This window comes from Argentina silus (assembly GCF_951799395.1).
Source record: "Argentina silus genome assembly, chromosome: X".
In the NCBI taxonomy this organism is placed as follows: Eukaryota; Metazoa; Chordata; class Actinopteri; order Argentiniformes; family Argentinidae; genus Argentina; species Argentina silus.
The window spans coordinates 20,712,984-20,857,162 of record NC_139653.1 but is presented as its reverse complement, the minus strand read 5'-3'; the positions used below and the strand labels follow the sequence as shown (position 1 = coordinate 20,857,162).

The following is a 144,179-nucleotide window of genomic DNA, read 5'->3' as shown; positions in this document are numbered from 1 at the left end:
TCAAGTTGTCCGGCGACAAATCTTCTGAATGAAACCCTGAGACACACACACGCACACCACACACACGTGTTGCTTCAAGGCATCTATCAGTTAACACTCCTCCTTTCTGCATTAATGATGCCATACAGCCGCACTGTAACGAATCATGCTGTGCACCTCTGATACAGTTCCCCAGACCACCACCAGGAGGGGTGTGGAACAGGTCAGGCAGCAGGAGCACGCCAAGAACAACAAACCCTGGAGGCGGAGTCCTGCTGACTACACAGGAATCATTAAAGGGACAGTTTCCCATCTCCCATTCCCCCCCCCCCCCCCCCCCCACCCCATGTTCTGAATGTACCACTTACATAAACAAACAACACCTATGACAATTGTATTGTGTGCACATGCTATTAGCTGTGAGCTGTGAGAAGAGATTAGAGAAAATGTCCGGAAAAGACTGATATCTCTCACATTAACCAGTCACTCTGTCAGCACTGTTACACTCTACACGTTACTCAAAGTAACATCAGTTATTTTTACTCAGTCCTTTTAGCTGAGCAGTGTTTCTTTCCAATTCTTTACACTGCTAAATGTAATCCTGCGAATCCATAGTTTTTTTGTGCAAATCAGCAATTTGATAAAGGCATTTTGGGATACTGCTAATTTTTTAACTGACAAATTACAGCTGACGAAAGAGAGGTTAAATCAAGGTTACATTGCACATTACACAACTAGCAGGCTAGATAGAATGGCAAACCCCAGCAGGGTCTTCAAAAGCATGAACCCTGACTGTGGAAGTGTAGCAGAGAGAGATGGATGATGGCAGGCTCACCAGTGCAGGGTACCACGTGGTCTTCTTTTTGTCCCCAGTGACAACCCCTTCCACACACACCACCTTGCCAAACAGATCTTCATTCTGCCTCTGGTCGCTGTCCTCTTCTTCACTGGAGGATGAAGATGACTCCTCTTCTTGGCTGTAGCAAAGAGGAGACATATGAATAACTTCATAAAAAACAAACAATAGGATAACTCTAGTAAAGGTAATTTACTCATAGCAAATACAAAAGACACACACAACTGCATAGCATGCCCACACCTCTCGCGCACACACACACACACACACACACACACACACACACACACACACACCACATTAGGCATACTCTGTTGATGGGCTCAGCCGGCTCACTCATTAGCCTGCCTCTATTGATGAGCCAACTAATTTGCTGCTGTTTGATACAGAGCCTGACTCAGAGGCCAGTTTCCACAAGGGGGGAGCTCTGCTCTCACTATGCTGACCAGACAGGCAGCCACGTGTCTGAGCAACGCAGGCAGCACCAGCAGCCCAGCCACCCCTCAGTCCTCCCACAGGTTCACTATGCTGATACACAGACACACTCGGGAGCAGCTGGGGAGTGTCACTAGAGGTTATCAGATTAGGAAATCATATTTTCTATAACAAGCAGGAGAAAGTAAATCATAAGCCAATGACTATTCAAGTTAAGAGGGAAGGTAGATGTTCAAGACTTAATGATACCCCTGGTGTACTATAATTTACACGGTATGAGCTACATGTCTGAACTAAAATAGACAACAGTTAGCTCAGTAAGTTCAGCTATTTCCCTGCTTACTGTGACTATGGGTTATTAAAGTTATTCTGAGGTAAAGATAATATTAGTCCACTAAAAAAGAGTCCATGGTGCTAATGTGCAGCTGGGACTACCAAGGTGCTAATGTGCAGCTGGGACTACTCCACGTCAGGATCAATGTTCAGAAAAATATTGACTTTTCTATAAGTACTATCAGGGACGTAAGATCAGAGATTATATTGCAGTGTCCTCTTTATACCATGAGGAGCCCCAATTAACTGAAACCCCCTCGCCAGCTCAATTCCCTGCCAGAATGTCTACCTCCTTGGAGAGGTAGGATCATGACATGAAACATCCACTATAATCCACAAGAAAAAATATCACAACCACTGCAGCTGCACCATACGGAAAGTGTGATGTTCTCTCTCTCCCACATACTGTAAACACATGGCCTACACAAGTGTACGATGCAGCAAGGATCTCCTGCATATACCGTACGGGCTGTTTGAGTGGCGTTGGAGAGGGGCAAGTGGGGAGTAAAGCTATCGTTTGAGAAAGCATCCTTATACTAAGAGGCCTGTTACTGACCACCAACACCAGTGGATGTCAAATGTTAAAAGCAGCGCAGTCCCTAAAGTACTAACTAAAGCCCAGTCTGGAGTTAACAAAGCTCTTGGAACAGGGTAGCAAATACTCACACACGATTAGATCGCCGGCCACGGTTGCCCTTCTTGCCGATGACGGGCGTACCAAAGTGCTCGGGGTTGGTGAGAGGAAGCCTATCAAGTGTCTGTGACAGAGACAGCAGCAGAATATTAGGCAACATCTTATCAAAGCTCATACATAAAGAAATAATTTCATGTACTGTCTATGTGCATGTTACAACCATCAATATATCTACAATAGGTGGCCTTTTTGATGGAAATATTCTGTGCTGCATTTGTAAAACTATTTAACTTTTGCTGCTTCCATCAACTCAAACAGTATTTTACTAATATTTTTTTGCTGAAGCGTCAGCAAAAACAGCAAGACTTGAAGTGTGGTTGTTGGCAATCTCAAAAGAGCAGTGATGCCATCTAATTTGTTTTCCATAGAACTCCAAGAGTCCAGGTTTGTGTAAAACAGTGGGAGAGCACCAATGGGGACTTGCCTCGCTCTCTGCAAAGTGGCGCGCTCCTTTCAAACAAAGAGAACTTCGCCTAAGGGTCTTCTCATCACCATCGTCAAACACTGCAAAGTGGTGATGGGGGGGGGGGGGGGGGGAAACAGTTAAGCAAAATATAGGCCACAGCGTCTACAGTACACACTCACACCCTCCGTCTCCTCCAGGGCGATATGTGGCACAAACAAACCTCTCTCTCAGTTACTAAATATGTCACACTCTAATACAGTCTGGTGGTTTTATGATTTGATGATAACAAATTTGTTGGTCCTCAGAGGCACACAAGCCCAAGCAGTGACAGTCAGTTCAGGGATCCTTGAAGTTGTAATAAAGCTATGAGCTGGAACAGACTGTCTAGAAAATAGGACAGAGAAAAAGATACCCCAAAAAATGTTTTTCCCTTTTTTGGGGGCTGACTTTATTAAATGTCAGCAAGTAAGATCAGTGCACACATTGATTCCCAGGAGTGGCAAAATAGCTATTTCATATCAACTTACCAACAGTGTATATACTGGCGTCTGTCAATTTGTTGATGGTGGCTTCTTGGTATACTCCATCCTGATTTTTCACCTCCACCACAGCACCCACCTATAACCAAAGAGACACTGCTTTCTACAGGACACTGTAATAATGTCATGCTAGGTTTGGGCCAATTGTTGTGAAATTTACATTTTCATTTTTAAGGGGATGAGAATACATTTACAAAATGCCAGGTTGAAGGAATTGGGCAAATTGCTTTTACAGGAGTAGAAAAAGAAGAGCTTCAATGTCTGAACAATTTGTTGTGTTTTTTCTGTACTGACAATAAACATCTTCATGTTGTTGTAAATTCACTGAAGAACATGTTTAGCTTTAAAGAAGCACTTAAAGGCATAGTTCACTATTTTACACCTTACAGTTGACGGTTTGTTACCTTGAAAGTAGTCTATTGGCGAGGAGAAACTGTAATCCATGGTTCAGAGTTGTTTAAACAACAAAAATCACCTCAAAGTAACTTTCCAACCAACTTCATTTGAGGTGATTTGCCTACAAATCTATCACTATCACTCCCATATTGTTTTTGTTAGCGGTGGCTAAAGTTAGCTGAAGTTAGTAGTGGCTAAACCATGGAATTACAGTTTCTCTTGGCCCATAGTCTACTTGCAAGGTAAGGAACCACATACAGTGTAAACAAGTGAACTCTACCTTTAAACTGAAATCTTGTGGACTAATAGTATACCCTTGACCAAAGCAAAACCCATTAGTATTCTGGTTAAAACCATCTTCCCTCCATCCTCCCTGGCTTACCTTTAAAGGCCCTTTAATGTGTTCATCATGGACCTCCGCCGTGGAAAGCTCTGGTTTAAAGGTCACCTGAGGGGAAGGGCAGGGGTGATCAGTATCCAGAGTAAACAACCTTCACCAAAATCCAGGTCACATGACATGAAACCCCCACATCACACAGCCTGTATGGGCCAAACCGGTTCTGGACCTAAGACTTCACTGATAGGGAGAGATGAAAGCGGGCTTCAGTTTTACCACTTTATATCAATATGGGTTGAACGTGATAACTAAGACAAGAGCAAAGTGTGTGGTATCACAACACTGAATGTATTGTCAATTTCTGTCAAGATATTTGTACAACGTCCTTCCCCCTCCTCCTCAGTGAAGTAGATCATCCTAATCTGATCAAGCCATGGTAATCTTGCATTTGTATGAAAGCCTATAGCACATAGCTAACATCAAGCAGATAAACATGATCCTCACACTTCCCTCAGCTCAGACACAGTGGATAACTAGATCATGCCTCAGTAACACTGACACACAAGTCTTATTACACAATACCCTGTCCCGACTCTCCATCTAATGCTACAACATTGGAAAGATCCAACCAGTTCAAATCACAGGGGTGTCAGCAGATCTAAAGAGATGGAGATTAAAACTGAGTGAGTCAGAGGAATACAAAGGGCTCAAATTTGCCTCCACTAAAACATGGCGGACAGCACAAAAAACAGGTGCAAAGACTGTTTTGGTATTATTTTCGTATCACCTCTACCTGTGCGTCTGCGTCGACCAACACAAACTGTGCACCAATACAGGCGGAGCAGTACATGGGAGGGGGCAAATTAGCCATTCAACAATTATTAACAATAAGCGAACGGGCACAGCAGTGGTCAGGGATAATCTCTCAAACCACCGTAGTAAATCCTCTTCAAATATGTGGAAGTAGACCTAGTGTATCCTTACTGCATTACTAAATTCTGTAGGCTATATTGCCTAAAGCACTGAATGCCAAATGTTGCCGGCATACAATCTGTGCCAATGACGACCTCAGAGTAATGAAATCATGCAAACCCGAATGTCTTTGACAGGGTATATCTTAAACAGTAAACATCATAGATTATAATTTAAAAAAAAAATGTGAATAGGCCTACAGTAGGTCATTTCAAGTTTTTAGTGAAGGACCTGTTTAGGGAGGTGTGTACATATGGTTAATGTATTCATATAAACTGGTGTATTTAAGGTATAACTCACAAGAGGGTGTGCTATATCCTGGATATCAGAACGGCTGTGATGCAGTCATAGGCATCAGGCTGAACTGAGCTCCCACTGAAAATGCCAAATCCCCTTGGCTAATTTCTCAGCCACTTGATCACGGACTTTGATGCCTTTTAGTATGTCTGCTCACCGTACCAATGACTACACATCCCTTAAATATTGAAACAATAAGTTCAGCCTTTTTCAGGGCCCTGTTGTAAAGAAAATTCTGGTCTCAGTCAGGTTTCCCTGAATAAATAAAGCTTCAATAAAAAAATAAAACATCTTCATCTCAATATTCAATAATCATACCCACTCATTGCTGGAGACTTGCTATTCTTGCTGAACAAAATTATCAACGTAGAATCCATGTCAAGGAAACTTTTCAAACTACAATTTTAATGGAAGCTAGGCCAAGCTACAGACAAAGGAGAGTGTAAATGTTTCAGGACCTAATTCCTTAAGCAGCATGACTTCAACTATAGAGAGATGGTACATTCCTTCAACTATAGAGAGATGGTACATTCCTGCCAGCAATAGGAGAGGAATTCCCTGTCCTCATAGGGACTAGCACAGAGTCTCTACTACCCACACAGTGGCTAGGGATGAGGAGGGAGGGAGTGTGAGAGGATGCGACTACAGCCTCTTTTATCACAAGCCCACAACACAGAAACACCAGTAAGCATACAGTAGGCCTAACGGTTTGGACATCTCTGACAACCTCACACGTGACAGTTTGACCTCTTCTATGATTCAAGCCGGGCCTGAGTGAGACATACTAAGTCTAAGTGTGATTTGATGGTTTGATGCATCATTTGGAGTGAAGGCATCCCACCAATACATGATGGATAGAAACAGTATCTCAGAAAAATCTGGGTGAAAGACTCAAGTCAAACTGAAATTCATTATGTTCAGATCACACTCTCCTGTCCAGTTTACAAACTGACTAAAATTATCTGCATCGAAATGAAGAGTAACAGGAGTGATCTTGGTATTAAGTTATTGTACCTGCAATTTCCCAGCTACTTTGGCACACACATAAACTAACTGAGGAGATTTATTTTCATCTAGCCTAGTCTTAAAGCGCCATATGGCAAAGTCTGTATAGTGTGTTAAACAACCAGTCAAAGAGATTCAATGAACCAAAGTGAATTCACTAAATAGCAATATATTCAGAATCACAACAACCCATGAATAAAAGTCATAGGCCTAATCCTACATTTGTATAATAGTGAAGGCTTTTTGGCATACTGTCGTTGCCCTATTGAAATAAATCCCACTTAGAATCAACTTGCCAGGTAATGACATTTTGCAAATAGGGAGCCTCAGAGTTTAAACTAGTTCACAACATTAAAGACAGAGAAACTGAAACTCATATGGTCAAAATGCCAACATTTTTGTCAATGGTGTTTTGTCTGCCCCCCAAAAAAGTGTCCTAAATGCCTGGCAGCATCTGAGTCGACACAAGCGACAAGAGGATAAACAATGATCTAGCTGCATTATTTTGGCCAAATAGATCAGTCCCTATAGGAGAAGAGGGATATGATGTGCACTAGGGTTGGGCGGTATACATGTTTTCATACCTATATACCGTCCTCAAAGTTTACCGGGGTATACGGTATTACCGCGCAAAAAATAAATAAAAATAATAATAACGTTGCGTGGGGCTGGCGGGAGCCGTCTTTGCTCCATATATTTAACCTACGTTGAATTTATTTAAGTGGTGACTGCTATAACGTAGGACATTTAGCCTAAACAATCATTTAAACTTCACATCCCGATCACAACTTGACAAACTAAACTAAACAGTTGGATAGCATAATATGATAGCTTAATAAGAAGCATCACACACTGCATTCATAATAATATAACTTGTCTCATGTCCAATTAATAAAAAAAATATTGATTTACTTACCGTTATGAGACTATGCTCTGGGAGTCGTAATTGCACGGCAGACTGAGGGTCCGTTGTCTCTGGTCCTGCACTACGTTTTTCACCGCAAGATTGAGGTTGTGGCCAAAACGGTTGAGCCATGGCCAATTCAGGGCCCTGATGGCGGCTGCATGTCAGCAGCATTGTCAGTCGTTATGGCCGAGTTTATTCGCATCCAAGTGCCGCGCGGAGTGCATGAACAATGTTGTCCGCCGTGTGGTTTTCTGGAAAAAAGCTAGTCTGTAGGCATTTTGACTGTAGTTTCCAGTCAGGTGTGACAAAGTGGACGGTTAACTACGTGATGGCCTCATGTCAGCGAACCCGACAGCAGCACTTGATACAGACAGATCTCATCTGTGCAGCTGTTAATGGGTGTTTCAGTTTGAGGTGTGAGTGTAGATTAGCTCCCATTAGTGTTCCCATCTCTGGCCGTCATCTTTTTCATGCAAATAATCTCGTCCAAATCTGCAGGCTCTCTTTTATCGTCAGGTCGGAAAATGAAATACTGCCATATAGCAGCAGTAGCATTTGTTTCAGGGACCAAGTCATTAGCGCTAATCATCTTTTGTTTCTTAGGTGGAAGAGGTCACGTGCAGCACGCTGAAAGTTACATTTGTAATTCTTTCTCCGACCACGCTGGCAGCGGCGCTGTTACACATTGTGAATTGACAAACATCGCTTATTTTGGCAGTTTGATATATAATGGAGCAGAAATGTTATGACCGTATTACCGTTATACCGCCCAACCCTAATGTGCACCACCATGTCATGACTCCCTCAGTGACACAGAGGATACAAGAAGGCAACGACAGGGGTCTGGCATTATTTACCAGGCACGCACCCACACGCAATCAGTCACATAAGAACAGTCACACATGCACAGTCACAGACACTGCTGCCATGCATGGAGATGAGGTTGAGGGTGAGGAGGAAGCGAGAGGCTTTGAAAGCTCCTAACCAGATAAAAGGCTGATAGCCTCTCTCTCTCTCTGCTCTATAAAGAGGCCACATACATCACAGCCAGGAGTGGTAAACTGGGTGACTAGAGCTGCTGCCCGAGCCCATCCACAATCCTGCACTGTCATTCACGCCGGCTTTGTGCTGAACTGCTCTGTCTTTCTCTCAGAGAAATTATCCAAAACACAGCCTCCTTCCTCTTTTGCGAACCAATGTGACAGAAGGTGCCACCTTAGGGGTAACGTGAACATGGGGCCCACGGAAATCTGTAATTGTCCGAAACAAACAGGCTTTTAGTAATCGATCCTCCTATCCTTATCTAAACTGGTCGTTAAGCCATTTCCTCTCCTTAGCCAATTCCTTGGTTGTACAGCTCGTTAAAGAGATGATACAGGATTTAAAAAATAATAGTTATACTAGTTCTAAAATTAGCTCTCACAAGCCAAAAAACAGGTCCCTGTCTCATGCACGCCACACCCACACTAGGGGCACACAATTTATGTGTAGAATATTGCAACCTCATTGGAATACTGTGTACAGTCTATAGTGCATGGCCCTGCATGTGCTGCTTTGCCTTGGACGGCACCAAAACCTCAATTCTCATTAGGGGTTTCTTCTTTCAAGAGACATTTGTGGAAACATGGCCAAATGTATTCGATTTTATGAAGCTACACTGAACTAAACTGGGAAAACAACCCTCTGTTGCACTTTGTAGACTGTCTCTGCTTGGTGCTCATTTGCTTTATAAAAAAAAAAATGTTTTAGTTACTAATAGATCTAATAGACATTAAACAGCCACACTATAAATACGCAAAGCTTTTTCAAGGATTATGCCTTCTGAGTTTCAAATTGGCGTTTCTACCAAGGATCATTCACAAGAGAAAATCCTCGACCAGGAAATATATATATTACAGCGGACAACTTCAGGGCCATAGCTCAGGAAAGTGAGTGATTGATATGATGTATTATAGGCCTACGTGTATCAGGCCATAGCTCCATTTCAAGCCCAAATTGGGAGATTTAAAAAATACTGACGTAGTCATTAACATGTAATTTAATCTCTTGATCATGACCAGTGAATGCGATGTGACTTACCTTTGCCTTCACCAGTCTCTTGGCGGTCTTGATCTTGGCCTCACAGAAAGCCCCTCTGTATTTGGCACTCACATCTGTCCCCACTGTCAGGTAGGGGGGCTCCTCCAGAGTCTGAGGGGAGGGAGGGAGACAGACAGGCAGAGAGAGTGAGAAAATCAGGGAATACCTTTCAAAAATGGAGATGAACTCAGGCTCAAGAATCTGTGCCTCAGGCTCAAGAAAGTCAAGAATCTTAGTAACAGTAAGTTTACATGTCAATCTTGGAAAACACTTGGAAACACCTAAGCATGGTGATGCAGAAGTGTTCCCATAATGCACTATAGCCATCTTCAGTCTAGGCTTAAAGAGTAAAGACAAATCCATTGACAAATCCATTTCAATGATTCATCAGGGAAAACTCATACCATCTGCTCTGGGCATTAGAAAACAACCATCCAAGGGAAGGACTGGTAATGACAAGAAGAAGCTATATAAGACTTGCATCAGTGTTCTCTTGTCATCTGGAGCTGCAATTTTATCAGGATATTTTCCCTCAAGTCAAGAGACAGAGTGAAATAAAAAAACAACAAAGACAGTAGACTTTCCATTCCTTAGGTTCCATTCCATCCTGGTTGCAGCATTGTACTGATTTCAGCTAGATCTTTCCACAAACAGCAGCAGACAATAGCCTACACTACAGCTCTATATTTAGACAAGGACATCTGGAGTGAGAGACAGTCCACAACAGATGAAGTTTTACCCATTGACAACTAGGGGTGTCACGGATTTTGATATGGTTTGATTTGGTATGATAATCTCCATGCTCAAATGCCTGGTAACAACGGTTTTATTTATTTTTTGTTAAGGTTTACCACTAGTCTAAATGTCTCAAATGAAATGAAGTGTGGACTGAAATAACAGTATTTGAATCACATAAGTCCATTTATGAACAATGCTTTGTTCTCAAAAACATACAAAATAATGAATTAAATATGCAATTTTAATGCACATATTTATCTTTTAGCTGAGTTGATTGGTTAAGTTGAGGAGGCGCACTTGGGAAGCTGGAGCACTTTTTCTTTTTTAAACAGTAACAGCCATTTCCTACAATCTAGAGCCTTGAATCCAAAAAGGTAGCCATATACATCACCAAAGATACAGGGGGTATCTAGCCCCAATTTGTGACTAGACATACTACTTTTTACAATTGGATGTTGTTCAAGTCTAATCACAGATTGCAAGTCACAGGGGATGGCGGGGACTTAGCTTCAAAGGTAATGCAGATTTGAAGACATTTCTACAAGTAAAATCACCTCGCATTATGGTTTTATCCTTTTGTTTTTAGATAGCGGTACAGTAAACTGAAAAGAATTACCTTGTCTCAGGCATTTCCTGATTTCAGTATACCAAAGAAAGCATACCAAAAGAAAAACAACTGGAAAAAAACACTTGCATTCACGTGACCCGCATTCACACCAGCTTTGCTGTGATTAACATTATTTTCTCAAAGTCATCTTAATTAAATCATCCTTTCAAAAATATAACTGAATACAGGTCAGAAATGTCACAACCACAGCAAATATCTTTGGAAATCTATGTATTCATTTAATCCATCAAATACACAACACAGAGGAGGATGAGGTAGGCTACTTCCAAGGCAAAGAGATCTACTGCCTGAGAGTGAGTGCACATGAACTAGCTAAACTGTCCTCACTCCCCATTTATGACAAGAAACAACCCCGCCACAGCTCCCAGATCAATGGAAATAGAGCACTGTAGCCAGAACACTCCCAATCCCCAGGACATAGGTTTACATATTCTTAGCATGCTGTCTGTTCAGACATAACCTTGTTGAGAGGTAATCCTTTGCAGAAAGTAGCTACAAAGGGGTGGAAACTTGTTTTAAATGAGTGACGCCTTGCAACGCTAAACCAATCACATACCTTGCTTGGGCAGAGCTCCCAAAAACAAAAACTGAATTCAGTTTTTCCTTCAGGTCATTTTTCGTTTTCTTCAGTGTTGCAAACTAGCATAGGAAACAACTCTCTGCAAAATAGTCCTACCCGGTTGGAAAAAAAGGCATCGCAGATAACAACAATCAACCATTCTACCGGCATGTGGGGGGAGATTCTTGAAATGTAACATCCAATGAAATTGCAAGCACATTCTCCCATCGCTCCGTCCAGTTCAATTGAAGCCAGATCTGCTAATCGTAAGAACAACGTGATTTGGAGGCTAGTTCAGACAACGCTGCCAATATGCTACAACTTAGGGTCATGGTTAGTTAACATATTAAACACTCTGGCTCAGAAGCATGATAGGGCCAGAATAACCATGAGAATGCAACTGCCTGCTCTTGCAACACTGCTCTGCTCCCATTGCACATCCTGTGCCTCTCAGCCTGACAACTAGTCACAAGGAATGGCACAGATGTTCATTACCACCACACACATACATAACCTTGACAACCTCACACACACACACACAGAATGTATTATGACGTGATCATTTTTAAATGTTTGATGTTATAATCTTGTCATTTGGGGAAATGGGAATCGGGACAAATAGCTTAAATGTGGTGAGGAGTTCACCCTCCTCCATCTCCATCTCGCATTACATTGTTCTCTTGCTATTTGATATAGGCTACTGACAGATGTTTATCAGGTCCAGGCATGAATACACAACGTGATGTGATCTTTATAATTCTGAGAATTGTGTGTGGATGCTGTACACAAAAATGTCAAACCTACAATTACTCACTAATCAAACATCAGAAAAAATACACAGACACCAAACGACCAACATCCATACATAGGCCTACAGTAATACAAAAAACTGCAATGATTGTTTGCTCAGTCTACTTGTGACATGGCCATGCTAGAATTGCAGGAGGGCCATCATCGCATCACAGCAGCATCATAGCTCATCTCCTCTGCAAACGGCTACAGCTTGACACTGTCAGACCATGACACCTCTCTTCCAGTGGCAGCGTGATTCTGACAGATGGGCTTCAGGGGGGTGTCCTGTACACTTAGGCCTAGCTCCACCTCTCAGATAAACACCTCATTAGTCTGCAAAGCAGCCTGGCCTCAGGACCAGCTGCCCAGCACAGCACCATGTTTACATGACAGGGCATTGATTTCCACAGTCAGAACAACAACACATGGATAAACTGGTGAATCACTGTCAACTTCTACTTTTTGCCAATTTTGCCATTTAATCTAGTCTTTCACTTTCCTTTTCTCCTCTGAAAAATAACCTGTTAAAAGGGGCCATGTGGTAAAAAAAATACAAAAATAAATCTGAATTTACGTTTTATATGGTATTAGTACTCGGTTGAAGTCATACTGTAAAATTGTGAAAGGTATGCTGACCGTCCCTAAATATGACAGCCCCCCTCATAGCGTCATCAGATGATCTGATTTTAATACACCAATGACAACCAAGTACACCTCAATCAGTTAAACCAATGGTATAATTTGTTTACGTTTTTGTTTACATCCCTCCCGTTTTAGCTAGCACTAGCTGTGAGCACAATAACAGCTCCAGGCTGGTACGGATAACAACGAAGACTAGATGAAACTGGACATTTAAAATGTTGTGGTAAAAAGCAGCAAGACTTTTCAATAATACGGTAAGAAACTGATGTAGTTGAAGCTATTTGAGCTAGCAGTGTTGTATTTTGCAAGCTTGAAAAACGACCTGTTCGCTAGCTTATTAGCCTAGTAGAATTGCTAACAATTTTACAAAGCTTGTCACCAAAAATGTAGTAGCATCGAACCGCAAACAGAAATGTTGCATAAATCCACATTGAGACTAGGGTTAGGGTAGGCTGCTAAATATTTGTTAATTATTGAACTTAGGAAAGAACGGGTGTGTCAATGAAAGAATGACTCGAGACGAACCGTCAATCAAAAATGCACCACCATGTGAGGATGGTCCATTGGTCTAAGGTGCGCACATATGCCCATGTCGGCATTGGTTCGAATCCGGCACATGTCCTGCTGACATGCCCTCTCCTCCTTACTTCCTGTCTTTCTCTAGTGTCTCTGTCCATTAAAAACTGAAAAAGTGTGTGAGTGGGACTGCCCTACTCCAAAAAAGAACCTTAAAAAAATGCATCACCACACCAGCAGAGCGTGCATTTCAATGACAGGTGGAGGCAAGGGGAAAATAATGATTACAAATATTTAGTTAAGTCTTTTCTAACACAAAAACACAGTGATTTTTTAGATACCCAGGGAAGTTTGGAAATTAAAATTAAAACAACTACATGGCCACTTTAAGCTTCAAAGAAAATAGTGTGTCAACAAGACAGGTCTGATAACATGCTGTGGCCAGATTTACATTTGTCAAATACACGACAGCTAAAATAGGGAGGTGCGTTTATAGTTTCTGCAGATAACATCCTTACACTTGAAAAGAATGAGGAGCCTCAACAACATCTCAAAGGAACATGTTACCGTATGTGGATTTTCACACAGCTTCTTTATGAGCAAGTGTTCGATCATCACTCAATTCAGAACCCAACCACACACAATATTCTCTACACATTTAAGTTCAGTGAGCTCAGGGAGGCGGAATTCCTGTGCCTTTGGGAGAATCGGGTAAGATCTACTGTGCAGCTAATAGGACACACAGACTCTTACAAGAGTAGTCCTCCCCTATGACCATAGTACAGGGCTGCCCCTGCCACAAAACCTGTTGCAAACCGTTTCGTTACTGCACACACAACATAACAAAATGCAGCCATAGGGACATAAGTTGGTGAAGAAAGGCCAGTTATTGCAATTTTAACAGATTTGTTAATTTACCTAGCACTGCAGAGCTGGAAAATTGACGTCTTCAGGCGCATATGTGCTTGATTAAACACATAGGAGTCACCGGGTGGCTAGGCTAACCATAACCCTGCCGCTGATATGAAAACACTATGGTTAGGGTTATGTAAACATTACACACTTAGAGAAAAACACTGGTAGAGGAGAAGGAGAGTAGCACCACTTCATTGCAATAAAGACTGCTCATGACATTTTCAATGGATGGTTACATGCATCACCAGGACAAGTACAAGCTTCTTGGAAAGTTCAAGTGAGTATGTAAGACATTCATTCAACAACTCAATAAAAACACACTTCCTAGAACCTTACAAAAAGCAGAAGAAAGTATAGCCTTGATCCTTGGCACGGAGAAGCAATGTCTGTGCGCCTACCTTCTCTCCCTCCCCCATGGCAGGCAAAGTCAGTCTGGCTCACTCCCAGGGTCAAAAGAAAGGCTCTGGCCAAAGCCCTGGAGTGACAGACCACAGCATGCCGGACTTGCTCCTTGAATTTCCAAACAGAACCTACTGCTATTATATTTCCAATATTAATTCTTACAAAAAAAATATCCCTCAAATTTGAAAAATGTATTTGGTCAGGTTATAATTTGTGTCATATCAAACACAAGCCAATCAGTATGTATGAATGGCATTCCATTGTGGAATTTGAGCATAGAATTGAGATTTACTGATATCATGTTGTACCCTAGTTCTACGAATGACACTTCTGAACATGAAGGTCTCCCAACAAAATCGTAAAGATTGCACCTTTATGGATCACTGGACACATCAGACACAGAGCACTGAACTTCACATAAGACCAATTTGATCGATAGATCTGGATATCATTTTATTTCACTGAGTGATTCTAGAGGACTGTAATGACTCATAGGCCTACATGTAGTTGGCAACTTGGCATTCATTTTTACATTTATGGATTAAAGTATACCCTGCCCCCCCTTCATGGGGCTGACAATGCACCATGTGTCTAGGAGAAAATAACATACAAAAGCAATATTTAATGAACTAGCCTACTAGTGAAAAATATTACACAAATGCATGCTGAACAATGTTTCCCAATGTATTGGAATTGAGGGAAATCAACCCACCATGTTTTACAACAATGAATGGGCTTGTATGCTAAACAAAGGAACACGGAAGGGGCATGCAGGAAAGAATTAAGCTTCCCCCCCAGCTCACACGCTGTACAATAATCCTACTTTGAATCACCTCTTTGTCCATACAGGAGTCACCTCAATACCAGTCACTACTACTATGGCAGAGGTTGTCTTGGCAATGCTATAGGCCTCACTAGATACAACTAGCCTACATAAAATAAAAACATTTGCAATACCTTTGTGTAGGTTAAATTCAGGATTTAACAAAACATTTTTTATTAACCATGTATTCTTCAAAAACTGTATGTTGCTTGAAAAATAGAACAATGAATCAAACAAATCCAGTCAGCATGCACAGTGCCATTACAAAACCAGAGCAACAGCACAAAATACACTATATCTAAAAGCATAACAGAAAATACTGTGTAGATTGAACAGGCCAGTTCAATTACATTGAGCACTGCTCCTGAAAACACCTGGCTCTGAACACAATACTCACACATGTTAATATCACACTTGAAGTGAAGGCTTGCAATGAGACTCAAAAATAGAAAGTTGTCACCAATAACGATCTGCTTTTGGTCCATATTAACATTCTGTGATAACTTTAAAAACATATGATAAAAAACTGTATTCAACTCATGCAGGTAATCAACAGTCTGCAAGTGGTTACCATAGAAACATGAGCAGAACTGATACAGTCGAAACACATCGGGATACAAAGGCTACAACTATTTATATGACTATATCCTTGCTTCATTGAGAAAGTGGATACAGAAAAAGTAGAGCAATGAAATATCTAAGTGATAAATCCCTCACATCCCATGTCATTCTTGGAGTGCCTCAAGTTGCATTGAACAACCAATAAAAAGCATGTATGGGATTCATATTACCTTCCTGAATTTCAGCATGGGTTCTTCTATGTAAACAACGCTAAAAGAATTTCACTTCATGATGACACATGAGTTAAACATTTGTCTTTTCAAATGAGGTAATTCTAAGGATAACCCAAAAAAAAGTTACAATATAACATTACATTGCAAATCTGTTATCATATCTCAAGAAATAGCCTATGAGAAAACATTAACCTCTACAATGAAATGATAAAAAAAAAGAAAAGAATATGCAGAACATTTCCTTCACCTTCATCTCTGCTTGAGTTCTCTTGGCTCCTCTTGAGTGACCAGTGTAATGAATCTGTGGCAGAAAAATAAAGTTTAGAAAACAGTCAGATCCAGAATCAACGTTAGGGCACACACAACACAGGCCTGCCAAAATTAAGAAAAACTCAATATTTAAGAGTAAGTATTAAATGCAAGCCATGTCAGTGGCAAGGTCTTAACCTGACATCACTCAAAGGGGGGCACAGCAGACACCATTGATATAGGTGCAAATAACAAATGAGATGTTATAAACTCAAAACCTGGCATACAACAGTAATGGTTAGGAAGCAGCACACACCTCACCTAACCTTGTGGCGTTAATCCTAATTCTAAATGTGCATGTCAAAAAGACACCTTACATAAAGAGTGCAATCCTTAATTCGTTTTTTAGCTAAATGGCTGCTACCACTTGTTTTGGTATAAAGTTGAAAGACGGGGCTGAGGAAAAGTGACCACTCTTAAATTAGTTGATAGAGCTCTGGAAGTAAGGACTAACTAAACTAAAGAACAGTCCATGATATTGGAATTACAGTTATAAACATGTTTCAAAGTTTGTTTGCAAATACATTGTTTACAAACAATGACGTACAACAGCATTATATTCTGGGTTTATGATAGTGTAAGACAGTTAAACTCAGTAGGCATGTATAAGTCTATAGTCTTTGAGAATCAATATGAATTAAAATGAACATTGGACAGCTGAACATATCACAGATTGGGCCTTTAAATTCATAAAACATTAGATTTTCCTTTCTTGCCCGTCCCCAGTTTCGAAATGCATCTATACAATGTATCTACAAGTTACACAGCCTATACAACTATGTCCATGTTGTGATGTGAACCCAGAGAGCGAGAACAGTTGTTGTGTATGTATCTGTGTGAAGCATCGTGGGTTGATTATTCCAAATAGGAAAACGCTCAAGCCGTTTATGTAATGCCCCAAGTAGCCTCGGTCTCGTCGTTTTATATTGCGACAGCGGCGAGCATGCAAGCAAAAACAAAAAAAAGGAAAATGTCACACTGAACATTGCCTTTACGATAAGAAAGTCAGGATTGTTGTACGAAAAAGTTGCAAATAAAAAACAGAGGGACCCGGCGAGGAATACAGTAGCTTGATTTTTAATGATCAGGTTACGGTAATGTCTCCGGCTGTCTACTGCGCTAGCTAAAGCAGTGGATGACGCCATTTCTGTAGCTCCAGCTGCAACACAGCAAAACAGTTCAGACAGTCAGTAAATGTGAACGCGTGCACACACAATCGCGTTCGTGAATACTGTTGCAATTCACCTGTGTTTCTCAGAATCATCCCTCTCTTGGACGTGACAGTTCTTGAAATGAATGCCAAATGGCTTCCTGCTGATCATTTATTCGATTCGCTCTCAATCTTGTCGTCTCAGCAGCATGTATACGCAGCTCTCCACGGAAAATCGGTATAGCTTGTAGTGCCATAATAGCAACGGAAATATCACCAGAACTAACCAATAATTGAAACAAGACAATGTTATAGTCAGTGAATGGCCTATATGACGAGCTATAGGATAACATCGCGAGTAATGTGTTTGTGGTCTGATTTAAACCCGATGTACCCCGCCTGTGCATGGAAATATTTTAGACTGACGATCGAGTATCGGGTTGTGTCCATCATGACAAAGACACATTGACAAAACACTTCGCAACAAGGTCAAGCCTAGCAAAGTCATTACAAACAATGACTTAAAACCAATTTCTAGCCTGTTTGCTAATAAAAATCAATGTAGGTTAGGAGGACGTTACACTCGAGAAGGATTTGACATTATTCCCGTCCCGACGAACGATCTCGGTGACTACAATGAATGTCACCCCAGACAAATATGCTGCTTGTTGGTCTGGTCATTGCCCCTGCCCTGACTGACCGTAAGCAGCCAGCTTTGGTACCCGTCCACTGTACTCGTCCTGCATTGCTACATGCTGAAGACTCACCGTTGTAGTGCCTCGGTTATAAAAACGTCTTCGTGATAACTGCAAGTTAGTAGGCTGTGCCAGGTTTCTGTTCACTCACTCATATTTCGACAACTATGACTCGACTCTCGAGGCTAGTATTAGTGCGAGTCAGGATTATCAGACATCAAAACGATGAGGATTTCGTGAGGGAACGTCAAAATTACAATCAAAATGTGTCAGACAGAGCAACAAGGCTACAGACACAACGGGCGAGTTATCTAATTCATGCATAAAAAACCTATTATGAGCACAAAAGAAATGTATGTGGTGTGTATCTGGTCGGACAGTTAAATTCGACCGGTGAAACTACCTAGTTCTTATTGGAAGCGATGTACAAATTCCTTTCAATGGCACAGCTAGCTAGCTACTTTCAATCCCCACTAGACTAGCTGCTAGCACAATAACCTTACGTAAGGTTTAGCTAGCTAACCAACAACAGGAAGCTTTTCAATGTGATGCCTTGCTTGCAATAGTTTGATGCCTACCGAACCATCATCAGAAGTGTTCGTCATTTTCAGAATTCCACCACAACAACACTCGGTTTGCTGCTTTCTTTTTACCCAGAAAATAAAGTAGCTAGCTAGCTAGATTGATTTCAATAGCCAGCTATGTTAGAATAGCTGACCTCACTAATTCTCAAAAGAAACCCTTCAACCCAAGGAATGTTAATTTAAGTCCTAAGCCAAGTCACTAGCCAAGTCAAGGTTTTACATGGTCACCATGACTTGTTGGCGTTCGTTAATTCCTCTATATTTTCACAACATTTTAATTCGTTTGTATATGCATCGAAATTCGATTTACTGACAGTCGCTAAATTTTTCACTCAAGCCATGACTGAATACAGGCATGCAAAACAGCACGATCCTTACCTATGAAGTCAAGTTGAGGAACTGTTTTCGTTTTCGACTGAAGGTTAATATTAATCCATAAAATAATTGTAAGTAAATGATCCGCCACGTTAAAAGCGTCGCTCGCTATCCCCGGTTGATGATGGGATGATAATTTGTCAAAGTAACAAGCCGTACCGTTTCGGTAGCTGCTGCCGATTTTTTTTCTCTATGATCCTCTCGCCCCTTCTGAAACTGACTGACGGATACACAAAACCACCCACAATCATCACTATGTTTGCTCATTGGACAGCATGTTTGAGTCGACGCCCTTTACTTCGTATTATTGGCTGGTCTGTTATAGAAAATATCATTATATTTTAATGACGCCATGGAAACACTAAGGCAAGGGTAGCTGGGAGATGTAATCATAAAGACGTTATTTACACACTGCATTGGCTGTTAAGAGACGAGACAAGGTACGCTGCTAAACTGCAACTCCCACAGTTCTGATCGCAATAGGCGTACTCAGAAATGGATGGTTGTTGCCCCACCTACTTTTGCGCTTGCTCTGTGAAGAAGCCATGGCGTATGTAGTTAGCAGTAGTTGCGACTGTGCATAGCGTTTCAGCCATGTCATTCTGGCTCAACATTCTTCGCTGTGTCAGCGTCATGTTGAGGCTTGGAGAAGTCATATTCAATTTTTGATGGCAGTGGTAGTTATTTTGCGGCAATTCGTAAGTTCTATCAGACCAATGACGATCTCATAAATATTTGGGGAATACATTGACCGGAAAGCTTATCGACTTGCTTGCTAATGCAAACAAAAAAAGCATAGGAAAGGGAATACGGAAGTGCTCGTGGAGTCGTCGCTTTGAAGGTGGGTGGAGCTGTAGCTAGTACAACCAGTATCAAGTGTAATAGTAGTCTTTTTAAACAAACCGTAAACAAACCATTTATTTATTAAATAGTAATTAATGATAAATAATATAATGATAGTAATAATGATAATGTTCATTGTGTTTCTATCCCATGGCATGTATGATTGGCCTTTTTCATAACTGGCCAATCAAATATTGTCGTTTTGCACGTGTCGATAAACAGCCTGGCAAGAAGCTCTGACTATTCCACCTTTGTCCTTCGCCTGATACAGTGTTGTTAAAAGAGTTTCCTTCCTTTGACACGAGTCAGACCTTAACATAAGTAAAGCTGATCTCCCAGGATCTTTCTATCGATATTCCTTCCAATGATCTCTTCTAAACAGGTGTTGAATAGCTTTTTTGCTCTTCATTTTCTATTGAAGTAATATAACGATTGTCTGCTACTGTTTATGATCGTTGTAGAATTTGAGCTATGCTCTCATTTTCCATTCAGATGTTGTTAAAAGATAGGCCTAGTAATACCTCACTGGTTTTCTTGAGGGCACGTGCATCAAACAACACTGCACATTTATAAAAGCAAACAAGGTAAATTAATGAGAGACAGATTGATGAGCCATTCTGGCTTTGATTGAACTGGACGGAGCAATGGGAGAATGTGCTAGAAATGTCATTGGATGTTACATTCCAAGTACCTTCCCCCCACATGCCCATAGAATGGTTGCTTGTTGTATTATGTGCTTCATCTTTTACGACCGGGTGGGACTATTTTGCACAGAGTTGTTGCCTATGCTAGCTTCAAACATTGAAGAAAACGCAAGAAAACCTGAAGGAAAAACAGAATTCAGTTTTTTTTTTATTCAACCAAGCAAGGTATTTGATTGGTTCAATGTGTTATGAGGCCTCATTAATTTCAAATGGGTTTCCTCCCCTCTGTAGCTACTTTCTGCAAAGGAATTCCCTAGGGTTTCTGAACTAGGAAAGCCTGGTCTCAACATGGTTTTGGGAGGAGTAAATCTGTTGAGGCATACTTTGAAGTAAGATGTCAACCATTATTTGTTGTAATCCTGTTTATCCTGTTTATGTATTTACATACTCTATCCTCCAGCAGATTCATTGATTTGTGGATACTACAAGCAATGGATTGTGACACGGAAGCAGCCTCTGAGCGAATTCTTTGGGAACCATACAAGTATTTGCTGCAGCTGCCAGGTTAGTCCCTTTGATGATTGCAATGAATGGTGCTGCTTGCTGGCACACACACTCTATCCAAACCCACATGCTGTCAGGAGACAGCAGTTTTTATTTTGTATGAGTGTTGATATATGATGTTTTTCATTAACGCGCAATACAGTTGCAGTTCTTGCCCTGATATGGTGGGTCTCCATATAACCTCCCAAATAGGCACAGATGCTTTCCAAACAAAAAAAAGAACCTTGCACAGATTTGTGTTATTTTTAGCCATGTTGAGAGATGGCGTTGTCTCTTTAAAAGCACATCTCTAGAGGGCAACACCAGGGTTCCCTGTTATGAGTAGCATCTCTAGAGGGCAACACCAGGGTTCCCTGTTATGAGTAGCATCAATTGGGCGTAATGTTATGCGACCTACTTTTTTTTAGTAACATTCTCTCCATTTTTTTTCATCCTCTTTGGACGTTGCTAAATTTAGAACCCAGATATCACATTCTGATTCAATGGGTAGGTTTCATCATCCCAGCCCATTGACTTTGTTAGAAGAACTAAAGAAACTAAAGAACTAAAGAAACCTTAAATTAAATAAACCTTAAATCTCTTGTTTTGAGTGTGGACCAGCTACTGTACATTATTTTTGTAAATCCTAATGGTTCATCATTATGCATCTTTTGTTCTTGATCTCTTTCCACAGGAAAACAGGTTAGGACAAAACTCTCCCAAGCATTTAACCACTGGCTCAATGTTCCTGAGGACAAACTTCAGGTAAGGACCTGGCCATTTCAATGAGGCTCCTCATTCAAAGTTCTTGTAGTGACAGATCAGACCAATGGACAGTGGAAATGATATCCTATCCTAATAATTACTGAGGGAGGGGTCCAACTCAAGGTTTTACGCATGACCCTCCCCTTGTACTTGTAAAAATCCATTACCCTCCTCCTCAATGATTACAACCACAGAAACAGTGAGAACGTAGGCCTACCTCATTACGATCAGGGACACAGCACAGGGATGTTGTCTGATCTTGTGAATGGCTTGGTCCTTTATAGTGGTAGCCTTGGCTTGCAGTGGTAGCTATCATCGGCTACACACTTCTCATCTTCATAAAACTTAACATTTTATGTCTTGAAGGAAATTAATTAGTCTGTCTGCCACACATTAAAAGTCATAAATTAATAATTTAAACTGTAAAATGTATCAGTTCCACTTCAGCTCAAAAACTTTGAAAACATTGACGTATACAATTCAAGACAGTTGGGAACAGATTTTTAATGTCCCAATACCATGGCATCGCATCTGATATACAAAACAACGATTGGCTCATCAATCCGTACTGGAAATTACAACACTTTTTATATATAGTCCCCCTATTTCAGGGCACCAAAAGTAATGGCACAGATTCATTTAATGTCCAAATTGAGACACCCATATTTAGTATTTGGTCAACAGTCCTTTGCATGCAATAATTGCATAATTGCATGCGACCCATTGACCCCACCAGACGCTGGTTATCTTCTCTGGTGATGCTCTGCCATGCCTGTACTGCAGTCATCTTCAGTTGTTTGTTTGTTTTTGCCTAAAATCTTATTAAGACTAATTTGTTGTTTGTGGTCTTGTAGTAGTCCACCAACAGCACTGTGATGGTTGTGGCTCCCCTGCAAGGAGATGATGAAAGCTTTGCTTGTTTACAGTTGTTTTGAAGGGTGACATTGATTCAACATGTCCCTGCTATAGCTGTTTGTTTTCTCTCTGAGCTTATTTTCCCTGTACAAGTCTCTAGTAACTTACAACTGTGCAGTATTTGAGGCACTATTTCAGTTTGCTTTATTTTCATACAGAGACTGCATTGTGGATGTGTTAATAGGCAGTCCATTGTTTCACTGTTTGGAGAGAGTGAGTGAGATGCGTTTTTCAAACATTGTGTAGGCTAATTTCCAAATTCGTCCATCTTCCAGCTTTGCAAATATTAGTTAACATGGTGTTAAAAACTAAACTTAGCAAGTTAATGGCGGCCATTACATTACCTAGCAACTAGTTTTAGATAAACAAGTAATTAATTTTATAAGCTGAATTATGCAAATTGTTGCTTCGTAAATTCAACAGTATATTGCCTATAGTCCAACTGCTTTTTAACTGTTATAAACTGCCCGCAGGCAGTTCAAATGACTGTTGAGGAAGGGAGAGCTATGCAAGTCAGTAACAAGACTGTTGAGTTTGCATAGGAGGGACTCCAAGGCTTTTCTGTTTCAGCACTCCCAGTAGGCTACATATTTTCACATCCCCTCATCCTGTCAGTCCTCTGTCCCCATGGATATGACCACACTCGAGCATCAACAGCACCAGTACTGTGAGCACCAGCTTTAGCTTTAACCCCCCACCACCCCTTAGCATTTTTCATCTATTTCTCTCCCTCCTATTCTTCCACTATGTCATTTTAGAGGGTGCAAAATCAATTCTAATAGATTATGACACTTAACTCATCACATCGTAGGCCATTTGCAGAATTATTTTCCCCCAAATCGAGTTGTTGCCTAGAGGGTTTGGCATAGTATTACTTGAGTGGAAGCAAGAGTACCATGCACAGATGGCCTCAAATTATACACATGAATTCTTGTAATTCCTCTTGGAACATTTTTATAGCTAAGTTCTTAGAAATCCAGTGTTTTGGGATTTTCTGAATTTTACATCCCTTATTCCCTTCAATTTGCCTGAAGTTGCTATTTAAGATTCAAAGCAAGCAACGCTGTTTTACTTTCCTCACATGCCTCACTGTCAATTACTCTACATGTCCTGCTGTCTGAAGGGATGTTGAGTGTTTCAGAAATTCTAGAATTCTATTAGACTGAAAAAGGAGAGATTTTCCCAATATTTGTACAATGGCTGATGCATTGATACTTCTTCCTTGCCTTTTAATTAACCACTTAAGATGTGTATTTCTTCACTGAGGAGGACCCTCTTCAGTATTCCCTAAGGAGAGCATACTGCTGCTGAATTAACAGCATTTGGCATTCAGGTTACTTAATGGTAGCCCCAGCCCTGTGTCAGATGAAGTGCTGAACCTGTCAGATTGCATTAACTCTATTGTTCAACAGGTCTCTCTTTGTCGTGAATGTTTTATGAATCCTCTCCAGGGAGAAAAAGTCAGTAACTCTAACTCATCATGGAGCTCAGAGAATACACTGGGCCCAGTGCATGCTGCTAATGTGCTCCTTTCATCTTCAAGTGCAATAATATGCCCCACATGATGAACAATTCAGGCATGCATGTATGAGAGGAATGTGCCTTGAACGATGACAGTACAGTGGATAATCCTAACCATCTCACCTTATGCTCCTTACCATTACCTCAATGTCAGTGTTACATTAGATATGTTCCTCAATAGAAGTCTATGTGAAAAAATAATCAACTTTTGAAAGTTCACTAACGAAAATCTTCAGGGGAGGATCTAATACAGAACGGGACACCCTCCCAACAAATCACAAGTTTGGGTTCAGAATGAAATGCACATACCTCCATATGCATTCTCAAATTTGAATAATTATCGCCCTATCGCGAGGCTTTCATTTTTAGTTAAAATATTGGAGTCCCTAATCAATTCTCTGATGCAGTTCCTTTTTAACAATAAATTGCATTTTAAATGCGCACCAGTCAGGGTTTTAGGACTGGACATGGCACCATCTCTGCTGCTTCTCTAGATATTAATGACATTGTGATCTCTCTGGATAAGAAACAGCCTACCATTGTGCAGCCCTCTATATTGAGCTCTCTAAGGCCTTGATACTGTTGATCATGCCTTCCTATTAGGTTATCTGCAGTTGGTTTGGATCAGTCAGCTTATGATTGGTTGGTTTGTCCTTGAACAATATTGTAAATTACCTCTTTATGCTAATGCTACTTGTGGTGGAAGTCTAGGATTTACCACTCTGTACTTCAGCTCTTCGGAGGTAAGAATCAAGAAACAAGTCCTGAGTAGCCACAATATCTGAGTCCGGTATTTATTGCTTGCAGACAAGAGACAAGAGCATAACAGCAGCCCAGCGTAGATCCGGGGGTCCGTTCAGCACAAGTCTGAAGAGACGATTATCAGGGTTGTCCTTTATACAGTTTAAACATAATGGTAGGCTCCGCCAAGGCTATCGGCTGATGGGTTTGTGTTTACGTGAGAGGGGGCGGGAGAGAATGAACAATGGGGAGACTTACTTACTGATCAATCGGCGTTCAACATTTCACACCTATCGACAAGATGTCTGTTCCCCCATTACTGCGCTCCCTCACCACTCCCTTTGAAATCACCGCTGTTCATATGGTAAATCATACAGTGCTTCTCAGAACAATGGCTATAGAACTTTAGAGGTGTGGCAAGAGAAAATGTAATCACAGTAGTTACACAAGTTGTATCAGTCATATGAAAGTGTATAACCTGAAAATAGTCAATGTATTTTCCATAACATACTGTTGTTTACTCCTGTGCCCCGTCAGCTCAGCATGCCATTGTTGACCTTCAGCATCGTTTTGATTCTATTAAAAAATCACTTGTTGATCTTCGGCTGGTGCTGAATGAGGATAAAACTAAGTTTGTTTTTCAGTGATGTGCATATTTGTACCCTGAAGGGAGCCCAAATTGACCAAGTTCCTTATTATAAGTACCTGGTTAAGTATCAGAATTGTTGATAAACTGTCCTTTGAAACGCATGTGAGAAATTTATCAAGAATTTTAGATTATTTTATTTTTTTGTATAGTCCTGCTTCATCTTTGAGAATAGATGGCAGACTGTCCAGATGACACTCCTCCCTGTCCTCAACTCAATTTACATGCACGTGGCAGTCTCCGTTCTTAAACCACTATACTCTATTACTCTATTTCTAGGGATAGTTTCCACACCCAGAATTCTCATTTGTATCAGTCTGGGTTGGGAGTCTTTTGACGTCGAGAAGGGCTTCGTCAGTGGGGCGATGTCAGTTCTTTTAACTCCCATTTTACATCACATCATTGCTTTTATGGTGACCCAGTGGTGATCAGACATGCTCTCAGAGCTTGCTTCTTTTTAATGTCCTATGTAGGGGTGGGCGATATACCGGTATGAAAGTGAATACTGGTATCACGTTGTGCCGTGATATGGATTTTGCCATATTACGGATATCATGATGTAGCACATTTTCTGAATCTTTCTTCAATATATTAGCAGAATGGTAGTTCTACAATAAAAAAAATTATCCCCAAAACTACAGATTACAACTTTGAAATTACACTCACCGGCCACTTTATTAGGTACACCTTGCTAGTACCGGGTTGGACCCCCTTTTGCCTTCAGAACTGCCTTAATTCTTTGTGGCATAGATTCAACAAGGTGCTGGAAACATTCCTCAGAGATTTTGGTCCATATTGACATGATAGCATCATTGCTGCAGATTTGTCGGCTGCACATCCATGATGCGAATCTCCCGTTCCACCACATCCCAAAGGAGCTCTATTGGATTGAGATCTGGTGACTGTGGAGGCCATTGGAGTACAGTGAACTCATTGTCATGTTCAAGAAACCAGTTTGAGATGATGTGAGCTTTGTGAAATGGCACGTTATCCTGCTGGAAGTAGCCATCAGAAGATGGGTACACTGTGGTCATAAAGGGATGGACATGGTCAACAACAATACTCAGGTAGGCTGTGGTGTTTAAACGATGCTCACTTGGTACTAAGGGGCCCAAAGTGTGCCAAGAAAATATCCCCCACACCATTAGATATTTGCGTTACCGAGCAGTTGAACAGGTGTACCTAATAAAGTGGCTGGTGAGTGTATATTGTTTTATAATTTGTAATATACTCAAAATTGTGTTGTCAAGCTATACGCGAGTCTCTACCCTTTGCCCCCTTGCACCACGCCCACCAACAGTCATGTGCATCTGCCACGGGTTGCTACTGTAGCTTGGCTACCAGAAGAGTTTAAAGAAGCATTTAAAATGAGTGAAAACGTCGAAGGTGCTTGTGCAATTGGGGCTGCTGATGATAAGGACAAACAATTAGTTCAGAAAAAAGGGGCTTTGTCTGTAATTTAGAACTGTTTTGGATTCAAAATATCCAACTTCAACCAAGACACTATCGTCTACAAGCTATGTTGGCGGCCTGTGACTGCAAAAGAAGCAGTAACGTGCGGTGGGGTCTCAGTCTGGGTAGAGAGTGGCAAATCAGAGAGGTGTTTTGATGCACACAGCAACTTTATGACTGGCAACAGCGGAGCACGGTGCATGCATATCAGAAGCAACACGCATCAAGCTAAATTTAAATGATTAGGCCTACTGATAGGCTGCAATGGATTATAAGAGAGGAGAGAGAGAAATGATGCAGCATCATTGCCCAACCACCCACACTCCATACAGTTGTCAGCTGTATAGACTACAGCTGGAAGACGACATTGCTGGCTCCGGCGCAGCAATAATAAACACAACACATCAACGCAAACTCACCCATAAGGCTATGAGTGAGCAGTATGGTGTCGGCCCACCAATAACATTAATAACCATAAGCAGCCGAACACAATGCAAATTCCACTCCTAAGGCTATGAGTAGGCCAACATCAGAAATGGCAAACAGACAACAGTGTGTGTGTTTGTTTACTTACCGGTACTTTATTTGAAGATAAAGTCCATGCGCCTATCCTTCTCTGTGAAGATTTTGATCACCGCGTTGTAGAAGTCCTGTCTCTTAGCCCATCTTTGTTTGTCAATGGAGAGCAGGGCCAAAGAGGACATGGTTGATTTGCTTAAGTGCAGAGAATGACCTCTCCACCAATGCTGTCGTGGCCGGAACTGTCAAAACTAACTATCAATTTGGTTGCCTCCGGGTCTCTCCTGGAAAAAGCAGACAGCCCTGACGAATACGCAAAGTGAACAGAACCTGCCCCCACACAAACTGGTCACAGAGTCCCTGACAAGGTGGTGATCTCGACTGAACATAATCGACAGATTTATTGAGCAAGAAAAGGCTGTCGCTCAGGTCCTCGCCGCAGACAAGAAGACACGGCACCTGGTGCCCACCTGGCAGGACATCCAGGTCCTTGAGTCTGTCAGCGCAGCTCTGAAACCCCCAGATCTTCACTGATGCCTTATCAGGGGAGGAGTATGTGAGTGTTTCGTACCTGAAACCTATTCTCAACCTTTTCAATAGGGATACAGTGATTCCTAAAGGCACCAAAACAGATTTAACCAAAGAAATGTAGGCTGAGATTCTTGAATACCTCAATGACAAATATGAAGACCAAGTAACAGTTGACCTTCTAGACATGGCATCATTCTTTGACCTCAGGTTCAAGAAGACCAACTTAAGTGATGAGAAGGTGCAAGAGATTAAGTCGAGAGTGGTGTCTGAGATAGAAACACTACTGCCAGGGAAGACCACATCCGTAGGATAGGGAGATACTACTGTGAGGGCAGAAGTCCAGAGAGAGACGGAGGGAGAAGCTGCAGCTACACCAGTAGCAGCAAAGAAGCCCAAGAAGACCCTCGGTAGCTTCTTCAAGAGAGAGACAGGCCATTGAGTCTGAGCTGGATCGCTACCTGTACCCCCTGCCTGCTGATAGTGAGACAGACCCACTTGAATAGTGGAGGGTCCACAAAGCTAATTTCCCATGTTAGCTGTCTGGCAAAGAAGTACTTATGCTTCCCTGCCACATTCTCCCTCAGAGAGGGCATTTAGCACTGGTGGCAACATTGTCACATGCCACAGGTCAACACTGAAACCGGAGACTGTTGATAGGCTAGTTTTTCTAGCACACAACCTGTGAGAGATGGAACTAGTATTCACACATGACTGGGTGATATGTTTTTTTGTTATTGAAACATGTGGGAGTAAGCGTCCCTAAAGTGGAACTACCCATTTTCTTGTTTAATTCACAACAAATGATCTACCCTGCATTTTTGGATTTGTTTTAATGTTGTTCCTGGCTGACTTGAAAAAACGTTGTGGGGCCTATGTAGGAAAAAGGTCCTCTGTAGCAAACTGTTAGTCCTGCATTTTGGCACTTTTATCCTGCACTTTAATTTTTGAGGGTCAAAAAGTTAAATTATTTGCAAGATTATATGCATAATAAAAAGATTCACAAGTGTACATTGTCCCATGTCTCATTTTCTCTGGTTTTAACAGGTTAAAAGCAATCTCTGTCATCTATGAACTTTGCAGGGCTCATAAAATGTGTTTCAGCAAAAAATATATGTATATTGTGATATCATATCGTTATCGTTCAGAGTGGAAAATATTGTGATATGAAATTTAGGCCATTATCGCCCAACCCAGTCCTATGGAATTAGGAAAAACTGCTTTTAGCGACTGTGCTCCTAGTGACTGGAAACGATCTTCAGGGTAGACTTGGTCCCACACAGTCGTTTTAAGTCCTTGGTTAGGGACCAGCTCACAGAGACATGCTCATGTTTTGATTAATTATTGTATGTTGTATTTTACTGTTGTATATTCAATGTGTTGTTTTTAAATTGTATTTATATGTGCACAGTGCACACCCACAAAAGCGACCTTGGTCTCAGTGTGTATTCTCTGGATAAATACAAGTTAAATAAAATGCACTACATAGGCCAATATGACCAAAAGTTGTACTGTATGTGGCCTTGCCTGTGTGGTTGGTTGGGGCATAAAGCTCACAAAAATCTGGCATGTTAACTACATCCAGTATTCCTTTTTTGTCACTATGATGTCGATTGAGGTGCTCAACAGCAGAGCGCTTACACAGCTCACTCATTTCAAAGAGCTTCCTCCCCCCTCTATCTGTCTCTTTGCGGCAGCGGCACAGTTTATTTGGCCGTAAACTCTCGCTGAACCCATCATGCAGACTGAGCGAGCTGGCTGTCATCATTAACAAGCCGCTGCCAGGCAGTCGCCGCTGTGGAAACCATGCCCCCAGATACAACCAGTGACTGGTTCACTGACATCTGATTCATTTGGGTATTCATTCTTAATCAGAAAACACATATGTGTTGCTTCCATATTCATATGGAGCAGTCTGAGGGGAGAGGTGAGGGAACCTCCATCTGTAGACATCTGCTGCTTAAGATGACTTAAGATCAACGACATCCTCTATTCTCCCCAGGATTTTTGCACAACCAAACTGTTAAAATGCACCAAAAATACAGCTAAAACGCTGAATTCACTGAGGAACATCAACACTTGCTTTCGTTTTTAACAACGATGTTCAACGATACAACCCATTTTATATTAGATAAAAATCCGATTGCCTATATAGCAATGTACATACAGTAGAAGGAACGTGAACTATATTGCCTTTGGTGCAATACATGTAATTCTATGTTGTCGAACTTCACTTCTCGAATTTCATACCTGCTACACTTGCACTCTATCTATAGCGTATAGAGTTCTTGGTATACGCTCTAGAATCTAGAGTCTAGATAGAGTGCACGAACGTATTTTAGAACATAGCCAATGTGTGGCTGTGGCTACTTGACCTCTGTACTGAACCTAGGCTATGGTCATCATAAAATTCGGGTAACCGATTGGATCAGCAGAACTGCAGTTGGCGCGCCGCACACGCTGAGCCGCAGTGGTATAGGTTACCACAACGGGTGAAGTTTACCAGTACGCAACGGTTACCTACTAATAAACAGAGAGATCAGGATAGAGGATTGGAAAGAAGTGTAAAAGTCATTAAAACAATTTAGTCCATGGCATGCAGAGTTCTCCCCATGATTTTGAACAAGGTGGCGCTGGATTGGAACCGACTTGCGTTTATTCATGTCAAAATGCGCCAAAAATATCGCCGAGACGCAGCATTAACTGAGGAACATAACGTTTTCACTTGCTTTTAACAACGATGTCATTGGCGACCAACGATACTTACTGTCATTAGAAAATATCAGTTTCATTTGCTCAGAAATGTTTACCTAGTGGCGGAGGTTAAACTAGGCCTACGTTAACCCTAATTGTGTACATTTGGTCAGTATAAGCCTACACATCATTTCGGAAAGTCTCTGTTTCTATCAGCCCATTAGGCCTTCTTATTTTATTGTAATTCCTTGCAGGGGATAGTCTGTGCAGTCTTCACTTAAGTAATTCCTGTGTAGCCAAAGCAGCATAATCAAAAGATGCCATGGGCTTTAAAAAAGATAAACAACGTTTAATTCATATTTGCGCAAGAGTGCCTATATGCTTACTCAATGAGCCCCATTCAGCACTTCAGTGTGAATCTTGTGCACGCCTGACTCTGCTCTCTCAATGTGAAATACATGGCATTGGTACATAGCACTAATTGACGCAGGATAGCGGAGGTTTCCCAGTGTTGTGGATCGGAAGCAAGCAAACTGGTGCTTAAAATGCTGCTGAGAACTGTAGAATTGCATGAAATACAATTACAGAACACCAAACTTGGTAACGATATTAAAGTAGTAAAATAAAGGGTGGGTCAATATTGCTATTTGAAAATGGGTTTATTGATTTAGATTTACAGATTGATTAGCACCAACCTGTGCTGTGTGGCAGCCAGCCATTGATAGTAGGCTAATTGTGTGTTTCACTATTCAGTGAGAAATGTCTCTGTATTATTTATTGTAAAATGTCCTGGAAAATGATTTCTTGAAACATGTGGAAACCCTGTTTGGACTTCAGTAACAGCAGAGGTTTGCTGGCTCCATCTGGTTGATTTTAGGCTTGTACAGGGAATGAGGCTGCCCTCACTGGTCAAGGAGAAGTTTTTGTGGTTCTACCTACATAGGTGCCTCTGAGACACAGAAAGGATGAGAATGTAAAGAGGAGTATAATTTAGTCTCAGGGAACCACTGTCTCTCTCTGTAGCTGTCAGAGTAATGTTTAAAAAGTGCTACTGGCAGGTTTTCCTGTTGCAGCCACTGCCTCAGACCTGAAGTAAGACAAGTTTATGCCAGGTACTGTCTGGCTCGGCTGCTTGATGTTGTTTGCATTCATATATTGAGTGCAGGACTCTATGCCTTCTCAAAATGAATTTGCCAGGCAATAACCTTCAGTAATCAATGAAGTCTTCAGAACAATAAAAGCCTGCAGAAACTCAAGCTCCAAGTTATCAAGTTATGCAGCCCTGATATAAAATAATTGGTGTCTACCAAGAACTCTTGTCTGGGAAAGTACAAGGTGGTTTTGTTTTGAAGGGATAGTACTGTTGTTGTTGTTTTTTGGTTGTTTTTTTTTAACTTTGTTACTCTGGGCAATATTGTAAATGTAATCTTCACATTATTTCTTCTCATCTGACAAGGTGAGAGTGTTTGAATGTTCTAAGCCCTCATTCTAATGTTTGTAAAAAAAAAAAAAGATAATCGCACCCCAAGGCAGGATGAAAAACATTAGGCTATAATATAATATCCTCTTTCTCAATTGACAATCCTCTCTACTGACCTCCAGCTTTTCATTTATGTAGATCTAGTCCTACCTTTTCCATTTTTTGGACTGTGGTGTGGCCTGTCTGCTCTCTGCCCCCTCTGAGTGGCTCAGTGAGGTGGCATAGTGACTAAGAACCCAGGCACTGCTGAGGGAAAGGTTGTGTTTGGAGGATAAACGGCTGAACTGCCTGAGCCTTGGCCTCCTGCCTGGCCCACTGAACCTCTCTTTGTGCTCCCCAGCCCCACACAAACAGCTTTCATTACCAAGGCACACCACTTGTCTTCTAAAGCCTGCACCATTATGCCACTCTAGTCGGCGTATGTCAAGGCCCTCTGACATGCCCTGCTCAGGATTATGGACACCTGACTACTACCCCAGTGGACATATTGCAAAAGTCTTTCACATTCTCAGCTTCCCAAAAGAGTGTGAGTGTGTGTGTGTGTGTTTGATCTCTAGTTTGTAGGTGGTATGATGTGTGGGGGATGATGATGGGTCATATTATGACTGATTCAACATGCTGAGAAAGCAGGCCCTGGGGCGGGGGGGGGGGGAAGTGTAGTGTCACTTCTAATTAATCTAACTTTTGACTACATCACCCAACCCCACCACCCCCTCCCATAGTTACCCCCTCCATGTGCTCCCAGTTAGACATGTAAATCTGCCCGTCTGGGTTCAAGCACAGGCTGGATGAAACCCCAGCAGACAGTGCCTGTCTGAACCTCCAGCCAGTTTCATTTCAGACTCTGTCCTCGCAGGGATCAGCTGTCCTTGTCTTTAGAAGAGTCTGCCTGCAGAGTAAAATTGCTCTCAGTACAAAGACACTCCCTCCTGAGACAGTGCAGCCTTTGCACTTGGCTCCATCTACTGGCTAATTGCATATTCTTGACTCAGCATTACTGCCTTTTTGAAACAAAAAGAATAATAGCAGCAGCAGTTCGTTCAATTACAGGTTCACAGTTGTAAACAAATTGCAAAGTGAATTGCAAGTTTTGTTGTGATTTGCATTCAATTAATTGGTTGATTGTAACTTCTCTTTGCACACAGAATGAGTATTAATACCATTTACTTTCTCCTCTGTCTGTGTGAAGGTGGTCATCGAGGTGACAGAAATGCTGCACAATGCAAGTCTGTTGATAGATGACATCGAGGACAGCTCCAAGCTGCGGCGAGGTTTCCCAGTGGCCCATAGCATCTACGGGGTCCCCTCTGTCATCAACTCAGCAAACTATGTGTATTTCCTGGGGCTGGAGAAGGTGCTGACCCTGGAGCACCCAGAAGCCGTCAGGGTATTCACCCGCCAGTTGCTGGAGCTGCACCGGGGACAGGGCTTGGACATCCACTGGAGGGACACCTACACCTGTCCCACTGAACAGGAGTACCGCACTATGGTTCTCCAGAAGACTGGGGGCCTGTTTGGCCTGGCTGTAGGCCTCATGCAGCTCTTCTCTGCATGGGACCGTGACCTCAAGCCCCTCCTGGATACCCTGGGGCTCTTCTTCCAGATCCGGGATGACTACGCAAACCTGAACTCTCGTGAGTACAGCGAGAACAAGAGCTTCTGTGAGGACCTGACAGAGGGCAAGTTCTCCTTCCCAACCATCCATGCCATCTGGTCTTTTCCAGAGAGCACCCAGGTTCAGAACATCCTGCGGCAGCGCACAGAGAACGTAGACATCAAGCGCTATTGTGTGGACTACCTGGAGAAGGTGGGCTCATTTGCCTACACCAGGCAAACCCTGCGTGACCTGGAGGCTGAGGCTTACCGCCTTATCAATGACCTGGGGGGAAACCCTGAGCTAGAGGGCCTGGTGAAGCAGCTCAGCCGCATGTACCAAGAGCCTGAGGCAGAGTCAGGGCCTGAGACTAGTCACAAAGAACACTGACCTCATGTACAGTGCCTAATAGAAAGTCATCATACCCTGTGAAATCTTTACCTTTTGTCACATTACACCCTGGAAATTAAAATAAATCAAATGTAATTTTTTTGAGCTGTATGTACACATTATAACCCCCATCATCAAAGTGAAAATAAATTCTGGACAATTATTAAAAATTAATTCGTGAAATACCTGGTTTGGTTAAGTGATCAGCCCCTTAGAGTATACCATTATAAACTTGCTCAGGTGCAACCAATCAACTTCCAGATCAAACACCAGGCTGATTGCCCCCCACCTGACATGGAAAAGTACTTTCAAAAGGCCTCCGGGATAAAGTTGTAGGAAGGCACAAGTTAGGTGAAGGCTACAAAAAGATTTCGAAGGCGTAAAGCTATCCCTCTGAGTACCTTTCAGAGCATCATTAAGAAGTGGAAGGCGTATGGCACCACCAACACCTTGCCTAGATCAGGCCGTCCGTCCAAACTGGATGACCGAGCCAGGAGGACATTGATCAGAGAAGCTACCAAGAGGCCAAAGGCAACTTTGAAGGACTTACAAGTCTTTATGGCAGGGACTGGTCTGTCTGTGCATGTGACAACAATCTCACAAGCTTTACACAAAGCTGGCCTGTATGGCAGGGTAGCAAGAAAGAAGCCTTTTCTGAAAAAGTGCCACACTCAGTCTCGTTTGTACTATGCAAAAACACACCTGGAAGATTCTGTTGCCATGTGGAAAAAGGTTTTATGGTCAGACGAGACTAAGATTGAACTTTTTGGACTGAACTCCAAGCGCTATGTTTGGCGAAAACCAAACACAGCACACCATACCTACTGTGAAGCATGGTGGTGGCAACATTATGTTGTGGGGATGTTTCTCTTCAGCGGGGACTGGGCAATTGGTCAGGATTGAAGGGAAAATGGATGCTGCCAAGCACACCCAAATTCTTGAGGACAACCTGCGTCCCTCTGCTAGACAGCTGAAGATGGGCAGGTCATTCACCTTCCAACACGACAACGATCCTAAACATACCGCCAAAAGAACAACGCAGTGGCTTAAGGATAGAAAGGTGAATGTCCTTGAGTGGCCAAGTCAGAGCCCTGACTTAAATCTGATAGAAAATCTGTGGATGGACTTGAAGAGAGCAGTCCATCGCCGCTCACCACGGAATTTGACTGAACTCGAACAATTCTGCAAGGAAGAATGGGCAAATATTCTCCAATCTAGGTGTGCAAAGCTAGTAGAGACATATCCAAACAGATTGATAGCTGTAATTGCAGCAAAAGGTGGCTCTACAAAGTATTAAATCAGGGGACTGATGACTTTTCCAACCCTGTTATTCTTGTTTCTCATTTTTTAATAAATTTTCAGAACTGTCGCCTTTTTTTCATTAGTTTGATGTTGTATGGCTAAATTTGTACATAAAGCTGGAAAAAGATTTTTTTTTTAAGGGGTTTTGATTTCAGGCTGTACGACAAATATAGTAACTATTTCAAAGGGGTATGATGACTTTCTATAGGCACTGTATGCCTCAACCTGCCACACACACAGCCACATATACAGTAGTATTATACAAATGCACATGCATCAATGAAACATTACTTATCTTTATGGAATACACCACCAAATTGTATTTTGGAATACACCCCTAAGCAGTATATAATCATTGGTTCTCCAGAGACCATTGTATACATATCTTTGCTCCAACCAATTGTCTGAATATCTGTAATTGATGTATGAAATATGACACTGCTGCCAACTGTAAGTCTTTATAGAACTCAATAGACAAAATTAGAACAATGCTTTTTTAGGGTAAGACAAAAGGGCAAGATGTTCACTCACAGCACATGACATTTCAGAGGGAAAAAGGACAGTCTCTATAGAAACTTGAACAATTAAACCAGAGATGGCATTGAAGCTACAGTACAAAGCCTTGTGCATACAAATGTGTTTTTCTATTCAAACACCAAATGGAAATTGGTTCCCGCTTCAGTGGTAACTGAATGCTGTTTTTTTTTTTTTTTTTTTTTTTTTAAAGCTGCCTATATGTCAAAAGAGGTGTTAGAATATGCCATTGCATTGCAGAATATGATACTGCCAGAGTGCCATTGATATGGAATAGTCCTTTGCTACTGTTTTTGTTACTGAATCAATATACATGTAATTAAGTATAGTTTGATGTGAAACAGGAATGGGATACTGTTTTATTGATGTTTAGCCACCATTTGCTACAATTTATGAAGTGTACCTCTATTAGGTCCCGGTATCCAATACATCTGGTGTAGGTTTAAATCGATGCTTAGTGGCTCCAGGTGTTTATAAAAAAAACTGTAACAATGTATCATAGGAGCATGTATTCTATTTTATTACATTTGTACGTTGATTATGTACAGTGCATATGGTAATGTTACAAATTTGAATTTATGAAATAAAATCTTGTTGAAGAAAAGCTGTGCTGTCAAGAATTTGAGAGTTTTTTAACTGCAGCCAAAAACAGTATCTGTTTGCTAGTTATTAATCTGGATGCTAGTAGTGAAACTTTCATTATTATAGTGTCTCAGCAACCAGTTTCATCATACAGATCAATAGCACCATCTACTGTGCAAATTAGACATTTGCTTTGGTTCACCAAATGCCAACATTGTCACTAGGGTAGCCAAACGAAATATTAGAAACAACGTTGTTCAATTTCTTGCCACTTACTGTATATTCCAAATGACCCAAGCACCTATTTATTTATTAAAGTACCTCCCCCCTTATCTGTAACTGTCAACATGAGTCTATGGATAGGATTGAATCCTTTGCTTATCAGCTTTTTGCACTGCAGTTTCAGAAGTGTCTGATTTGCACAGCAGGGCATCCTGAATAGAGGAAGTTCACTCTTGACTCATGGAAATCTAGATGACATCCTCAGCCAATTTTGATGTCAGTATTGAACAGTAAAATGTATGTCACAGGACTCTTACCTCCATCCAGGACACACTGCAATATAAATCAAACACCCTCCTGAAATTGCAGTGCAGAATGTTGCTATCTGCATGTATGTTTCGATCACAGTGCCAGATAGCTGTTTTAGGGTCATGACCCTGTCTGTATACACTCACTCATACACACGCGCGCATTTGTTAATTTTGTGGCCCCAATCAAACCTCTACTTGTCATGACCATTTTAGAGTTACCACACACACCAATGTCATTATAACGGTACAGTAGCCTACCAACAGTGCACTTTTACTAAGGTGTCCTCTTGTAAGTGCAGTATATCGGCCTTCAAAGTGGAGTGGAGACTTGATTGTTGTTGCTACCTAATACAGTGCTTAAACAAATTGTTTCACTTAAATTTACTCAGTAGCCTATTTGTTCAAAACTTTGAAATAATATAAAACATCTACAAATGATCAGTAGGCTATGGCCAGCTGCTGCCTCGAAGAAAAAGAGAAAGATGTAAATCACATAGCGCTAGCAACTTACTTCAAAGGTGATGCTACTAACTAGCTACACAAGCTAGCTAGCTATATGCTAGTTGATACTGTCATGACTGGCTAACGCAGCGCTACCTAGCTAGCTCCACACGAGTGTAGTGCACAGTTTGTCATATGCTGTGTGGGGCCACTGGTGTTGCGCACTAGTTAGCTAAAATGCCAAATGAGGCTAGGTAGTAGCTAGTTAGCCAGTATCACCTGTAGCAAGCGTGTGAATTCATGCCAATGTGAAACGTACCTTTCAAACTTTATTAACTTAAGTATTTTCATTCCGCAGCAGGCCAGTAGCCTTGCTGCAGTTTCTTATTGGGTTATGTTTTGTTAAAAGTGAATGCCATCTCTATCGTTACTATAGTATTGACAAGCATGAATAAACAATTGTCACTTTATTGTCACTTTTTGTAACTTTTTATTACTTATTGTTGAATTGTTGATTGTTGCTGACTACTGTTGTTGAGTGTGCAGCAAGATCCCAGAACGTTTCACTGTCAATTACAACTGTATGCGATATAAGTGATAAATAAAATTTGATTTGATTTGATGTAAATTATTCGTTTATGACTACTTATTATGAATCATGCAATGCTGGATTACTTTACTTGATGTCCCCTATAAACATGCATTACTGTTCATAATTGCTTATAAAAGGTGAGGCTGCTTCACTTGGAGTGCCTTATTTTAGATGTTATACTGTAGTTGCACATCCTTAGTTACAAATGTTTGTCACTCAATAATGTTGGCAACTCATTAATAAATGGTTAACAGTGTTACACTTTACATTAAGGTCACATTTGATCAGTTACAGATGTTGATAACTCATTAATAAATGGTTAAAGGTGTGGCATTTAATCAGTTATAGGTTTTCTCCATAAGTACACAGGATAGAAGAGTACTCATGTGACTTAATTATCAATGTGCTCTACTCACTGATATACCCAAACCAGCTCAGAGCACTAACCACACAACAGAGAAGGGGAAAGTAGTGGATAGATATATCAACAAATAAAATCTGTGAACCTGCACGGTGGACATGTTTAAATGAGGAATGTATTGACAAGGACATCAGGATTTCAAGGACCATGGTTAAAAAAACATGGTGACAGTTGTACTGTACTTTGGGAGATCTTCATGTTGTACTGAATGTAAAGATGTGTTGAATCGGTTTGGTGCCAGCCGAATCATCCCCACAATTCAGGAAATAACTTTACCAACTGTGCAATCACTGTGCAACCATTGCAAATACTTTTGCATGATTTCACATCAGGGTTGGTTTTTAAAGCATTTTTAAAGCATAAATAACTGGCTCTTGATTGCAAGCTCCCTATTTGGCAAGCACCAAGTGAATATCGAACAATATAAACTAAGTTATAAATGTTTGTAAATGGTTTATAATTGAATAATAAACTGGTTGTAAGTGATTTATTAATTAATTCATTATAAACAATTTATAAACTCTTTACAAATATGACCTTAATGTAAAGTGTTTACTTTAATGTCAAAGGTAGATAGATAGATAGATAGATAGATAGATAGATAGATAGATAGATGAGAGAAAGTTAGATAGATGGAAAGATAGAATAATGACAGAAGGTTAGATAGATGAGAGGTTAGATTAATAGATAGATAGATAGATAGATAGATAGATAGATAGATAGATAGATAGATAGATAGATAGATAGATAGATATGAGCTAGTTCAGTGGAGTGGGTAGAGGGTTGGTTGGTTGTGGGTTGAGAGTGGTAGAGTTGGTTGGTTAAGTGATTGAGAGTGGTTTCAATGGGGTAGAACTGGTAGCCAAGAGAGTGCACTGTTGTGTAATCATCATGGATAGATGAAAGAGGATTGATAGATGAGAGAGGGGAGGTATAGAAAGATCAAAACAATTAATTGGTATGGGTGATACTGAGTGAAGCAGTAGTGTATGTTAGAAGGTCATGGATAGAATGTTAGGTAGATAGATAGATAGATAGATAGATAGATAGATAGATAGATAGATAGATAGATAGATAGATAGATAGATAGTTAGAATGAGCCAGGGAGTGGGTAGAGAGTTGGTTGGTTGAGTGGTAGAGAGTGGTAGAGTTGCATGAGAGTTTTTGGAGTTACACAAAGCTTAACAGTTTAAAAAGTTTAATGCGTATCAAAAAGCTTTTTATAAGAGTTCATGATTCGGAGTTGTTGGCACATTTTACAGTTGAAATAGTGTGAATAGCTTAAAAGTTGTAAGAGGAGTAGCAGATGGAAGAAAAGAATTTCCAGAAGAAACTTGATGGGCTTGCAAAGTCTTATTTTGGTAATGGAAAAGGTTTAAAAATGTTTCGATATATATATTTGCTGGGTAGTTGAAAGAAAGTGAGATAGTCATATTATGGTATCGGATAAAGTTAGAGATTGTTTGGTTGGTTGGTTGGTTGGTTGGATGGATGGATGGATAGAATGTTAGATAGATAGATAGATAGATAGATAGATAGATAGATAGATAGATAGATAGATAGATAGATAGATGATTGAGCTAGGGTTACTTCAGTGAAGTGGTGGCAGAGTTGGTTAGTTAACGAGAGTTAATGAGAGTTTTTGGAGTTACAAATGGCTTAATAGTTTAAAAGGTTTAATAGGTATCAGATTGCTCTTATCAGGGTTAATGAAGATCTTCTGGGTAGTTGAATGAAAGTGAGATAGGTTGGTTAGGTTGGTTGACTAGATGGATGAATGGATAGATGAAAGAGAAGATGGATAGATGAGGGAGGGGAGGTATAGAAAGATTAAAACAATTAAGAGGTTAATCCACATGGGTTATTATGAGTGAAGGAGTAGTGACTGGTGAAAAGATGATGGCTGGGTAGTTAAAAGGTTAGATGGATATATGGTTGGAATGATATGGTATGATATGTTAGAAGGTCATCGATAGAATGTTAGATAGATAGATAGATAGATAGATAGATAGATAGATAGATAGATAGATAGATAGGATGAGCATGGGGTAGCTCAGTGGAGTGGGTAGAGAGTTGGTTGGCTGTGGTTGAGAGTGGTAGATTTGGTTGGTTAACAGGATGAGAGTTTTTGGAGATACAAAAAGCTTAATAGTTTAAAAAGTTTAATAGGTATCAGAAAGCTTTCATCAGGGTTAATGGATAGATGGATAGATGAGAGAGGGGAGGTATAGAAAGATCAAAATAATTAAGAGGTTAACCAGTGTGGGTTATACTGAGTGAAGCAGTAGTGACTGGTGAAGGAAGAAAGGATGATGCTAGGTAGTTGAAGATTTAGGTAGATATAAGGTTAGAAAGATAGAATGTTAGATAGATAGTATGTTAGAAGGTCATAGATAGATAGATAGATAGGATGAGTCTGGGATAGTTCAGTGGAGTGGGTAGAGGGTTGGTTGGTTGAGTGGTTGAGAGTGGTAGAGTTGGTTGGTTAAGTGGTTGAAAGTGGCTTCAGTGGGGTAGAACTGGTAGCAAAGAGAGTGCATTGTTGTGTAATCATTCCAATAATGTGTTTTGCAGGCCTCTTGTTGTTTTCATTTAAGAGCCCTGAAAGTTCCATGGCAGTTGCAGTAACAAAGAAGCTCACAGAATGTTGGCCTAAATCAACATTCCACCACGTTAACCGAATGAGAGGTTTTGGAGTTACAAAAAGCATAATAGTTTAAAAAGCTTTATCGGTATCAAAAAGCTTTTATCAGAGTTGATAATTTGATTTTGGCACTTCTTACAGTTGAAATGGTGTTAATAGCTTAAAAGGTGTAAGTGGTTCAAAAAGTTTATATTTTCGTTTTCATAGACCTCCATGTTAAAAAATGCACTTTCAAGTTTGTAACATTTAAAAAGTTTAATAGCTATCAAAACCAAAAGTCATAGCAACACGAGTTAGACCTCTCTGCACGTTTTAAAGTTGGATTGGTGTGAATAGCTGAAAAGTTGTAGGAGGAGTAGCAGGTGGAAGAATTGGAATAATAATAATAATATAGTTAGGTTCATATATATTTGGACTCAAATTTTTTGTTATTTTAGCTGTTTACCAAAACATATTCAAGTTACAGTTATATATGAATATGGGCTTAAAGTGCAGATACTCAGCTTTAATGTGAGGGTATTCACATCCAAATTGGAGGAAGGGTTTAGCAATTACAGCTCTTTAATATGTAGCCCCCTCTTTTTCAAGGGACCAAAAGTAATTGGACAATTGACTCAAAAGCTGTTTCATGGACAGGTGTGGGCTATTCCTTTGTTATTTCTTTATCAATTAAGCAGGGAAAAGGTCTGAGTTGATTCCAAGTGTGGCATTGGAATCTGTTGCTGTTAACACACAACATGAGGTCAAAGGAACTCTCAATACAAGTGAAACAGGCCAAAAACAAACTGCAAAAACAAAATAATCCATCAGAGAGATAGCGGCAACATTAGGAGTGGCCAAATCAACAGTCTGGTACATTCTGAGAAAAGAAGAATGCACTGGTGAGCTCAGCAACACAAAAAGGCCTGAACGTCCACAGAAGACAACAGTGATGGATGATTGCAGGATCCTTTACATGGTAAGAAAAACCCCTTCACAACATCCAGCCAAGTGGAGAACACTGTCCAGGAGGTAGGCACATCATTATCCAAGTCTACCATAAAGAGAAGACTTCATGAGAGCAAATACAGAGGGTTCACCACAAGGTGCAAACCATTCATAAGCCTTAAGAATAGAAAGGCCAGAATAGACTTTGCCAAAAAAACATATAAAAAGGCCAGCCCAGTTCTGGAACAGCATTCTTTGGACAGATGAAACTAAGATCAACCTGTACCAGAATGATGAAAAATGTATGGAGAAAGCTTGGAACTGCTCATGATCGGAAGCGTACCACATCATCTATAAAACATGGTGGAGGTAGTGTGATGGCATGGGCATGCATGGCTTCCAGTGGCACTGGGTCGCTAGTGTTTATTGATGATGTGACAGAAGACAGAAGCAGCCGGATGAATTCTGAAGTGTTATACTGTCTGCTCAGATTCAGCCAAATTCAGCAAAGTTGATTGAACGGCGCTTCACAGTACAGATGGACAATGACCCAAAACATACGGCAAAAGCAACCCAGGAGTTTTTTAAGGCAAAGAAGTGGAATATTCTGCAATGGCCGAGTCAACCACCTGATCTCAACCTGATCGAGCATGCATTTCACTTGCTGAAGACAAAACTAAAGGCAGAAAGACCCACGAACAAACAACTGAAGACAGCTGCAGTAAAGGCCTGGCAAAGCGTCACAAAGGAGGAAACCCAGCATTTGGTGATGTCCATGGATTCCAGACTTCAGGCAGTCATTGCCTGCAAAGGATTCTCGACAAAGTATTAAAAATGAACATTTTATTTATGATTGTTAATTTGTCCAATTACATTTGAGCTACAGAAAATAGAGGACTGTGTATAAAAATGGCTGCAATTCCTAAACGTTTCATACAATATTTTTGTTCAACCCCTTGAATTAAAGCTGAAAGTCTGCACTTCAATTGCATCTCGATTGTTTCATTTCAAATCCATTTTGGTGGCATACAGAACCAAAATTATGAAAATTGTGTCACTGTCCAAATATTTTCGGACCTAACTGTAAGTATGTTGAAGGATAACAGTTGGACAAGCTTAAGCAAGCCCACCTAATAAGTATGTCGAAGAACAATAGTTGGACTTGCTAAGCAAGGAGGGCTGTGAACATTGCTTAAGCAAGCCCACCTAATAATAAGTAAAGATAGCAACACGAGAGAGCTGTCATGCCCTCCACTTCCACCTAGCCAGTGTCAGTCTCTCTCCCTCTTCCCAGCCTGGGTGTTTTGGTGTGGGCGTGGCTGTCGATAGTAACGCCATCATCTACACACCTGCGGCTCGTCTCCTCATCACCCTTCTGTGTTTTATACTCTGGTTTTGCATTAATTCCCTGACAGTTCATTATAGTGCTTACCCCTATACGTCCCAGCAATTTCACGCCTGTTGTTTTTCCTGGTTTTTGACTCTGTGTGTTTTTGAACTGTGTTTTTGCCTAACCCCTGCCGGATTATCTGCTTTTCTTAGGACTGCCTTATCGTGCTTCGACCTCCGCCTGAAAACCCTCTATCGGATTATCTGCCTGTCTCTGGACTGCCTTCTAGTGTACTGACCGCTGCCTGATCTACTCGCCTGCCTGCCCTGCCTCCCCTGCCTGCCCTGCCTGCCCAGCCCTCCTGTCCCGTCTGCTCTGCCTGCCCTGCCCACCTGCCTACCCAGTCGCCTCGTTACCCTTTCCCTGTTTTGTTCCTTATTAAATATCTATATTATTTTATACCTGTGTCCCGACTCTGTGTGCTGCACTTGGGTTCACTAGTTCTGATACTTGACAAGAGCTGTCAAACCCAGTTCTGCGTTCATGATGTTTTTTGAAAGTCCTTCAAAATAGTTGTTATTTTTCACTCTAAAATAAGAGTACTGCCCTATAAACAGTTTAAACACTAGTAATGCTGAATTGTAACCATATATCCCGCTGTAACAGACAGTGACCTGTATATTGTAGCAGCCATTAAACCCAAACCTACAGATGTTGACCATCATTGCTTTAGACTATGATTCTTAGCACAGCGTTGCCTGTGCATTATGTCTCTTTCATTATTGTACCATTTAGACAACATAGGGCACACACTGGACTATAGAGATATTTTATAGAGATATTATTATAGTATTAGACAAATGAAACAATCATGAAATATTATTGTTGTTGTTAATTAATCCATTTTCTATGTTTTCAATTATTATAAAAGTGTCCCCGGAGAGGCTTGGAGAACTGGTCTGCTATTACTGTAGTCCAATGAGGTCGTGCCATACAAGAAATGAATCAACAAGTGGAGGGTCTCAGTTTCAACCATATCTAATGAGGGTAGTCATGGTGGTAATTGTAGGATAGAGGCATAAGTAGATGGAGGACATTAATTAAGAGTAATTACATCCATAATTACACACATCTGGTGTAAAAAATAGCAAATCCAATTTTCCAGCTGTGCAACCACTATGATAAATAATGATAAATAATATTGCATTATTTCACATCCGGGTTAGTTTTCGAAAGCATTTATAAGTGCATTTATAAAGCATTAATAACTGGCTCCTGATTGCAAGCTCCCTAATTGGCAAGCAAGTGAATATCGATCAGTCAAAACGAATGACTTATAACAGTTTGTAAATGCTTTATAATTGAATTATAAACTGATTATAAGTGATTTATTAACTAATTATAAACCATTTATAAATCCTTTACAAATGTGACCTCAATGTAAAGTGTTACCAAAATATCTTGGCTTGAGTTTAACACACCATAGTTACGTGAGTGCTTGTTCTACAATAAATGGAATATGTGTAGCTATGAATGTTCAACTTATAAAACCATATACCTAGTACCAGACATATTGAATGTCAATGTCTGTATCCTTTTGGAAATTCTGCTTTTTTAAAATATTATTCTGCTTTTACCTCTAATGGAGCTATTTCAATAGGTGGAGAGGGGGAGCGTCCCTCTTGCTCCCATCTTCTGCATCAATATTGATATGAGCAATATCTTTGCACACTTACAATTTAAATAACTTTCAACTAGGGGGTTGGTTGCTGAATATTATAGAACAGGTTGATAAAAACAAGCATTGTGATTGGCCAAGAGGCGTTCGAAGTTGTGATTTAATAACGATAATGTCACGGTTAAATCACTCATTATGATATTCCTACGCCGCAGTAGACGTGTTCCCTTGACAACCTATATTTCTCAGCGCAGAGCAGAAACGACAACACTATCACAAAATGCATACTTAGAGCATTATTTTCATGTCACAATTTTCGGATTTGTATTAACCCTTGTCTAAAAGCATCGTCAATATTCAACATTGTCACGAGTAGGGGGAGTTGTTCGGCACGAGAAGCGGCGTTTGGATTCATGCCAATCATATTTGGCCACGCATTTGGACGCAAGTAACGAAACCTGCGTCCCTAACGACGGTGATAGTTTTAGCAGAGATTATTTGTATATTCCAGAGGTATAATAGATATGCCACTCCCATGATTTACTATTGGTTTTGCGAGAGACGAGGGAGATGATGCCAGTCCCACGTGGGGATACATTTCTGACGAATTATCACGCAGTTTTAGATTAGTGTTACTGACAGTTGTCGTTGCTAGTTTTGCGTTACTAGGATCGTGTTTTTCTCGCGCCTTTTCCCTAGCAACGCGTTACGCGTGTGTAAGACAGCGGGAGTCTAGGAAGGCTAGAGAGCCAAGTGTCCTTTTTTAAGCCATTACAACAACTTGTAACAATCAAATGACTGCACAAAATGTTTCCATATTTTTGTGTGAGTGGAGTTTTTGTGGAATTTTCCTGGTGAAACCACAAGAGCCCCAAAAATCATTTGAAGTAGTTTTTAAAACCCTCACCTGCTACATCATTTTTTGTTAAATTCACAATAATAACACAAATATAGTCCCCCTTTCAGACACAGAATCCAAAGTAGTTACAGTCCAATTGGACTGGGGCCACGAAATGGCTGATACATCTAAAACTGGACCCAACCAGAGTGGGTGGAGACCAACACATCCCCAGCACCATCAACCTGTGGAACAATAGGGGCACCGTCCACTACTATGGCATGCCCAAGCTATGCAGGAACTGTGGCCAACTAGGCCATCTGGCCGCAGCCTGCACAGCCATCATCTGCAAGATCTGCCAAAGCAACCACCCAAACACAGAATGTACATCAACCAAACCATGCAACCTGTACAGGATACAGGGGCACTTCTACCAGATCTTCTACCTATGCCGGCAGAGCTAACACCCTAAACCCCAACCCCCCCATCCCCACTCCAACGAACACACACAAGAGCAATGGACCGAAATCACAAAGAAAAACGGAAGGAAAGGATGGAAAATAATCCAGAAAACAACCACAAGAACCACAAAAAACAGACAAGAAAAACACACCAGAACCAAAACCCTAACACCGGCAAACAAAACCCCCACTGTCGCGAACCACACCTGAGAAACCGGCTACTCCCCCTAGACCCCTCCCCACTATGATCCCACTTTCCCCTCAGTTATCCTCTGCTCATGATCCCGCACAGCGGGTGGTGTACGACTTGTTAATAACCAAATAAAAACACCTTTGAGGCTTTGGTTTTAGGAACTCTTTTTCTAGGTGGAGGGCAGAAACCAATACAATATATCTTGAAAATAAGTTCCAGGATCAATGCGTATTGTCATAATCATTGCAGTTGGTGTAAAACCATTGTATAAAATCAATAACACACTAGAGGGTGTGCTATATCATTGTTTGAGCTCAGCACATCATAAAATACTACATAAAAATTGCATGAACAGAGACCAACTTTGACTCAATTAAACTAAACTGCCAAAATCTGTACTGTGAGCATGATACATTAACTTGCATGATGTTCTTGCATTATGTTACATCAGGAAATGTAATGGTTTCTGACGATCTCATCAGCACTGATGGACTATCTCAAAACCAAGTTGGAAACATTGATGATACACTTTAGAGATCAATAATGATGAGAACTGTAAACATAGTTTAATAATTAGTTATCTAATACACATTGGATATATTTAAAGATGAGAAGTATAAAAATGTTCTTATTTTTTACTCGTGTGCAACAGGGGTCAAGTAGCCTGATGAGTCTCCAAAGGGATCATGCTCCACTCAGACATGAATAGAAACTACACTGTGACTTCATTGTGACTGGGAACATAATAAGTAGCTTAATGGCTCAAAGAGGGTAGAACATAAAACTAGTTTCACCATTGTACAATCACTACCGGATTGGTCTTGTCTCTTTTACCAATCAACATGTGCAGTACATATTTGCGTAATATGGGGCATCTTAAAAGTAAGACATTGTAGTTAGTATGGGAATGAGAAAACTGCGGGTAAGATTTCAAATTGGGAATGAAAATGTTGGATTCCCACCAGGACACAGTCTAATAATATGTCTCATTCCTGTGAATCATGATCAGAGCTGCTGGATTTGGATGCTGGGTGTCATGAATAAATTATTTTCTCCTCTTTTTTAGGGAGGGGGGATGGGTGTTTGGGAGAGTGGTGATGATTGACAGGAACCTGTAATAGTCCCCGAGTAAAGTGAAGGAGGCAGCAGGTAGCCTAGAGGTTAGAGAGGTTGGCCAGCAATCGGTAGGTCGCTGATTCGATCCACATACCAGGAGGGAGCAGGATGTGAGCTGGAGGGTTGCTGGCATCATATCTAAGGTGCCGTTGTGCTCTTGAGCAAGGCACTTAACCCCTGCTCCTGTTGACTGAGCTCAGGTGTCCCGAGTGTTGTTTTGATTGTGTCATACTTTAATGTTCTTTATTCCTTGTGCAACAAATAAAATAATTTTATTACAGCCCCATTTTTGGCCACAGCCCTTGCGAAATATACTTCCTACGTCCCTGGCCCCAATGGCCTCAGTGGCTGATTTCTTCCTAATGATAGAGAAATCTCAGTTCCTTGTTCATGCAGTGACCAACATCTTGGTGCAAAAATGTATATGCAACACATATCAAAGTATAGACCAATCTATTTGTTATTAGTATTTAGTATTTCTTATTTTATTTTGTATTTAACCTTTACTTAAGCAGGTAAAGCCCATTGAGACACAAAGGTTATATATGCCGTATATGCTCTAGATAGAGTCCAAGAACGCATTTTGGAACACAAAGTCTATTTCCCAAGGGAGACCTGGCCAAGAAAGCAGCAGCAGTCAACACCACATTAAAAAATGTAAAACAAACAATACAGTCAGCAAAACAACATGATCTGGCCTACAGGAAACATTTACACTCCTCCTGAATAGAGTTTTGAATTTTAAACTCATTGAGTGGCACTAGAACATCTAGGTGAAGCACACCTTGCAGACTACTCCATGCCTTTGGTGCACAATATGAAAAGGCAGTCTTGCAACAACCCTTGGGACTTTTAAGTAGCAACCAACTGGTAGTTTACCATCTAAGTGACTGGAGCAGAGATAGAAACTGAACATGGTTCTACCTCGCCTCTTGATGTTTTTACACCCATCTCACATTAAGTGGTCTCAAGCCAAATCAGTAAAAACAGCTGATAAAGCGCAAACTTGTTCTTATCAGTGGCAGAGTCGGGTAGATCAGGATATGGGTGTATTATCATGCTGCTCACAGAAGCAGCATTTTACATTTGGCAGAAGGATAAGAGAAGGAAGGAGGAAGGGAGAAAGAAAGGACAGAGGGAGAGACAGCTCCCAAATGCCAGGTTTAAAGCACAAATTGATTGCTTGCCCATGCCCATGCCCACATAGAACACCCTAAATCAAAACAAATGGTCTGCATCATCTTGCATCAGTGATCTATTCAGTATCATCTTTCATTTTCATATGTAAGGACAATCTAATTTCTGTTTTTTCACATTAATCAAACATTTAATTGCTAAACAGAACATGCTGTATTTGTGATGTCATTGTTTAAAATGACATTGCTGAGAAGGAAATTTAAAGAAAAACACCTTCTTTGGTTGTCAGTGAGGGTACTCAGTAATTTTGAATACTTGATATGTGAAGACAAGGTTTGTTAGACAATTCTGATCCCTGCATGCCTTGTTAGAGCCTTTTGGTTTTGAAATGGTGTGATTTGGCATCATCTTCATCCATTACGACTTTAAGACATTAATATACACTCACCGGCCACTTTATTAGGTACACCTTGCTAGTACCGTGTTGGACCCCCTTTTCCCTTCAAAACTGCCTTAATTCTTTGTGGCATAGATTCAACAAGGTGCTGGAAACATTCCTCAGAGATTTTGGTCCATATTGACATGATAGCATCACGCAGTTGCAGATTTGTCGGCTGCACATCCATAATGCGAATCTCCCGTTCCACCACATCCCAAAGGTGCTCTATTGGATTGAGATCTGGTGACTGTGGAGGCCATTGGAATACAGTTAACTCATTGTCATGTTCAAGAAACCAGTTTGAGATGATGTGAGCTTTGTGACATGGCGCGTTATCCTGCTGGAAGTAGCCATCAGAAGATGGGTACACTGTGGTCATACAGGGATGGACATGGTCAGCAACAATACTCAGGTAGGCTGTGGCGTTTAAACGATGCTCAATTGGTACTAAATGGCCCAAAGTGTGCCAAGAAAATATCCCCGACACCATTACACCACCACCACCAGCCTGAACCGTTGATACAAGGCAGGATGGATCCATGCTTTCATGTTGTTTACGCCAAATTCTGACCCTACCATCTGAATGTCGCAGCAGAAATCGAGACTCAGGCAATGTTTTTCCAATCTTCTATTGTCCAATTTTGGTGAGCCCGTGCAAATTGTAGCCTCAGTTTACTGTTCTTAGCTGACAGGAGTGACACCCAGTGTGGTCTTCTGCTGCTGTAGCCCATCTGCTTGTGCATTCAGAGATGGTCTTCTGCATACCTTGGTTGTCACGAGTGGTTATTTGAGTTACTGTTGCCTTTCTATCATCTCGATTCAGTCTGGCCATTCTCCTCTGACCTCTGGCATCAACAAGGCATTTTCGCCCCGAGAACTGCCGCTCACTGGATATTTTCTCTTTTTCGGACCATTCTCTGTAAACCCTAGAGATGGTTGTGCGTGAAAATCCTAGTAGATCAGCAGTTTCTGAAATACTCAGACCAGCCCGCCTGGCACCAACAACCATGCCACATTCAAAGTCACTTAAATCACCTTTCTTCCCCATTCTGATGCTTGGTTTGATGAACTTCAGCAGGTCGTCTTGACCATGTCTACATGCCTAAATGCATTAAGTTGCTGCCAAGTGATTGGCTGATTAGATATTTGCGTTAAAGAGCAGTTGAACAGGTGTACCTAATAAAGTGGCCGGTGGGTGTATATGGCTGTAAAATATTCCTCAAGTCTCCCTGTTCAGCATTCCTGCTGTGTCCCACTCAAGGTCTTAATAAAACAACCATCACACAAAGAGAATTGGCTTGCCTTTTAAGCGGAAGAAAACTTACAGTAAAACTGCATGGACTCTGTTTGCTGATGGTGTCTACATGGTGGTGAGGAAAAGACTCCAAAGAGCTACAGGCTATCACACAGCTTTACACTCCCAAAGACAACATTGCTATGATATACACAATCACACAACAACTTTTTCATGTGATTTATTTTATTAACGGTTACTAATCTTATTGTAAATTCTATGCACTTTAGTGAGTCTGTTTTACAACCCTGCATTACATTCAGCTCAACTCACTATCTGTTCACATCTTCCAGTCATGTACAAAAATGTAATTGCAAATTCATGAATCCATTCTCGACCCATTTAGTACACAACAAATACAAGAAGGCCACAGGACCACTATTTGCACAATATGATAGCCATTACAGTACATTATGTCACAAACCCTGTGATTTTGAAGCCTTGTCGTACAAATAGTGGACGTGTAGAGAATAATAATTTACAAAATAAATACTAGTAAATTCAATGTCTCATAAACCACAGTCCTGATCACCACAGGGTTGCGCACTATCCATTTGGTTACTCATCTTGACATTTTGCAAAACAAATATCTCTTACATACCCATAGGATTGATACTAGCTATTTTTCGGACAAGCCCTCGAGTCTTAGAGCAACAGCATTGATAAATGGAGACAGCACATGATGGCATACGCCATCACTCCCTGTTCTGTGCCATCCTTGTCACAGCTTATTCAGGCAACATATAGTATGGCTCTAACACACTCCAAGACACGCTAATGACCATGTTTCAAGAACGTTCCACAAGATTTTAACCACTGTCAAGGGACTATGGTCCAAGGTGCCAAGGGCCAGGCACCTTCCAGGCTCAGTGGTGGCCCCAGGGACAGCCACAGGGGTCTCCACAGGCCCTCTTCCTGTCCCACAGGGTCCGCAGCTCCTCTGCTGTGTGCTGGGGGGACGACAGCATATCCATGTAGCACTTCTTCTCACAAAGCCAGCCAGGGTCCTGAGGATTACACAATATAATACCACTACTGTCAGACATCATCATCATCTCCATCATCAACCCTGGCCATTCACATGAGCTGGTTGATGTGGCTGTTTTTATTTTCGTCGTTTACCTGATATTTATGTGGTCCGACTGCAGCCATCCATATGCCCATGCTCACATCTTCCCCCTGAAATGACACATTCAACCACATGATGTACAATGTACAGACTTCAAAGACATTACAATAGGACAAACTATTGTCCAGTCTACCTTTCTGTCCTAGACTATGGGGACATAATATACAGTGCCCTCCATAAGTATTGGAAAGGAGAAGCATTTTGTCTTCTTTTAGCTCTATACTCCAACAGTTTGGATTTGAAATCAAATAATTACTACTAAGTCAAAGTAGATATTCTCAGCTTTAATTCAATGTTTTTTTTCCAGATTGGATTCATCATTCAGAAAATACTGAATGTTTTAAACATACTTCCCCTATTCCAGGGCTCCAACAAAAGTATTGAAAATGTAATGTCCAAATAAAGTACTCATGTTTAGTATTTGGTCGACAATCCTTTGCATGCAATAACTGCCTGAAGTCCCCAACCCATTGACCCCACCAGATGCTGGGTATATTCTCTGGTGATGCTCTGCCAGGCCTGTACTGCAGCCATCTTCAGTTGTTGTTTGTTGTTTGTTTTGTCTGGAGTTTTTTTTGCCTAAGATCTTATCAGGAAATGAAATGCATGTTCAATTGGATTTAAATCTGAAGATTGACTTGGCCAGTCAACAACTTTCCACTTTTTGCCTCTGAAAAACTCCCTAGTTGCTATGGCAGTATGTTAGGGGTCATTGTCATACTGTATGATGAAGCATCATCCAATGAATTTGGAGGCATTTGCTTGTGCTCGAGCAGACACGATGTTCTGTATACTTCAGAATACATTCTGCCACTGCTGTCAGCAGTAACATCATCAATTAAGACAAGTTAGCCAGTGAGCATCATTGGAATTTATATCAAAGTGTGGGCTGACTGTCACTGACCATCCAAAGGGAAAACCACTGCCTATGTATTTACAAAGGGCTACTACAACTCTAGATGTCCCCTTTGTATAATCCGAGTTAGGGAAAACTGCTTTGAGTTTTCATGCACCACAATATTGGACAAAATCCAGGATTCTCTAACAATGGACGCACCAGTGCATCTTGTTTTGTTGGTCTCAGAGAGACTCCTCTGTATAAATAAAGGTTAAAAAATTTAAATAATGTAGTTTGGTGCGTGGTACCTGGTAGGCCTTCAGCTTCTCTGAATTGCTGGCCAGCCATTGGACCAGATCATGGGAGACCACGTACCCTGAACCACAGGCAAATGCTGGGTAGGCTGGACTGGCATACTCCAGCTCCTGCCACTTCCCAATGCGGTCCACCGCCCAGCTCTGTCTGAAACTGGGTCAGGAAAATTTGTATTAGCACTGCATTACCTTCACTTTCCCATGATAACTTAGATAAGCTTAATTGACTATTCATTTAACTAGGTGTTTCTTGAAGCAACTCCAACATTTTAGAACAGAAGCAGCATTCTCACAGCTTTAATTTAAACCAAGTCTGTCTGTCACTGCTGTCATATACAAGTTAAAAAATGCACTAGGATCCCTTAGCCTGGGGACCAATACACCAACTGTCAACTTATCCAGACAGACAGGTCAACTGTGCACCATACTTACTTCCCCCACCACAAATGTTTTCGCTTCAGGCCCTTGTCCTCAATCTTCATTAATACTGCATCCACGTCGATATAACAATCATCATCTGTCTTCAGGAGCAGATTAAAGTCAGCGTTTCCCACAGACCTATCAGAGGGGGAATTAGAAACCTTAATTAAGAGTCAATTTCTGTGGTTTTCCAGTGGCCTGAACAGATTTACAATCAGATACCAGTGAGGCTAAATGGGAGAGGGGAGGAGTCTGTTAAAAATACCGAAGCAATCCCTAAAGAAACCAAGAATCAGGCTCATAGCAGCACAATTTAAGAAAATAGTAGATTTTCATCTCTGGGTTCAGTTGATGATTTCCAGTGAGGCCCATGCAATTTGACGACACTAAGAGGAGCTATGAGGACTGGACTCACCACTTGTAGAATTGCAGTAGTTTGGAAGGCACATTCCTGTAGGTGTCCACCACATCCACAAACACCATGTCCCCATGTCTGAGGCTCTCCTGCTCTAGAGAGACGTCCTCCTCCCTCAGCCTGGAGGCATGGCTCTCAATCCGTCCAGCACGGCCCAGCAACATTTTAGACAGGGCCTCCCCGTCTGCCACGGGAAAGAAGAGACAGCGAGAGGGAGGGATAGTCATAAAAAAGTGAGATTTGAAGAAGAGAGAAGGGCAGTGACATGGGAAGAGGGGAGAATATGAAAGATATTGACAGAGAAAAACTTAGCAGTGTACAAGATCTGTGCACTGAAATCCAGACTTTTATAAAAGGCAAATCATACTTAAAATATATGGTTGACTGATCCCTCTCTTTTATTTGTTGCTGAAGCATAAATGTGAGAAATAGCACGTGTAAAAATATAACATTAATATAGCATCAGAACAAATGGTTCAGAAATGCATTAGGTTACCTAAAGAGACGTGACGCTACTCAATGAAAGAACTCAGAAAGGATTTGTTCAAGACATGGTGAGGTTTACTAGGTATGGTACAGTAGCTTGCTAGCTATACATTAAGATGTAGGGTTACTTGCCACTCTATATTAGCTAGCTACCTAAGTAACTCCATTTATTGAACAAGCCCAAATGATGTATCACTTATATTGACATTTCATATGGGTATATTTTTTGGGGGAAATGGAAGCAATGCAGCACAGATACTTTAAGATGAGGGGCAACAAGAAGGAAACTTTTGTTAGAGCTAGATTTGGCACAGGTCCTTGATGACAAAAGCTAAAATGAATCTGATTAGAATTCAAAGTTAACAATACGATTCCAGCTATTAGCTTCTCTATTTCACCAGTTCTCAATCAACTATTGATTAGCTTTCTCAAAGAGCATGAGCAGCAACATTGTGTAAGAAGCTAAATGTTATGGGACCCACCATAGACTGTGAATGTGAATCCTCCAGCTAAACCAGGAAACCCAAGAGCACTTCTGTGAGCTAAGATACCCTCTGCAATCTGCAGCATATAACACACAAGAGGAGATTCGAGATGAACAATGATTTCCCTGATGGCAACTCCCAAAAGGCAATATACTATACATCATATTTTCAGACTAAATTAAAACGTATAAGAATGCACTTACAGAGGAAAGTTTAAGTACCCCTCCCCCATTGTTGAGGTGGACCCTGGATGCATTTACTGTGGTCAGTCCAGTTGAATACAGGGTCTCCCAAACTAGTGTTCCCTCAAAGCCCTGGAAAGAGGAGAGACATGGGTTCCATCATAGTAGGGGCGAAACAATTCACCTTGATCACATTATCATTGTCTTATTATGCCCATCCAAGTTTATAAAACGTTATCGTACATGACAGTGGACTGGCAATGCAGGACTTACCTTTGGCAGGATAAACTGCTCCACTGGTTTGTACCACACCCCATTCATACTGGTTCCTGGGCTGACAGAACTGAAGCGGGCTGTCACCACAGCTTCCTGCAAAACATGAAGGCCTCTTGTCTTAGCTCAGGAGGAATACAGAATTTATAGTGAACTTACCATTCTTAGGATCTGAGGAACAAAACCAGACAAATATTTCCTTTTAAGAGGAGCTGAAATTAAACCTCTTGGATTCCATCAAATCACTGGTGGACTTTGATCCTGGGCTATTTGTATTTGTTAAACCCTCAGTGGTTAATACTGTAAAAATACAGTACCTATAGACAAATACAATTAATCAAGAACACCCCCATCTCCCGACCCTGTGTCTATAACATAGCGATACATAGTGTTGTCGTACCTCCTGATCCAGCTGGTATAGCTTCACCGTCACGTTCCCTTGGAATTGCTGCCGGGGTCCGTTGTGGAATACCCCCAGCCGAGTGATCACTATGGGGTGCAGGACCTTAAAGTCCAGGGCCACAGCAGACACCTCAGCAGGGGCTAGAACTGATGAGTCAGGCACATTCACTAACTCCATCTCCTGTCCTGCCACTGGGAGAGAGACACAACATGTGTGTTAAGAGGTTCCACTGACATTACACCAGACTTAAACATATTGTAGACTGCTGACAACCTCTTTTCAGCAGTAGAGTTGTGATTATGAGATTGGAATGGGAGGCAGAGACCGTACACATGCCCAGACGTAGGAGTCTGGGCATGCCCTACATAACCTTACTTCTGTACAACATCAGCACTTTAAAACACTCTTCTTCTTGGGGCTGCTGTCTCCAAGCCTAGCTTCATTTAGTCAGCGGGGTTTCTTAATTAGGAAAGAACAGTTTATTACCCGGAGACCAATGAAAAATACAAGGCGCCTTTTTATTTTACGGCTTCCACACAAATTACCCTCTCTCACTTGTCCCTTGACAAAAAGCAATTAAACGCAAAGTATCAGAGAGAGAGAGGTTTACCAGAGCACATATTTTTCACCTTCATTGGGAGTGACAGCTTTTAATGCTACCTGGAGTTTTCGCTCAAAGTCAAAAGGCTAATTAGCATACGCATTTCAGCAGTTTTGACACGACAGGTTAAAACAACAAATCAAACTGTGCTGCTTTAGAATTTGTATTTTATTTTAGCATCAATTAATTGGGTCAAAGCATGTGCTTTGACCTAAATCCAGAGTCAAAAGCATAATTGCATTTTATTTGACTTATTTTTTTTTACTATTTCATGTGTCTCTTACAATCACATATCACAAGCACCAAACCCATTTCCCAGCCTCTCTATTTCTGAAGTCAATTACATCAACACTTAAGGCTATTAACATTCAATGCACACAAACAGAGAAATGGGCAGGGAAAATAGGGACTCCGATGTTAAATGTCGGAACAGGACAGTCTGGCTAAAAATGCTACAGTTTCAAGTGTCATTCGATGAGGATGGTGGAGGGGAAGAGCAGAGGTAGCAGAAGGGCTTAGTGATCAGATTTGAACCACATCAAAAATCACACTTCAAAAACATTTGTCTGTACTTTGCTGCAGTCCATGAGCAATGTAAATATAGAGTTCAACAAGCAAGATCACACAAAAAATGCTGCCTAACTATCTTTTCAATATGAAATTAATTTGCATTCATGAGTCAATACTGGTGAATGTTTTTAAATCCTAAATTTTGTCAAGAATTAAATTATTCAGCTGGATGCTCACTGAGGTATAGCCTCTAAGAGAATGATTTCCATGCACACCGCGGGTCTCAATGTGAACAGCACTGTGTCCTTGATGCATTGTGGGTGAGTCTGAATAGGTTGTTTTTAAAAAAATTTAAGCATTATTTTCATTCTCTGCTCTATGATGACAGAGACTCTCCTCCAAAGCATATTCTGGACTGCAATGTACTGATACATTGTACTGATACATTGTACTGACACATGTACTGATACATTGTACTGACATGTACTGATACATTGTACTGATACATTGTACTGACACATGTACTGATACATTGTACTGATACATTGTACTGACACATGTACTGATACATTGTACTGACACATTGTACTGATACATTGTACTGACACATTGTACTGACACATTGTACTGATACATTGTACCGATACATTGTACAAGCTGCACATTGTATGTCATTACATGATATAACAGACAAAACTGAGTATTGCTACAGTAGGTTGAGTGGCCACTGTGAGGTACTGTAAATACTACATGAATGGGATTAGGGTATACCTGGTTCACTGAGGTTCAGGAGGGAACATGAATAGGGATCTTCTCTGTCCTCCTCTGGAATGGGACACCCATGTTTCCCAAGGATGAACTTCACCACCACCCTGAAAGTCGACACATTACAATGACCAATGCAGTCATCTCACAGCTTGCAATGTAGTAATTTTCTAGTGGGTTGCTGAAAGGCACTCTCTCTGTAGGATGTCAATCGCCCAATACCAAATTGACATCTAGCTCCAACACTTGTGGAGATCTGAGAGTATTTGACAGGCACAAGTAATATGCAGAAAATTCCACCTGGCTTTTGAGAGACCATGGCAGAGCTATTAAAATCATCTCAGATCTCCACAAGTACTAGGGGGTGGATATCAGTGGTGATTTGTACCTTTACCTCCATTGTCTTTGTCTAACATTTCATCAACAGCTGACAACTGAAGGTAATTCATGAATATTAGACAGTGCAGATGAAGGCACAAATCACTCTGTAGGTAGTAGGGTTTGGCAATATAAAAATGTGCCAGAATGAGCAAAAATGACTGAACTGCAGTACATAGTGTATGACTGGTGTTGTAAATAGTCTGGTGAAACATGGAGACTGTTTCACCGCTACATATGCTTTTACTTGCAAAAAACTGCAGGAACTGCACATACCTGGAGTGTAAAGCATTCTTGTCTGTCAGTGAACAATATCACAATGCTCAAAATATCACAATATTCTACCATATTGAATGTCAGCCCAACCCTAATAGGTATGGGGCCAGTGGTCAATTTGGGATCGATATACACACTCGTAATTACACACTGGTAAGATCTAGAGTAAGTTAAAGGGGTTAATCGCAGGTAGGCCATGGCCTCCTTGATTAACTCAAATAAAGCAGCATCCCTTAAATTGGATATATCTAGAACCCTGAAGAGCAAATATGTAAAGTTTCTCTACAATCAAAATGTTGATCTAATGACTAAATAAATATGTAAAACAGACATACAAACATTATACAGACCGATATCGGAACAGCGGATGGTCGCGGAGATAGCCCAACCAGGTGTCCCTTATGGCATTTCTAAGTTCATGGTGGTGTCGCGCGGACAACACTCCTACCAGAACTTCGTGGGAAGATAATTCCTCATCTATTAGTACAAATAATGTAAACACATAAGCAGTAAATACCAACAATGTATTGTTGAGGTTGACAAGGAAAATGTGCATAACAACAATTCATGTCTACATAACCAGAAATATTAAATCCCAAGTATCGCTCAGTCAATAACAGATGAGATTTATATGGACGCAACATTGAGTCACATGTTACAATAGGCTACAATTACAACAATAATCTGCATCATTGATGGCCAATCGAGGGCGGTCAGGGCGTCATATTCTCCAAAAATACAATTAAAAGATTTTCTGCAACGCCCAAACTGTTAAAAAAAACATCGCACTATTTCGAGGAGTCTATATTCCACTTTTCAAATTCAAATAAGCGTATTAGCTCCTCCAATGCACAACGTTCAACATAGCGCATGCATTTACAAAGTTGTGAGGGCACACTGTACCCGAATCCTTGGTTTCCAGCAAGGTAGTGGCTCTGTTTGTCACCAACCACAAGTGCACCACAACCGCGACAACACACGGGAACAGAAGTAATGCTAGACTTCGCATGGACGGACTCCTTGGTGAGGATTTCAGCGTCTAATAAGATGACATTGGATCCGATCGAAGAATACTATGTTGTGGCACAATAAAATGATATGCGAGGTTGCAAAACATTTCTGTTCTGTGTGTCTGCCTCCTGTGCTCAATGGTGATGACGGCCACGCAGCCAATGGGAATGCAGAAGCTAACCGCCATGCTTCATGGGATGTGAAGTAGTCTTTGGTAAAACCTACGTAATTGCTAAATGGGATACTTGGGACGACCCATTGACATTGAGATTTAAAGTGGTTAAATGAAGATTAAGGCTAAGGTTAAATTAGTTAAGGGTTATGGTTAATGTTAGGGTAAGGGTTAAGGTTAGAGTTAGGGTTTAGGGTAGGGTGGTCCCAAGGATCCATTAGCATCTATCGTAAAACCTATGGGTAAAACGTCACAGTCAACCGGGTGCACTTTCTTTGGTAACACTAAAGATAAGGAGGGTTCAACTGTGGTAAATAGACCCATAAAGGGCCATTCATATGGATATTCATATGAATATGGCCGGAGAACTACAAGGAGTGTGATATATCCAGATATTACTGTTATAGGCTACTAATATTCACTAATCGGGGTAATTCAAAATGTATTTAGCGTAAAATATATACTTTGAGCAGAAGGCTTAAATTATTTTGTCTTACAATTCATACAATATTTCTAGAAAATACAATGTTGGTCAACATTATTTAATGATTGTATACATTCCAGCGACCTTCTCTGCCGACCGACGTCTACGAATGGCGATAAAAAAAAGAAGACACCAGTAGGCTACTTGGATGGATCCCTGGATGGATAGGATAAATCCACGTTTTCAATACGCCACAGTGGGTCTCCACTGAACCCACTTTCAATGTTGTTCTCTTTGATGATAGAATACGCTACAAAACCTTGCACATTATATTGTGTTGTATATTATTCATCAACTGCAATACAAATAAAAATGTTTTATTGAAAAACAATTTAACAGAGAGACATAGTACTTGGGTTGCCACTTCCTTTAATTCATTTTGATCCAGGGGATTACAAAGCCTGCAATTAATGTCTTCAAATACGTACCGGTAATTCTATTTATTTGTACAGCTGCACATGTCTACACATCCAGACCTCTACAAGAATATACTTGTGCAGAAAAAGCACCAATAAGTCTGTAGATTTAGGAGGCAATATTTATCATCAGATTTCTCTGTTATCTATTAAATAAATCCATGCAAAATTCATGTTTGAAATCCTTATTTCACATGAAGTTTGAACTGAGGTCAGTGGGAGCACCCTGAGATAAATCTCAGGTAATTTAAACAGAACAAACACCTTAAAACAGATTGAGCAAAGTTTGAGAAAGATCTGAGTAAAAACCAATCTTTTGTTTCAGTGACAATTATAGGAAATGTGTATATATGATATCTAGTGAGAATACCTATTCAAGTACCTAGAACAAAAGTGGACACTTTATCTTATTTTTACAGAACTCAAAATGTTGATGCAGAAAACCTGAACCATAAAAGGGATCATAACATGTAAACCGACCCTTATCTTTGTTTTTGTTAAAAAATACTCAGACTGTATCAATAATCGTACATTTTATAAATGGTTGAAGCTAAGTATCATACAAGCTCAAGTAGCACTACACGTCATGTAGTTGTCAGTGCTGTGCAAAAGATAGTTCTAATAATAATAATAACAATAATAATCATAATGTCATAATGATTCATTTTTTGTAAAAATTAGCAAATGCCAAGTAACTACCATATAAATGAAACATCTGACATTGTGCTTTTTTAAAACAAACCAAAAAAGCCTGTGGGATGGCAGTGTAAAGAATACACTGCTCTCACAGAAATTGGCACTGGTAACATACTGTACACTCTAAAAGATCTGCAGCCTCTCAGAAACAGAGGAGGCTGTCAAAAGGAGTAGATAAACATGCAGGCCTCTGGTTTGGCATTATGGTCAAAGGCCTTGCCATTCATTCAAGGACAGGCAAAAGGAAACAGGCTCAGGAAACATGCCCAGAAAACAAATAAAGAAGGAACATAGTAGAACATGTTTAGGACATCAGATGGCTTTTTGCAAATGTTTCAGTTGAGCTGCAGGATCAACTGGCATCAGTGTGGTTAACAATGACTTACATTGTCAGGAATAGTAAGAGGTCAGATGCAGTAGGATGGGACTGAGATCAACACACCCGAGAATCTCTTTTACTTGACTTGTGGGTTGTTTGCACAGAGGATACCAGATTCTCAATAATAAGGATGTGCAGTAAGTAGTGTTACTGTCTAAGTCTCTCTATTTCCCTAACAGCAATTAACTGTGTTTACGGTAACATGGATATTGCCACTAAAATGTGTGGCAGAATTTTGGTTATCTGGACTGTTTGCTGCCTCCTCCTCCCACATTTGCTGTCCTTCTTCCCAACCCTGCTCTAATGTTCACATAGTATGCGTTGGCCAGTAGGGGCTCAGGTGGGTTAATGGGTTGGGACAGATTTGACAACGTATAACTTACAGAAACAACAGATGTGCACTGAACAATAGGGGGACAAATTATTTAACCCAAAAGATTGAATATACACTGAACTCACAGGTGTGCAGTTCATTAAACATAATAAACCTCCTAATCCTAATATTATCAGAGGAACACAACTTACAACACTGACTCAACCCCAAAATGTAAAAACACTGTCAGGTAAATTGGCAAATCGCTATCAAATCTAAATAAAAACCGGCATTGTATCTCTATCACTGGATCTGTAATTTGAACATGGGGGGGGGGGGGGGGGGGTATGGACCTGAGACATTCTTGACCACCGGACCTGTCACATAATCAGCATGTAACTCAAAGCTTATCCTCAAGGTGGCATTGCATGTGCCTCCAGACTCCAGACAGTTAGCAACAGATTTTCTGACTTTTTACTAAAAAGTTGCTTATATAATCACAATCATCCTATGAATATTGTTAAATGAGAAGTTTATATTCTTTCTGAATGTAACACATGTATTGTGTTAGTATTATGGGTCTGCAACTTGTGTATCAACAAATAGTTTGAGAGGGCGCAATGTTGTCCTCTTGGTACTGAGGGATGAAAATGGAATGGAAAGTCAAGAATTCCTCAGGTCCTTAGGTATGGGAAATGGAGAGTGGCACCAATGTTTATTAAAGACTTTATAAAATACTGGGCTTCACACAGTTTTTGTTTCCCAAGGCATGTATAATCTAGCATAACAAAAAAGAAAATACATTTTAAAAACATCTCTCATCTTATTAAGCACTGAGCAAGGCTGTTCTCTAATAACAAAGCATTAACAAACCTATTAAACGAGACATGACACGCTCACTGGGTTGCCAGTTAGATAGCTGACTCCCCCCAACCCTCAGCCACCAGGACAGTTGACCAACAACAGAGTGTCCACCTGGCAAAACTCAATTCAACGCCGATGGCCAGTAGCTTCAGGTGTGGTGAAGACAGAGATGCCAAGCAACGCCATGCCTGAACCTGTGCTGCTCTACCATCAGGGCATCAGAGGATGGTGCAGAATAACTTCTTCTCTCTGAAGGGGTTCTCAGAGGCAGGCACGGGCACAATGAGAGGGTCCTCACGTATGTGGGCATCACAATATGCCATCAGGTCTGCAGCTGCCTTTGACACCTGTTGTGGTGAGACAAGGGGGAGAGACATACAGAAATGATCAGGCATGCAAGGTCACCACCATCCAGGGAGGTTGGTCTTGCCAAAGTAGTGTCCATTCATTCACTCGCACTCACACCATTCTGTTTTAACTAGAAATGTCTGTTTAGGCCAGGCTACATGACTAGAGCTGGAATCTTTAGTAAATAAATATATCAAATACATATTCATCTTTTATTGAATAAACAGAGCCAGTCAGGCTCTGAGTTCCCCTACTGGACTGAATGGGAGGTTACAGGAGGGTACCCAGCAAGAGAAAGGTGAGGAGCAGCTGTGCAGGAGGAAAGACTGGGGCTTTGGGAGAAATGTGGAGGCCAAAACCATCTGCCCTCGTCCCAGTGCTAGTGACCCACCTGTTCCCTCGCTAGAGATCACATCTCCCATTGTCCTGTCTTTAGCTCTCTCTCCCTCAACACTAGATAAATGGACAAAGTTACAAACCAAACATCATCACCAAAAATCACCAATAGGGTGCCAAAATGTTAATGTTTTCATAATTTTACTTTGAGGTAAGGCTCACATGAGAATATACATGTTTTTGAGTAGATTTAAAATGTAATAGTTGTTTGCCAACTAAACTGCTTTTGCAAAAAACAAAGAACGAAAGGAAGAAAGAAATGAAGAAGAAAGAAAGAAAGAAAGAAAGAAAGAAAGAAAGAAAGAAAGAGAGAAAGAGAATGAAAGCACTGCTGGAAAACAAGTGGTAGTCCATTGTGCTCTTGATGATGCATCATGCACTCCGTGCATGATATGTCATCAAATCCACAATGGTAGCTACATGTCATCAGGAGCAGACTGGCTGTAATTACAGTATACCATGTGATGGAAGGAGAGCCTTTCTAATTAGCACAGATCATATTCCTTTGCCTAATTGAGCAATTAATGAGCACTGCGATCCCTCAATCAGCCGCACAGAGACTGATGCAGTCCCTCTCCCTTGTCAGACCCCTTAATTAGATTTAGAGGATCGGCAGAGGGAGCCCTCATCTCCCTCTCTCCTCTTCCATCTCTCTCTCTCTTTCTATCTCTTTGTGTCCCTCTGTCCCACTCCTCAACTCTTTTACTGTATCTATATCTCCCTCATGCCTCTCTCTGCCAACCTCTCTGTCTCTTGCTCTCCTGCAACATACATCATGTGGTAAGGAGAGAAGAGGAGAAGTACTCTCCGCTGAGAGGGGGAGGGGTTCTAGGCCCATGGTCTGTCTCTGGTCCTCTCAGTGATTTGACAAGAGGGAACTGGAGTTTGCTCCCCTCACATCCAGATCAGATATACATAGGAAAAGAGTCAACATGCCAAACAGCAAAGTAAAATCCAGGACTAAGAGTTCTTGACAGAGACTCTTCAAATAGAGGTCTTCAAGATGCAACCCCAGCCTTTATTTGAAGTTAAGGATAATTATTTATTTATCTGCTTATCTACAGCAGCAAAGAGGTTTTCATATAAGTGACCTTTGTTATGCTGAGTGAGAATGATGCTGAATGGCTCCAGGACTGGGTATAATGCTGAGCGTACAGCTCCTAGGCTCCAGGGCAGTCACTCTCTGAACACATGAGGAGCATACAGCTTTGAGGGCGCAGAGGTAGTGTGTTTTCAGCAACGAAAAGTAAAAGAGGGTCAATTTATTCTTTCCATTTGAACACCTCCATCGTCCAATCATCAATATCTCAAGGGTTGATTTTTTTTTTTTTACATTTTTGAAGAAATAGGCCTAACATAGTGAGGATTTAAGTTGTTTATCCATCTAAAATTGAAGACAGGTAACCCACACAGCAGGGTTACCATATACAGCTTTTTCATGATTACATATTCAAGGTTCAAATTACAGGTGGAATCAGGAAACCTATTAACATGTACCTGTAATTAAGACTGATGACAATATAAGAACCAAGACAAATTATTCTTCAATGAGAAGCCTCTTTTATGAATGAAAGGAAACAACTTATTTGCACTACACCATCTGTTAAATTATGTAAACAAACCCCTAACCTCAAACAAAAACATGGTTGCAGTTTGCAAAATGATCCAATCCCAAACGGTAGAAGAGGTACAAATAGAGAGTGTAGAAGTCTCTATGATGCAGCCGTATGCCTCTCCCTGAGTGTTATCTTAACAGCAGTAGTGGCTGTAGAAGTCTCTATGATGCAGCCGTATGCCTCTCCCTGAGTGTTATCTTAACAGCAGTAGTGGCTGTAGAAGTCTCTATGATGCAGCCGTATGCCTCTCCCTGAGTGTTATCTTAACAGCAGTAGTGGCTGTAGAAGTCTCTATGATGCAGCCGTATGCCTCTCCCTGAGTGTTATCTTAACAGCAGTAGTGGCTGTAGAAGTCTCTATGATGCAGCCGTATGCCTCTCCCTGAGTGTTATCTTAACAGCAGTAGTGGCTGTAGAAGTCTCTATGATGCAGCCGTATGCCTCTCCCTGAGTGTTATCTTAATAGCAGTAGTGGCTGCTCTCCTCAACTTCCACTGTGTGCTGCGGATACAGTAAGTTGCCCTGCTCAGAAGATCTCTCAAGTCAACATCTGTTAAAAATGCAGATATCTGGTCACTATGCCTAGAGGGTCGTCCACCTCACAAACTTTGCTGACTGAGGGGGAGGCTGACCACTCTTAATTCTAATAATTATGCAAATGAAATGACAATATCAGAGATGTGTGAGAGTATTAGAAGGAGATCAAGAAATATGAATTGGCTGAAAGAAATGTGATATATGTATTCTGTACCCTTTTCCACTGGATACCAATGTGTTCCATACCTTCTATTAAAATCCATCTATTAAAAGTTGTATGAAAATTGTATGCCAAGGAATCTAGTAAACAGTACAGCACTACCACTGTATATTGTGAATATTATCAATGTTATAACACTTGCCTTATGTACAAATATATATATATATATATACAAAAATACCTAATTATTATGCACATGCATTAAACCAAAATAAGATGTCTAAATGATCAAATGGAAGGTGCAAAACCGCAAAATACAGCAACCATCCATAACATGTGATCGTTTTCACAACAAGAGTCTCTCTGATGGTGTGAGTCAGGTACTTTCATTGTGAATTGGAGGCTTCATCTGGCGCCTGTCAAATAATGCTGATGCTAAATCTTTGTTGCATTGACATTTGCCTTAGTTTATAAAATCATGCCCTTTGAATATAGAAATATACATGAAAGAAATGCATTACCAACCCATGGAAAGTCAACATTGGCCTTATATTCAAGTTCTATGTGGGTTTCTAGGTGGGTAAAAGAAGAAAAACAATCCTCTTAGTATATTTATGATGTCTGAATCAATTACAATAGAACAGTCACTCTGTGTCTAAGGGCTGTCATGTCTGATGATATGAACAGGAGAGAGAAGGCCTTACAGCCGTATTACTGTAATTCAGAGGGTCGTCTGGTTCTGAAGCTTGTAGTGAGAGTTTGACCAACATATGAACTTGTGACCTGAGAGGATGTGTTATTAATGGTCACATTACATATGCATACAGAAGTTCCTGCTATATGAAATATTGCTCATACATTGCACATGCACTTGTCAAGGAAATATGAAGGAAAATGCACCCATGCATAAGTTCAAATGTACATACAGTCATGCACATGTGATACTACCCACTAGTAATCTTACTCAGGGTAATGTACTTATCAAAGACAATGTTTGCTGGCCATTAGTTTTGGCAGTCAAAATCTGTCTGCAGTTCTTACAGAAGGCAACCTAGCCATCTGACCCTGCTACACATTTACAAATGGAGAAACACACAGCATATCCCACACATACATTCCTTTAAACAAACACAAGTACCTTTATCCTATCCATACAGGCCTCCATCTTCAGTTGCTCCACAGCTTTCCTGGCTTGGGAGATGCTGGCTGTGCTGTTATTGGCAATGCCGTCCTTCATGGTGTTCCTGTTGTGTTGTGTAAAAGCACACAAGAGTTATGGAGCCAATAAATGTGCATTATGCCACAAAGTATCAGCCCTCAGGTGGTTTCTCTACCACCCTTGGATGAGTCATTGGAAGTCCTAAGCATTTAGATCAGACCCACTTATCTCTGGAGGATCAATTTTAATGCTGCTTAGCTCCATTTTTCCTAGAAAGATTTTTCAGGGGCAATGGACAGTGCTTTGTTCTGTCAATCAAGACTTGTTGCTCATCTGCTGCAGACTGGAAACCCATCTCTTGAAAAGGCATCTGAGTTCAGTCCTTCACCTGACTCTCCCCCTCCTGACACATATTCAACTGTATTCAAGCAATTTTACTCAAAACACTAAAACCAATTAAATTATCTCACCTCTTCTCATTGTCATATATCCACTTTATGACTATACACATTTAAATTGTTCTGCTTGAGATACCTGTTCTGTTGTTCAATTGCCACTGTTGTGGGATAGTGTGTCTGCAAAGAGGACTAAATAGCTCTGGTCATGGGTTTTACTTGCATCTTGTGGCTTACCTTTAAGGTAGGCTCCCCGTCAGCAACCCACACATAAAAACCCTGGACCAGAGCTAACTAAATGCATGCTACATTAGTTAGACTCCATGATAATCACTTCCATACATATCTGCTGCTAACATAATACCTTACATTCCCACTCCTGCACCTCACTAACGACATTTATGTTCATTGTTACTGTCAAGATCAATAAATGACGTTGGTCACTAACCGAAGGCACAGGGAAAAATACTGAGTAGCAATCCTGTAACCTCATCAGTAGGCCTATTACAGGTATAGTTAGACTGAGTGGACACAGTATGAACATGTACAGGTTAGGATTGGTTCACCAACCAATCTTACCTCATGTCCCTGCGCGACAAGATTGCTCACCATAAGAAAAGCCTAGCCTACTGTATATTAAGCCCCATGTATCACGTGACATAGGCCAAATTGTAACTTGCATGTCTGGGAAACGAAATGATATTTCACTTGCAAACATCAATGAGTAGGAGCCTTTGTATACAATAACACCAGTTTACCAATATGTGTAGCCCAGTCCAACAGTGTCTTTTCATACAAGGACAAGATGCATATTGAACAAAGCGCATGGTTGGCACAAAAACTACCGTGGGGTTGGGTTGTAGTCTAAAAAAATACTATTCAATGGAATTCATTTTCCAGGGTGCGCCCAAAACAGCTTATTACCAAATGACAACGTATCAGACCCTGTTCATCCTCATGGAAGAAAGCATCTCGCAAAATGCTAGTCAACCTGTCCGTAGGTTTTAACCCCGATTTACATCTACAGTACAGTAAACAAGCAATCATAATTCAGGTTCATCATATTAAATTATGTGTTGTCCAAATCTAACTGTTAAACTGGTCATGCAAATGATGCTATTCATTCATCACACAGGCAGCCTATTCTGTTATTTATAGGCGAGTAGCCTATATTCGCATCCCCATGCAGCCTATTCGCTTGGAAATGATCACCCTGATACTTAATACAGTATTTACATGCAATATTTCGTTAGAAAACAGTTACACATATCAATGCCGCCCATCGCATATGACAGAGCTAATGTGCGCGATTTCACCTACCTGAAATGTGCCTATGGTTCCAATATTGAGAATTCCGGGTTGACTCCACCCAAAAAAGCGATCTGTCAAATTCAAAACGAGGGAATGATCGAGGAAACCCCGCAACGTTTCAGTCGTGAATGACCACGATATTTATGGTTAAATGTGAGATATCAGCCGCGTGCAGTGGCGCGTCTCTGCCCAAAATATGCCGAGCGGTCACGCATATCCGTTTGATGATCTATCCGCACAGTCAGATATTTAAAAGCACCACTGTTGGTCTTGGAGAAATTATTACGCATGCAGCTGGGGGAGACCTCTCTATGACGATGATATATGGGGCAGGAACCACTCAAGCAAAGGACCAAATGCTGTACTGTAAGACGGCGTTGCAAAACGGCACATCTTTGTCACTTTGTAACACAGAACGCGGTCATGATTTCGGTTCAAGAAAAACGGTTTGCTAGGATGATAAAACATATAAACAAACGCAGTATTGTGTGCCACCTCCCTCCCCCTCTCGACATGCATAAGAAGATGGCATCCGCCGCATTTTCAATTTGCGTTATTATTGCAGAGCGCGCCAGGGACGTGGAGAGGCTTCCCTTCTTAATTTTACACCAGCTTTGACATCATTGGGTCTCCCAGATGGTCCAAGGTAATAATATAGTTACCCGCTGAGTTAACACTCATACACTACCTGTACCTCCCTCCCTTCGTGGCAATCATGGGAGAAAGAGGAAAACATCTTCTTTGTGTTAAGAAGGCATAAGGCCTACCCCACATGCGTGGCCCTAACCAAACTGTATATCCAGGCGAATTTATTCCATTACGAATTAGGACACCCCTGACAACCACCAAGGAGAAGATTGTATGACTAAGTGGAGATAATACCAAATCTCAGAAACAAGAAATGAAAAAAATCTTATTTCTTAAATTGAGAATCAGGTGATGAACATTTTTTGCAAATATATCAGACACACCATGTGAAGTTTCTTAAATATTTATATTTATAGATGCATTTATATATTGATCACTTGGTTTGTCCAAACATAGATACAAAATGAAAAAAAAAACACAACATGTCTTGATATCAAATAACATGGGCAGGCAAGAAAGGCCGAACACATCAATCAGGAGAAATGAATGGATGTCTTAAGTAACATAACACGATAATCTTAAATTATGCATATCTTAATCAATTCAACAACAAAAATAACACTCTTTCAAGATTTCTTTCATTCTCTGAGAGACAACATGAATCACTTCTTGCTTTCAGTATTTTCTCCCTGTAATTTTGCCCCTTTCACCAAATAACATTCATGTTACTCCTGGCAATGTCGGAACTATGATACTCTGTGCACATATATTCAAGAGGTTCAATTTCAAGAGGAGAAAGTCAAGGTAGGAAATGTATGTACAGTACAGTACACACACACGATTCAGATGCAAGCAAGCGACCATTGTAAACATCATTGGCGCAATCTATCAGAAACATCTTCCTGCTTTGTACATGTCTGTCACAGCACACATCTATTCTGGCTGCCTAATAAAATAAAAATAAGTCATGCTAGCTTACTTGAACACAAATAAGCAAAAGGAATGAAGTATCCATGAAATTATAAGAAACATTGTTCCCTTTCATGTAAACAAATTTGACTTTCACATGTGTGAAATGTAAGACAATTTGAGAGGGCTCTCAGTAGTTAACTCAAAGGCAAAGTAAACTTGAATGCTACCCACAGTTTATACTATATATGATTGGCTAATGATCCAATCCTATTCAAAAGTGCTTTGACCTTTCCATTTCACTCATGGCAACAAACAATAATCAGACATGCTTGTAGTGCAGGAATTTTAGAAGGAATGTAGAACATGATGAAATGATTATGGAGTGTGTATTGTGGACATGAGGGCGTGTCTACTTATACACTTATCCCCTGATTGTGTAGGTACTAATTCAATTGTATGAGAGTTTACTAATTCAGAGCAGGGAATCAGAAGCGCTGGGCAGTGGGCTGTAATCCCTGCTAGCAGGGGGGCGGTGGAGGAGGCGAGCCTGGCCCTCTGGTCTAGACCTCACTAGTGGCTAGATGTGATGCCCCTCACTGCACGCAATAGCTCTTCTCTCTGTGCACCTGTCCACGTAAGAGAGATGCCAGGTAGGAGCTCCTTCTCTGGACTAGAATGAAATATATATTTCACAATGGTTTCACTTTCAATTGCTTTCTTATTTCTCTCCTATGATTTTACCCATGCATTCAGCAAGCTGAAAGTAATTCATGGCTCTAGTGCATGCGAAGAGAGGCAGACATTTGAAGACAGTACAAAACAAGAAGTACAATAACAGAAGAGCAAAGATGAGACTGCTCAGCTTTCATTGATAATAAATAGATGACTGTCGAAAAGTAAGGAGGCCAACAACCAAAAGTTCAAAGCAAAGGACAAAAAACCCATCAAGGACAAGGTTCAAAGTCAAACAAGGCAGGCCTAAATAAAGGAACATGGAATTAATGCTCTTGAGTTTACATACACACTTAAGAGTCCTCTTCATTCCAGCATGCAAGAGTAGGGCATTACACACAGGCAACACATGGAGCAGCAATTACAAAACTTCTATCAAATCCATAACATCCCACCCGCCAAAAGGTGTTTGTGTTAATCCAGGACTATGGCGCCTGCATACACATGGGCTAGCTAGTGTTCAGATTTGACCTGACAGGAGAGGGGTATTTCAGTCCCATCTGTGGGGACCTGTTTTCTAAGGTACAAGGTCAGATGACACATGCATCGGCTGTGGAGGAGAGATAGGGCCTTCAGACGTTTGGTCTGGCTTCAGCAGACATTAGCAGCTTACCAGGAAAGTCAAAATCAACACCAGCAACAAGACACAGAGTAAGGATCATTACACAGAAACAAAACTAAAACATTCAAAAGTAAAAGACCAACAAAAACAAAACAAACAATCAAATAAACAAAAACAACACTTAAAAAAAAGCCACATGGAAAAGGTTCCATGGCAACCTCAGCCTATGTCTTAATTCATCCTGCCCTCCAATTCCACTTCAATATATCTTTAAATATATACACATAATACTATTTTCATATCATTGCTTAATGCTTCTAGCAGCTCTGGTTGAGTCTGCTGGGAGGGGAATGGCTTTAGATTGCGGGTAGGGTATGGGGGTCTGTCTGGAGCATCCTGTCACTTCCATCTCCTCATGGGAGGGAAGGGGACTGCTCATGGAAAGGCTTGAGTGGTGAGAACTGTGGGTAGGTACAGTATGTCTCAGGAGGGACATCAGCCTGCAGCGTAGCTGCTGAGGAAAGAGTAGAACATGGGTAGCTTCATGCGCTGCTGGTCTCGTCTGCACCAAGCCATCACTGTGCCCTCGCTGTTCGCCGTGTAGAGGTGGTGTCCATCACAGGAGAATGTCAGGCTGGAATAGGGACAGAGAACAAATACATCTAAGATAATACATCATAACAACCCCAACAGCAGCATCCATGTACAGTAATAGAAAACCCATAGTAGCCTTCTAACTCGAAGATGAAAAATTAGTATTAGTATTATTAAAATTAGTATTATTCCCAAAAAATATTCACCTGATAATAGGCTTGTTGGACTTGGGGAAGGTGATTTCTCTCACTGGTTTCAGGTCCCAAGTGCTCCACAGCCTGAATTAATGTGAAAGAAATAGAAAGATGTAGAGAGAGATTATTTTATAAATTCAACACACACACAGAGACACAATAACACACACAGACAAAATAACACACACACACACAATAACACACACACACACACAATACCTGACTACGCCATTCTCGAGCCCCCCTGCGATGACATTGACAGATACACCCTCTGGTTGATTGGAGAAGGCCACAGAGCAGATGATCTCTCTGCAGTGGACGTGGCCAATAAGATCGCCGTTTACTGTCCACAAGCGCAGGTCACTGCCGCCGCCCACTGAAACACAGAGACCACGAGTGACATCCTAGACTCAGACAGAATATTACACATAAGTGAAAATGTTTTTAACTGCAGCTGGATGAGTCATCTCAGCAATAAGGCATCAAGCATAGACAGAGACAGAGCCGCTAATGAAGGGGGAGTCTCACCTGAGTCACACACTGTGGCGATGTCACCTGTCGTCTCACTAGCAGACACTGCAGTCACTGGGCTTTTGTGACCGGAGAGACTCTGCACATAACACAACCTACCAAGAAAAACAACAGTTCACCAATACTGGACATCACTTCAATAAATGTTGATAAATTTGAGATATGGGAAACAATGATATTGACAAACATAATACGCACACACACACACACACACCTGTTGAGGTCCCACAGGATGCAGGTACCATCTTGGCTGACACTGATGAGGATGCTGTAAGGCTTGCAGACAAACAGGCTGGTGACCTCAGCTGTGTGTCCGTACAGATGAACCTGCGACTCTACCTCCATTTCAGTCGGCTACAGCACACAGACCAGGGGCAATAGGGTGCAGCTATTTATGTTTCAATTAAACCCGCTAGAAAATCATATTCATCATCCTTAGATATAAATGCGGGGCTGTATGAATACGATTAGTTAGTTACCACTTGTCATGGTAGATAAATAATGGAGCAGACATGTCATGTGCCGTTTATGCCAGAAATATCACATCCCTAACCATTTGAATGGGGTTTTTAGAATTTCATACAAACCTTTTGAAAGCATCCAACATGATGAGTAACATTAGGAGACAGTGTGAAGGTGTGAATCACATTATCAATGGCCATTGAGGCTTCCTGCAGAAGCAGAGAGAGCCCAGTCTAGGCAGCACTCAGACTCAATTGAGGTAACCAGTAAAAGACTGAAAGCCTTTCTAATGACAGAACACCCAGACCCATCCCACCTGTGGGCTCCGTGTTTCTAGGGCAACAGTGATATGACTAATGAAGCTGCCACAGAAAGGCCCAAAGCGTTTGTGCGCTGTGGCGGTCTTGGGGGAGAGATAATGGAAGGTAGGTGGGTGTTGATGTGGAGGCGGAAGGTTGGAGGGGGGTAGGGGGAGGGCGTTGCCATGGAAACCCACCGTGGTACTGGTGAAGCGGTTGCTGTAGGCGGTTATGACTCCACACTTACTGCCCGTGAACAGCTGGCAACCATCGGGCACCCAGGCACAGCTGGTCACCTAGAGAGAGAGAGAGAGAGAGAGAGAATAACTTAGCACAGCTGATAGGAGAGTCTTCATTGGTAAGTTGAGCAATACTGATGCTGCTAGAGGGAGAGGTGAGACTTGTTCTGTGCACTAGAGGGTGCTGTGGAGTCTCCTATTTCTTTATCTTTAATCACAAAGCAGGACATGCTAAAAGATAAGCTGTACAGATCTGTCAGAGAGAGTGAGAGACAGGGTCATGCCAAAGTTTACCTGGTGAAGTGGAGAGCACTGGATGAAGTTGATGGGTGGTTCACTCTGTTTGCTTTTCAGTCGGAGCATGTTGTCCACATAGCCCCAGCTCAAGATGGCAGACCATTGGATATCTGTGCTGTGCATGCTCCTCACACCTACAAAGGGAGAAAGTGTGAGATCTGTCACTAGACTGTGTCTTTGCCTCTGGTCAGTAGTCCTTGTGTTTGTGTCAGTCGTTATGGTGTCTTGTGAGCTCTCACCTTGCTCCTTGCTGTAGATCATCATGAGGCAGAACTTGCGTGACAGGCCACAGATGGCTCGTGTTGGTAGGGCGAGCAGGGAGCCAAAGCGCTCCCCATGAGGCTGGCTGAAGCACACCACAGGGTCCGGTGAGCTGGGGGAACCCACATACTCACCCCACTTCAGACCCTTTATCCAGGGTAACGGACTCTGTGAGTGAGGCAGTGGGGGGAGAGGAGAGGGTTAAGTTTTCAAAAGCACTGTACAAACAAAGCCCCATATTACTATAGAGACACAGTGAAGACAAGTGCATTTCCCCACAGTATCACGCACCGGGTAGACTATCTCCTTGGCCTGCTCCCTGGTCTCCCGGAAGGCCAGCTGCACCAGGAGGCCCATGGCTGCAGGCAGCTCTCCCTCCATGATGAGCCTGGGCCCAGCCCTGTTGATGTGGGAGGCACTGAACAGCTGTCTGGGCGTCTGGCCGTAGGTCTTGATCATGGTTTCCAGGGCTCGCCGCTGCACTGGGTCCTCCACCGCAGACACATCCATGCCAAAATAGGTCTGAGGATAGTGCGACGGCCGTGGATGTTAAAGGGATATTCATCACTATTCACTATCACCTCTTCATCAGTTTTCCTGTGCATGGCCGTTATGTACTGAGAGGGAGCTATTTCCTATCTGATACGAATGAAGACATAAGAGTGCATTTACTTTGATGAATCTACACATGCCAAAACAGTAACTACAATGGTATGTGTCTTGTCTAGATGTGTACTATAGCTTGGGATGCACCGTTACCACTTTTGCAGATACCAATTTTGTGTACTGAGTATTGGCCGACACCGATCTGATAAAAAAACGACTCTGTTACTCTTGTTTGTATAGATTTGCCTACGAAATTCATGTTAGCATAATCGCTAATCGTTGCTTGCTAGCTTGCCAGTTAACACGTTGTATCTGGTAGCCTAGCAACAAGAATCACGTTTTTTCTGTCAGTGAAGCGCAAACACGTATGATGTAACCACTACCTTTGAACCTGTCTCAAATCAGATTCCTATTCAGTTACCTGCAGACAAAAAGATACCGTATGAGGATAGTGACAGGACTGGAGACAGCCATTGTTGTTACTGTTGTCACAGCACTCGTGTGTCATCTCAGCTGTGCAGCTGTCGACAGCGCATGTGTTTGGCAAGTTTTTAGACAGTTTGCGTCTTGGCATCGGATCGGTAACAAAACATCCTCTCTCTGATTCCAGATCCTGCATTTTAGGCCAATATCAGCCTGATACCGATGCACCGAACTATAGCAGACACTCACAGCAGGGTGAAAAACGTTGATGGCCTGTACAGCAGCCTTGCCCTTCTGCTTGAGCCCAAACACCAGGTCAATCCACTGGCACAGGAACTGGGACACCTGGTCAGACTCCAGTGCCTGTCTGTGGATCAGGATGAAGAGACGTGGGTCGTTCCGGGCCCAGGGGGGCAGATTCACGTGGTTGACCCGCTCGCTGTTCTGACGCACTCCAAAGTCAAAGCCTATACAGAGAAGACATGTTGAGGACAGCAAATCATTTCTCAAATTATATTTCCTGGACAAGGAAAGAAAGCAGGGCAGGGAGAACGCAAATAGAGAGTTATGGAGAGATGGTTTCCTACCCTCTCGGTTGACCAGGAACTCGGGTAGATAAAAGAACTCAGGGATGAGCTCCTTGACGTCGGTCATGGACTCGTAGGAGGAGAGGCGCCATGTGGTGTTCATGGAGTGGAAGGTGCGGTCTGGGATATCAAAGCTCTGGTCTAATGAAGGCAAAACAGAGGCACATTAAAGCATTGTCTTTTTGAATGAGAAGATTCCCTTTTATGGCCTTATGATAAGCTGCTTACAATTTCAAACATATACAAAAGATGTGAGACTTCAAAGGAATAGAGGTAGACAGACATGTAGGAAGAGGAAAGGGGAAGGGAGAGGAGATGGTGGGTCAGACAGAGGGAAAAACGTAGAGTGGAAGAGAGAGAGGCATAAAAGAGAAACACCCTTTGATGACGCAGGACTTCCACTGTAATGAATCAGACAGTTACAGTTGAGATCAACATTATGCGGGTGGTGCTCCTTTCTAAGAGTTTTTGGAGGCTAAATGATGGTTTTCAGTAATTTACACCGGAAGTAGAAGCTCTACTACACATACTGTACAAGACAGTGTTATCAATATGACCATTACCCTTATGCAAGGCTCCCCGTAAAGAGCAACACGACACATTGTGCTGGTTGCAGATGTGTTATTTTCCTCTTCAGTTCAGTGTCCTGTAATTGAACAGGAGTATTTGCCTCTGACTGGGCTGGTATGTAGGCTTACCCTGGTAGGCCAAGAACATCTTGGTGAAGGGAGGCATCCTGACCAGGAAGTGAAGCACGGTGCCACTGTTGGAGTAGTGGGAGCCGTAATGATAGGGCTGGACAGGGGGCATGGGGTCATCGTCACGAGCCCCTTTCCTATACTCCTCCTCCAAGTACTACAAGAAGAACAACACTGGTCAAACAGGGGCGCACTCACGTGCGCACAAAAGCAGCATTGTGCCATACCTTGTAATTGTCCACATAACGATCCTCCTTCTCTTTGGACTGCACTGCAATGGGTTTATTTAAATTCCTGAGAGACAAAAAGATAGAAAACAATGATTCCTAGAAAAACTATAAACGGCCTGTTCTCATATTAACCAAGTCTGACCTAATTTATCATGACAATCAAAGAGGCCTCAGGCGTAAACAAAAGCAGTATACTCTGTTCATGAGATGTGACTTAGTAATTAGTATTGCTTCTCAAAGTCAAAGTCAAGCTGATTAATAGAGCATGGAAGAAAAACTATTTCCTTTATCTGCAGATTGTGCTGTGTATTCTGTCTCATGTAAAGCATATTGGAAAATGTCTCGTCAAGGTCAGTGAGCTGGTGGGCATTGCTGGGAGTTCACAGAGCAAAAGCATTGTAAGAATTGTGTTGCCTATATTCATGGACAGACCTACAACCTACTCAATTTCAAGCCCTTTCATCCCCTATTCCATGTGTCTAGAGGGCTGCAGCAAGGTTATAACACACTGACCTATAGATGGCATTGTCCTGCAGATCCAGGGTTTCACTGGTGTAATCACGGAGGATGAAGGGGAACACAGGGTACTGCATGAGGTCATTGAAGGAGCGCCCGGAGTGCTTGTTGAGGTGTGTGAGGTACTCAAAGTTGGAGATCTGGCCCGAGCCCCAAAGGTGTGTGAGTGCTGTGATGTTGCCATACTCCAGCAGGTTGGGGAGGTCAGAGGTCAGGATGTTGTGATAGACATCGTCACGGAACTACACAGAGGAGGAAGAAATGTTGGACTTGAGCTGAGTGATTAAGGCACAAGCAAACGTAATGCTCCTTTAAAGAGTACTGTGAAACACAGGTCATCCGCCTTGCCTTGGTAGTGTCGAAGGCCAGCAGCAGTGTTCTGCCGTTGGTCAGGAATATCTCCACAGCGTTGTCTCTGAGTTGCCACCAGCGCTTGTGGACCTCTTTAATCTCCTCATAAGTCCAGGAGAAAGAAGCTGCCTCTGTCTCACCATGAATGCTCTGTTACAACACATAAACGCATCAGCTTCTGAGCAGGAACACTAGTACACCACCATCCCACTGGAGGTGCCGGTGTAAAGAAGGTAATTGAGATACTCCACAGGCTTACCTGGTTGTCATGAGCATCAGCTGCATTATCCTCCACAAAGTACATCCCAGACTTCCCTGTAGACACACAAAAGGGTGAGTGCACATTATTAACAGAATGTACTGTAGCCATATGCAGTCTCAATGAGTATAAACCAACGCCTAAAAATAAGAGGTATTGCAATATTGTCTATTGTTATTGTCGAGATGTCATTGTTCAGAGGGATGATGGGGGTGAACATTGTCTCACCCAGGAGCAGCTCCCCTCCTGTCTCTCTGGATGGAGCTACACTGATGCAACGTCTGGTGAACCTGCAAGCAAAGATACATACATTGGCATGAACATACTGTATACACACAGATATGACATCACAAAGCACAAAACACTACTGTAGATGATTATCATTCTCACACTATGGTAAGGAGTGTTGTCAGGGCCTGTGGACCTGCAGACAGAAGCCCTACCTGATGGGCTCGCTGGTGGCCTTGTCCTTCACCGTTGAGGAGAAGGAGGAGTGAGTCTTATCTTCAAAAAGGAATGACAGCGGTGGCCTCACTGTGTCTGTGCAAACACAGATAGATAAATAGAGAAGATCAGTGAGGCACAGTCAATATCGGTGACCTGGATAAAACTTTGCCCCTAGAGTGTGTTCTAAAGCCACTAGAAGTCATTAGGTCTTACCTTCTGGTTTGCGTCGATCTTTGAGCAAGTACTTGTTGGGAATGGTGAGGAAGCACCTCTGTAGCCTCCGGCGCTCGCGGTTCGGCCCCTCTGTGGGGTCCAGCTGCCAGGAGGTGGGGTACGATGTCTGGTCGTACCACACCGCACTAAAACACACACACACACACACACACACACACCAAATCAATAAAGAACAATATTTTCTAGGTGTACATACCATTGTGTATGATTCTCAGTGTGTATAGGTGTACTGTAAATCTGTGCGATGCCCCCCTTGCTCACCGGTCATGTGTGAGTTGTTGTACTAGTTCCTGCCAGTGACGGCTGGCACTCAGGTCGATCTTATAGAGGCCTCTGATGTGCTGGATCACCTTCTTCCTCTCCATACCTTGCCGTAATGACACATTCTGTGTGATGTCTGCTGCAATCTTTGAGATGTCCTTTGATTTCCCATCCAGCCTCTGAATAAGACTGGGTGGAACATTTTAAGAGACATGATGTTCAGACAATGCATCAGGATTAAAGAAGCAGCAATTACCAATTAAATGGGGGGTGGGGGGCACTGACTAACGACAGTCAAACAATGGAGTCAAACAATTATCTCTCACCTTCTCTGGGTGTTGGCCATTTTCTTTTCCCATGCCAATTTGCTAGTTTTTTCCTCTGCTTGGTATTTGAACTGTTCCTGCATGAGTGAAAGAGGACATGAATTAACTGTGTCAACACAGACTATTGCCCCAGGCACCTTATGTTCCTATGCTGCTATCTGAGAGCAAAACAGACCAAAACAAAGGGTTTTCTAAAGACTGAGGCTTCCAGTAATCAAAGTAAGTTGACAGAGTGGATCTTGACAGATCAGGATAGAGTGTAGACAGAGCTCAGGGGTTTAGTATTGAGAATAGTTGAGGTTACCTCTTTGATGGCCTTGAGGAGGTCAGGTTTGTGGGGTGCATTTGGGGGGATGCAACGGTGGCCACACAGCTTAAGAGAAGTCATAAATCCACCCAAACCAGTCTGCTCCTCTTTGGTGAGGCTGTCCTTGTGGTCGTGCAGCAACTCATATAGGTAGAGGGCCAGCTTTGGACCGTGCTGAGGGGGAAAGAAGAGAGAACACAATGATTAGTAAGTTAGTTGTATTTGAGCAGAGCCAGAAACTATGATGGATAGGAGACGAGGCCCATCTACCCAGTGGACCTACAGTAAACCCCTGTAGGAGAACAGAGGCCTCAGTTTACAGAGGAGAGCCAGAGTGAAAGAACGCTGCCATGGCAACGCGAGGGGGCTGATGAACAGCATGAAGACGTCTCTCTGGGATATTTCAGAGCCAAGGCCTGGCAGCTGTCTGAAAACTCCACTGTATGTGTGAAAATGCCAAACACAAAAGGATGTGCTCTCACTCGCACCCACTCCCCCCCGCTCCCTCAACAGATGAGGCATACATTTCTGTATGTGCAGTATAGATGAGCGCAAGTGTCAATCAGGTAAAAAGAGGATATCAAAATTCCTTCAACATCAGACATATAATCGCATGAATAAAAAAACAATCAAACAAATCCTACTGTTGGCCTTAAACATCAGCGCTCATTGTTAGTTCAACACGATGAAAGACAAAGCACTGACACTTCAAAACTAAAACAGTTAATTTAACAGAAGGGTCCGACCCCAGCAGTGCCCTCTCTCTCTCACCTCTAGTCCGGGGCTGAGGCTCTCCCTGAGGATATCTGTGTGACTGCCAAGATCAAACACAAACTCTAGCGCCTCTTTCCTGTCAGACAGGGGTAGTGTAGGGCTCATGGTGTGGACCAGCAGTCTGCCTATCTGCACCCTGAACGTGTCTCTGCACGACCACAGGATCCGTCTCCACTGCTGACGGGGGGCGCCACCCCGACCTGTGCTGCCCTGAGGAACACAACCCACAATCACACTGTTTCATTCACTGGGGTCTTTAACAAGCTGTAACTCCACAACTCCACATTATTCACTATCATTTTAATAAAGAATAATAGATCATTCCTTTTAAAACTGCAAATGACATGACAAATGATATTTGTCAAATTAAATGGCCATTCTACTGTAACTCTCAAACACTAACCAGGCTTAATTTGATCCCCTCCATCATGAGCTTGAGGATGTCCTTCTGAAAGCTCTTCATGTTGGCTGGGGGGAGGGGGAAGGGGATGGGCGAAGGAGGGGCAGGAGTTGAGCCGTTCTCCTCTGGGGCCTGTTCACATGGGTCAGGTGTAGATAACAGGTGGTCTGGGGAGTCTGGGATATTCAGGAGGTCATAGAAGTCCTGGCTGACGTCTGAAACCAGAGGGGGAACACACATTAAATACTGTACTGACCTCAGAGGAGATGTTCTAGCAGTTATATTTACCATGGTAGATGAGTCTGTTGACGGCAAGGACCACTAGTCTCTGCAGCCGCTGTACAAACTCTGTCTCACTTGCACGGATGGGGTTCTCCTGGCTCATCCGCCGCTGCATCATCTGGTTCAGTTCATCACTTGCCACTGAGCGCATCCGTGTCAGCAGAGAGTCAGACTGGGCCAGAGAGAACCGCCTCCGGCCTTAGGAATATATGACATGCACACACACACACACACACACACACACACACACACACACACACACACACACACACACAATATTACATTTGAGTCCAAAGGCAATCAAATGTGAGGGTATAGATGAGGTTAATGTTTGTCATTAAAAACCACACATGCTCATCACATGCTCATACAGGCGAAGCAAGACAAGTGGTTTACTGAACTTTAAAAATATGTTTCCATGGAATGCCAACATCTCTGTGTTAAAAGATCAGAACAGGGATTGGTTTCTCTGTGTAAATGAAATTAATTATTATTGCCATAAGTTAGAAGGTAAAAACACAAATCATGATAACAAAATGATTATTAAATTAACTCTTCAAACAGGTTAGGTGAAAACTAACACACAAAGGCACCAGTAACCTATGAGTGTACTGGGCAAGTTAACCCTAATAATTTCTGGATGAAACAGACAGGACTGGTTAGGAGTGAGTTCACTGCAAAGGAGGAAACATGTCCCAGGCCTGGGAATATTCTCCTCCTCTGAGGGGTGTCCCAGCTACCTGAGTCAGAGGGCAAAACATAGGATGGTGTTCCGGTGGGGGAGGGGAGGGGTGAGTCTTGGGAGAGGAAGCTGAAAGGGGGGGGCATGGGGATCTGGCCGTAGGAGCAGTAGTGCTGCCGGGGGATGCGGGGGATAATGGAGTCTTTCATGGCAATGGAACCTTTGGGGAGGGTTGGGAGTAATGGAAATACACAGGTGAGCTGTTCAGTTTGATGTGAAATTCTGACAAAGGCTGAGTAGTTTTGACACACTGGCTTTGCATGGTCATAAAGATATCACAAAAACATTGCATGTAATGTTATTCAACACCATGAAACATCTGATAAGCAAACACTGCCCGTACCCAAACACTGCCCGTACCCAAACACTGCCCGTACCCAAGCCCTACATTTCCCCATGGAGTAATGATCTTCTCATCTTATCACTCACCTGCAATGCTCTTCCTTTTCTGATAGATTGCATGATGTGGAGAGGTAGGTAAATGGACTGAGCTGCTAAGCTTCTGGGGGTCCTGATTGGCTGTAGTCTTTATGAACTCAATTGCTGATTGGAGGACACGGAACTGCAGAGCCACTGCCATCTCTACAAAGGGAAAGAAGGATTTAGTCAGAGATATGCTCTATAGTGGTTCAATACATCCATGTCTAGCCAATGCAGAACATTGGGAAATGCAGGGTGTTTGGGGCTGCCTGCAATGTACCTGCCCAGTTGGTCTGAATAGACAGAATCATAAAGTGAGATAATTATCATCATTGATATAATGACATTAGAGAAAGCAGCACTTATTTAACCAACCATCTCTCACATAGACACCATAGATGTGTTTTGCCTGGCCCTCTGTATAAGACCAGAATCCTGGCTGAGTTGCTTGTGTAACTCCCACCACATGAATTAGCTTGCCTGGCGGACATCCTGAAGAAATCGCGCCTAGCCTGCCGTCAATTCCTTTGTCTCACACCTATGTCTTATTGTTGGGATGGTATTAAGAACAAGGACTTTCTTTGAGTTTTGGGTTAGGCCCGTGACGGGCACTATTCTCCTGTGTTGTCCTTGACACACATAGCGTTAAATGTATGGTTATAAGTCATGTTTCTTTAAAACTGTTAAGTTGGTTAATTTGTTGATACTCTATTCTCATTCCACCTATGTGCATTAATGTGATGTTGTGCGCTAGATAAAGGTTCTGTTGAAACAGCACAACATAATCGTAACCAGGTTATCACAGAGCTGAATCTCGGATCTGATATGAGAGTGTCTGTCACAAAGGGATGAGCAAATCATTATCGATCCTTATTAACCATGAAATATCTTTTGGAGTCAGATATAATGTAATGTTAACTTGTGTTAGTTGGTCATGTGACCACTTGTGTAGAGATTTTGCTTCATCATGTCCACAACCGTCTAAAGTCGTATTCTTAACCCGTCCTCTATTCTTCAGTGTTTTTATTTCCAACTCATCACATGCCTACCCTGCGTGCGGCGCATCTTGCTAGTCTGCATGAAGCCCAACAATGTGATGAGGTCCTCGATGATGCGGAAATACTGGGACCCCGAAGAGCTGCAGGAGTGGATGGTCACCGCCACAAGCAGCTGCTGGATGTCACACACCAGCAGTTTGTAGTCATTTAGTGGAATACTAAGGAGAGAGACCAGAGATGGAACAAAGAGAGAGGGTAAAATTCACAATATCAGTCAACAGATTTGACTCAATGAAATCAACAAAACACTGTCCTCTCTGCACTCACGCCTACTCACCCGTTCTCCATGCCATTGAGGGTAGAGAGAGTGTTGAAGAGCACATAGAGAAGCCCGTGGTCCAGCAGGATGTCAGCCAGCTTAGGACAGGCATTGAGCAGCTGCAGCAGCATGCACAGTATGTTGTGCACCAATGAGTTCTCATACAAGGAGTTCTCAATTAAGCCAAGCACAGGGATGATGCAGCGCTTCCTGAAGGGAGAGATGTTCTCCATATCCTCCAGGTCCAGACTGAAATAATACAAGAAAGAAACACAATCCATCAACACAAAGCTACACAGACACTAACATGGACTAGAGGTGAGGCAGTATGATTGGCCCTCTCTCTCTCTCGGTACACTACATACTCTTCCTCCAGGCCAACGGGGCGTCCAAACAGCATCTCCAGGAAGCACTCAAGCAGCCCCTGGGTTCCCTGGTGCAGGTAGAGTTGGTTGGCCAGCAACGAGAAGCCATGGTTCTTCAGGAACTTCTCCTTCTGCTCCTTAAAGGCTCGGCTGAAGTAGGCATCTAGCAGCTGGGAGAGAGGTGGAGAGCGAAAACCACTGTAAGGGAGGGAAGAGCCTAATGGATTCAGAGGGCTGGCATCTAATGTGGAAGCATATTATTTCTGTGTTGAAGTGTGGTAGAAGAGGGCGGAGCATTGACCTTCATGACCCCTTGCTGGATGAGGGGAGAGGAGTGGTTGACCAGGACAATGAGGGCCTCCGGTTGGATGAGCTTATCCATCACCTCCTCCAGCATGAGGTCTGGCAGCAGCAGGAGAACCCCTCTCAGCAGGTCATAGAGCCCACAACAGATCAGGACAAGGCAGTCCTCTGTACAAGATCTGGGTTATACAAACACAACGGATAACACCATGTGATAAAGTCCCCTGACCGCTCCTTCATCAAGGAAGGTGAAACATTTTCACTTCGAACAAGCGATGAGGGATTACTTGTGGTTCTGTTTTTTCATAGGGAGTATATTGGTATTTTACTGCATCTCTAGTGGATTAAGATCGTCAGTGTGAGAAGGACATATGCTAATTGTGTGCACACTCATCACAGCTAGCCTGTGTGAACACAAAATGTGTTATATCATTAAAGAGACACTATTCAAATAGGCACCGAAAATGAAGCTGGCTACAGTGGAATAGAGAAAGCTTGAAACATTGAAGCCTTATGCAATCTCAATACACATCATTAGATACATCTAATTTTGTAGATGAAAGCTGAGAGATTTGTAGATGAAAGCTGAGAGAGACATGTGAACTGCAGATCGCTGGGGTTATTTGATGCACATGGGCACAAAGATGAGGGCTGAAGATGGATATAATTAGCAAATCTACTTCATTGGAGAACTGCATTTGAACTTATCAAAGAGAGCTTAATGACACTTTTCAGACACACTGGGGGGGTGAATAGATGCTGTCAATTCAATGGAAATTAATTTCCATAGATGGTTTGAGAGAGAACATTTATCATGATCAATTACAGTGTATAAACCATTATAAAATGGAACAAAGACTCTCTTGATGTGACTTATGAAAGACCTTTGCCAACCGTAGTATGACATCATGGAAGGGTACGACTGTAGTAAGGCCAGACATTTAGACAAGAGGACTATGACCAGATTGTTGTTAATTCACACGAGCACTTGACAGTTACGGTTAGCGATTAATATTTGTGCTGTATGTCATTCATTCACTTACGCAAAGTATTTGGATGTACCATGAAGCCTGTGTTACATAGCCCATAATTGAGGCAAAGGGGAGAAGGTGAGAATTATGCGTGATTGGTGTGTGCTGTCTGTCTTATAACACTAGGTAGTAGTGGATGGTACAGAACAGATGTGAGGAAGTTCTGGGAGAGCCTGTGTAGGTAGAGTAATATGTAGAGTACCTGTCATTGGTAGAGTCTGTCTTGCTGTAGGTCCTCTCATATCCAGGGGAGTAGGTGTAGCTCTCCCAGTCCTCAGGTAGGGTGCCTCGGTCGGCCACGCTGGGCCAGCGGCCGATGGCCAGGGAGCCGTTCTGAGCTGGGAAGGCGAGGCCAAGGCTAGCCAGGTTGCTCGCGCTCCTCTGGAAGGACTGGATGCCTTTGAGACTGTCAGGGCGGCGCGGGGCCTCATCACTGGCCCAGTCAAAGCGGTCTTCTGACTCTGCAACACCCACACTCCCCTCTGCCAGGCTGTCCACTTCCGTCGCCTCATCCCGCTCCTCCTCTACACTGATAGAGGGGAGGCGTGGGCCTTCTACCTCCTCCAGGTCTCGAGAGTCACAGATAGTCTTTGCTGACTCACAGCTGCTGAGGAGCTGCTCATCCCCTGCTCCGCCCCTCTTGAGTGTTTCTGTGCTGCCCAAAGCATGCTGAGTAACCAGGAAAGGCCCGTCGCCCTCTCCCGCCTCACTGGAGCTCCCATGTCCAAGCCGTGGGGTCAGCATGGGGGAGGAGTATGGTGAGGAGGCCAGACTTGGGGGGCGCAAAGAATGATCATCACCCCCATGTTCAGGAGAGGCAACATGAAGTTGTCCTGTAAAACAAAAGCATAACCTCAGTACAGATGACTGACTTCCAAGCTGGACACTTGACACTCAAAGGAACAACACGTGAAGTGAATCTTGCAGGATCTTTTCCCAGTGATAGCGTTCTGAACTTTAAATACAGATCTGGTGTAATTCCCAAGGAACCATAACAATGAGGCTATTAAATATATTGTCGGTGCTGGACAGTGAGGACTTTCTATTTAAAGCACCACTGACCTCCTTAATGCCATCATTACATATTACACACATAACCCGTCTGTCTAGATTAGCGGACTAGCAAGCCTGTAGGCCTGCTATGGAATACAGTACCTTCAGAGAAGACAGTGGGGGAGAGGGAGACCACGGAGCTGCTGGCAGACTTGCCTCCACTGTTGGAGTGTCTCAGGTACATGATGGACTGGACCTTCTCCTGGTAGAGCTTACCATCTGAAGGACACAGGCACAAAACACTAAACACACATTTTATCATCCAATTGAACCTGCAATTCAAACTATGCCATCTCTAAGAGAGATAATTCACCTATGTGTAGAGAGAAGTAGAAGCTGGTGGGAGTGTGGCAGACGTAAGTGTTTGTGGGCGGGTGGACAGCCAGCAAGAAGTTGTAGACCAGCTTGAGAAGGTCCAGGTCCGGAGGGGAACCCAGCACTTCCTGGATGATTTTGACAAACGACAGACAGACTTCCTGCGGGATGGCGGTTAGATGCTCGTCCCGATGCTCCTGGGGAATATAACACATACTGCTGTTAGGGAATTGCTTCCATTAGGACCTGACTGTCTATTAACAACTGTAAAGTATATGCAAGTCCTTACCTGTAGCACTTGACAGGTGAGCAGGAAGCGATGCACCACCTGGGCTTTGAGGAACTGGCGGATGTTGAACACCTGCTGAGGGTGATGCACCCTGATGAGGATCTCTAATGCAGCCAGCAGGGTCTCCCACACTCCACACTGAGAGAGACATAATACACACAGTAAAGAGACATGGAGAGTGAATAATACACATCTAACAATGATGCTAAGCAGGTTAATAATGACACACATTAACTAAATCATTGCTGGGCATGTGTGTTTGACCAGAAGTTTGCGAGAGCAGCGTTGGAGTGTGTATTTGTTTGCAAAGGCCTGTGTGTGTTGTGTTTACCTGAGCCTTTGCCCAGATCTTCCAGTCCAGCAGAACCTCAGAGAGAAGCCTGATGTCCTGAATCACAGCAGTAGACTCAGTGTCCAGGCGAAACTGTCCATCTTCTCCCAGAGTTAGAATGGGCCCACTGCAGCACCCATCCAGTAGAGTCTGCAGAGAGAGACACATACCGTAGGCCTCAGCATCACCACCAGGACTGAACACTCAGGTCACCATTAAGGCAAGACAACAAGACTACATTGCTCAAATACAGTGTTAAAAAAAACAACACATCAAATATACAAAGAACATTGTGATTCAATGAAAATAGATAGAAATAAATGTATAAATAATATGCTTAAAATATATTCATACTTAAAGTACACAAAATTTGTACTGACTTTGTACTTCTGTGTACTTACTCAAAGTATACTTTAATTTCATACACTTACATTTGTGATTTACTATATATACTAAAAGTAAACTAGAATTGAATATACCTTAAATTGTACATTAATATGCTTACAAAAACTACTTTGTCATATCTTTAAATGTGCACTTTAGTATATTTGCAAGATTCATAATCCTATACTTTTTTTCATTTCGACAAATTTCCCTGAAAGATAGTATGCAATGTTAGGTAACCTGGTCCTTCAACTTTAACGGGATCAATTAAAAACTCAGTTTTGGCTAGTAGACACGATATCTTAGTTGTCTTGGGCCATGAGTAAACCATCTCAACAAGAGCTTTGAACAATAACATTTGCAGAATATTGTGAAAAAATCATAAAAAACAATAAAAATATATTAGATGAAGTATGTTTAGAATACAGTGCCCCCCATAATAACTTATTTTAGCTCAGTTTGGATTTGAAATAAGAACCATTACTATGAGGTTAAAGTAAAGATTCTCAGCTTTAATTCAATGTTTTTTCAGATTATTGTTTTTTGAAATTTAGAATTTAGAATTTTAGAAATTACAACCCTTTCTATACATAGTCCCCCTATTTCAGGGCACCGAAAATATTGGAAAATTGGCTTGACAAGTGTTTCTGGTTATTCTAGACTTTGAATTTATCTTTGGAGTCTGGTATTGCTAACTGTGTACCATCAGTAGTTCAATGAACAGCTGTTTCAAGCTAACACAAAGCCACACTGGTGTGGAGCTAGCTAGGTAGCTCTACGTTAGCCAGTCATGGCAGCATAAAAAACGAGAAAATAGCCAGCTTGCTAGCTAGGAGCTAGTTAGTAGCATCACCTTTGAAGTAAGTTGCTAGCGCTATGTGATTTGCCTTTTTCATTTTTTTTTCCAAGGCAGCAGCTGGCCAGAGCCTACCAACCATTTGTAAACATTACATATCATTTGATCCAAGTTTGTTATGTTTTCTGAAAGTCCTTCAAAATAGGAGTTATTTTCACTTCAAGATTAGAGTACTTCCCTATAATTGGTTTAAATGCTAGTCATGCTGAACTGTAACTAGATAACCTATATGCTGTAACATACAGAGTGACCTGTACATAGTGTCCCAGTGTAAAAAGTAGCAAATACAATTTCCCAACTGTGCAACCATTGCAAATAATTTCAATGATTTGATTTTTTTTTTTTTTTAATTTGATTTCACACTAGGGTTAGTTTTCGAAGCATTTATAAGTGCATTTACAAAGAAAACACCCTATTTTGCAGGCACCAAGTGAATATCAAACTAAATTCATGATTTACAAGTAATAAAATGGTTATAAGTGATTAACTAATTATAAACCATTTATAAACCCTTTACAAAGGGTAACTTAATCTAAAGCATTGGGTACTGTAGATTAATTACATTCAAACAAGCCAGTGTTGGTACACAACATCTTTTTTTTTTTACAATGTTATTCCACAAGAAATCTAAATTTGGCTATTCAGCCATACTGTGTGTGTGTGTGTGTGACGAGCTCAAGAAATACAAGTCTGTGTCATATGAGAAACCATTCAGAAGATGAAATCAGAGTACTCCTGTCTCTGTACAGGAGCTCACTGTTTATTCCACTCCAGACAGACAGCATCGATTTCATCACGCAGCTCAATTACAGACATGGGTTAGGTTACAGGATCAATATGCTGCCTTGCATTAGCACCAATGCCCTGGAGATGATACTGTACTACTCAATGGATATCAAGTTCCAGGGGCACTGAAGACACAGATGACAACACCAATCTATGGATATTCACAGAATCAACAGGAAGATAGGTGCTGAACTATAATTGCTCATCATGCTAGTGGTCACAAAAGGGTTAGACTCACCTTTAGTATGTGGTATCCCACAATGCACTTGGATTTAATGAGAACCTGGTGAATCATGGAGTAGCCATGGTAACAGTCTATCTCGTGGACGCGGTGCTGGTTGAATTTAGCCAAAGACAACAGCACCTGCAGAGCCAGGGCTTGAGTCTGCTCACAGTCACTCAGCTCCACCGCCTGGACACCAGAGACAAGAAGGGGAAGGAGACTGACTGAATAAGAACACTGTGCCATCTGTCTTGTTAATTTTTCTTGAAGTAGAAAACACATGACAGTTCTAAAAAATACCTGAAAACGTATTTCCTAAAAGTCTAATAATAACTGAGAAATTGTATGTTATAACTTTAATCATTAAAAGTTCAAATGCTGAAAGAGGTGAGTGACAATGTTCCCACAGTGAAGGGATGCACAAAATCTGAATCAGTGCAGCCACCATGTCACACAATATTGTACGTCATACCCGGGCAAAGAGGAAAACAAAGTTCCCAGTGCCTCCGATTTTGTGTAAAACGCTCTGCAGGCCCTGAGGTTCACATGGGAGAAGGTTCCGGAGAGAGTGGGGCTCCAGCGCAGAACTCTGCACCTCCTTAGAGCTGAAGGGCCGCTGGGACACCACAGTCTTGGCCTGGCCCTTTAGTCTGATAACAGGCTCATAGATGGTATAGACCCTGGGACTGCTAGGGGCATAAACCACTGCCAAGCTCTCCTGTGGAAGCATAGACACATGCAGGTCAATAAACATACAGTACAAATCTAAAGAATTCTTACAAAACCCCTTTACAGTGACAGGCTTTTAGGTAGGTGTACTGTAGATATAAACAGAACATATTTAATAGAATGACACTAAGCCATTGGATAAAATGCTCTAAGGAGAAAATAACAGCTATCCATCTCAAGACTGTGATGGCAGTAATAAGACTGTCACTGCTAAAGAAAATAACAAAATAAATGAATAAACAATTCATGATTTCATTAGTGACTAAGGTGAGCTGAGAAGTTGACAGACTTACAATGAGTGCTGCAGTGTCCACATCCTTATTCTTCATCAGAAGCTCACGGACCTGCTCACAACTCAGGCCCTCCTGGGTAACATACTTGGAGAATATCCCACTGGGCTTGCCGTACTTGCAGGGTATGATGGAGGTGAGGTCAGGCCCACTGGCGTATAGGTAGAAAGCCTCCTCTGAGCCAATTCTGGAGCCTGACATATCACACACAACACACACACACACACACACACAATGAGACTCAATCTCACACTTTCAGTATTAATGAAAACAGCATTCTGATATACAGCCATTGTGTCCACATGTAAACTGAATATAATTTGATGTGGTACTTAATATCATAATAATATTATACTCATTAAATACATAAGGACACAGCAATAGGAGCAACACTGGGAGTTGAGGGGCTCAGGCTTGTATAATGACATCTGACAGTTTCACAGGTTGGGAATGCCTGGACACAGGCCATTCATGGCCAATTAGAGGCAACAAGAGGGCCGTTCTGTAGGCAGCATCCCCCAGGCCAGAGAATGCAGAGAATCTATTGCACGCACAACAACCTTGAACAACATCAACACAACTACTAGAATCAGGGCCACCATACAAAACAGCATAGCTTGAGGAGACAACAGCAGCAACAACAACACACAGTAGAATACAGTAAAAAGGGAGTAGGAATTGTGGGTAGCATATATAAATCTGAATCAAATGTACAGTTATTTTATTATTTGAGACTAAATAACTAAACCTCAGCCAGAAAGCAGGGTCATACATTTACCAGTAGAGAGCAACATTGAGGCCATATTGGCAAACAATAGACCACAGAGAGAGACCGATGGTGAGCATGTAACAGAGAGGTACAGAGAATACGGAGGTTGAAAAAGACTAGGAGGGAAAGACACAGAGAGCTTTGGGCATGATTCCAATCAGGACATGGGATTCCTACCGTTAAAGAGGAGTACACTGCCCATATCCCAGCGTCCTCCCTGCTTGGACAGCTCTTCTGAGGAGTGCATGCAGTGGCCCAGCATACTGAAGGTCTTATTGCTGTCTGACGACAGGCTGGACTTCCTTGGCAGAGTGTAGTCCAGAGACACTTTACACTTCCTGTAGAGGTGAAACCACACAGAAGGAACAAATGCGTTTTAGCTCAAGTCAAACAGGGTCAAATGATTAGCTTTCGTACCATAAGAGGAACTAAATATTAGAAAGCCCTTACACTTGCACCCAAATGTTGAATAAATCTTTCAAAATAAGTACATACAGAACCAAAATGTGGATCTCTCAAGTAAGAGGCCTCAATGTCATATCAGTGGAGTGGTGTGAGAGAGCCCCTACCTGACTCCACAAACCCAGAGCATTACGCAGCCGTGGATGTTCTTCTTGCCCTCTGGCTGCTGGGTGTAGGTCAGACCTAGGTGTTGCCACTGGCCTGGTTTGACCAACCCCTCAGCAGACTCTGCCTGGGCCAGCAGTCCTGCCTTCATCTCATCATTAGGATCGATGCAAATCCTGAAACCACAGTTGATTCAAAGTTGTTAAAACATACCTACGAGCACATACAGTACAGATTCAGCTAATCAAAATGAAAGTAAATCAGGCTAAGTCTAACTATGTGCATTTTAGTTTATCAGACTGTGGGCTCCAATGTGCTTCTGCTAAAACGTGGCAGTGCAAAAAACAGGTGCAAAGATCGTTTTGATATTTTTGTGTCACCTCTAATCTGACCAATACAAATTTTGCAACAACAAAGCGGAGCAGTAGATGGCGAGTGTTCGGAGGACTTGTCAAGGGGAGTGGGAAAATTAGCCAATTATTCAATTCAGGTGAATTATTAATAATAGGCAAACGGGCACAGCAGTGGTCAGCGATAATCCCTCAGACTACTTCAGGATACAGTAAATCCTCTATAAATATGTGGAAGTAGGCCGAGTGTTTTCCTTTTTGCATTACTAAATTCCTAAGGCTATATTCCCTAAAACATCAAATGCCCAATGTTACCGGCATCTATCGCCTCCAATCTCTGTGCCAATTACTACCACACAATATTGAAATCATGCAACCGTGAATGTCTTTGACAAGATATAAAATCTAAAAGGAGTATATTTTAAACATTGTAGATTATAGGAAAATATGCATAACTACTGAGAAAATATGGTTGGAGAGCCTTTATGCAAAAAACTGAAAATATTATCTGAATCATCCTGAGTTGTCAAATTCCAGTTCTCTGAAGAAAAGTAAGACTAACCCAAAGTGGCAGAATCATGGTTATTACTGGGAGTCACAAGCAATAATGGAGAATATTAATTTAGCTGATGCAAATGTTAAAAACATGAGAAAAGTCAGGATAGGTCAATACCGTTCTACAGATTATGCAGATTCACAAGTTGAATTAGGTGCCACTGTAAGCTTATTGCTGCCAGAGTGGTTTGACAGCACAGGCACTTCAGCTCATGATTAAATTTGTTGTCTAAAACTATAGACATAGTTATTTTATTTATCAAAAATTAACGCTCCTCTGTGATGACGAGGACAATGAAGTTCATCTCAATATTCAATTATCCCACCGCTCATTGCCCAAGACCAGCTACACTTGCTGCACAAAATTGCCAACATAGCATCCATGTCCACTAAACTTTGTGCTGCTAAGCACACCTTTAGTGGAAGCAAATTTAAAGGTGCTGTTTTAAAATCGCAGTCACCTAATCTGTGCCTCACCTGAATGTGAATGATCCTGTGGAGAGGTCAGCCCACACCTGAAGCATCAAGGCCTTAGAGCCCATGGAGAAAACGTGCATAAGGCCCTCATCTACAACTCGCTGCCCAGCTTGGGGGGTGCCATGATGGGGCTCCACTGTAGGGGCCTTCCCCTCTTCTGGAGCACAGATAAACAGTGAGGGGAAATGAAACGCAAATACAGTAAATATGTGCAGAAATACATATACATATATAGTGCCTTTGGAAAGTATTCAGACCCCTTCACTTTTTCCACATTTTGTTGTGTTATAGACTTGTGTTATAAGAATGGATTAAATTAAAATAATTTGCCCACAATACCCCAGAATGACAAAGCAAAAACAGGTTTAGAAATGTCATTAAATGCATTAAAATGTAAAGACAGGAATACCTCATGTACACAAGTATTCAGACCCTTTGCTGTGACACGCTAAAATGCAAAAATGTCATCAACAAATCACTCAATAAGTTGAATTGAGTCCATCTTAAATCAAGGATAATAGTTCATGTCATTTTGGAGTTAATATACAGTATCTTTGTTTTTATAGGGTCTCTGATTTGCATAGGAATCAATTACACACTGTGTGGATCAGGTTGTCATTACACACAAACATTGTTGGAAAAAAAAGAAAAAAGAAAAAGTTGAATGGTGGAGAGGAAAAAGCAGTCAATGGGACAACATTATCTCAGTCACTCTACAAAATTGGTCTATAACCAAGTGGCCAAAAATAATCTCTTAATGGAAAATAATCTCTCTCATATCCATAACTGTGTTTGCAAAAGAAAGTGGCTGGAAATGTGTTTATTTGGTTTTACTATAAAGCATTAAGTTTGGTGCAAATCCAGCACATGCAATGCAGTTTCCGCACCATCTCTCATGTGAAGAATAGTGGTAGCTGCATCAAGTTATGGGAATGTTTGTCAGGATCAAGAGAAAATTATGAAATTTGCTGAGTTGATAGTGACATCCTAATTTACACAGTGTGTAATTGATTCCTATGCAAATCAGAGACCCTATAAAAACAAAGATATTAATTTAAAAAAATATCTGATTATTCCAGAATTACATTAACTATTATCCTTGCATTAAGATGGACTCAATTCAAGTTATTGAGTGATTTGTTGATGACATTAATGCATTTTAGCTAATTTTAAGAGTGTCATAGCAAAGGGTCTGAATACTTATGTACATGAGGTATTTCAAGTTTAATACATTTAGTGAAATTTCTAAAAACCTGTTTTCGTTTTGTCATTCTGGGGTATTGTGTGTGGATTGATGGCAAATTCTTTTAATTTAAACCATTTTAAATTGAGTCTATAACACAACAAAATGTGGAAAAAGTGGAGGGTCTGAATACTTTCTGAAGGCACTGTACCTATACCTATATACATATACCACGTTCTCTGATGAGCACCTCTCTTTATCTTCATACTTGATGCCCAAGCATTTTACATATCTGCACACATTTGAAAGAGGATAAAACAAGTAAAATGTGTTCTTTGGTGCAGTCTCTTACCCCTCTCTAAATAGTTTTCTCCTTCCTCAGGCTCTGCGACCCTCAGCCATACAGAGGCACTGAAGCCGCTGGCCATGTGGGGCCAACAGTTCTGTCCTACTAGGGGCAGGTGGAGGGGGGCAACATGCCAGGGGGAAGTGTGCAGGTGGCCTGGTCGCACCTCTCCATCCCCCTCCCTGCGCCCAGTTGATAGTTTGCCCCTCCAAAGAAGCCCCACGCCTTTGCCCCCAGCCACCCCGTTCTGCCTGGAACCTGGGGATGTCCCTCCTGGCGGGGATGATCCAAGGACCATGGGAAAGGACAGGAAGTGTAGAGGCTCCATGTCCATGTTGGCTTCCACGATCTGGAGGATGCCCTTCAGTAAGATCTCCTGGAGTATGAACACAGGGGGAGGGAGGAAGTCAAATTGCATAGGACAAAAATTACTGATAACACTTCAATAGATGTTGCCTACACTTGAGGCACTCATGGTGCCAATGCATGTCTACTGTCTAAGAATCAGCATTAAAAGTCTGCCATGGAGACCTTTTGGGAGATGTGAAGGAGACCCATGGGTAGTGGTGTGTGTGTGTGTGTGTGTGTGTGTACTAATGTCACAGCCAGAAGCGCTCTCTAGGGGCCCTCATTACCACTGCCGTGTTAAAAGCACACTTGACAATCCATTCAGAGATGGTCTGGATCAAACCTATGGTTACCCTGAGACACACCATACATAGAGGTAAACATTACAGATAGGGCTCAACAGGCCAGAACCACAGCAAAGAGAGTAACCACAAAAAGCAAACAAACATTGTCGAAAAGCCACCACGCATAATACTGGGTTGACACCTGACCCACAATGGTGATTCATACCCTATCATCAAACAAAAGGTAGAGGATATTGAAAAATGGGGACATGCATCATCCTGTGACCACGTAGTTACAAATAAACCCAAGTTACCCTAGGGGACAACTACTTAGTTCTAGGAAACAGAGTTTGTTTGAGCCAGCTGCCAGGTATCAATTAACAACAGCTGTGTGGTAATAAGTGGTTTCATTGCGTTCATTCCAAGCACATTGGTGCTAATTATATATGAGTGTATTGTGTGTTAACAAGTCCTGACAGACTAGGCAGACCCAGAATAGGAAGTTGAGATGAGACCTGATCATTACTGAGATTTGCAACTTGAGTATCCCAGCATAGAGCCTTGATCTGATTGAGATACATTTGAAATATGTGTGGACACTACAAGCATTTCCAGGAAGCAGTATATATCGTAGGGGTCAGGGTCGGGGCGTATTCCTTTAAAATTCCATCAGTTCCGGAAGTGAATTGATTCATTTTGAAAAGACATTCATTTTCAATAATGTTTTAATACATTTAACTTTTTCTGTATTTATCTTAACTCAACTGTAAATAAAAGCTTTGGAATTGAATTGGAGTTTCAAAACACTGAATTAATGGAATTGAAAATGAATCTGCCGGTGGTTACTTACAGTAGGGGGGCTCTTCTCCAGGAAGAGACGAATCAATAGGGCCAGTTCCTCTGCTGTGATCCTCTGGCTCACCATGGCAACCAGCAGTTCCACAAGCACAGTCTGGCAGTCTGCATGAACCAATCAAGAACGGGCAAACACACTCACTCACTTGCGCACACACAAGTACACAGCATGCAAAAACACTTAAATGCCATAACTTTCCTTGTCAGAAGGGTGCCCCTGTCAACTGACCACTTCCACCAGCAGTAAAGAGTGCATGCCTAACAAACAGGGTTGTGTGATACATGTATCCTATGACAGAATATGCTATACAACAAAGACCAACCTTCAAAGCAGGAGTCTGATTGGCTGAGGATGTTCTGAAAGCCAACCAAGATGGTTTTGACTCCGCCCTATGAAAGGTAGAGGAGTGGTAGCATTAGTGTTGGTGGATGACTAGGGTAACTGACAATGTGGTCGTAGGGGTAGGGTGGGGCAGAGCCTGACCTGGTCGTAGAGCAAGGCGGCATTGCGGGGGTTTAAGCTGACTGCCCCCAGCAGGCTGTGGAACACGTGGCTCAGCACCTCTAGGTCTGGGGAGCCGGTGGCCAGCAGCTGCAGCTCCATGGTGCAGATCTCTGGGAAGAGCAGCAGGCCCCGACCAGGGCCCTCAGCCGCCACCCCGAACGCACACTCGCCCAGCACTGCAGACTCCACCTTTACTCCTGTGAGAGGAACCACAGACACCAGGGTAAGATCTAAGAGAGAAAACAAATACACACGGTAGTGTGACAGATACAGCACAAAGTTAACATACATACTAAAATACTCATATCACAACCCTATATCATACAAATCATATGCATCTGCAAAAGCACATACTGTAGACAAACACTGTTCAAGAACACAAACACATACTGTAAATAAACCGGAAACTAACAGCAGACAGGCTTCCTGTTTTTAAGGTGCTCCCTGCTCCACTGGCATCCCCTCCTTTAGCTCAGTCTGGCTCCAGACTCCCATCTCAGGAGCAGCTCGTATAAATGAATTAGCCTCAGCTGTGGGCTCAGAGCAGCAGCATGGGAGTCAGAGCAGGGCTCAGAGCAGCAGCATGGGAGTCCCCTCATGATTTACAGGAGAGCAGCCCATCAGCCACTCATAGCTTCTGGGAGCTTTTTATTGACAAATCTCCCACTCTCTCTTGCTCTGCCATACACTCTGCCCTAATTAACACATACATTGTGAACCATGAAAACGCAGAGACTTTAAAAAAAAAAAAAAAAAAAAAACAGAAACCTTCAGACAAAAAGCAAGCCTTAATAAATAGCTTCGTTTTCATAGGACAACTAACGTGCCCTTGCTTGCTCCAACTGCTAAATATGTACTCCTAAGGTCTCCCTAATAGTCAAACGGGTGGTTTCTGCCCTCTTTTCTGGGAAGTAAAATCAAATTCAAATTCTGGAAATAACTCAAATTCACTGCTCACAGTCAGAGAACATGATCATCAAGACTATCAGTATCATAACACAAAGTGAAATATGAACTCAAAAGCTATGGCCACTGTTTTATCTAATTTACAGTAACCTATTTGATACAAGCAAGAAGACCAGTAGTAACACAACATTTGAGCATCTGGCTTGACTGTCTCTCTCACTGAGCTTGTGACCCCCAATTTCCATGTCTTTGAGATCACAGAGCAAATAGTGGGAATGTGGTCTGGTGTTTGTTTGCACGTAAAATACTACAGTACATGAGTCACAAGGCAGTGCTCATCAGGCCCCGGACAACAGAGGCCTTACATCATGCTAAGAGGAATACAATGACTGTATTATAATAGGAAGGAAACTGATGCATGAGGAGAACTGAGTCAATACAGAGGAGATCACAGTGAAAGGACTGTTTTAGATTGTTTGTGTCATGCTATACACAATACACTGTGGTCACAAGGGCCCATTAGGTCAAGACAGGGTCTGCTAGTTTCCAGGATGCTTCAGTTTGGATTAACATTTACACTGCCAATGATACTGCTGTTCTGATTACCTTTCTGAAGCACACATTGTTCTAGCAACAGCCATTTTATCCAGGAAAGGGTAGTGAGATGATGCTTCCCCAAAATAGTGTCAATATATAAATATCTCAATGTGGATAGTCACTGCTCAGGCTTTCCCAAGACTACAGTAGTCCCTGCTTTTAGAGGTTAAGGCAAATAAACATGACCCTACAATCTATCAAGTTCACATAAATTCACTGCTGTTTTTATTACATAAACAACTGCCAAAGACTAAGCACATGAATGAGTCTTAGTGAGGGGGAGTTTTCTGGATGAGAAAAGGGCTGCAAATAAAGAGCAAACGCTATTCAAGGCAACAATGTATTGCACTACAGTAGGCTTGATATGTACAGTTAGTGTACAACTCAGTTATCGTCTGATGGCAGCCAATCCCTACTCTTGTTAACCCTGTAACCAGTTTGGGCTTGCTTCAATTAAAGCTGTTTTTAACTGTTTCTTTATTATACTACTCTGGGTGTGAGACTACGTACTATGTGCCAGGAGTTGTTCTTGTTATTCTAAATCTCCTAATACTACCATTTGTGAACTTTGAAACATGAGCTTGAGATGTACAGAATACACACACCATAACAGTGCACAACTGAACTAACTTCCACAGCATCATGTGACGATGCATCAAATATCCAAGGCATGACATAGCCAGTTACTGTGTGTGTGTTGTCGTACCTTCTTCTTGCTTTGTCATGTCCTCAGGGTTGCTCTCACTGTCAGCGTCGTATCCCTCCTCCTCTCCCAGGGGGCGAACGCCACAGCCCTGCACCTCGTCTACGTCTTCAGACAGATCCCCTGCTGGGGCCACACTCTCCACTCCCACTTGCAACTTCTGACATAGTCACACAGAGAGAAAGAGAGAGAGAATGGTGTTGCTCCTCCTCTACAAACATCAAAAGTTCTAAGAGACATTAAATCCAAACCACTCTGGCTACCATTTCCAGTGGTCTACTAGTATCAATTCAAAATCCCATGTAACACTAACACAAACGCCTGTAGTTAGGCTAACACAGGCAGAGCTATCCTTTACAACAGAACAGTATTTGTCTTATATTGTATGTTTTCAAGAAACTGAACAAATAGAAAAAAGACAAGATGTATGTCATAAGACCTGTATCAGCTGACTAACAAGGCATTCACACAACCTCATGTTCCCTAAGGTGTTTAGACACGCGTATGCGCGCACACACACAGACACACACTCTCACACACACACTCACACACACACACTTAACTGTTAACTGCTTTTAAGAATCAGACTGGAACAGTACTGCAATACACAAGATCCCTGATATAAACTGTACTGTAGCTGTGTGATTGAATCAGGTGTATAAATCCTAATCTTCGAGCTTTACGGCACATAAACTCATGACTGTAAAATGAATTCCTTAGACCAAAGCATGCACTGAGAAAGACATAAGCTCCACAGAAATAGGGATCATTGAAGCATAAATCCATTATATAAACATCTAAATCCTCAATATTGGAACAAGCTTAATCAGACAGGCATGGTAAGACTGGGGAAAAACATATCTTAGGTTTACAGACAGAGACACCCAGTGCCAGGCAACAAAGCAGTGTTTCAATGAGAACTACAGCCAAAGAGTCAGATGATGAAGCAGAGAACAAATTATTATAATTTTACATCATTTAGTCCTCCTTACTGTCATAATGTCCTTGCCTCGTGAAACAATTTCATCCAAGATGTCAAAATTTGTCCAACTCCATCTCCCACAACAACCTCATAAACTAGGCTTTGAAAGATGTCAGAAGAAACACAAATGCACATAACATAAACCCCTTAAACCAGTTAGACTGAAGGATGACTTTTTTTGTTCACACACCTCCAGGGCCTTCATTCTACATAGTACTAGTTTATGTTTAATTCAGTCCATCCTCCATTCCAGAGCACAGTGGTACTCTTCCCTAGTGAGGGCTTACTCTCTCAGGCTTCTCCTCTGGGGGGTCGGGGCTGGAGCCCACCTCTGCCAGAGCCACCCTCAGCAATGAGTCAAAGAGCGGCACAGCCAGGTCAGAGTTGACGACACCGGAACGAGAGAGCTGGTCCCTCACCTCACACAGGGTCTCCTCTACTGACTGGAGCTGCAGGGGAAAACGTCAGTTCAGTTTTGAGTCAAAATGTTACAGGGTGGTTAATTATTATGCTTACTGTAGTGCTGATTGTACAAGACAGATTGTTGTCTGGTGGAAGTAGATACCTGAAAGGAGAGCTCAGGTTCAATTCTCTGAAGGGCTGAGTTAGCACTGTGCAGACAGATAGCCAACAGGGCCTCAAGGAGACGGATACTCTGCAGTGGCCACTCCTCCTCCAACCTCCTAGCTGGGTCTTTCCCCTTGCCCTCAGCCTGCCCTACGTTGAGAGTGTCAGCCGGGTCCTGGAAGGTCTCCTTCTGCCCCAGTGAGGTAGAGCCTGGGTCAACTAGAGCCAAGGCAGGGGCAGGGGAGTCAGGGTGCGATGGGCTGGCCTTGCCCTTCCCATCTCTCTTCTTCTTGGTCTTCCCGTCTTTGGTCTTGGAGGTGAGCTTCTGGATCACCATGGCCATGAGGCGGGAGCAGACATCCAGGCCGCCCAGCCTGAAGAACTGTCTCTGGAAGACTGGGCTGGCCAAGTAGATCCAGCGACACACTGACCACACGTCTGCTGCCCGCCGCACCTGCTCTTTGGAGGGCAGTGCCACACTGTCTGGGGACAGGCAGGGCAACCGCCCACCCAGGGGCTCACTGGCCGTGCTGTCATAGCCTGACGTGTCCTCAGAGTCGTTGGCTGAGTCACGGTCTGAGTCTGCCTCCTTGCTGACACAGAGGAAGGCCACACAGAGGAAGAGGTTGATAGTATTGAGGTGAGTCTCTCCCCGGCTGCGCCCTGGCCCACTACGACTCCTCCTGCGGGGACAAGCCTCCTTCAGGCCCTCGTAGAACTTGCTAAGGCTCTGGGGTGCATCTCCGGCCCCCCGGGACCCCAGCTCCTCTGCCAGACCCAGGACAACCTCCCTCTCCTGGGCTTCAGCATTCTCAAGCTCCTGTAGTGCACCATCTGCCTGCTGGTCCCCAACACCCAGTATCAGTGTTTCAAAAACCTTTAGTGCCCAAGAGCGTGTCTGGTCCAGGTAGATGAGTTCTGTCACTTGATTCAGGCCATTACAGCTGAGGAACAGGTCTCGGATTACCCTGCGAGAAAGGAATACGAGCAAAAATATATTGGAATGTAAATCCATGAGTCTCACTCAACATTCAATGTAAAGGGGCAAAACAATAATTCAGGTGGCACGATTCAAGCATGCTCAAAGATTTGTTGTCTAAAAAATGACCCAAACATAATTTTCCGTGTATACAAGTCTGCTTTTGGTGGGGGACAGGTAGAGCAAGGTTACCCAGCATCTGATGGGGTCAATGGGTCACATTGGGAATTCAGGCAGTATTCCTTGCAGGATTTGCAGCCAAATACAGTGCAATACTTTTGGTGCAATGAAATAGGGGGACTATGTATAGACATTTATTTTCTAAATGGTGAAACCAATATGTACACAAATACCCTCAAATAAAATATGAGAATATATACTTGAACCTCAGTAATTGTTTGAGTATAGAGCCAAAAGAATAAAAAATGCTTCGCTGTGTCAATAATTACGAAGGGCACTGTATATAGGCGGTCAGTAAACCGCTGTCTAGCCTGAACAGCAAGGCTGTTGTTAATAATGCAACAGCATCAATTAGCAATGACTCAGAGAAACAGATCTGATGACAAACTATTTCAGAATGGATTAGCAGTGAGTCAAACACTGAGTTTACAGTTTACAGAGATGAGAAAGGGCAAATGAAGAACAGATGGCCTCACCTTGACTTGAGCAGGGTAGGTAATGTTTGCAGGTATACGAGCAGAACCTCGAGAGGCAGGCACTGGGTGTGGTAGCTGCAGACCTGAGTGCAGACAGTGGACACACCCAGCTGTTGAGCATGGTGGGCCAGCTCCACCCCTCTCTGAAGCACAGGGTTGAAGATGTGTGTGTAGAGTTGCCACTGTACCACAGCATTGCCCCGCAGGGTCAGGTGGCAAATGTGGCCAGCAATCTGTTGACTCAGCTGCCAATCCTCGCCAAACACCAGCTCCTGGTAGGCCTCCAGGGCATCCCACTTCCACAGCATGTCCTCTGCCCCCCCTCCACTGGGCAGGATTCCCTGGGAGCGGTAAGACGGGCTGGGAGAGGTGGCAGCAGGCTCACCCTGCTGCAGTGTCTCCTCCAGCCCAGGTAGCTGGCTGCTGTCCAGAGTGCAGATGTTGCAGGAGGCCAGCTTGGCCTTCTCTGAGGGCTGCCCCCCGCCTAGTTGGTCCAGGATCAGTCTGCTCAAGACACTCAGCACATGTGACTGGTAGCTGCGCAGGCCTGGAGTCTGGAAGGCATGCAGCAGTGGTCCCACCACCGAGCGGGGGTCCATGCAACAGCAGATCCCCACAGCCTGCACCCCAGCCAGAACCTGCAGCACAGCGGGGCCGCTGGGGGAGAGCCGCTGGAGCAGCCGCAGACACTGGTGAGCACAGGCAGCCAGGCAGCAGCAGCGCTCAGGGTAGCGCACCACCTCCCCTTGCAACCCCTCCTTACCCTCTCCATCCTCCTCAAAGGGGTTGCGTCGAGCTGCCTGCTTGAAGGCAGAGACGGGCAGGCCAGAGAGGTCTCGGTGGTGATGCAGAAAATGTGAGTACTCACAGCGGCGGTGGCGTCGCCTAGCACACACAGACTGATGCAGCTGCTCTGACTTGGCCTTCTTGACAGCACTGACGATCTTGAGGACCCCAGCGATGAGGCCACGCAGCCTCTCTGCAGCCTCGCCCCCCACCTCAGAGTCCCTCGCCCTGCCCAAACCCTCCAACTGTAGTGCTGTGGCCTCAAACAGCTCCAGGCCACGGTGCTGCACAAACTCATGAACCAGCTCCAGGGCCTGGCTGAAGAAGAAGGGGTTGGGGGTGGAGGCCTGGAGGCTGCCCAGCAGCACCTGCAGCACCCCTTCCAGCAGCTCAGGCAGCAGCAAGGCCCGGTGGCGGTAGCGGGAGAAGGAGAAATCATCCTGCACCTCCTGCAGGGTCTTCTTGGGTCGTGGGGCGAAGGGGTCTGCCTGCCTCTCCAGGCAGCTGCGGATCTTCAGGGTGGCTCTGAGGAGGTCAGTCAGGCTCCGCCGCAGGCTGTCAGGAAGAGCCTCACTCTGACCGACATCCACAGACATCAGGTGCAGAATGGTGCGTAGGAGCATCCTCTGGACGAGGGCTATAGGCTCTTCTGTCCAGCCTCCCGCGAGCTCCTCCATCCCTGTGCCACCTCCTCCTACCCCTGGCCCACAGCAATCTCCAAACTCAGTCAGGATCTCTGTGAGAGTTGGAACCACACTGACTGCCAGGCCTGGGTTGTGGTTTATGCTCATATCAAACTTACAGACCTTCTCAAGCAGCGACAGCAAAACATGGCAGAGATCAAAGGGGGAATTCTCCATGCGGTTGAAGATGGACATGGCGGCGGGGTCAGTCAGTGTCTCAGTGTCCAGCGTTTGGGATGCAAAGGTCCGGGGATGGGGGAAGAGTGCACTCATGGTGTCAGGGGTAGTGGGAGCCTCTGAGCGATGGTGTTGGCAGCTCACACGGATGGTTGAACCCTGGGACCGCCGATTCCGTGCCCCACCAACGATGGCTTTGTCGTCAGTGTTGGCGTCTGAGTCAGAGGTGGAGAGCTGAGACTTTCGTGCATCCCTCACAGAGTATCGCTGAGTGGCCCTGCGCGATCGCCGCAACTTCCAGGTGCCACTACTGCCACCATGTGACCGCTTCCAAGAGTTCTGTGCATCTGTGCCAGCCTTCTCTTGCCCTGCTCTGAGAGGGACAGACTTCACCTCCCGACTCAGGAACACTTCCAGCAGAGACGGCAAGGTGAAATCTGTCAAAACAAAACACCTCAGTCAGCATAGTAAAATGTGATGGTGGATTATTCTAGAACCTTGCTGGTACCCAGTGTTACCTTTTTATCAGCACCTGATTAACGACCTCGGAAACAAGACAATTGGGCGGTCCAGAAAATCAATGGCTTTGATAAATCAATAGTAGGCTTTGAAGCCACCACAAACAAAATGCCCCGCAGGACTCCTGTTGCTTGTCTGGAATAGCAGATGACGCTATACAGAGGCAACTATACACACCAAGTCATACCATGTGAAAAGGGAGCACTGCGAGTTGTTTTAAGGTGTTGTAAGGTGTTAGGATCTTATTGAGAATTATATGTCAATATGAAGTCTGAAGGATATGATTGCCTCTCACATAAACTGTATCTTTGGAAAAGAAAAAATACTTCATATTAAGAGTGATAAATTGAGAATCTAAAAGCAATTTACATGAGAAGGACTAATCTGGCTGCTAACCTCCTGTAGGCTTTCACTCCAACCCTAACCTACTGTAGCACACCTGATTCAATAATCAAGGTCTTGATGAGCAGCTAATTAGTAAAATCAGGTGTACAAAATTAGGGTTGGAGTGAAAACCTACAGGAGGGTAGCTCTCCAGGAGGAGGGTCGGGCACCCCTGGGCTAATCAAAGTCTGTTAGAAACTGATACAGTGCTCATATATAGGAACTAATAAAGCAACAATGTATGAGGTCCATGTCAGAAAGGATTAGCATGTCAACACTAAATTCCAGTGCCATCCTGGGGTCAATCAGCAACTGTACCCACTACTCTGTTATATAACAGTTTTTGTTTTTACAATAACAGCTGTACCCTTAAACAAGGTGACACCCATGCTTACAATAGGCTGGTAAACAAGTTAAATATTGTCATCTAAAAAGACCACGGCACATTGTCTACAGTGGGGATTGAGTTTCCACACTGAGAAAAACATATTATTACAAATAATGAGTCATTTGATAAGTGCATCACACAGACAGTTCACAGCCAAAGCCATAAAACAATGGGCAAACTAGCCATACTGTATATTTCATAGCCTGCTTTATCAAAGGGCATTTCACCTGTACACATCAGCCATTGAGCAATGCAAATGGAAAGTAAGACTGGAAGACCAGAGTTACACATTCTTTAGAGCTATGCTATACAAATCTATTGAATAATATATTTTTCAATTAATTAAATTGACAAATGAATTAAGTTGAATCAGACCCATAAAGGAGAGCTTTCATGCTGCTGTAAAAAAAATAAAGTACTAAAACATGTTATGTCTGCAGTGCTAGTTGGGCAGAATTTAATAATACAGGATGATAATGAACAGCAAACAATGTCCGAGAGTCATATAAATTAGCTGTGTCATGTATATGTGACTCAGGTGTGTGAGGTCTCTGCAAGACTATTAGTATGTTGGTGTTTTTGACTATGTTAAATAAAAAAAATGGTGTTGTGTTCATAAAGTGTGGTTGTAATATACATCTACTCATAAGGTGTTATAGTGATGTTATAGCAGGTGCAAGGTGTGTGTTATAGAGGCTGTGTAGGGGTGTAGCAGTGTAGAGGTGTGATAGCAGCAACACAGTGTGTGTAGCAGCTGGTGTAAGGTGTGTGTTGGTTCAGGACTGACCTGGGGCTTTCTCCTCCTGTACAGGGATCTTCCAGACCAGTGGCAGCAACGACAACAGCAGAGTGAGCAGCTCCTCCCTACAGGTCAGCTCCTGTGAGTGGGACCGCACATACACTCAGTTATCTAGAATATTCTCCCCCTCTCTCTGCTCACGCCCTCTGAAATCATATCACAGCCCTCCCACCAAGACTCAGAGAGAGTTATTTTAAGACTTAGCTTTTTTTATCTAAATTCTCACAAATCATAGGACAAAATGCAATTCATTCAAGTGCAAAAAAAAAAAAGAAAAAAAAAAAGTGAAGTGAAAACAGAAGGCTACATAGAATACATAAAGAATGAACAATCCAGGAAAAAATACAACTTAAGGGCTTTCTTTAGATGGGCTTTCTCTTCTTTCTTGATTTACCGTCAGACAATGTGAGTGTCAGTGTAGGCAATGTGGCACCTGTGTGACAGCCTTTCCCTAAATACCAGTTCCTCTGACCTCTCTTCAGTTCATTCCTCACAGGGGAGAGAGAATGCGCTCCTTCATGTGTGAATTAAAAGCAAATAAGATGGCGGGTTGCTGTACTGGATGAACCCAAGCTATCAGATGCACAGGGCTGCCGTTCACTACGACACATGCCCTGCCACTACCACAAGCCCCAAAAACAATGGGGAGGGGGGCTCGCATGGTCTGCCCATTGAATAACAAAGTGAATGGCCCTTGCAATGCAGAGGTGCCATGTCACTGCTTACTAACAGAAAATGTTGGTGAGCTAGTACTGAATCATCACTTTCCTCATCTCAGAGGAAGAGGAGGGATGGCGTGAGAGATGGGAAGAGAAACATAGCAACTACACATCATTCCTTGCACACACTCATCAGGGATAAGGAAGGGGGAGGAACTGTAATTCCAGCATGAGTAGTAAAGAATCAGTGCAGATGACACTGTGTTCAAGTTTTAAATTTCAGCCCAAATCCAACAGGCTGCAGCAGGGCATGGCCTGATTTTCCGACACATGCCAGGTTTTGCCAGGTTTGCTGCAACAGAACTGTGTATAAAAACGTTTTAATATTATATTGCATGGCTGTGTGATAACTTGCAGCGCTTACTGCTCTCTCTCCCTCTGCTCTAATCATAGATGCACAGCAGTAGCACCTTCAATTAAATGTTTTTGTTGTTGTTATTTTCCTTTAGGCTATATACACACTCACCGGCCACTTCATTAGGTGCACCTGTTCAACTGCTCGTTAACGCAAATATCTAATCAGCCAATCACATGGCAGCAACTCATTGCATTTAGGCATGTAGACATAGTCAAGACGACCTGCTGAAGTTCAAACCAAGCATCAGAATGGGGAAGAATGGTGATTTAAGTGACTTTGAACGTGGCATGGTTGTTGGTGCCAGATGGGCTGGTCTGAGTATTTCAGAAACTGCTGATCTACTGGGATTTTCATGCACAACCATCTCTAGGGTTTACAGAGAATGGTCCAAAAAAGAGAAAATATCCAGTGAGTGGCAGTTCTCTAGGTGAAAATGCCTTGTTGATGCCAGAGGTCAGAGGAGAATGGCCAGACTGGTTTGAGATGATAGAAAGGCAACAGTAACTCAAATAACCACTCGTTACAACCAAGGTATGCAGAAGTCCATCTCTGAACGCACAACACGTCGAACCTTGAAGCAGATGGCCTACAGCAGCAGAAGACCACACCGAGTGCCACTCCTGTCAGCTAAGAACAGGAAACTGAGGCTACAATTAGCACAGGCTCACCAAAATTGGACAATAGAAGATTGGAAAAACATTGCCTGGTCTGATGAGTCTCGATTTCTGCTGCAACATTCAGATGGTAGGGTCAGAATTTGGCGTAAACAACATGAAAGCATGGATCCATCCTGCCTTGTATCAACGGTTCAGGCTGGTGGTGGTGGTGTAATGGTGTGGGGGATATTTTCTTGGCACACTTTAGGCCCCTTAGTACCAATTGAGCATTGTTTAAACGCCACAGCCTACCTGAGTATTGTTGCTGACCATGTCCATCCCTTTATGACCACAGTGTACCCATCTTCTGATGGCTACTTCCAGCAGGATAACGAGCCATGTCACAAAGCTCACATCATCTCAAACTGGTTTCTTGAACATGACAATGAGTTCACTGTACTCCAATGGCCTCCAGTCACCAGATCTCAATCTAATAGAGCACCTTTGGGATGTGGTGGAACGGGAGACTCGCATCATGGATGTGCAGCCGACAAATCTGCAGCAACTGTGTGATGCTATCATGTCAATATGGACCGAAATCTCTGAGGAATGTTTCCAGCACCTTGTTGAATCTATGCCACAAAGAATTAAGGCAGTTCTGAAGGGAAAAGGGGGTCCAACCCGGTACTAGCAAGGTGTAGCTAATAAAGTGGCTAGGTGAGTGTATATCTAAGAGATACAGTGGAAAATGGGCTTGACAGGTGTTTCTGGTTAGTCAGGTGTGTTACGTCACATCATTTGTGCAGGCATAAGAGAGCTGTGAATGTCTAGTATTGATTCTAGTCTTTACGTTTTCCTTCCGTTTGCTATTGGTGTCTGTCAACATGAAAACCATAGTTGTCACTGCAAGGAAGCCATTATTTGGCTGAGAAATGAGAAATAAACTATCATAAATATATCCAAAACCTTGTGTTTGCCAACAACAGTTCGGAACATCATCCAAAAGATGAAAAACACTGGTGAGCTCAGTAATCGCAAATGGCCTTGTAGGCCAAGGAAGACTTCTACACTTCTTCACCAAAATTTACAAAACCCCCAAAATGACCCCCAAGACCAGAATGAATTCTTAAGTGTATAGAAACATCTTGTCTGCTGAAGTACGAGTAACTGCTTCCAATCTCACTGGTCAGTGCATCATACAAGACACTGACTATAAACAGCAGTATGGCATAGTTTTTCAAGGCCAAAAAGTGGAAAGTTGTGGAGTGGCCAAGTCAATCTCACTTTGAGATTTGGAGCCCTGAAATAGGGGGAGTTTGTTTAAAAAAATTGTTTGTTGAAAATTGTGTATTTTCAAAATGGTGAAACCAATCTGAAAGAAAAAAAACATTGAATTAAAGCTGAGAACCTCTACTTTGACCCCATATTAATTGTTTAAAAACTGTTTAAGTATAGAGCTAAAAGAAGACAAAATGCTTCCTCTTTCCAATACTTATGACGTAATGGGACATTAAGCATTTTTTCTTCTTTTGGCTCTATACTAAACGTTTGGAATCAATTACTATCAGGTTAAAATAGATATTCTTAGCTTTTATTTGACGGTATTTGTATACATATTGGTTTCACCATTTAAAAATGACAACACTTTTAATACATAGTCCCCGTATATCAGGGCACCAAAAGTAATGGGACAGATTCATACATCCAAATTGAGCACTCATGTTTCGAATTTGGTCTACAATCCTTTGCATGCAACAACTGGTCTGCGACCCATTGACCCCATCAGACGCTGGGTATCTTCTCTGGTGATGCTCTGTCCTGTAGCCATCTTCAGTTACTAAATAGTGAAACCAATATGAACACAAATAAATAAAAGCTTACTATACTTTAACCTCATAGTAACTGTTTGATTTCAAATCCAAACTTTTGGAGTATAGAGCCAAAAGAAGAAAAAATGCTTCACTGTCCAATTACTTACAAAGTATATTATCTACAGAAATAATGCAAATAATTTAGTTTGGGTGTTGAGCGCTTTTTACATTCTCTTGCTGTTTCTGTCAGTCCTAATTACTGAATTGGTGTTTAAAGGCTGTGGGGGAAAAAGTTCGCTTAATGTGTATCTGCTCTGTCATGCTCTCTTCACCTGCACCTGACCAAGAGTCAGATCAATTGAAAGCATAACAAACTTTGCTGCGCGGCGCCTTATGGAGTGCTATTGGCTCATTTCTGGAAATATATAAGGTGTTCTAAAGGCAGGTGCAATAAATACAGTTGTTTATAGGTTTATAGAGTTTTCAAGCATAGCTCATGAACATTTCTCTGATGTCAGGCTCAGGCTGGCATTTTCAGGTTTTTGTTTAAAACTCTACACTTTGTACACAAGACACTCATCCCTGTCCCAAACCACAGCTGACATGAGACAAACAGCTGGCACTGGCGACACCCCAGCTCCACAGATGGTCTCTCTCCTGAAGGCCCTCATTGACACAGAGATGCAGCGCAAAGGCTCAGTGGACAGTATTAAGGGCAATTTATTTTTTCTGGGCCTGTAGAAGTTGAAACAGGCTAAAATCCATGAAATTTGAATGTTTCATTGAATTATTCAGCTGTGGCCCAATGCCAGAGGGTAATTCATTTCACTTACTTTATAAAACACTCTTTTGGCACGTTAAATGATAAAGCTCCTTGTAGGATTATGAATTAAACAATGCTCAAGGCTACATTTCTCACTCAGCAAAGTGGATGTTAGCTACCCTTTCTTTGGCTGTAACCACAATCTGACATTAGTCATCATATGCCTCATGCCTACAGTATATAGCTCCTAGTCATAGTGTCTACCAGATTTAGTTGCTATCCCCAGTACCTGCTACATACTGCATGACTAACTCAGGTTTGAGTAAAGACTTTAAGGGAGATTTCACGGCATTGCTAGACAGAGCGCAAGCCTTGGCATCAGTTCTGAGGAGTACATGTTTCAGAAGTCTCTCCTCCTCCCTTTTTGAGGCTCACAAGGTTGTGAACCATTGATGTTGTAGGGCTGTATTAGCATTCCTAGCAGCATGGCACTTCTCTTCCTCTAGAGCCTAGTAGAACTCTCAAAGCACAGGAATCAATACTGGAAGTGGATCAAAAGGCAGGCAGAGCTGATTCCTAGCCAAAAAGCCAATTTTATTTAACCAATGCCCTTGATTGAATACACTCACACGCACAAACACATGCACGCACACAGTACCAGAATTTTGACTTCAATACTGATACCAGATTTAGTATCAAAATATGAGATACCAAAATGAGAAACTATACCAAGACGATACTCGATACCATAACTTACTAAACTATTTTAAAATGTAATTTGATACATATTAGCCATAATATTGGGTGAAATGACATTCATTAGACCTATGATCATCATTATTCATACAGATAAATAATTTTCCTGTCACTAAGGTGTTTGGCCAGATTGGAGGTGTTGCGTCCCTTGCACTGCACAGCTTTGTAACATTGTTTGCACAAAGGTTTAGTAATGTCGGTGGGCTTGTGCTTGTCATCAGCTCAGTAGGAAAAGTACTCCCATAGCTGGCCTCTGGAGCAAGCTTTAGCTACAAGTTGTGGACGTGGAGGTATAATATCATTTAAAGAAGTAGAAGCCATGATTGGGCGGCGTTCTTCTGTCTCTCTCCTATCGCTTCAAGTGGTTTGCGGCTCGTGCTGTGGCTATTAGCTGACTCACCATTGCATGCGCAAGCAGCCTGCTTGGGCTAGCTTACTACTGCCCTTTAAAGAAGATTCAGACAAATGATGATACAGATTTGTTCCTCTCAATCAGCATGTGTCATGAGAGATACATTTGAAAGAAGTACCAAAAGTTACTAAAATTCTAGAACTGTACTTTTTTTTTTTTTTTTTTTTTTTTTTAAGTATCGACAAAGTACAGAAGTTTCAGTATGCCGTGCAGCACCCACCCACCCACTTGTAGAGACATGTTAGACAAGTAGACTATAACGTAATTGAGATACACACACATGGTATGGGAGTGCAGGCCATGCTCAATGTAACACTGTGTACAGCGCACTCTCTGGTCTGTGTTGGTGACGTGCTGTTGTGCTGTTGACGAATCAGTGTGGGTGAATATCTGCCTATGTAACACTGGAGTCAGTCAGGGCCTAGTCTCAGTTAAGAGCGGGAACAATCTGCTTTTGTGGTGGAACTAATTCCTAACAGTTAAGATGGTCACCTAAATAGCTTGCTACTCTGTCACAGGCAACGCAAACAGCAACACAGTAAAACGCCTTACAATGTTATTCAATACAGGTACATCGTCTTCAAGATATAGAAAAATACCATATGAAAATCTCATGTCAATGTTTTCTCCTCCATGACCAAAACAGACATGTTTGACATTTGTGTAAAGTTTGAACATGTATGTAAAGTTTGAACATGTATGTAAAGTTTACTGTATGGAAAAGGAAACTGTGTGCTAAAAGAGCCGAGGATGTCCATACATCAGGGAATAAAGCTCTGGAGATTAGAGTACTAATAAGGGTAAGGAATTCTCATAGCTCTTAGGTGTGTGAATGTCAATGGATGCCTGTACTGCGTGTAGCAGAGTTGATTATAAGGCTAGGTTTACACTGCAAGCAAAGTGACTAAGATGTTTTTGTCTTATCAGATTTTTTTGGCAGACTGTTCACATTCATTTCAGACAGAGATCTCATTCTGAAACGACATGCTTGCACAGTGATCATTTTGCTGTCCCTTTAAGAATGTGGTTGGTTGTCAAGGAGAAATTACTGAGAGAAGAAAAAAAAAAAAAAAAACTGAGCTCCAAAGATGATGGTGTTTATGTATTTGTTGATTAAACTTTTATTCCATATCATGATGGACCCAGTGTATGATTGTACGACAGTTAAACTTCAAATCAGGTAAATATATAGCATAAAAACTTTGACAGAATGCCAGAAAAACATAGCCTAGACTTCTCTCTGACATGAGCGTTTCACCTTATTTACTGGCTAACTTCCAGTAACTGCAGTGAGATGAAGCTAAATCTCCTGTACTAGCACTTTATTGTCCAGTAGTAGCTTGCTAGCAGTATGAAATGTTGCTGCCAACCAAGGGGAAAAATCACTTCGGGTGAAAATATCCAATCTAAGGTATCAGAATTGTATCGGATTAGAGATGCACATTTCAATTAATTGTGCTTTCGACTAACCGACCCAAAATGTAAAAGACATAACCCACAAAAAATACAAATGCATTGGTTGGAACAGTAGGCGGATGGGTAATGGGATGGCTTTAGGACCATGCGGAGGCTGCTGCAGGTACTGGAAAATACAGTCTGTTTACCCCAATAATTCTTTGGTTTTTCACAGTGCTGACGCTTAAGTTACTCATTCCTTGTTCATCCAAAACTAGTTGCTAGGCAATGTAATGGCTGTCATTAACTTCCTGTATGTTGCTAAATTCCAGTTTTCATTTTTAAATAATGTTAAATATGCTAAATAATTAGACTTTTTGGAGTTTACAGGGTTTAGAGTTGTCTGCACATTTTACAGTTGGATTGGTGTGAAAATGTTATCTTTTGGTGTCCATAGACCTCCACGTTAAAATTTGCCTCTTCAAGTTTCAAAAGTATAATGAGTTTGAACAACATAAATATAAGCAACTCAAGTCAGACCTCTGCACGTTGAAGTTGGATTGGTGTTACTCGCTTAAAAGTTGTAGGAGTAGCATGCAGAATAATTTGAATAATAATAATATTATTTTTATTTTATTTTTTTATTAATGTATTGTATTGCTCACTTTATTTGACATGATTGCCTATTACACTTATTGTCTTATGTGCTATGATTGTATTTTTTTATTCTTACGTCCTGATATTGCACTGCTGAGAGGAAGGCGGCAAAGTAAGCATTTCAGTGTGCCAAAATTATAGACTGATCAGCCGAACTTGTGTCAATGTGCTGTCGCTTCAGTCACTAATAAAAGGTGTCCACTTTCAAGCTGCATGCAAGACATTCCAATTATTCATGCAGGATCATATAGATATGTACACCTCTGTCATGCAAATCGTATTTGAAGTTGCAATCTGGACGCCAATTTCCTGCCGGCAACATCACTACTGCATCCCTCTCCCCACCATGTACGGTAGGTTAGGTTATAAGCCATGATTGTTGATAACCATGGCCACAATTTCATGAGATTATCTGTCGTTAAAATCTTAGTTTGAAAAGCGGGAACAAGAACTGGTTTCAGATATTACAATATGGGTAAAAGTGGAAAAAGAGATATCATTTGGTCCTTAACTAATGAATAAATAATAATAAAAAGTACAATAAGTTAGTATATAGTTATATGAGATATACGAGCTCATGATTAACTTAAAATGGCCATATTGGAACAAATGCTCTTGAAAGGAGACAGTAACGTAGCTTGATAAATAGTATTAAAGTTTTCCATTCATTTCAACGAGACGGCTTCACTCGGAATTCCAACCTCTCCGCCGCTAGGTTGTAAAAAAAGCTTTTTGTCGCGTTTTCGGGTTGTTGTTTAACGTAAATGAAATCTAATCAAACATGATATGGACACCAATATTTGAAGTCTGTTAATTGACAGAACAGTTGAATAACAAAAACCGTTGTATTGAAAATGGGCAACTGACCAGGCGAACGGGAAGAAAACAGGAAGTGTAAAGCGTAAGCGTAAAATCAAAGTCATTATTTTAAGGATATAAACAGTCATTTTAGAGTGAGTTTAAGATGTATATTTGTTTACTAATGCAAATGCTATTGTTAAATACCAAAACATATCATGGTTTTACAGTTTAAATCTTATTTCCCAGAAATCATCAAAACGGGTTTGACCTGCCTATAGATAGAAAGATATATTGATAGATTGATATGAATAGAATGAGCCTGGGATAGTTCAGTGGAATGGGTAGAGAGTTGGTTGGTTAAGTGGTTGAGAGTGGTTTCAGTGAGGTAGAACTGGTAGCCAAGAGAGTCCATTGTTGTGTAATCATTCTAAGAATGTGTTCCGCAGGTCTCCTGTTGTTTTTATTCAAGAGTTCTGAAAGTTCCATAGCAGTTACACGAACAATGGGGCTTTCAGAATATTGGCCTAAATCAACATTCCACCATGTTAAAGGATATAGTTTTTGAGTTACAAAAAGCTGAAGAGTTTAAAAAGTTATGGTATAGGTATCAAAACCAAGTCATAGCAATGCGAGTTAGACCTCTCCTCTCACGGTGTAAAATCGGATTGGTGTGAATATATTAAAATTGTAAGAGTAGCAGTGGAACAGTAATGGAACAAGCCCAGTAATAATAATAATAATAATAATAATAATAATAATAATAAGTATAAGTATAAGTATAAGTAAAAACAAGTTGGACTTGCTGAAGCAATCCCAATAATAATAAGTATGGACAAGAACCATAGTTAGTCTTGCTGAAGCAAGTCTAGCCCACTAATTAGAATTGCACGAAATCCACTTACAGAAGGTCAAATCCTTTATCAAACCCACATTCTTTGTTTTCTCTAAATACAAAAATACAAAATCAGCCAATATAACACCGCAAAATTAGTAATTTAACTGATATTAGTCGGTGGTTAACAGTTAATAATTAACATCCCTATAAAAAACACATAGGTATGTGGTCCAAACTGGAATTCAAAAGATCAGATTCCATGTGTTTTTCTTGTACTGTTTAGACAGCTAGAAAATGATCAGATCTGTATTGGATTCACCCAAAACATCTGATATAGGTTGCATTTAAGCTGCAGTGTAAACATAGTGCAAGTGTGAGTGCCACAGTCTTACCTGGTCAATGATGGAGTCCAAGGTGCTAAGCAGCAAAAAGCCCCGCCCCCTGACCAGGTACTCCCCCAGGGCCACCATGTGACTCTCCTCCTCCTCCTCCTCTCGTGACTCCGCCCTCTGAGCCACGGCGCTGCACAGCTGGTGCACATCAGTCAGGAACTCCCTCGCAAGAGTGTTACTGGCACCACTCATATCCGAGCTGAGAGAGGGAGAGAGAAAAAGAGAGAGAGGGAGAGTTAACATCAGAAATCCTAAATACCACCCCTCATTGTTGGGGAGAATTCCTTTTTAATTCCATCAATACTCAAATCAATCTCTCTGTTGTGTTTTTGCTACCAAACATGAGAAACCCTTGAATTACCCGCTCTCTTGATTCTCGTACGGCCCGGTGAAGGGCTCGCCTGCTTCCTCCCTGCTTGTCTGTCGGCCTGCTCTACAACCCCTTCCCTCTAAAATACTTTTCTCCCTGGCCTTCACTGGTAATTCAGCCTTCACTGCATTGCTATCTGGTGGTCGCAGGTAACAAGAAGCAAACCAGGCAGGCGGCCAAGAGTATCGCTCCCCAGGTTTTCCCCCATTGAGGATGGCCTGGTGGAGCTGTCAAACTGCTTTGACCTTCTAGACCATGATGCTCCGGCTCCATCAACCCCTGACGCCCCCTCGGATTCCTCTCCCACCCGGACAACAGCGGTCATGGCCCAAGCACCATCCTCAACTCCTACCGGTGCCACCAAGCCTCCTCAGGAGTCTGACGCTTCACCCCAGCCCCCCTGCTACACTGTCCTCCTGAAAGTGGCTACCCCTCCCCCGATCCAGCCCACAGTTGTTCCATCACCTACTGCCCCACCCCCGAAGCCACCCAGATCTGCCCAGAGGCCTCCAGTGAGCGGCAGGCCATAGCAGTCTCACCAGCACCTCTCTCCCTTATAAATATATATCCAGTGGTGTTTTTTCAAATGACATCAGTGATCACTGTCCAATAGCCTGTATTAGAGATGAAAGGATACAAAAATCTGCTCCACGATTCATTACAAAAAGAAGAAAACATTTTTTACATGATCTTTATTGATTGAATCTTTCTCTTATCAGCTGCATAGCTGACCCCAATTTGGCTCTAGCACATTTCTCATCTATATTTACATCTCTGGCAGACAAACATGCCTCCTTTAGAATTAAGAATAGATCTAATCCTTGGTATTCCACAGAACTGTCAGATCTCCTTTTGTTGAGAAACCAAGCCTGAGCCAAAGCTAAAAAAACAGACTCAGTAGCTGATTGGCTGATTTTCAGACAACTGAAGGTTGTACCTCATCAATTAAGAAAGCTAAATCAAGCTACTTCCTAGGTGCTATCTCGGATTCTGCTGCTTCACAATTTTGGAAAACAATTAATGCCCTGAAGCGTGGAAATTCCTCTTCATTCCTACCTAAATAAGTTGTGTCAGACTCTGGCCTCATTACAGAAAATGTACATAAGTAATTCCTTTGACCAGCATTTTATCTCGGCAGGCTTTTTATTTGAGAGAAATGGTGGTTTGGCTGCTCCCAGCCCCCAGTTGGCTCGATGAGAGATCAATCAACTACTAGTGAATCTTTGTTTTCATTTCACCCATTTTCTACTTCTGATGTACTAGATGCAGTGCTTAAAATGTATGTAAAAAAATCCATTGGGCCTGATCTGCTTGATCCAATGCAGCTTTCGGCCCCCCTGATTGCCCCCTGATTGCGTCATTGACATTTTTAATCTGACTGTTATTTCAGGTACTATGGCCAAGGTTTGGAAGGCAGCCCACGTGCTCCCTCTCCATAAATGTGGTGACCCATCCGACCTAGATAACTACCGCCCAATATCTAAGCTCCTTGCCTTTCCAAAGTATTAGAGTCCCTGGTCAACTCCCAGCTAAGAACCTTTTTATCTTCGCATTCTATTCTAAATGTGCACCAATCTGGCTTTAGACCTGGTCATAACACATCATAGTCTCAGCGTCTACACTTGTGTTAAATTGATCAGAAAAAACCATTGTGCTGCCTTGTTATAGATCTGTGCAAGGCATTAGATACGGTCGACCATTACTTACTGAAACAGGCCTGGATGTAAATGGTTTTAAAATTATTTAATGGACAGAACACAGTGTGTTCTAACTGATGGTGTTTTCTGGACATAACAACGGGTGTTCCACAAGGATCCATTCTTAGTCCAGTTCTTTTTACTATTTACATCAACAATATTGGATTATCTGTAAATAATTGTAATCTATATGACATGTTGTATATGCTATTGCTTTCTGAGCTACAGTCTGCATTCACTGTCCTGCAGAGAGCATTTGTTGGGCTGAGGTTGGTGCTTAATGCTGGAAAAACAAAATATATGTCATTTACCAAATCACAGAAAAATGTATCTGATTTATGCATATGTACTTTGGGTGGTGTCCTCACTTATAAATACCTGGGCATTTGCTTTGACAAAGACTTGATGTTCAGAAAACATGGAGGAGCTTGTTATAAAGCAACAATTTCAGGTGGGCTTCTTTTATAGGAATAGATTGTGCCTTTCCCTAAACAGCAGAAAGCAGATTGTGCAGTCAACCTTCATGCCAGTATTTCATTATGGTGATATCATCTAACAAAATGCAGCATCCACTACTTAAACCTTTGGATGCCATCTACCATAGCACCTTTTGCTTTATCACAGGTGATAGTTTTTTTTTTTTAAGACTCATCATTGCATTCTTTATGAAAAGGTTGGCTGGACCGTGTTAAAATCCCGTAGATCTCTTCATTATTCCCTTTTTGTGTAGAAAGCCTTACTGCATAAACTCCCGGTTTACCCAACCTCATTATTAAAATTCAAGGACATAAATGACCTAACCCGTTCTCAGAATTGGTTAACTCTTGAGGTCCCTCGGGTCTCCAACAAATTGGATAAATCCGTTTTTAGTTATAGTGCACCTAAATGCTGGAACAATCTACAGAAAGAAATTCAGTTGGATGTTCTGATGCCGCTTGGGCAATTTAGGGTGTTAATTGAGGACCTCCTTGGTGCAAGATGTGATTGTTTCTCCTAATATTGTAGTTTTATATGATGTATTGATTTCTGTATTGAACTGCGGTTGTATTTTTTATGTGTTGTTTTATTGTTATTGTGTAGATATTGTGGACAGGGTGCACCTGCAAAAGAGGCCTTGGTCAGTGTGTTTCCCCTGTATAAATAAAGGTTAGATAAGACATGGCATGTAGTATTTTCATATTCTAGCATACACTTTTGATATGAAGACAAAATAATTGTTCTTTTTCAAAGATTTCTCACAAAAACAATCGTATCTTTGTGAAATGTCTTTTACATTTAATTCAGCTCATGTCATCTTTATTTATCTTTTTGTGACCCGCGGAAACAACTTTGAAGATGATCACCACAACATCCTCAAAAGTTGCTGCGAGACAATGACTAACCCTAACCCAACTCAGCACTTATTATCAGATGTACAGTATTAGGTTACGAAATCCGACTTCTCAAATAAAATGTAAGAAATACCCCACTGAACGACTCACAACATGAAGGATCATATTGTTCATATTGTTATGTATTTTATAATATTGGGAAGTGAAATTTGATCACCAAAGCACGTTTTCTTTCACTCTGGGCAGAGTGGGTGAATACCCTAAAAAGCATTGTGTCTGTGACCTGAGGACACGCCTGCCATGTTATCCTCATGCAGAAAAACAATAAGGGCCTAAAAAGTCAAACAAAATCTAATTAGCCTTGTCTTCAAGTCGCTCTGAACTTGGAGTACATTATAAAGGGTCAAGTTATCTTAAGTAGTATCACACTGACATGTCTAAATATATGCAGAGACTGGCTTATGTATCACCAGTAAAATCAACACACACACACACACACACACACACACACACACACACACACACACACACACACACACACACACACACACAGTAATAACACACATTCAATCAACAATACAAAGACAACATTAGAGACCTCGTCATGAGAGCTATCACACACTACTCTGAAGATAAACACACAAACATACCACTAAAACATTTAAAATTTGCCATCCCATGCACCCAAAATGCCAGTGCATTCACACAAACCCTGGCAATACCAGATAAGACCTGACTACACACACACATATATATATATAAACACACACAGCTCTCCTGCTCTCCTACCTCCTATAAAATGTCTTAGGCAAAAACAAACATCATTATCATCATCATCATCCCACCAAAAAGTAGATGGCCGAACACTTTTCCTCCATTCATCCTGGGACGTATGATCCCGCTTGAGCTGTAAGTTCACTGGCTGCGTCCGCATACCTCCTCACAGCACTAGTGACTGAATTTTCTGTTCTGCACCACAAATTCCATTAAATCGTAATTTCAAATGGAAGCTTTCCAGATTTGGAGTTGATCAGTGCATCACATGAAAGCATGTGATGTCACATGGCACTGGGACTGGACTCAGGGCTATGAAATGGACAAGCCCCCAATGCCTTGTAGCAGAGCTGAACATTTCCTACTTTCACAACTACTATGATTCCCACAGCCATTACCCATTTTGATGCCTCTGCTACTGAAGTGATAGTGACTTACAGTGCACTTGCTTACAAGAGAATGTGATAGTGACACCAAAACAGCAACACGTTTGTATTTTTCACACTGATTTTACTGGTAGTACACTACAGTTCTACTACCGCTGCGACAGCTAGACCCAATCTAGATGTCATCTGTCCCTCTCTGTCCACCATAGCTCTAATGAGGCTGCCTCTGCTTCCTGCTTTCGTGATGAACACAAGGTTTTTCAGTCACGGTTGACAGTTCACACTGAAACAGTTCAGAGGAATAGCTAAGAAAGTTAGACATGCTTTCAGAAAACAATGACAAAGACATTCCTGTTCAACACATACTTTAACAGAAAAGGAACTATTGGATGTTGGTAATTTTTTGGACACAAGCATAATGATTTTCTTGAACAATGAGAAGCAAGGCACTCAAAGTGAACTTTTCACTAACAATCTTTCTGAGCAAAACCAAGACGTTCTAGCACCTCATGGGACTGTCAGTGGAGTTGCATAGATCACAGCTTCCGTTGTGAAAGAGCGAGTGAGATAGCATGTGGGAGAGGCCGACATGTGGGAGAGGCCTACATGTGGGAGAGGCCTACATGTGGGAGAGGCCTACATTGTAAGGCAGACAGTATAGATAGAGAGCAGAGCAGTGGCTGAATTGTACCTAAGGAGGCGGTCCAGAGTGCTAACAAGCCTTTGAAGTCTGTCAACGTGAGACTACACCGGACCCAATGTTTGGACATAATCATGAGACATGGTGTCTAACTTAGCGACTCAAACTGTATTTTCTAAAAATGTAATAAGAGGGTCTCTCTGGAGCAACTGTACGTATTGTCTAGACTTTCAGACACTCTGGAATAGTAAGCATCCTGTGTGTTTGTGTGGAAGTGAAAGAAAATGTCAGAGGCTGGCTTAAAGTCACAATACTACACAAGCCCACACAAACAAGCTCTGAGAGAGACCCACACAAACAAGCTCTGAGAGAGACCCACACAAACAAGCTCTGAGAGAGACCCACACAAACAAGCTCTGAGAGAGACCTACCAGAACTTCAGTGCATCCTTGGTCCCATGGCTGTGAAGGTGCCGCACACAGTGGAACAGACACAAGAAACTCTCCAGGCACTGCAGACTAACCTGAGGAGAGAGCAGGAGACACACAGACTGAAGATCAACGGCTTTATTGTTGCAAGAAAGTGCTTTTTCTCTGGTATTTCAGCATCAGCTATTGCATGTGTCCAGTTCACAAACCATACTACTGGTGTATTTCAGAAGGTCTTTGCAAGCTCTAGGCTACAATGTGATACTTAAGTTTATCTAATCCAAATCACACATTTACCAAATGGCAAAGCCAAATGAAAAACAAGTGTGTTTGCAACAACTTAACCACTAATTTGAACATTTAATATTTTGTCCAGCTGTCAATTTTCCTAAGACTTATAGACACACACAACTGGACACACACAACTCAGTACCCTAAATGACCGTCTGCTTTGTAATTGAAAATACCTGTCCTCCTTAGATTGATGATGACAGGAATTACATCCTTCATCCTTCTCTAAAACGAAATACACCAAACAGAGATGTCATCCGCGACGATCTTCACCCAGACGCAGCCTGACCATTGAGTTGGAGTCTGTCACTCAGCACGAGACTTGGCAAGACAGCAGGGACTTTCCGAACGGCAGAGACAAGCCACCTGACCTCTTAAACCAGATCACCGGCTGCAGGGGAGTGTGCTAATACCACCCCAGCCAGAATGTGACTCTGTAGTCACTGTCCATCAATCCCAACCCCCCTTACTAACCTACCACTACATACACATACCAGCCAGCTCCGACTCCACTCATCTGACGGCATTGATAGGACTCATTCAGCCCCACGACTGACTGACTGATCTGTCTGTGCAGTATGTCTGGGTCAGGAAGCAGGAGCAAAGGTAACAACTGTTACTCAATCACACTACGCAGTCCAACTACTAAGCCACGCCACTATAAAAAAGGAAAAGCATATTTATATTAACAAAACCTATAACACACAGAGAAGAGGGGGAGGTTACTGGACGTTTTTAATAAATGGATTAAAAGAGAGATAAATAGGTTCTCCCAAAATTAGCGTGTGAATATAGTAGTAAAAAATTCAATTAAGAGTTTGGGTTTCCCATTACATTTGTACTGTAGAGTGGACACTTGACAAGCATTAAGCTGCCACCCAGTCCTCAGTTTCAGGTCCTGTTGGCCTGTCTCCTCCATGCTGCATTATTCAGGTGACTGTAGGGTTCTATTCCATGTTAACAGAATGTTGCTGGGACTTGATTTTTCACTTTGTATGCCAAACAAAAACCCTTGATAGCAAAGTTTAACAAACCATACAACTCTATACACAATAACTACTCCTAAAAATTCCCAGAGGAAAAAAAAAAAAAAAAAAAAAAAAAGAATTAAGAATTGTGCAGGTTCAAAGTTCGGTAATGGAATTACCCACAAATCTCCCTGTGTTTTTTATGTAACCACATTTCCTCAAAACTCTTAAATATCTGCTCCAAATATGTCTGCAGAAAGAGAGGTGTTAGCTATCATATGATACTGTACCTTGAGTGTGAAAATATCTCTTTTGGTTGTTGAGCTACAGTAAGTGAAGTGGATGTAACAGGATGACAATAACAGAATTACTAAATGGATCCCCTACAGAAATGCATAATTTCAGTACATGATGATGGAGCTAAAATAGGGAGACAAAGGTAGAAACATACAATAGACACTGTCATTAAGGTAATAATGTATTATTTTATCAACTTATATATACTATTAAAAAGGGAAATTTATTAAAACTCACTTTTATGTGAAATTTATGTTTAAAATCAACAACATGTGGTTTTCAGTATGTTATTATTATCAAAAGAAAATAGCCTACACTTTTGGCTGCAAAAAAAAAAAAAAAAGTAGGCTTATGTTATGTGCAGACACCCAATCTGCTCCTAGTTCGCCTCAGAGAGAGCCTCTGCAAAATGAAAATGTTCTTTATTTTCTGCAACCGATGTGGGAAGGATCCTAAGAATCTTCACAATATCTCAGGTCATATTTGAACATATGAATCTGGCTTTTAGGTTAAACTAATGTTATTCAAATTTCTCAATTACTCAAAGTTCAAATTTGTAAGGTTCAATGGTCCTTGTGGTCACTAGGTTCAGACATAGCCACACTCACCAGAGTCATTGGGGTGCAGAGGGTTAGTGCACACCAGAGGACTGGACAACACCACACAGGAGACAGGGGCAGGGAGAGAAAGAGAAATTCATGGATGAGAAAGACAGGAGACAGGGGTAACAAACGAGTGAAAATAATGGATGAAAGTCAAAGCAAGGGGGACTGATAGGCCAAGATAAAGTCAAGAGTCTTGGGGCTTACAATGGTAAAGCCTAGACCCTGGTCTTGAACCTGGGACCTTGTCGGGCACCTTACCAGTAGGCCACAAAAGAATGCTGCTGTATTAACAAAGAAAATTGGTGCATAAGCATGATGCTGTTACTCCTCCCATCAGTGTCCACACACCTCCTCGGTTTCACAACTGAGTTGGCACACAACTGCCCACAAAAGCTCCAATAAACAAAAAGTAAAACTGAGTTACAGTTCTCTGACAGGGTTAGTCATCTAATTTCCCAGCAGTTGTTATCCCCCAAACTCTAATCTGATAATATTGTACACTGAACATGAGTAAAACAAGCCAACGGTTTCAGTAATGAGTGTGATTTGTTAATGGTGAGGTGGGTGATACTGATTAATACAGCTCTGTATTTAACTAGGTATTCAGATTCCACATCCTGTAAACAGCCAAAGGAGAGCTGACCCCACTGACCATAATGACAGAAAAGTCACACGAGTAGACCTGTCTATCAAGAGATGCTACTCTTTACGTGCTCCATCACTCATCATCATCTCACACTACTTTATATCTGGCACCTTGTGTTAAAAACATGCACTGGTGTGCAATTAACAGGTTCTCACCCTTCAGAGGTGCAGGGACTATTCAGGGTTTATATGCTTGCTTTCACACTATGGAAAAACTAATACAAAAAACACAAGCACTATACTGTGTTCATTCTGTGTTTATTTGGTTTAACACATCAACAATGACCAAGTTTATGAAAAAGACAGTATGCTCTGAGTAGTGCTAGCTCTCTGTTCACTAAATGTAGTAGGAGGGGCATTCTAAGTCATAGAGCAATTTCCTCCATAATGCCAACAGAATGGTATCACAGACTAGATGATGTCTTAAACACAGCACATTGATCATGGCTAGATGGTGTCTTAACACAGCACATTGATCATGGGACCCATGGTGGCTTAGTCATCCAATATACTAGATACTTCCCACTTTAGCTTTAATGGGTAATTAGGTTCAGCTGGGGGAAGGCAGTGAAAAAGACGATGTAATCCCATCCTCGTGAGGGGACATGGGGAGGTGGTTACGTAATGTTTTTCCGGTTGAGGTCGTAGTTGATCTAATTTGACATTCGGGTGATGAGCATCATGAGGAGCCCCTAACGTTCCACATTTCCTTAGGATCTGAGTGAGAACTGAGAGCTGCGCTACATGAAAACACACAAACAAAAATACTAGAGCACATGAAAATACACAGATAGACGTCCTCAAGCAAACTAGTTTCTGGTCAGTGTGTTTGCACACTCTCCTCTGAAACTCAAACAAAAAAAACTGTCACCGATCTAGAAAGGGAAAGTGATGGAGGTTAAGTTACTGAGGCCAGGCTAAAGTAGGAAATGAAAAGGTGGGTCTTTGTTATTGGTTGTTTTTGTTTCCAGGGAGCAGTATCATATCTCACGAGTAGGGTTGGGCTGGTATCAGAATAAAAAAAAATATATATATTTGTGCCCTCTGGCACAGTGGCATCATCAAAGGAGTGTACCCAGAGACTCTGAGCACCAAATAATGGCAGAATTATTTTACTGCAAGTGCCCAAGCTGAATCTATTGTCATATTCAAATAAAAAATGTAATCGAGGTAGTATTCTGGCATGTACTTTGCAATTAATGTTGGATTAACTTTTCAAAAGCTGTTTTTACCAACATAGAAATAGCCTCTACATTGCTCACGTTCACTAACTGGCTACGCACACACAAAGCTATCTTTCCGGGTCCTAGCTTTGTTTTCGTTTGAATCCAGAATGTTGCCATACGGGAGACATTTTTATTTTTATTTTTGTATCCCTCCCCCTACACGCGAGTGTCATTTCATCCCACCATCTTAGTTCAGGTCAGTCAGTCAATTGTTTACTTACTAAAGCTTCTACACCATATGCTACCGGTAATACCTGCCAACACCATAATTCTACAAAGTCACTACGAAGTCAACCCACAAGTGTTTAATCCAAATTCAACGTTTCCAGAGAAACAGCGGGAAAACAAGCTTAACCATGTCTCCATTCTAGTCACACTGAACAACCACAACAACCTCCCCCTGCTGTCCCGTCCCACCCTGGACTAAAGTGAGGAGGTTTCTATAGGAGAGAAGTCGGTTAATGACATGTCGCCAGGTGAATACAACTGGGACAGAGCAGAGGTTGCAATTTGACTCACCAGAGAGATTAATTATTCAATCCATGTGAGTCAACTGTATGGTTCAGAGCAGAAATAAGTGAGAGGGAGGAAGAGATGGCACAGGTAAAGCAGATGTGGGGCAGGACCCGAGAGCAGTACTGTATGTGGGCAAAACATCAAATAAATGTTGACTCTCGATTACTCTCTCTCTATGCTAGGTTACAGAACATTTCCTCCAAGGGCATAGACTAGCCCACTGCACTTGATAACATTAGCAAGCAAATGTCTCCATAAATGCTCTGCAGTCTTTTTAGTGAGCATAAGATGTTGGGTCACACTTTACAGTGCTCATATTACAGTGTCATCATTATTGTAGTTACATTATTTTGACTAATCATTGTTACACTGTAGGCTACTATTAACACTGTCCCTAAGGTTCTATCCTACAATACTGTCCTTAGAGTTATTATTAGGGTGTGTGTTTTTCAATGGTGTTGGGCAAACTGCAATAACATGTTAGGCTATATTTATTTGCAGTAAAATAAAGTTTACAAATACATGACATTATTATAAATAAATTATACAGCATTCTAAATTATTTCAGAATTATAAGTATTTGAGGAAATCCAAGACACTGCCTGGATGCCATTTCTCCACCTTTCTCCTTAAGTGTGCACTTGTGCACCTTCCCACATGGATTGAAAAGCATAGGATAGGTCTAAACATGGAGTTTTATACCAATCTATTCCCATCTAATTCATGTGGGGGAGTGCACAAGTGCACACTTCAGGAAAAGGGTGAAGAAATAGGATCGATAAGCAATGTAAAATCTGTGCAGTAAGAACTAGGCCTAATTCTTAAAATTAAAAAAAAACATCGCTACGATATTTGTTCCTAGCACAGCATGTGCCTTCTAAACTTGTGGTTAACATAGGGGTTAGATTTCATAGCCAGCCCTCTGGAATTAAACCCATGGTACGCGGTATATCATCTTGGATCATTCGGGATAACCTCTATCATGCATTCTCAAAGGCTTCCAATTGCAGCAATATTTTTGGGGTTTTCAAACAGTCGTATTTATATGTGAGTAAATTATTTTGTTTTATTTGAGTTTTTATCTTTTTACAGGAATTTCCTCAGTTCCTAAAATGTTTAATTATCAAGTAAAGAACACCGCATGGCTCCTTTAGGGTTGGGCGGTATACATTTTTTCGTACCTTTATACCGTCCTCAAATGTTACCAGGGTATACGGTATTACCGTGAAAAATTAAAACATAATGTTGCATGGGGCTATCAGGAGCCGTCTTTGCTCCATATATTTAACCTACATTGAAAAACTTAATTATTTATGTGGTGACTGCTATACAGTATGACATTAAGCCTAAACACTCATTTAAACTTTACATCCCGATAACTAAACTAAACAGTTGGATGGCATAATATGATAGCTTAATAAAAAGCATCACACACTGCATTCGTAAAAATCTAACTTTTACATGGTCCTGTACTGTAGCTTGCTGTATGAGTTGTATCAAATGAGCTAGGTTTTGTACAGTATCATAGCCTCGGTAGGCTAAAAAAGTTTGGTCTAGCTTGTACAGCTTAACTTGGATATCCGACGAATTTATTCAGGCCAAGACACCGGCAGTCGCCACTTATAAAATCAATAAAAAAATCAATAACTGACAGGTTTGAGTGGTGATCTTTTTTTATTTATTTGTCTTATTCACGTTTTAAAATACTGCTGACAAATATTTTTTTCAGATTCATGCCTACGTTGTATTGGATACGTGTAAACGATCCACCAAAAACTGCTATACAAAATAAATGCATTATTATCCCACTGAAACTGCTTCTCTGCGCTGTGAGAGAATGCTTGATGACGGTATGAGAGTAGATAGGAGTTGGTCCCATTGCTTGGTCCTCCTTAAAATAACTGATATTTAAACAATTTCCACTCTTCATCTCTGCAATTCATGAGCTGCTATAATAAACTCAATCTATCTGATAAGGCAAACCATCCTCTTTGTCAAAGTCAAAGTCAAAGTGGCTTTAATGTCAATTCTTCACATCAAGACATACAAAGGAATCGAGAGGACGTTTCTCACTCTCCCACGGTGAGACAGGTAAAGTGCACAGGCACAACAGATAAGACAAGACATACTAAAAGTAAAACATTCAATTTCACAACAGATAAGACATTTACTAATGCTAGGACGATAGACAATAAAAATAATTTAAACAGTGCAAAAAGAACAGTCAGTAAAGACAGTAAATAGCAGCCAAATACTGGTAGTAATAAAAAGTAGGCTAAAAAGATTGGTCTAGCTTGTCTACAGTAGATTGACTTTATCTTCAATTTTGCCTGTATTGGATATCCGACAAATTTATGTCAGGAGGCTACAAAATAAAATGTTGCGAGGGGTGAAGGGGGGCTGTGTTGTATATCACATGTTAAACAAGCAATTCTGGTGACTTTTGACGGAAGAATAGGTGAAGGGAATATTAATATTATGGAGGACGTTATTGACGGCTGGTGCCGTTCAACATTAGGGAGGGCGATTGTTTTTTTTTTTTGTGAGCATGGTGTTATTTCTGTTACAGCCGGGACGAACTGGGACAACAAAAACGGGGCCCAAGTATCTGAGCAGAGTGGGAGTGAGTAAGTGTTAATGTTAGTGTTGAAGTGTTGAACGTTCTTTGCTTTGTGAGTGTGCTGTGGGGTAGCGGAATTGGGACAAATAGCCAAAATGTGAAGTGGTGCGCGGTGACATACAATAGTCTACATACTATAGATTGCAGAACATGATTAGATGAGTTGGGATTGACATACTGACAAATATATGCAACGCCTATCAGAGCTGTTTATATGCCTTGTGTTATAAACATGAGATCCGATCATTTCATGCTTTCACTCACACTAACCATTACGTTATTCTCCCGTCAAAAGTAACCAGAATTCCTTGTTTAACATGTGATATGCAACACAGCCCCCCCCCCCCCCCCCCCCATCATCCCCTCGGCTATGACGAAGGTATATCTTCTCATGTGAGATCATCCTCCGTTCACGATGTAGCGATTACAATTCACAACTCATCACATTACGAGCTCATTAGTGATCAAAATAATTGACTAAAACACTTTCCAGAAGATGAAAATAATCCGATGGTGGATATTGTTTGTGTGCGCTGTGAAATTCCCCAAAATCCCAGGCCAATGTTTCCATTGAAAGTTTCTGGAACGTTTCAGCCCCTTTGCAACCATACAAATCACTAATTGAATATCAATTAATAATTTACTCAATGGCCAATGAGATAATCATTTGACACCCAAAACAACAGGGAGAGACATTGTCCCTGTGTGAACTGATGAGATAGCAATAGCCTAGTCATTGTGACTAACACTAGCACATACGAGTGTGTGTTTTCTGAAACGTGGGCTCATGCACACTGAAAGTGAACATTTCATAACTCACAGCAAGCCTCAAAATATTAACTTTGGTTTGGTGCTTTTCCAGATAAACACTCTCCCTAATTGACCTAATACCAGTAGGCAAAAGCATTGTTCTGTGTAGGGACATCAGGCCGCAATTTCTCCACACAGCTTTGCCAAAACACTGGAACTCCTTCCAAAAATGTCCCTGATACACTGCAGGTTTCAGAACATAGGACACATCTGATTGACTTTCTATGCATCAGGGAAGAGACCAAACCAGACAAGAACAATTGGGCTCAATATCACATGTCGACTGTCTTATTTACTGTGGCAGCAGGAAAGAAAGGCCAGACCTAGCCTAGCCTATGTGTCACTAACGTCCTGAGAAACACTACTTGGCCGAGTAGAGACAGGGCCATTCTGCCTGCACTGAACGGTGGAAGAAGACCCCCACAAACCACATACAGTAAAGCCAGTTGGAGTGACGTAGGACTAAAGCTAAGCAGAGTCGAAAGGCAGAGAGATAGATTGAAGAGAGATAGATTGAAGAGAGATAGATTGAAGAGAGATAGAGATTCTAAGAGACTAGTTAGCACTGGAGGAATACAGTTGTTTGGTATCCTGTGCAGCATAGGCACTGCACATGTGAGAATATGTATCTATAGCTATCTCCATGTGTTAAAGGCCACTCGTGAGAATATGTAGGCTCTCTCCATGTGTTAAAGGCCACGCTGATGGAGAGTCATGCAGAGAATAGAACTCGAGAAATGAGCAGGAGACAGCACCACACATAGCGTCTATCTATGCAAGTGTGATAGCCTGTCACTGTGTGTCTCCATCAGACAAGGTTACTATGGAAAACCTCTGACATCAGCAAAACAGAGAGAGTAGAGCCCTCCACGTTCAGTAACTTCACACATTCATGCACAGTGACGCACACACACATGCATGCAAGCACACACGCAGTTTATCAATCATGCACATCTGCAGTACAAGCACAGGAACTCTCTGTGGTGGGTGGAATAAGAGATAATGAAACACAGAAAGATGATGCTAGCAACACTGTCATAAAAAACAACAAAGGCATAAATCAGAGGGACTGTAGCTGCTACTCGTGTTGTGTAGGCCTCTGAATTTCCATGACAACCAGGGACATCCGAGTAGTCGCTCTCAACCTTGTGTCACATCAGAGGGGCAGCATAATGCATGGCCTTCTTTCCTATCTGACCCCAATAATACACAGCCACACCACACAAAGCCACAGATGTGATGAGTGCAGTCATTAACGGAAAAGGAAACTTGCAGCATGTAAATAAGCTTCAATATAATTCAGCAAAAAACATTTAAAACCTCAAAAAACCTGTGCTCCTGGCACTTCACAAATTTCTCACAGTTGGAAGACTCTGAAGCACCAGAGGGCCTCCATGTCTAAACAACAGCTGCAAATTGATCTAGAGCTTAGATCAGAGCCTACAGGGGTACCATCATCTCATCTTAAAAAGTGAAAATACCGCATAAATTGAAAGCCGGTACATTATCCATATGAAAACATTAGCTTGTGGTGTTCATTAGGTCTTTGCTTATAAGTGTGACACAAAGAGCTATGAAGGCCCACGTGAAATGATGTGGGCCAGATCACTAGCTCTTGGGTTTGCAGTCCAATCCCAAGCTTTACTAGGGTGGTAGGGAGTGGGACTAATCTAAGTCTCGTGATCTAGATGAGAAAAACTGAGGCACTAAAGAGAGGGGGAGGGGTATAGGGGGCAGCAGTGGCCTGAAAGAGGTTAGATCTTCCTACAAGACTATTCAATCAGTAACTGAGACAAAACCCTGTGCTTAGTAAGACATCCAGCTAGCAAGCTGTGTTTGACACCTGCCTAATCGAATTTGCAGAAATTTACAGTAACTCCCTCTGATGCTGACTCGTCTGTATGAGTTAACCCACGTCTACACACACGTCACTACTGTCCATTAGTAGTACTGTATTTTTATGGAACTCTGACATACTCTATTCCATTCACGGTCAGTCAGCATCTCACAGGGCTGCAGTGCATCCAGACAATGCTGTAGCTTAACCACAATTAGAAACTTCAAGAAGCCAAAATAAAGTGATCATTCTACTTTATAATATGGCACAAAAACAAGTAAACTAGACCTTTATTCATTTTGCTTCCGCATAATTATTGGTCTGGTTCGTACTATTGATAACACTCAATACCACCATTAGAAGACAACTAACTAATGACACTGCATCACACAACTCACTGGGGGAAAAAGTCCGTTGTGGCTTGCAGAACCTACCTGTAGGTCTGCTCCCTGTAGCCGACAGTCCATGTACTTCTCCCATGCAAAGGACAGATTAGCCAGGTGTGGACTGGCCATTTCGGGCAATGCTCCAGGCACCAGAGGATGAGTTTGGGCGCAACAAATCGCTCCTCATCGAAGGTAGTTAACTGGGGCAGTTCAAATCCTCTAACAACATTAAAAAAATCCAATGGCTTTTTCCTAATGATTCACATAATCCACCATGTCTCACTATGTGGATGAGCGGCACGAGCACTGTTCAGCTAGCAATTCGCCTTCGGCAAGTTACCGTCCGAGGTTCCTGTAGACAGTGTGTAGAAAACATGATAAGGCGAAGTGTGCACACCTCGCAAACATAATCTAAAACCAACGTTGCCGTCTAGAGGTAGCTAACAATAATTTCCTCACAGCACGCTTCACATCAAAACAAATTAATGAGAGGAGCAGCGAGATAGCTAACGTTATCGGCACTGTATATTGTTATCTGCTAGAACAAAAAAAAGTCTGTGCTTAAACTTAAGTAGAACACGCTAACTAGATATGATGATGATCCAAAAAAAACACAGGAAAGTGCTCGTTGTCAGATGTAGCTTTGCTAGCTTATGCTCTCGCGCAAACTGACAGCTGAAATGTCCCGCATCATACATGCTAGCTAAATTAGCTAGCTAGGCAACGAACGACTGGACTGCAAAACACAATGATATTAAATTAATGTAGCTAACTGTCAAAACCTTTAAAAGGCGTAATTATTTCACGTACACGCTACTGAGAATGAGACGAAGCATATTCTGACATACCTATTCCTATTCGTATCCAGGTAGCTTGCTCAAGATTGACTGATGAGATGTCATATTACGGAATACACAAACCGAAGAAAAGAACGCCCACAGAACTATGTTGTGTTACTATTGGATAAACGGAGGCTAACCCCTCAATCAATCAAACATTTTGTTTTTACAGACGCTTTTACTCACCAATCAATCATCTTACGTCAACAGTGTCCCCCTTCGTAGGTGTGGTCTATTGGTATGTTCGTTTGGTTCTCGGGAACTCGTAGCTCCCAGTTGGTGAAGTCATAACTTTGTTTTTCTTTTTTCTTTTCTTTATTAAATGAAAGATAATGTAGCCTACAATACAATAACATGACAAAACAGGACAGCTTACAAGGAGGCTCGGGAATTAGAATGCATATAATTAGAGAAAAGGTGTCACAAACATTACACGTTTTAATTGCTTTACAATTATTATAATATTTCAGCGTTTCAATATATTGTTTAAAATATTTCATATATCCATGAAAGTTGGTCTCTGGTTGACAATTTGCTGGTGTGAATACAAAAATTGGCATGTAATACAAATAAACGAATTACAAATATTGCATTGAGGTCAGATACATCATTGTCAGCCATGCCGAACATCTACTTAAAAAATTGCTTACATCAGTCCAGAAGATAGATCTGTGTGGAAATTCCTCAAAAAGATGTCTCTGAAGACTCACAAAAGGTGTATATATTCTATATTGAACATTGCCAAGTTTACATTTATATTTAAATTGTTTACATTTAGCAGACGCTTTTATCCGAAGGGACTTACAACATGTACATTTGTCTAAAGTAAGTGAATGCTAGAAGAAGGAAGGATTTTTTTTTTTTTTTTTTATTATTTATTATTAACAGTAGAGGAACTGTCCAGATGGGTAGTGGGGGGTGAAGAGGTCTTTAGGAGGGACAGTCAAGATGTAGCCTGAAGAGATGGGTCTTCAGTCTACGGCGGAAGATAGGTAGTGACTCTGCAGTCCTGACAGCGGTAGGAAGCTCGTTCCAACAATGGGGACAAAAGTTTACTGTAATAGTGTATTATATAATATAATGATGTAACTAAGCAGTTCCCTGGTAAGACACTTGAAAATCATTTATGGATTTATTTTAGAAACTTGAAAATCATTTATGGATTTATTGTTTTGTTAAATAGCCACGACTAGTTTGAGGCTGAAACGTTCGTCTGTCCTATTGTAACCATGGTAACGTTTTTGACGACGTATATTTTTAGCTGGGCTACTTTTTATCATTCCCATATTTGCTTGCGAGTTATCAGACAGATAGATGCTTCACCCTCAGTTGTGCAAACTTAACAGTGCATCTCAATTATTCTAAAAGTGGCTTTAAACAACAGTAACTAACGATGTGTATACACTCATCGGACACTTTATTAGGAACACTATACTAATACTGGGTAGGGCCTCCCTTTGCTCTCAAAACAGCCTCAATTCCTCGTGGCATTGATTCCACAAGATGTTGGAAACATTCCTTTGAGATTCTGGTCCATGATGACATGATTGCATCACGCAATTCCTGCAGATTTTTCAGGTGCACTTTCAAGCTGTGAATCTCCCGTTCTACCACATCCCAAAGGTGTTCTATTGGATTCAGATCCGGTGACTGGGAAGACCACTGAAGACCACTGAACTCGTTGTCATGTTCATGAAACCAGTTTAAGATGACTTTTGCTTTGTGACATGGTGCATTATCATGCTGGAAGTAGCCGTTAGGAGATGGGGTAAATTGTGGCCATGAAAGGATGCACATGGTCAGCAACAACACTCAAATAGGCTGTGGCATTCAAGCGATGATTTATTGGTATTAACGGGCCCAAAGTGTGCCAAGAAAACATTCCCCACACCATTACACCACCTCCACAATGAGAAGGTGTACAGGTGTTCCTAATAAAGTGTTCGGTGAGTGTATATATATATATCATGGTTTTGTAACATAAGTAGCAGTCCCATAGAAAGCAATAGGAGGGCGCATGAATCTCACAAATTAGGATCTATTTGATCGCGGAAGCTTTCTAATCTGAAGATTTTAATATTGGTTCCACGTCCAGTAAAACAAGGACGGTCGGTCGAGGCCCCGAGTGTCGCGTAGGAATGACGCCATCTGTCGTAAAACGTACTAGCAGCTATCTGTGTAACATTTCACTTAAAATACTGTCTGTAGTTACTTAGCATAAAGGCGAAGATCTTTTGTTTACGTCTCTGTTGTGTGGGCGACTGAAATACAAGTCACTTGTTGGTGATGCTTCAGGGCATTCCGAACGAATACATTATTTCACTCAGTGCACGAGTTCCCTTGGCAGTTTTACCCTGTGCAGTATGTGGGGAATCAGGATTATCCCTGTGGATTGGAACACAGCCTATATGTTCTATATAGCACTACTACACGTGGTATACAGCGACACCTATTGCCTCATAATAGCAGAACACCCATGGGGCATACGTTGCTAATACAAGTCCAACTAACACAGGGTGGCGCCATAACGTAAACCCTATGGAGCCCAGGGTTGTCCGTATAGTCACATAAACACATTGACACCTCTTTAAAAAAGTTATTTTATTGGATAGCTGCAAAGAATGTAAACTTCTCTCTCCCTCCAGCAGCTTAAACATTCAACTATATGATACTTCCATGGAGATAATGGGATGATCTGACATGCCACAAATATCACAAAGTAGAGGTGAGTCAGAACAACCTAGGATCTGATCAACCAACCACTGATATCTGATACTGTTACAAAAGAACTTCACATTAATTTAATTCCTTGAGATATTTCTCAATGTAAGAGCACCACAGAAAAAAGTTCCACATCATAAGTACTTATTTACAATTTTAAAAAGTGACTTTATAAAGGGAAATACAATTTTAAAAAGAAAAACTGCTTGTGCTAAAACAGAGTGAGAAAAAAGGCACAGTAGTACACCACAGGTTTTCAGTGGCATTTTGAACAGCTACGGTTTTAGGGACAAGTATCACCTAATTCATCATCAGATATTATATTGGCAACATATCTCAGTTCCTGTCCTCTTGACCTAAATACCTTCCCTCCCTTTCCACACAGCCCACAACTACAGCGTTATTAGGGCACAGACAGGAGCGGCCAGTTGGCGTCGCTAAGCACAGGTGAGTGCAGCCCCCGTTGTTCACTGAACAATAGTTTTGTCCTGATGGCGAAAACAACATACATTAACATATATCATTGAAATAGCTGAAATAAAATGTCATCAGTATTCTGAGAAATACATTATTGGACAAACAGCACCAGGAAAATTAACTGAGTGCTCTTTCTATTTTTCAAACAACAGATACACATTATTTGGGAAAAACACACAGTAAACCCCAGATGTTAGAGTGCCCCAGGACTCTACACTGCCTGGCTTTATGTAATCTTATCCAGAGAAAGGGTGCTGTGAGGACAAGCTCCATAGCCCTTATCCTGCACAGAGTAACCTCAGTCTTCCCCTCACTTCATAATGACTAATGACTATAGATTAACTATCCTGCTGTTTTCTACTTGAAGAGCGTGTCAGCAATGTTTCTGTTCCGCATTCTATTCATTCAACAAGGCTTCAGAGGTCAGAATACTGAGTTTCAGTCCCACTACTTGAGGGGGATGGGAATGTGTAACACCCAAGCCTGGCTTAAAGGTCTAACTCCAAACTATATGCAATGGTCACATCAGTTCTAAGAATGGGCCTCAGAATCTAAGAGAGAGGTAATTATCCCCCTAGTTCCATGCCTTCAATTTGAGTTAAAGCACATATGTATATGAAAGAGACTTTATATCAGTTCTAATGTTCTTAAACATTTCATTCAGAGTTTCTTTGACCTGGCAGTTGTAACAGGAGAGTGCATATTTACCTGAAGGACACTTGGCATAGGCCGTGGTGATTCCATACAACCGTGTCTGTTTCTGTGGCTGGAACTCATCCGTCTCCCCTCCAGCATTGCGATCCACCACAATCACAGCATCCCTGATAACAACATATTCAACATGTCCTTAGCAATCTGGGTTTTCCCAACAAACAAAAAAAGTTATCTACTGTATGACGCACAGGCTACACTGTGTAAAAACAAACTCATGATGAGAAGCGTGGGAAGGGTTAGGGAAGGGGGCAGGGTACAGCATGGTTGTTAAGTTTATTGAGATAGTTTCTCCTGACTCTAGTGCCCTTCTAGTGCCTATCCCCATAGAAATGACAAGCAGCTGCCACTTTTTAAACAGGCTCCTTGACTCCCCCACCCCCTCATTCACCCACTATTTTCAATGGCTTCGAGAAGGAGCTCTCTGGAGTAAAGAGGGCTAGCAGAGCTTCTTTTGACCTCCAACCTCTGACCTACCCCCTTCCTCCTCTTAAGTGACACCTTGACAGATCCAGCCTCTAACATCACACGCACACTGAACCACACATAAGGGCTGCATTCTGTCCTTGATGTTGCAATGAGCCTGACCCCATAGTGAAATGAAAACACTTCATTTCAACATCGTCCTCAATGGTAAAATATTGAAGACAGTTGTACTAGCTGGTTTAGTTAATTATCAATGAGCTGTAGAAAATCCTAAGGATTTCATCTCTAAGGAATGGAAGGATATATGTTTTTTATTTAGGAGCTTTGGTTCTTGAGTCTTTATCTATGCCCCCATGAAATCCACAAAAATATATGATTTTATGTTTAGTATGGATACATTGCTTAAAGGGGCCATGTAGTCTTTGGCCTCCCACACGACGTCACCCAGGGATCTGATTTGAAAACCAACTCATTCAAATAAACCAACTAGAAAAAGAAGTTCCAGAAGAAACTTTGTCGGCTTGCAAAGTCTAATTATGGTAGAGGATAACGTTTAAAAATGGTTTGGTTGGTGGATTGGATGGATTAAAGGCTGGTTGGTTGGTTGGATGGAGTAGGTCAGACAGATGAGAGAAGGTTAGAGATATGAGAGAAGGTTTGAGAGATAGATAGATAGATAGATAGATAGATAGATAGATAGATAGATAGATAGATAGATAGTCTATCTTTCAAACTTTTTCGTATTTTGAGGGAGAGATAGTTGTGCACGCTCTCTCTCTCAAGAAATGCACTATCCCTTTGAAGCTTCCAGTAGCTAACACGCTAGATGCGGGGGACGGGAGGAGGTAGGCCTGAATAAAGCAAAACGACTGTCATCTTAGACAGACAAGAAGAGCCACTGGACTCCAACTTACAAGAAGAGCCGCTGGACTCCACTGATGATCCCCTGGCATGGTGGCGTGACAACCAGGGTCGCTTTCCTTTGATGGCGGAACTTGCAAGAAAATACATGTGTATTTGCGCAATGAGCATAGCCTCAGAGAGAGTTTTTAGTACAGGGGAACATTGTTACCCCTGTCTGGTCTTGCCTCAAGCCGGACAACATAAATATGCTCGAGTTCCTGGCACAGAACTTAAAGGAAGAGGCCTAATAGACTGAACAATGTTCCTATAGTTCGCCTATTTTGCTATTAAATAGCATGTGTTTATTTTTCTCTTTTAGCCTGTTATGTTAAAAGGACACAACAGTCTGTTTGCACTGACTACGGTAGGGCTTAACGTGTCTTTTGTGTTCGTCATTTTTATATTTATCAATATATTTTAGCAGCTGCCTTTCGTTATTTTATTTGCGTAGCCTATTCATTAAAAAGCAATGTTTCTGTTCCATGCGTTCATATGCCAGGCACTTTTGTTAAATATGCGTGCACTATATTTTATGCCTGATGTTCTTGCTTTTCTGTCAATAAATAGATAAAAACGTTGGATGTGTTCATTAGTTATTCAGTAATAACAACAGCAGTCGACCACAAGGTTATTCTGGCTCTGTCATGCATTAGAATTGTGTCCCCATTGTGAAACAGTTATGATGGTTATAATGACTATTTGCATGACAACCGACCATTACCCAACATTCCATGACAGCCCTAATAGTACCTTTAAAGATGGTTGGTTGGTTGGTTGGTTGGATGGATGGATGGATGGATGGATGGATGGATGGATGGATGGATGGATGGATGGATGGATGGATGGATGGATGGATGGATGGATGATTGATGAAAGAGAGGATGGATGAGAGAGGGGAGGTATAAATAGTTCAATACAATTAAAAGGTTAATCAGTATGGGTTATACTGAGTGAAGCAGTAGTGACTGGTGAAAGGAAGAAATGATGATGCTGGGAGGTTGAAATAAAGTGAGATAGTAGGATAGACAGTAGCTCTGGTCCAGTGCATAGTATGGCATGCTATACTGAGCCAATTCAAACGCCCTGTTGTGCAACAACGTTTGGTATTGACCGGAACAGGGTGTTTGAATTGGCTCGGCATAGCATGCCATACTACGCCCTGGACCAGAGCTAATGCCAAAGTAACTTGCCAAAAATGTAGGAGCATCAAACTGCAAACAGAAATACTGCATAAATCCACATAAGCGACGCTGTAAGCTGCTAAGCATTGAACTGCGTTAATGAACTATGAAAAATGCACCTTCACGCCCACACCAGCAGAGCGTGCATTTCAATGACAGGCAAGGCAAGGTGAAAATAATGATTACAAATATTTAGTGACGACTTTTCTTACAAAAAACCACACACAGTGACATTTTAGATACCAAAGGATGTTTGGAAATGAAAAATTAGAACAATTACATGCCCCCTTAAGTTTATAAATCCTGCTGTCAAAGATATGTTATGTAAAACAAAATTGAACTACAGTATAGTAGGTTATGTCTAGAGCCTACCTCCTCCAGTCAGTGTAATAGATATTCTTCCCATAAGAGGTGATTCCGAAGGGGTACTGGATCCCATCTATAACCTTTCTGCGGTCACTCTGACTGGGGTTCATACACTCCATCCTGTGTGTGCCTGCAGACCACAGATCACACCCAGTATTACAATCATCATGCATGGAGACATTACATCTCAGCAAAAATTAGCCACTATCATATCAATCAAACCCACCTGCATCTGCCCAGCACAGCAGAGAGTTCTGGCTGTCATATGTCAGGCCATTAGGTAGGCCAAGATCCTCCTTCACCAGGACCCTCCTGTTAGTCCCATCCATGTGAGAGGTCTCGATCTTGGGGGCATCACGATTCCAGTCAGCCCAGTACAGGTTTCTGTTGGACGGGTGGGGTTGGTGATATTTCACTGATTCAAATTCACTTTGACAGTGAATTTTCAAGAACTTGAAATTGCTTAAAAGTGAAATCAAGAACTGCACTATGTATAGTATGTATATGGGTGGTAGGTTATTTTAAGTATACTATCCTCTATAGAACTTTACCTCTGTATCATAGAAAACAGTACACTAAGAGCCTCAGTGAGTTTGGCATACTGAATAACAGGCTCTGCTACGCAACATGGTTAGCCTATAATAGCCCTGCTCATTCACATAGTCGATACAGCACCACTCACCCATTGGGGGGGTCAGCGATGATAGCACGGGGGTTCACAAGGTCAGTGTCGATAAGGACACGTCGCTGAGACCCATCCAGAGATGCAACCTCAATCCGGTCCTTCATAGAATCTGTCCAAAACATGGTCCGGCCCAAGTAGTCTATGGTGATGCCTTCAGGGCTCTCCAGATCTATGGGGAAGTAGCATCAAATATCAATCTTTAAACCAAATCTTTAAAACAAGTGTGTGTGTGTGTGTGTGTGTGTGTGTGTGTGTGTGTGTGTGTGTGTGTGTGTGTTTGTGTGTGTGTGTGTGTGTGTGTGTGTGTGTGTGTGTGTGTGTGTGTGTGTGTGTGTGTGTGAATGAAGCAATCTCTAAAATAACAAACTGCAGAATGAAAAACAAATATATTCTTGGACACATAAGTCACCCAGCTAGTAAGCAGACAGAGATGACAAACAGATGTCTGATGGTATAAGTGTGAACTTTTGGCACTTGACCCTACCTGATCTGATGACTGGAATGGGTTCCCCGCCCTGTAGGCTGGCCTTGCTTATGGAAGGGGCAGTAATGTCTGTCCAGTACACCATCTTCTCCACGCAGTCATAAGCCACCCCAATGATTACCTTCTCCTGCAGACAGGTCAACAACAATAAGTCTTTTAAGTTCAGTTTGTTCTTGAGGCAAATCCAGACATAAATGAGTAAACAGCCCTAAAACCTAAAAACTCTAAATGTAAGCATCTCCAGTTAACCTCTCGCCAGCTGGTTTGGAAATCTGTGTAAAAGAAATATTGTTTTGTCATTTTAATGTTGCACTGATGTGAACAATTAGAGTGAAAATGTCACCATGTGGTTCTAATACAGCCCAGGTCTCCAGTGCATTAAGCAGATGGGAAACTCGCTAACTGCACCACCACAAGTAAGCTAATGACCAGCAGTGGAATGGAATTGGGCAATATGTGGAGCTGATGTTGTACACGCAGGAGAGAAACCATAGAAAGTCTGGAGTTAGCATTGTCACACTTTCCATTCATCAGTAACCAGTTATTGAAAAACTCTACTCGGGAGAGTACACAACCATAGACCTCCTAACTATCCAGTCATTGGTCTTAAATGCAACATATGTTTATGGACAGCTGCAATGAGTAGACTTAACAGAAACAAGACTGTAGTGGAATGTGACAATATAAATAATGGAAATGCCCAAACAAACCATCAGGATTTACAGCAACAATGTAAACAAAAATCCTTGAGCAGTAGAAAAACCCTCTGCTTTAAACCTCTCATGACCTCTGTGTCTTCCCCGGAAAATAAGGACACTTATGTTAACAATGCAGCCTCCCCAAGCTACTTACACCACTTATGAGCAATCTTAGCCAATTCAGACCACATGCAGATGGTCTAAAACCTCATAGAAATTAAACCCAAACCAAATAAATCCAGTCCAACAAAATCCCTCACCACAAGATTGAAAAGTACATTGAAAAGTCCTTACTGGTAGGTGCAGAACAACCTTGGCCTCACTCTTCTTCATGTCATACCCCTCTAGAGGTACATATTCAATCCTCCCACTCTGGGCAAAGAGCAGGTGTGTTCCCGGGGGCAGGGGATAAACGTCAGGCCTAACAGTGGGTCCCACAGGGAGTGGCCTGACCTCCTGGTCAATACCTACACACAGAGCATCATGAATGGAGTGATACCTTGTTCCAAAGTCCACTGTATCATTTACTGTACATGGAGAGTTACTCACACATGGGTCTGCCACCTGGTCCAGTGCGAGTCCCTGGGATCTCCAGTCCATTGCGGTCCACACACCAGCACTGCCCAATGCTGCCGTGGCACTGGGTTGCCTCATAGGCCCCCTGCTCATCACATGATGGGACATACTGGCCAGGGACAGGGCGGGGGCCTCGGGGGCCAAACTCAGAGACCAGGAGATTGTCCCTGTGGTTTTCACACTGTGTCTTTGTCCTTTCTAAATGACAAAAAGAATATTGGCTTAAAGAGAAAGTCTACACCCAGGTATTCTTATACAGTATAGAACAGAAGAGAGATAATTCTTCATAAAATACTAATTCATTATTATTGCATGTTTTATTATTATACACACTGATTTGTATGAACGCTTTCCTATGTATGCTTCAGTTTCAGCTAAAGGGTAACCTGCACGTTGTTGACTGAACTCTGTTTACAATAGATACAGTTCAGTTTGGCAACAGTAGACACTGAAAAAACACACATTGTCTCTCTCCACTCGAGGCATGACAAATTCCTATCCTTATCCAGCATTCTTGGAAAAGAAAACACATTCCAGCTGGCACCATTAGGCTTTGGCGGAGAGCTAAAATCCAAACAGGACTCTTGGCTAAAATGGGGGATAAACAATGTTGAGACTGAAACTGAGCTGGGTTTTCCCACACTGCAACGAGATCAAAGCTGCAATCAGATAACTGTACATACAGTAGCTGCTAATGTGCTGCAAATTTAGATGCTAATGTGCTGTAAATTATAAACTTCTATCATGAAAAAATTGAACACACAGGATTCAGTGAAATGTAACTATAAAATTAATTGTGTTAAAAGACAGAGGCCCAAGTCCTAATACACATTTAAGCCATTTAGCAGACACTTTTATCCAAAGCAACTTACATTTTACATTTACATTTATGGCATTTAGCAGACACCTTTATCCAAAGCGACGTACAACAAATACATTTGTTTAAGTAAGTGAATCATCTATCCAACAGTCATCATAAGACAAAGTAATCAATGCTCACACCAGGGGCCATTGGCAGTCGTAATGCCAGAAGGCATTTTCTTTTTTTAATAAATTATTTATTAACAGGAGAGAACTTGTACTGGGGGGAAGTAGGGGTGAAGAGGTATCAAGGGTTGGGGTTAGGGTTAGTACAGGGAGGGTAGTGGGGGTGAAGGGGTCTTAGGAAGGACTGTTAAGATGTAGCCTGAAGAGATGGGTTTTCAATCTACGGCAGAAGATCGGTAGTGACTCTGCAGTCCTGACAGTGGGGGGAAGCTCATTCCACCAGCGGGGCGCCAGGACAGTGAAAAGCCATGACCGAGTGGCGCAGCCGCTGCATCCACGTAGAGGTGGCGGTGCCAGGCGGGCAGCCGACATACAATAAGTACATTTGTCTAAGTAAGTGAATCAACTATACATCAGTTATCTTAAGTAAAACCTTTGATAAGAACAAGTGCCATCTGCAGTCACAGTGCTAAGAAAACTTTTCTTTTACTTTTTTTTTTACCAGTGATGTGCAGTGAGCAGATGGAAGAAAACATGACCAGGGCTTTGCTTGACATTCCAGAGACTAACCTGAGGAGCAGAAGAAGCCATCACCGTAGAAACCTGGCCTGCACTGGCAGGTAAAGGATCCCTGGGTGTTGTAGCATGAGGCGTCCTGGTGGCACCTGCCAGACTGGCACTCGTCTATGTCTGCAGGCACACAACAAGAGACACAGTGGATAAAAAGAAAATGTGAAGTATTAGAAAGTAAATGCAACGGGGAGAGGGAGAGTCAACATTAGAACAGGAAACAGTGATGTTTTTAACTATAGAGGTTATCTTTAAATATTCTTTGCCAACAGTCATTATAAGATGCTCACACCAGGGGCCATTGGCAGTCGTACATTCAAAATATTTTAGGGGATTTTCACAGGTGTTTAAAGACAAAGCCATAAAAGGGATCTACAATGGTATGTAGATTAACTCTTTTGGAACATGCCCAAAATCAGCCCCTGTTCTCAGTAACATGCAGGAAAGGTGTCAAGAGAATGGAAAATATGAGGAGTGATGCTGGTGACTGGCCAAGTCCTCCATGCTGTCACTGGGTCTCAACAGAAGTATTACTATTCTGCACTTTCATGTCCCACTGTTCCACCTCACCAGATGGATTATTTTACCTTTATGCCTCAGTGGTTTAAAAACATCCCACTCGTAGATTTTACCAACTGGATAAATAATCTGAAGTCTAATGCCACAATAAAAAGCAATAAAGCTAGAGACACTGTGATATTGCCATATCTCAATGCGAGTTAGCAGCAAACATGCATTTTATACATTTTACAAAAGTAAATATACTGTATATTCTCCATGCTTGGCGTGTGAGTGTCTCAGAGTGTACAAAGGATCAATGTTGGTTATACAGTACTGTACCTTGACAGACCCGACCATCTCCAATGAAACCTGGCAGGCAGGAGCAGATGAAGGTGGAGCCTCCAGTGTAGCTACAGTGGGCGCGCTCAGGGATGTCACAGTTATGGCTGCCAACTGAGCAGTGATCAACAGGACGGTCCACCTCTGAAGAAGAAAGTAGAGGTTTCATCAAACAGGGTGAAGTTTGAGATTAGATAATAGACTAAGCATAGAAATTAAACAGTCAGGTAATGAGTGTGAGTGATCAGACATTTTGTCTTTTTTTAATATCTGGTAATGTGTCTCCAAGACATGAGGTTGCAAACTGTAAAAATATCCTCTTGAACAAGACAAGTGAATCACAGAACTAAAACTGTCACATACACACATGCACATACCAATGCAGGTCTGTCCATCACTGGCGAACTGGTAGCCATCCACACATTCACAGCGGAAGGTCCCTGGCTGGTTGTTGCAGATTGCATGGAGGCCACAGATCTGAGGAGTCTCTCTGCACTCATCAATATCTGAGAATATGCAAAACATGTTATACTACTGCCACTATTTTAAATAATGTATTTGTCACTGAAACGTTGTACTGTACAGACCATTTAGTTA

General features: G+C 41.9%; 6 protein-coding genes across 11 annotated transcripts in view; 1 reads left to right on the top strand and 5 right to left on the bottom strand.

Moving 5' to 3' along the window:
* The window catches only part of arid4b (AT-rich interaction domain 4B), a 36,012-nt gene extending 16,670 nt beyond the window's left edge, over positions 1-19,342 (bottom strand). For 2 of the 3 annotated variants that reach the window (XM_083695731.1, XM_083695733.1), the window contains exons 1-8: positions 19,161-19,342; positions 16,292-16,345; positions 9,236-9,346; positions 4,021-4,086; positions 3,231-3,321; positions 2,722-2,801; positions 2,270-2,361; positions 815-956 (exon numbers count right to left, since the gene is read on the bottom strand). In XM_083695731.1, the coding sequence (XP_083551857.1) occupies positions 815-956; positions 2,270-2,361; positions 2,722-2,801; positions 3,231-3,321; positions 4,021-4,086; positions 9,236-9,346; positions 16,292-16,297 (588 nt within the window). In that variant the 5' untranslated portion in view covers positions 16,298-16,345; positions 19,161-19,342. The remainder of the gene's footprint in view (positions 1-814; positions 957-2,269; positions 2,362-2,721; positions 2,802-3,230; positions 3,322-4,020; positions 4,087-9,235; positions 9,347-16,291; positions 16,346-19,160) is intronic. The other variant, XM_083695732.1, reaches the window with a different exon arrangement.
* A 390-nt stretch (positions 19,343-19,732) lies between these two features.
* Positions 19,733-36,459, top strand: ggps1 (geranylgeranyl diphosphate synthase 1). Of its 2 annotated transcripts, none has more exons than XM_083695939.1 (4): positions 19,733-19,998; positions 21,108-21,208; positions 21,882-21,952; positions 33,638-36,459. In XM_083695939.1, exons 2-4 carry the CDS (start codon positions 21,136-21,138, stop codon positions 34,430-34,432), a joined length of 939 nt encoding a protein of 312 aa, XP_083552065.1. In that variant the 5' UTR covers positions 19,733-19,998; positions 21,108-21,135; the 3' UTR covers positions 34,433-36,459. The 2 variants fall into 2 exon arrangements, with proteins under 2 accessions (XP_083552065.1, XP_083552066.1); XM_083695940.1 differs by having other exon boundaries at positions 21,105-21,208.
* Positions 36,460-51,080: 14,621 nt separating this feature from the next.
* On the bottom strand, positions 51,081-59,485 carry b3galnt2 (beta-1,3-N-acetylgalactosaminyltransferase 2). 2 transcript variants are annotated; one of them, XM_083694497.1, is made up of 12 exons: positions 59,273-59,485; positions 58,720-58,846; positions 57,722-57,822; positions 55,837-56,030; positions 55,437-55,532; positions 55,185-55,295; positions 54,979-55,057; positions 54,011-54,194; positions 53,608-53,733; positions 53,170-53,329; positions 52,017-52,073; positions 51,081-51,901 (listed from the first exon to the last, which is right to left on the bottom strand). In XM_083694497.1, exons 1-12 carry the CDS (start codon positions 59,376-59,378, stop codon positions 51,761-51,763), a joined length of 1,482 nt encoding a protein of 493 aa, XP_083550623.1. In that variant the 5' UTR covers positions 59,379-59,485; the 3' UTR covers positions 51,081-51,760. The 2 variants fall into 2 exon arrangements, with proteins under 2 accessions (XP_083550623.1, XP_083550624.1); XM_083694498.1 differs by having other exon boundaries at positions 51,770-51,901; positions 53,237-53,329.
* A 3,087-nt stretch (positions 59,486-62,572) lies between these two features.
* gng4 (G protein subunit gamma 4) lies at positions 62,573-68,741 on the bottom strand. The gene is made up of 3 exons (XM_083696403.1): positions 68,635-68,741; positions 66,899-67,004; positions 62,573-63,051 (listed from the first exon to the last, which is right to left on the bottom strand). Exons 2-3 carry the CDS (start codon positions 66,995-66,997, stop codon positions 62,923-62,925), a joined length of 228 nt encoding a protein of 75 aa, XP_083552529.1. The 5' UTR covers positions 66,998-67,004; positions 68,635-68,741; the 3' UTR covers positions 62,573-62,922.
* Positions 68,742-69,604: 863 nt separating this feature from the next.
* Positions 69,605-131,466, bottom strand: lyst (lysosomal trafficking regulator). Its single transcript, XM_083694841.1, has 54 exons — positions 131,167-131,466; positions 120,921-121,012; positions 115,292-115,490; positions 105,785-105,875; positions 102,061-104,143; positions 100,424-101,393; positions 100,146-100,307; positions 98,880-99,036; positions 96,650-96,867; positions 96,489-96,555; positions 96,161-96,270; positions 94,685-95,054; positions 93,150-93,306; positions 91,770-91,943; positions 91,378-91,538; positions 90,435-90,625; positions 89,885-90,130; positions 89,428-89,601; positions 87,164-87,313; positions 86,833-86,970; positions 86,542-86,740; positions 86,331-86,447; positions 85,378-86,008; positions 84,143-84,323; positions 83,842-84,011; positions 83,495-83,725; positions 83,209-83,375; positions 82,169-82,321; positions 81,738-81,899; positions 81,004-81,195; positions 80,719-80,930; positions 80,313-80,525; positions 79,539-79,715; positions 79,235-79,311; positions 78,909-79,097; positions 78,627-78,772; positions 78,410-78,506; positions 78,195-78,256; positions 77,967-78,022; positions 77,705-77,857; positions 77,354-77,598; positions 76,838-76,904; positions 76,611-76,767; positions 75,913-76,053; positions 75,575-75,792; positions 74,588-74,818; positions 74,275-74,464; positions 74,033-74,169; positions 73,697-73,795; positions 72,953-73,092; positions 72,736-72,833; positions 72,427-72,583; positions 72,220-72,291; positions 69,605-72,053 (listed from the first exon to the last, which is right to left on the bottom strand). The coding sequence occupies exons 1-54, from the start codon at positions 131,245-131,247 to the stop codon at positions 71,915-71,917; spliced, it is 11,667 nt and encodes a 3,888-aa protein (XP_083550967.1). The 5' UTR covers positions 131,248-131,466; the 3' UTR covers positions 69,605-71,914.
* A 3,077-nt stretch (positions 131,467-134,543) lies between these two features.
* The window catches only part of nid1a (nidogen 1a), a 16,125-nt gene continuing 6,489 nt past the window's right edge, over positions 134,544-144,179 (bottom strand). The window contains exons 10-20 of one of the 2 annotated variants that reach the window (XM_083695085.1): positions 143,960-144,088; positions 143,583-143,726; positions 142,743-142,862; positions 141,159-141,383; positions 140,904-141,076; positions 139,912-140,038; positions 139,425-139,596; positions 138,969-139,126; positions 138,749-138,872; positions 135,864-135,976; positions 134,544-135,166 (exon numbers count right to left, since the gene is read on the bottom strand). In XM_083695085.1, coding sequence (XP_083551211.1) covers positions 135,015-135,166; positions 135,864-135,976; positions 138,749-138,872; positions 138,969-139,126; positions 139,425-139,596; positions 139,912-140,038; positions 140,904-141,076; positions 141,159-141,383; positions 142,743-142,862; positions 143,583-143,726; positions 143,960-144,088 — 1,637 coding nt within the window. In that variant the 3' untranslated portion in view covers positions 134,544-135,014. Of the gene's footprint in view, positions 135,167-135,862; positions 135,977-137,916; positions 137,946-138,748; positions 138,873-138,968; positions 139,127-139,424; positions 139,597-139,911; positions 140,039-140,903; positions 141,077-141,158; positions 141,384-142,742; positions 142,863-143,582; positions 143,727-143,959; positions 144,089-144,179 lie in introns of those variants that run through there. The other variant, XM_083695086.1, reaches the window with a different exon arrangement.

What these genes read in the sequence shown, in the direction of transcription:
- gng4 (XM_083696403.1), bottom strand. Translation starts at nt 66,997, where the DNA reads ATGAAGGACGGCATTGCCAATAACAGCACAGCCAGCATCTCCCAAGCC. An exon ending in CCTGTATGGATAGGATAAAG is followed by an intron (nt 63,052 to 66,898) that starts GTACTTGTGTTT and finishes TCACCACAACAG; the next exon opens with GTGTCAAAGGCAGCTGCAGA.
- b3galnt2 (XM_083694497.1), bottom strand. Translation starts at nt 59,378, where the DNA reads ATGCGAAGTCTAGCATTACTTCTGTTCCCGTGTGTTGTCGCGGTTGTG. An exon ending in GGGTACTTAAACTTTCCTCT is followed by an intron (nt 55,058 to 55,184) that starts GTAAGTGCATTC and finishes TATATGCTGCAG; the next exon opens with ATTGCAGAGGGTATCTTAGC. An exon ending in AGAAGCTGAAGGCCTACCAG is followed by an intron (nt 52,074 to 53,169) that starts GTACCACGCACC and finishes GTGTCATTTCAG; the next exon opens with GGGGAAGATGTGAGCATGGG.
- ggps1 (XM_083695939.1), top strand. Translation starts at nt 21,136, where the DNA reads ATGGATTGTGACACGGAAGCAGCCTCTGAGCGAATTCTTTGGGAACCA. An exon ending in GTATTTGCTGCAGCTGCCAG is followed by an intron (nt 21,209 to 21,881) that starts GTTAGTCCCTTT and finishes CTCTTTCCACAG; the next exon opens with GAAAACAGGTTAGGACAAAA. An exon ending in TTCCTGAGGACAAACTTCAG is followed by an intron (nt 21,953 to 33,637) that starts GTAAGGACCTGG and finishes GTCTGTGTGAAG; the next exon opens with GTGGTCATCGAGGTGACAGA.
- lyst (XM_083694841.1), bottom strand. Translation starts at nt 131,247, where the DNA reads ATGGCCAGTCCACACCTGGCTAATCTGTCCTTTGCATGGGAGAAGTAC. An exon ending in AGATCTGGGCAAAGGCTCAG is followed by an intron (nt 86,971 to 87,163) that starts GTAAACACAACA and finishes TGTCTCTCTCAG; the next exon opens with TGTGGAGTGTGGGAGACCCT. An exon ending in TCACCTGTCAAGTGCTACAG is followed by an intron (nt 86,741 to 86,832) that starts GTAAGGACTTGC and finishes TATATTCCCCAG; the next exon opens with GAGCATCGGGACGAGCATCT.